General features: G+C 39.1%; 6 protein-coding genes and 1 non-coding gene across 11 annotated transcripts; 3 read left to right on the top strand and 4 right to left on the bottom strand.

Annotated features, from left to right (window-relative positions):
- Positions 1-12768: 12768 nt before the first annotated feature.
- LOC133820737 (small nucleolar RNA R71) lies at positions 12769-12873 on the top strand. Its single transcript, XR_009887138.1, has one exon. It is a non-coding gene; the product is annotated as a small nucleolar RNA R71 (small nucleolar RNA).
- Positions 12874-65532: 52659 nt separating this feature from the next.
- On the top strand, positions 65533-71564 carry LOC133819321 (B3 domain-containing transcription factor VRN1-like). 2 transcript variants are annotated; one of them, XM_062252524.1, is made up of 7 exons: positions 65533-65814; positions 67419-67499; positions 69748-69838; positions 70219-70561; positions 70654-70743; positions 70820-71010; positions 71119-71564. In XM_062252524.1, exons 3-7 carry the CDS (start codon positions 69782-69784, stop codon positions 71353-71355), a joined length of 918 nt encoding a protein of 305 aa, XP_062108508.1. In that variant the 5' UTR covers positions 65533-65814; positions 67419-67499; positions 69748-69781; the 3' UTR covers positions 71356-71564. The 2 variants fall into 2 exon arrangements, with proteins under 2 accessions (XP_062108508.1, XP_062108510.1); XM_062252526.1 differs by lacking the exons at positions 65533-65814; positions 67419-67499 and having other exon boundaries at positions 70204-70561.
- A 12282-nt stretch (positions 71565-83846) lies between these two features.
- On the bottom strand, positions 83847-86670 carry LOC133819319 (uncharacterized). Its single transcript, XM_062252522.1, has 4 exons — positions 85251-86670; positions 84931-85138; positions 84570-84699; positions 83847-84423 (listed from the first exon to the last, which is right to left on the bottom strand). The coding sequence occupies exons 1-4, from the start codon at positions 86186-86188 to the stop codon at positions 84161-84163; spliced, it is 1539 nt and encodes a 512-aa protein (XP_062108506.1). The 5' UTR covers positions 86189-86670; the 3' UTR covers positions 83847-84160.
- A 363-nt stretch (positions 86671-87033) lies between these two features.
- LOC133819320 (uncharacterized) lies at positions 87034-101638 on the bottom strand. The gene is made up of 4 exons (XM_062252523.1): positions 101199-101638; positions 100948-101049; positions 88043-88169; positions 87034-87542 (listed from the first exon to the last, which is right to left on the bottom strand). Exons 1-4 carry the CDS (start codon positions 101403-101405, stop codon positions 87316-87318), a joined length of 663 nt encoding a protein of 220 aa, XP_062108507.1. The 5' UTR covers positions 101406-101638; the 3' UTR covers positions 87034-87315.
- Positions 101639-103593: 1955 nt separating this feature from the next.
- LOC133819317 (pyruvate, phosphate dikinase, chloroplastic) lies at positions 103594-109397 on the bottom strand. 2 transcript variants are annotated; one of them, XM_062252520.1, is made up of 21 exons: positions 109252-109397; positions 108671-109000; positions 108518-108574; positions 108175-108408; positions 107947-108084; positions 107636-107798; positions 107300-107535; positions 107053-107181; positions 106683-106862; positions 106348-106485; positions 106000-106164; positions 105741-105902; positions 105553-105642; positions 105287-105425; positions 105018-105195; positions 104799-104928; positions 104578-104706; positions 104342-104479; positions 104171-104248; positions 103978-104069; positions 103594-103900 (listed from the first exon to the last, which is right to left on the bottom strand). In XM_062252520.1, exons 2-21 carry the CDS (start codon positions 108956-108958, stop codon positions 103855-103857), a joined length of 2910 nt encoding a protein of 969 aa, XP_062108504.1. In that variant the 5' UTR covers positions 108959-109000; positions 109252-109397; the 3' UTR covers positions 103594-103854. The 2 variants fall into 2 exon arrangements, with proteins under 2 accessions (XP_062108504.1, XP_062108505.1); XM_062252521.1 differs by having other exon boundaries at positions 108671-109031; positions 109252-109330.
- Positions 109398-124955: 15558 nt separating this feature from the next.
- On the top strand, positions 124956-127064 carry LOC133819316 (uncharacterized). 3 transcript variants are annotated; one of them, XM_062252519.1, is made up of 4 exons: positions 124956-125185; positions 126369-126560; positions 126649-126694; positions 126815-127064. In XM_062252519.1, the coding sequence occupies exons 2-4, from the start codon at positions 126432-126434 to the stop codon at positions 126865-126867; spliced, it is 228 nt and encodes a 75-aa protein (XP_062108503.1). In that variant the 5' UTR covers positions 124956-125185; positions 126369-126431; the 3' UTR covers positions 126868-127064. The 3 variants fall into 3 exon arrangements, with proteins under 3 accessions (XP_062108503.1, XP_062108502.1, XP_062108501.1); XM_062252518.1 differs by having other exon boundaries at positions 124959-125181; positions 126812-127064; XM_062252517.1 differs by having other exon boundaries at positions 124959-125185; positions 126812-127064.
- A 262-nt stretch (positions 127065-127326) lies between these two features.
- LOC133819315 (peptide methionine sulfoxide reductase B5-like) lies at positions 127327-128844 on the bottom strand. The gene is made up of 3 exons (XM_062252516.1): positions 128624-128844; positions 127862-128018; positions 127327-127769 (listed from the first exon to the last, which is right to left on the bottom strand). Exons 1-3 carry the CDS (start codon positions 128725-128727, stop codon positions 127590-127592), a joined length of 441 nt encoding a protein of 146 aa, XP_062108500.1. The 5' UTR covers positions 128728-128844; the 3' UTR covers positions 127327-127589.
- Between the last annotated feature and the right edge of the window lie 15335 nt (positions 128845-144179).

The raw sequence follows: 144179 nt of genomic DNA, 5'->3' as shown, positions 1-144179 counted from the left end.
TCTCACTATGATAAGCCAGTTGATAATATTCATCATCCTCTTGTGACAACATCGGCAATCCATATAATGCATCAATATTATCAATATAGCACTCCACCAAAACCCCTTGCACAAAGACCTTTCTATTTACCGCACTTGGGAAATTTGCAAAAAAATTCATAAACCATGGAGCAATTGGCCTTGATTATTTTATGGTCCACAAAACTTTGCCAATTGTGACTTTGAATTGAAGCCCAAATTTTTTCATAAGTTTCCTAAGGATATGGTTCGTCTTGATATTTCATGCCACGTTCTTGAATTACTTGACGTTGAGACAACCTTTGATAATGATCAAAGGCATCCTTACTAATGAAACGAGTCGGTTCAAATTCCTAAGGAGGGGGTGGTGGTGGCGGGGCTGGCTGTGGTTGGGTGCGGGAAGTGGAAGGGCGATTAGTATATTTAGAAGAAGCAGCCCTAGCATGTTGTTCTTGTGGTCCCATAATCACACAATCCACCAAATACTACAACAAAAATTATGCATCACTTCCGCTAATTTATCATACTTCCCTCAACTGAATAACACCTCAATACTACAAACTCAAAGAACACAATATATACTAACAATGTATTCCAAAATTCCAATTCAGTCTCTTGTCTATCTAGCACAAAATTACTTCAACCAAAAACTTCAAGAACATTAAAAAGGAGAAACTTACGTGCCTTTGAGTCGTTGAGATTTCCCACTCTTCAAATGCTCTTCCAATCTTCAATGTCACAAATAGAACAATTTAGGGTTTGGATTAAAAGAAAGAAAGAAAGAAGGAAATATGTATCTAGGAAGTTGTGGGTTTGGCTTTATGGTTGTGTTAAGAAGAAGAAAATTTTTTAAATGAGAGAGATTCTGAAGAAAAAAAAATTGTGTTGGAAGGAAGAAAAAAACGAAAGGAGGGTTGTGCGTTGAGAAAAAACAATTTTATACAAGTTTTTCCTTTCTGACGAGGCCTGCCGCGACCCAGCACTATCAAGTCGCGGCCTGCCTATGTTTTTTTTTTCAATTTTTAGTTTGCAGGCGCCGCAACACAGCCATAGCAAGACACGACCCACCTATGCCATCAGACCCCATATGCTCTTTGACTTCACTTGGGGCCGCGACTTATAAGCTCAAGTCGCGGCCCACCTCCTCCTTCATTTCCCTTGACTCTCTGACTTAGTTTAAAGCCGCGACTTACAAGTTCAAGTCTCTACTTGACCTCCAGACTAATTTGAAAACTACCTTTTCAAGAATTGCACAGTTTTTACAAATATTTTACTAAAAAATAATAAATAAATCCTTACAAATCCAAAATGAAATTAAATAAAATTCTTCAACTAATTAAGAATTAAAACAAAAAAACACAAAAACTAAAATAAATTATAGGAATGCCTCCTACAGCGCTGTCATTAACGTCATTTAGCCGGACACTGAATACCCGATTCAAATGGGTTCCAAAAGTAACAGAAACTTGAATTTTTCCATCTGTCCTTCCAGATAGTGTTTTAATCTCTGACCATTCACCTTAAAGTGTCTCGTCTTCTCGCTATGAATTTGCATCTCTCCATAAGGCAATGAGACAACAACTGTGAATGGTCCCGACCATCTCGAGTTTAATTTTCTTCGAAAAAGCTTCAATCGAGAATTAAATAATAGCACCTTGTCCCCCATTTTGAAGTCCTTCCTAATTATCCTTTTATCACGAAATGCCTTAGACTTTTCTTTATAAATCTTTGCATTCGCACATGCTTCATTTTGAAATTCATCGAGTTCGTTCAACTCCAGAAGCCTATTATGTCCTGCCATAAATAGATCAACGATCAACCTTTAAGCCCTTAGCGGTCACCTAGTTCTAACCAAATATAAAACCTCATCAAAATAAGTAATTAAATACTTCCAAACTCAACCCAAGCCTTCGGAACATCGAATCCCACTCAACAAAGTAGTATGATCGATCCTAGGCCCTTAGAGTTAAGTTTCCATCACAAAAACACACTTTTGGGCAATTTTTCCCTTAAGGGCCGCGGCCCTACATGGACCATGCCGCGGCCCGCCCCCCTGGCAGAGCCTCCTCCACCTTCTTCAAGCTAGGGTCGCGGCCCAACTTCGTACCAGCCACTTTTCTTCGTTTTTCCACTTTTAAAACCTTCCAAAAACCCATCCAAACATCTCTAAATCATCAAATCAAAGTTCCCAAACTTCCCAATGGTCCAAAACCACCAAAACCTGAAGCTCAAACCAACCAAAAACTCAACAATTCACAAAGTCCAATTTTAAGCTTAAAAACTTTAGAAACTCAAAACTTCAAACTTAGATTACCTTTGATTGGGTTGTTTTCCGTCAAATCCTTCGGTTAAGAAGCTTCTAATCTTTCCTAGGATCACTATGCCTCGACCCTCGCTTGATTCCGACTCCTAGAACTCAAGATTCCTTCGAGAAAGTTTCGAACAGTAAAATAGGCTATCGGGAAGGGAGAGAGAGATTTTCTAATGTACGTTCTTATCTGACAAGCTACTTCAAGCTTAAGTAACCTCAAATAAAACCTAAGGCTCGGGGTCCCGAAAACACCTCTGGGGACATTATAGTCAAAACTTCCAGAATTCCATCCTGATCTCAAATACTCCCAATTTATCATCAAATAAACATTTCTATTACCTCAAACTTGACCCCGTTATGACAAAACTGCTAACTCATAACCTATGATCGTCTCATGCTGAATAGCTCGAATATATCTCCATAATAATAAGATCTCATTCACAACTTACAATATGCACCCAATTTACAAATATGCCCTCAACAGGCCAAATTACCAAAATGCCCTTATCATATTAAATACCCCCATATGCATGCATTTATCATCATATAATAATATCATTCACATTAACACGCATATGATCATTTAATATTATAATAAATCAATTATGGCCCTCCTGGCCTCCTAATCAAGGTCCTAACCCTTATTAGGAAATTCAGGGCATTACAACTATCCCCTCCTTACAGAAATTTCGTCATCGAAATTTACTCAAACAGCTCGGAACAACAATTTCGCACAATCGACTCAAATTCCTCAGGTCATTTCCTTGACTTCACTATCTCTATAGCGTTATCCAAAGTACACTCTGTTCAACAGAACCTTATTACCTCTGTCACAATCTGAACTGGCTGTTCTTTATCGGAATATTTAACCTCATCCTTCATATTCTTATAACTAAGTTCCTTTAATTCATGTCCACTGCATGGAAGTACATAACTCACTGTATACAACTGCCAGTGCTAAGGTATAGCCGATCCAAAGTCAATCTATCCAGACCTATCCAAGACCCGGCTGCTGAGATGAACTAGGGCTTAGCTTGCCTTAATTCCTCACCCCTTTTCATGGTGATACTTTAAAGAAGACACATTCTTCTACCTGGAATTCCACATTCCTACTTTTCAATTCAGTAAAACTTTTCCATTCATTCTGAGAAGTGAGCATCCAAACTTCAATCTCTAGCAATCTCATTAATCCCCTGAACCCCCTTAGGATCCAGATATATATATATATTAACTCATTCATCTTATAAGATGTTCCTCCAATTATAATTGGATAATTCTCTCTCTCTGATTTATCATCAGTCTGAGAATAATAAGTTGTACTGAATTCCATCTACATACTCATCTCCTTCTTAACCCATCCAAAACCTAGAAGTCACACTAGAGTCTTCATCTGATAAGATAGACCTTGAGTTTTCCATGAAGGCGCTCTATCTCTTTCACAAAGAGATATGAATACTGATCAGCTGTACTATTCATCCTTGCTGACAAAAATATACTCACTTGGACTACTGATCCACAATGACTCAATGCCAACTCATACCGGTCCACTAACCTGGAAATCCCACAGCGAAACTCATCGCGATGCTGTCTTATTCCCATTATAAAATACTCAATGGCTGTAATGGCCCTGCTGGTTCCTGAAGCTCTGTCTTGATCTGTTAACAGGTTAAGAACTTTATCACAGATCCCCTTACATCCCTCTCCATCCCAGGCCATCACCATAAATATTTCACACCCTGTTACCTTTCCATGATGCCTGAATGAAAAGAATAAAAGAATAGCATAAGAATCATCCAGAATCTCCCAACTAATCTCAATGTCCATCGGATCCCAAGTCCGATCTCCATACCATAATAAATTCATATCTGTCACTGTACAACTCTTAGGTAATCCAGCTAAAGCTTTCCATTCAATATTTCCCACCTGTGGCTCACTTAACCATCTTTCCCCTTTTATCTTCCTTGAGATGATAATCTCAAACAATAAGCTGGCCACTTGGCCCACCAGGAACTCTACTCCAGTTCTGGTCAGATCCCTTAATCAACATATTGCATAGGCAATCACTTTTCTCTATTACTGGGATGTCATAACAATCCACTAACTGATCCTGGTCCATAAAAGACCCAGAACACTTTCCCAAGGCACCTGAAATGTCTTTACCACCCATGGACACTCCTGCCCCCAAGGCACTCTTCAACCTTGGCAAATCTCCGCAGAGAAAATACCACAATGTCATCATCCAAGACGATTACAAATCCCATTCAAATAAACCTTTGAATGCACCATTCATCTGTTTCACAAACACTTAGCATTAAACCAATTCTCACGACATATTCAGCACAATCCATTATATAATTTCCTCTCTCTGATCTATAACTGGTCCTAACCAGATCCAAGATTCATCTTAAAGAATCTCATCCTACTCCGTAACTAAACCTTTAATTCAACTCTGCTGAGCCACTCAAAACAGTGGTTACATCTGATTCCATCTTTGGCACTAGTCCAACCACCATTCTAGTCTCTTTTCATAAAAAGGAGCTCTGGCAGACCACCTGAAAACACATTCAAAGCCCACAGACTAATCCAGTCTATCCTGACCTCACTGACACAATCTATGTGGTATCCACCACACTAGCTAAGAGTCCCATGCACCTCCCTACAACAATACTCTAGCTCTCACTATAGGTATCATAAACATATAGAACCATGTACCATACCGACTATCACAAGGCTCTCCACTCTCAAGCCCAAAAGTTACTATATTTTCCTTGTCGTTTTAGATTGCTCCATAATTATTTAACCAATCCATACCCTGGATCAAACCAAAGCCTGTCAAAACCAGCTTTACCAAAATCACTGATGAGTCCTTTCCATAACCCAACTCATCTCTTAAGTTGCCAATACCATATTACATTCCCATCACAGCATAACCATGTGATATATTCATACCATCTTTATAACCTTCTCTATATACACTAACAAAGGAAATAGCATGGCACCAAAGCCAAACGGCATAACTCAAAACTCAGAACTAGAAAACTAACCTGTCACCCCTGAGGAACTAGTCTCGGTCTCAGACTCTGACTGTCCTGGAATAAACACTCGAGTTGGAATCGAGCTGTCTATCCTCTTTTGATCAAGCTCCCTTAGCCTTGGGCAATTCTTCTTGAAATGCCCAACCATGCCACAAGCAAAACATGACCTTGCTCGGCATTCTCCCAAATGACGCCTCTTGCACCGCGTGCATATTGGACGAGTCTTCCAGCTTTCATTCTTACTTGCTTCAATAAGGGGAGATACCACTATCTAAGCTCCATGCTCCCTGGCACTCTTCTTCTCAACTATTATGCTTTCAACAGCAAGAGCCTTCTCTACCACCTTAGCATAGGTAGAGACTTCATGCACTGGGACAACTCTAATGCCCTGAGCTATTACAGGATTCAATCCATGAACAAACCTTTCCTTCCGAGCTATATCTGTGGGTATCATATCAAATGAAAACTTGGCCAACCCATCAAATTTAGTAACATACTCGGTCACCGATGCCTTTCCTTCAACAAGATTCAGAAACTCATTCATCTTAGCAGTCTTAGCTGCATCACAGTAATATTTCTCATTAAATAGCTGCCTAAACTCCTTCCAATCCATCACAGCTGTATCTCGTGTCTGGGACACTACCTCCCACCACGTCTGGGCATCATCCCGCAATACATATGTCGCACAGATCACTCTATCGTGACCTACCAGCCCCATACTATCTAGAATGGAACTGATCATGCCTATCCATTGTTCAGCTCCAAATGGATCTTGGCCTCCCTCGAAGACTGGAGGATAATATTCCTGGAATCTTCCACAAAGGAATTCCCATCCACTCTCAACCCTAGGCTGAGCTAGAGCTGATGCCACTCCTGGCATAGCAAAGGAAGAGGTGCTCCCCAACAGACTCCGCTGTTGCTTCAAATATCTAATCTCTTCCTCATGCCTCTGCAATCTTAATTGCAAATCTGTAAGCATCTGCTGAAAATTCATTGGTGCAAATGAAGAACTGATACCCTGGCTGTAACTCCCAACCCCTGTATAACCACCACCAGGCCTCATAATCTACCTCGGATATAAATCTGTTGATTAAATCTACAGTCAATAACTTGACCCATTAATCATGATGAGCATATCAAGAGCTTTCCCCCACGGATAAATCTTACCACACCACAATCATTAAACACTTGCAGTGCCAAAACATGCCCACATCATTCATACATTATTCATATTCCCTGCTCTTCCAGTATTCACACCATGCCTCCAACTCCAGCATGCAAATATCACAGTTATATATATTCATGGAGCAGGTAATCATATGATCACAATCATATACATATATTCACGGAGCATATAATCATATAATCAAGAGCCAAGCTCTATCAGAATCTCATGCTCCCTAATACAATGTGCAGGTAAAACATTTGCATTCTATTTAAGCAGCTATGCACATAACTACAGAAATAGTTACCATTCCTTGAGTGAAGCTATCTTCAGTGATGAGTGTACATGCCCAGCTTGTCTTCAGGAACCATAAACCTTGGCTCGCTCTGATACCAAGTTGTAATGCCCCAACTCCAGGGACCGTTACGGTGTGCCTTGTAAACAGTGCTAAACTCACTAATCGAGTCATTTGGCCAAAATTGTGTAACTAAGTATGATTAGCGGCTTAGGGATTAAAAACTTTGGATAAGATGTAACATTTCACTAGAATGTTTAACATATATGTTGGGATCCCAAAATTATAATTCCAGAGTCTATTATAAGAAAATATTTACAACAGGCCGTTCTAAGTGGCAAAATAGGGTTTAACCCTAGTTCCTTCTCAACCTCGTCATGGTGGATGAGTAGCTGCATATGTACACCTCATCACCTAAGCTCTCCAACTCAAGGATGGTCCAGCTTTCTTTTGCCTTTACTTGCACCACATAGCACCCGTGAGCCGAAGCTCAGCAAGAAAACTTAATATGCTCATGAATAGTTATAACATGTCATCGGATCATAAGGCACACGCCCTACTCCAATAGGCAACAGATCCACATAATGTTGAGTATAACACATCAACCAATGATCATAATAATCATCCAGGACTCTTAGCCCCAATAAATAGGTGACAGTCGCAACAGTCACAAAAGTGGGTACAGTCCCCTTTAGCCATGTGACGATAGGGTCACTCGGGCTTAATTGATAAGTGAACCTTTCATAAGTTTGAACAGGATAGGTGTATGGTGAATAGTCACCAACATAACCTTCCTCATGACCTTAGAGTCATAACCTTGGAACAGCGTTCCCTAGCCATGTGACAAACAGTCACCGGGCCATATGCCCTGGCTTTGAATAACTAGTCTCAGACTAGCCAAGCGCTTATAAGTTCATCGACCTTAGGGTCAGTCCAGCGTTAATACCCCATATGAGTCATTCTTGCTGATATCGATTAGATCTAATCTTCATTTGGCTCGGCGTTCATGACGCTATGCCATTTCTGACTCTTAGGTCAATAAAACACAACCAGTGTTCAACCCATTATGAACTTGATTAGTAAATCACAGCTTCACACATGGATCTAACACCATTGCCGATTTTGGCTAATAAGTCAGTTCCACACACAAGTAAGCCATGCCACCAAACATATATCACATATCCAATATCCGTAAACAAGGTATCCAGCATGCTTACTTAACATGTACTAGTACAATTAGGACTATGCACGAACACAGAGGCTCAAGCTCTGAACAATATCATACTCAGTATGTAAAGCATGTCCTAATCACATGTTTCTTATGCATCATATTTAACAATCCAACATGCACCAATAATAGCCATGCATGTCATATTTAATAATCAACCAACATGCATCAAGAGTAGCCATGTGTACGCCCTGGTTTTCCCACGAGCTGATTAGCGGGTCGAGCCTCAGACTAATCAAGGTTAGTCTGTAAACTTCCCCAGGTCGGAGATCCTGTTTTCTAGATCGTACCCCCTTAGCTCGAGGTATCCTCAAGAACTCGCCAAGGCTGCCCAAGACTGGGGGAAGGGATCCTTGAGGCCGAAGGTCGGGTCAGGGAAGCAGCTCGTGATACGAGCTGCTCCTCCCTAGATCTATGACCCTTTTGTAAAGTCAACACACGCCAGATAAACGTGCCTATATCAGACGTCACGTGTCCGATATCTCCCTGACTTCTCGGACACGCAGCAGGAACGTGCGTATTCAGACACCCACGGCTGGGTTGGGCCGTGCGGCCCATTATCTCCTTATCTATCGATTTGACCATACTCATGTGTCAGGTTTAGGAATTAATCATGAATGTCACAGAGTTGATACGACAAATAAGAAGATCACGGGATGACCTCCTTTCCAACTTCCAGGTGCCTTCTCCTATAAATATGGAGACCCTGGGAGTTGATAAGGGTTGGAAAAAATAGTCTCAGAAGAGATATACACTTTGTAACCAAAAATCCATAATATATCAATAATATTGACTAGTGGAGTAGAAGGATTTTAACCTTTGAACCACTTAAAAACGTGTCTTGAGTCACCTAGTTCATTCTCTAAGATTTCATCTGTGACGGTTCTACTTTCAGCACTAGTCCCTTTCTCTTCTTCTCTTAATTACTTGTTGGCGAAGAACCGCGTCAACACCATGCATGTCACATATACACAGGGTGCAGTTTTCTTACCTCAGATTCGAGCTAAAACCAATATAAGAACGACCCTTGAGAACGATCAACCTTTAAGCCCTTAGCGGTCACCTAGTCATAACCAAATATAAAACCTCATCAAAATGAGTAATTAAATACTTCCAAACCCAACCCAAGCCTTCGAAACATCGAATCCCACTCAACTAAGTAGTAGGATCGATCCTAGGCCCTTAGAGTTAAGTTTCCATCACAAAAACACACTTTTGGGAAATTTTTCCCTTAAGGGTTGCGGCCTTACATGGACCATGCCGCGGCCCGCCCCCCTGGTAGAGCCTCCTCCACCTTCTTCAAGCTAGGGCTGCGGTTCCCAAGAACAGGGCCGCGGCCCAACTTCGCACCAGCCACTTTTCTTCGTTTTTCCACTTTTAAAACCTTCCAAAAACCCATCCAAACATCTCCAAATCATCAAATCAAAGTTCCCAAACTTCCCAATGGTCCAAAACCACCAAAACCTGAAGCTCAAACCAACCAAAAACTCAACAATTCACAAAGTCCAATTTTAAGCTTAAAAACTTTAGAAACTCAAAACTTCAAACTTAGATTACCTTTGATTGGGTTGTTTTCCGTTAAATCCTTCGGTTAAGAAGCTTCTAATCTTTCCTAGGATCGCTATGCCTTGACCCTCGCTTGATTCCGACTCCTAGAACTCAAGATTCCTTCGAGAAAGTTTCGAACGGTAAAATAGGCTATCGGGAAGGGAGAGAGAGATTTTCTAACGTACGTTCTTATCTGACAAGCTACTTCAAGCTTAAGTAACCTCAAATAAAACCTAAGGCTCGGGGTCCCGAAAACACCTCCGGGGACATTATAGTCAAAACTTCCAGAATTCCATCCTGATCTCAAATACTCCCAATTTATCATCAAATAAACATTTCTATTACCTCAAACATGACCCCGTTATGACAAAACCGCTAACTCATAATCTATGATCGTCTCATGCCGAATAGCTCGAATATATCTCCATAATAATAAGATCTCATTCACAACTTACAATATGCACCCAATTTACAAATATGCCCTCAACAGGCCAAATTACCAAAATGCCCTTATCATTATAAATACCCCCATATGCATGCATTTATCATCATATAATAATATAATTCACATTAACATGCATATGATCATTTAATATTATAATAAATCAATTATGGCCCTCCCGGCCTCCTAATCAAGGTCCTAACCCTTATTAGGAAATTCGGGGCATTACACAAATGGCATTCTCCGAAATGCAAATGTTCCATAAGGCACTTGAAGGTAGTCTTTTCTTGATCGTCCGGTGCTATAGGAATCTGATGGTATCCCGAATACCCATCCAAGAAATAGTAATAAGGATGGCCTGCCAATTTGTCCAACATTTGATCTACAAAGGGCAAGGGGAAATGGTCTTTCTTGTTTGCCTTATTCAGTTTACGGTAGTCTATACAAATTCTTCACCCCGTCACCGTACGAGTTGGAATCAGTTCATTATTATCGTTCTTAACCACCATCATACCACCCTTCTTCGGGACCACCTGAACAAGCCTAACCCACGAACTATCAGATATTGGGTAAATTACCCCTTTATCAAACCATTTAAGGATTTCCTTCCTTACCACCTCTTTCATTGAAGGATTAAGCCTCCTCTGAACATCAATACTAGGCTTACTATCCTCCTCCATTAATATACAGTGCATCACCATTGAAGGGCTTATATCCTTAATATCTGCCAAAGTCCACCCAATTGCTAGCTTGTGAGCCTTCAACACTCTAAGTAGCTTCTCTTCTTCAATCCGAGACAACAAAGCTGAAATAATAACTGGTAGTGTGTTGTTCTTACCCAAATAAGCATACTTAAGATGATCCGATAAAGTCTTTAACTCAAGAATGGGTGGCTTCTCAATAGATGGGAGAGGTCTCCCAGGCAGTTGCCCTAATTCCTCATATTTCTTTTTATAAATTTACACCGATGAGTTCATCCACTTAGCATATTCGATGGTTTCGGTACCATCACACTCTTTAGGACTTGCAACCAAACTCAACTCAAGTGGATCCTCAATAGGCTGGACCCATTTACCTTGTTCCTCCAATACACTAATATTGAAACAACTGTCACTAGCTGAAGGATATTTCAAGGCTTTAAAGACATTAAAAACTACCTCATCACCTTGTACTCTGAGCCTTTACTCACCCTTCTAGACATTTATCAAAGATTGCCCCGTGGCTAAAAATGGTCGTCCCAATATAATAGGCACGTCTTCATCTTCCTCCATATCTAATACAATGAAATATGCTAGAAACATGAATTTATCTACCTTTACTAGAACGTCCTCTATAATACCTCGAGGGTGTGTCAATGAATGATCAACTAGTTGAAGAGTAACAGTAGTTGGTCTAGCTCCCCCTAAACCAAGTCTTCTAATTACAGACATAGGCATTAAATTAATGCTTGCACCCAAAACACATAAAGCCCTCTCACAATGAAAGTTCCCAATGGTGCAAGGTATAGTGAAGCTGCTCGGATCTCTTAACTTTTGAGGAAGTTTCTTTTGAATAATTGCACTACACTATTCTATTAATGTCACGGTTTCATAATCCTCCATTTTTCTCTTATTAGAAAATATCTCTTTCATAAACTTCACATAACTAGGCATTTGTTCTAGAGCCTCTGCAAAAGGAATGTTAACGTGAAGTTTCTTAAATACCACAAGAAATTTGGAGAATTGTTTGTCAAGATTGGCCTTTCGGAACCGTTGAGGATAGGGAATCTTTGGTGTAGGCTCGGTGTATTTCGGCTTTTCTTTCTTTGGAAGGTCTTCAGTAACAGCTTCTTGTGTTGGACTAGTAACATGTTGATCCTTTATCTTCTTTCCTCTGTCATCCATTGTAGGTCCATCATACTTATTCCCACTCCTCAAAGTGACAGCTTGACATTGCTCATTGGGATTTACCTCTGTGGAACTAGGAAAATTCCCTTGTTGTCTACAAGAAAGTAGTTTAGCCAACTAACCCATTTGTGTCTCCAAATTCCTAATGGAAGACCTTGTCTCTGTCATGAATTAATTTAATTGGTCTAGCTGAGTTGTTGGTGAGTTCATTTGAGGATGTTGTGGTGGATGAGATGGGTGTGGGTTTGGATCATAATAAAGCCTAGAGTGTAGTCCATAAGTCGGTTGATGGAGTAGGTGTTGAGGTGGGTACTATGGATACTACAGTTGTAACCCTTGGTTATTTTTCCAAGACAAGTTAGGATGATTTTTCCACGCAGGAGTATATGAATTTGAATAAGTGTTGGGTGTAGGTCCTGGAAAGTTACCAATAACCTGTGCATGTTCCAAAGGCATATTGTTCACGTCTATCGAGCAACTAGTAGTGCTTGGGCATTGTTCATAAGAATGCGGTCCCCCACAAATCTCACAACTCATGACATTCTGTACTTGCATTGCTTGTGCGGCGAGGTTATTCGACTGTAATTGCTTGGTTAGAGATGCCACTTAAGCAGTTAATAAAGCAATACGATCGACCTCTAAGACTCTTGCCACCTTCTTATTCTCATGCTCAGTAGGCCAATTGTAGTTATTCATGGCCATCTCTTCTAGTAATTCATAAGCTTCATTAGCGCTTTTTCTCATAAATGCTCCTCCCGATGCTGCATCAATAATTGTCCCCATATCCCCCCCCCCCCCCTCAAACCATTGTAAAATGTATGCACCAGCAGCCACTTCTCTATTCCATGATGTGGGCACTTCCTTTGCAACTCTTTAAAACATTCCCATGCATCATATATGACTCCCCATCTTGCTGATGGAAGTTATTAATCTTTCCTCTATATCGAGCAAACTTCGCAGGAGGAAAATATTTACCAAGGAATTTCTGAGCCAAGTCTTCCCAAGTAACTATAGAGTTGGCTTGTAATGAATTCAACCAACTCTTAGCTCTGTCTTTTAATGAAAATGGGAATAATCTTAATCTGGCAGCATCGTTACTCACCCCGTTCATTTTGAATGTCACACATAGCTCTAAAAAGTTGGTAATAAGGAGATTTGGATCCTCGTTTGGTATTCCCCTGAATTGTACACAATTTTGTACCATCTGAATAATCGATGGTTTTATCTCAAAATTATTCGCCTCAATAGTAGGAGGACGAATATTTGAATGTATCCCTGTAACAGTAGGGAGTACATAATTTTTCAATGGCAGATCAGCCTCAGCTGCATTACCCAGATTTGCATTGTTGTCCACACAGTGTGTTAGTGTTCTCAGCCATGGAAAAATCCAACATTTTCTTTATCTTTTGGTTTTGTCAGCACGTTCTCTCAATTTCAAGATCTATCAGTATGAGTTATTTTTTTCTACTTCCCCGTATATACCAATAATTCCTAAAACACAATACAACCTCGATCCGAGTGAGTGTAAAATATAAAATCCAAATTAGAACAAAATACAATTAATTTTGATATTTGACATTAAGTCCTCAGCAACGCCGCCAAAAACTTGGTTTGTAAAATATGTACACAAGTGTACGTGGTCGTGTCAAGTAATAAATTCTGGAATAATGAATATCATCCCACAGAGATAATTAACCAATTACCAATAATCATTCTTTACTTTCTATTTGGCAAGTAAAATTAAGATGAATAGATCTAACTATAAACACAATTTCAATAACTAAAAACAAAAAAATTAATCAAATGATAAAAATCAATAATAAAAAGACCTAGGGTATTAACTTCATCAACTTTTCATTCTATTAATATTTTTTTAATCAGTTCTAATTTTCTTTCTTCCTATTCTAATAGCAGGTTAACATAAATCGATTCCTATTCTTATTCAAGATATAAGATCTCAACCTATATGCAGGTTTTCTACATCTCTATGATAAACTTAAACATATAGCTGGCATTAAGCATAAAAACCTAATTACTGCACAAGCCATATAGGTACTTTCATCCAATATGTAACATATGTCTATATAACGATAGCACATTCAATTCTCATCTTTCGAATTTTGAATCAAAATCATAAATCAAACAAATATTGATAAGATATTTACTAGCATTAAGCAAACATTATATAGATTAGAATAAAGAAGAAGAATTAATAGAACATCATAATAACATTAAATAGAAATCCAAGTGACTACATTAACCCTTAGATAGGGTTGTTTAGTTCATATCAGACATGACTAAAACAACAAAATAATTATTCAGAAACATAAAATTCAAAGACTTGAAGAAGAAATAAAAATTAGAAAGTGCATAAAAACTTGTCTCAAAATCAAATTTTATCTCTAAATTCGTAATTAAAATATGACCTAACCCTAATTAAACCCTAAAGTCTGAATTTATACTAAAAAAACATGAATCCCTCTTTTTTTCATAGGCGGGCCGCGACTTGGCCTTTCCTAGGTCGCGGCCCGTGTCATTTTTAAGGCACTTCAAAGTCTGGTTCGGTCTTCAGGTGCCACGACCCTTTAAACCCAGGTCGCGGCCTGCGTGTTGATGCACCACCTGGGTTTGCGTCTGACTTCTACTAGTGTTGCGACTCATAAGAGCAAGTCGCGGCTATAATTCCCTTCAACAACCTTCAAAAAGAGAACATGATATGCATTTTTAGGTGTATTAAATATGCATGTGGGCCAATTTCTAATTAAAAGGGGCAATTTTCGTAATTTGGCCCATTGTGGGTATATTTGGCATATATGTTGATATATTTGGGTTACTCGGCACGAGACAATCATAAGGAGCAAGCTAGTGGGAAAGTCACAACAGGACAAATACTTGACTCGGGGTGAGTCAAGGGGTATTTTGGGTATTTAGTACATTGCCAGGATATTGGGTAATGGGAATGATTATTTGATGATATATTGGGAGTTAGTAAGATCAGGAGGGAATTCTGGGGATTTTGACTATTTGGCCCCTCGGTCAGTTTTTGGGTACCCTGAGCATTGGGATTTGCTTAAGGTTACTTAAGCTTGAAGTAACCTGACAAAAAGAAAAGTACGTTCAAAATACTTTTTCTCTCTCTCATGTTCCCTTTTTGACGTTCGTTAGAATTTTTTATGGAAACTCGAGTTTTAAGACTTGGATTCAAGCAAGGTTAGATTCATAATGATTCTAGGAAAGATTAGAAGCTCGATAGTTGGAGAATTTAGCAGAAAAACGACATAATCAAAGGTAATTTAAGCTTTGAATTTCCAAGTTTCTGTTTCCTTAAGTTTTGTTTTGAATTGGATTTTATGTTTTGATGAGTTTTTGAATTGTTTGGAACTTTGGTTTTGGTAGTTTTGGCTGATGAGTTAATTGGGAACTTTGTTTTTGGGATTTGGATAAGTTTGGATAGGTTTATGGAGGGTTTTGATGTGGGAAAATGGAGGAAAAAGGCTGAATTCCAGGTCGAGTCGCGTCCCTGTTCTTCGGCGCCGCGACTCAAGCTTGACGAAGGAGAAGAAGCTGGTTGCTGGGCTATTTAGGTCACGACACCTGCTAGGCATGTCACGGTGCAGGGTGCAGTCAGAGAGGGCTCTAGGCCCTGAATTGAGCGGGCCATGGCTCAAGTGCATGGGGTTGCGACTAAAAATAGAAAAAGTGGCAAAAATGGGATTTTAGTGATGGGAACTCAAACCTAAGGGCTCAGAATCGATCCTACTACCCAGTTTAGTATGATTCGACGTCCCTGAGGCTAGGACTCGGTCCAGAAGCCTTTATTTACTTGTTATTGATGAGATTCTATATTATGGTTGTGACTAGGTTATCGCTAGGGACTTAGAATCGGGATCGTGCTCGAGGGTCATTCATTTGTAACATGTGCTTAGACTAAAGGTAAGAAAACGACACCCGGTATGTGATACATGTGATTATGGATTGGCGTGAATTGTTGAACATGAACATAAATAGGGCATGAACGCCTGAGTATGTGCATGATTATGTTTGTGATTGTTGATTAAGCATGTTGAATGCTTTGTATCTGGATATTTGATATATGATGAATGCATGTTAGCATTATATAATTGAGAAAATCATTGACTTATTAGTCAAGGTCGACAATAGCGTCGAGCACTGGTCGAAAAGCATTGACTTATTAGTCAAGGTCGACAATAGTTCTGAGCGCTGGTCGAAAAGCATTGACCTATTAGTCAAGGGCGGCAATAACGCATTGAGCGTTGGTCATTTTGATTAGGCTGACTAGGAGCACATCATAGGCTTGTCCGATCTATTGGTCATGGAAAACTCAGCGTCAGGTACACTGGGCCAACTCTAAGGCTGGTTATATAGAGGATAGGGTAATGTGCCTCGGGGTGACTTATTAGTCCCATATCCCAAGGCTGGGCCCTAGCGTTGACTTATGAGTTAAGGAAGACCTTAGCATGCTGAGTGTTGGTCGAAAAGCATTGACTTATGAGTCAAGGACGACCTTAGCACGCTGAGTACTAGTCGAAAAGCATTGACTTATGAGTCAAGGATGACCTTAGCATGTTGAGTGCTGGTAAAAAATCATTGACTTATGAGTCAAGGATGACCTTAGCATGCTGAGTGCTGGTCGAAAAGCATTGACTTATGAGTCAAGGACTGCAATAGCGTACTGAGCGCTATTCGATGTGGTTATGCCTAATCAGGAGCATGATATACGCTTGATCAACCTATTGGTCATGGAAAATTATAGCGCCAAGTACGCTAGGCCAGCTCTAAGGCTAGTTATACAAAGGATAGGGCAAAGGGCCCCGGGGGGACTTATTAGTCCCATATCTTAGGGCGCAAAACTTCAGTATGATTTATTAATCATGTATTTTGGGCATTGGGCCCCAATATGATTCATTGATCATTTATCTTGGGATATTGGTCCATATGATGATGTAGTCATTTATATGGATGGTATGCATGCATGAGTAGGGTTATTACTGCTAAACATGCTTGTTATGATTTAGTGATATGTTATTAATTGCTTATGAGCATGTTTAAGTTTTCTTGTTGAGCCTTGGCTCACGGGTGCTTTGTGGTGCAGGTAAAAGAAAATAAAGTTGGACCATCCTTGAGTTGGAGAGCTTAGGTGACAATGTGTACATATGTGGTTGCTCGACCATCATGGCCAAGGGTTTAAAGAGGAACTAGGGTCAAACCCAATTTTGCCGCTTAGGTTGGCAGGTTGTAACTTTTTCATTGTAGTTAACCTTTCAAATGTATTTTGGGATCCCATGTATTAGGTAAACGTTTTAATGAAACGATGGTACCTGTGACCAAAAAATTTAACCCTAAATCGTTAATCACGTTTAGTTATATGGTTATGGACAAATGACTTGTTTAGCAAGTTTACCACTATTTAAAATACACAGTGTAATTGTCTCTGAGTAGTATAGCGTTACAAGATCCAAGTCTCGAAAAGGTATATGAGTGTTTTCATTGCAACAAGCTAACCACATAATGAGGGATTGCAAAATATGGAAAAGGGAACAGAATGAAGGGAAGCAAAATGAGAAAGAGACTAATATAGTTGCCACTAAAGGTGATGTTGCCATTGTTTGTGATGATGGGTGTGTTAGCCTCGCAACCCAAGATTGCAGTTGGTGATTGATTCTGGTGCTTCATTCCATGTTACTACTCGTGGTGATTTCTTCACATCTTACACTACTGATGGTTTTGGCAATGTCAGAATGGGAAACAACGGTGCATCAAAGATTTTGGGTATTAGAGATATTTGCTTGGAAACTAGTGTTGGGAGAAAATTGATTCTCAAGGATGTTATGCACGTTCCAGAAATTCGCCTTAACTTGATATCTACTGGGAAACTTGATGATGAGGGGTTCACAAACTAGTTTGGTGAAAGTAAATGGAAGGTCATCTAAACTCATCCCAACTCATGGTGGAAACATCTCGAGTCTAGGATGCCACCTCCCACTTAATGCGGGCATCATCTCGAAGCATATAGGTGGCGCAGGCCACCCTATCGTTACCTTCCACCCTCATAAAGTCCAGGATTGAGGTGATAACACTCATCCATTGTTCAGCCTTAAGAGGATCTGGTCTTCCCTCAAAGATTGGAGGATGCTACCTCCTATATCTTTCATACAACAGCTCCCACATGTTCCCAATCTCAGGCGGTTGTACTACTAGTGCCACAACAAGTGGCAAGTCACGTGCAACACTCCCTGGCGGAGCCTACTATCTCAGAAGATGAATCTATTCCTCTTGATTCTGAAGTCTAGTTTGCATGTCAGCAAGCAACTGCTGCCAGTTCTCAGGGACTGGTGGAGGATTCTGTCCCTGATCATCATCTCGAGCCTCGACCTCGATGCTAGCTAGTCGAATTGATCACCTTGGAGGTATAACTCTTCAAGTTTATCTGCAATCAACGACTCAGCTGATCAGGCAATGATAACAGGTTTAAAATCATCCCATAGTCTAACATCAATACTCAAGCAACAATACACAATTATAATGCAAATATGCATTTTAACAATCATCCACATACAGTAGCAATGCTAATAAGCACGCCTTATCATATCCACATAGCAGTCAAAGGCTAATCCCTATCAGTATATCTTATGCTTCCTAATAGACATGCATATAAGACATTTATATTTCATTTAAACAATCAAACATGTAATCACATATATGGTTACCAAACCCTAAGTCGAGCTTGACTTTAGTGGCGAGTGTACATGCCCAGCCATAATCCTTGGCTTTTCCTGGGCCCCTCCGGCTCAAAGCGTCTGCCAGTACATTGGCTTTTCCTGGGTGATAAAGGATATCACAATCATAATCCTTCACCAACTCTAGCCAACACCTCTTTCTCATATTTAGGTCCTTCTGGGTGAAGAAGTACTTCAAACTCTTGTAATCGGTGTATATCTCTCATTTCTCTCCATACAAATAATGTCGCCACACTTTAAGTGCGAATACCACCGCTGCTAGCCCCAAATCATGGGTAGGGTATTGCTGCTCATATTCCTTTAGCTTTCACGATGCATAGGTAATAACCTTCCCACTCTACATCAACACACGTCCTAACCCCAGTCTCGATGTGTCACAGTACACTACAAATTTATCCCCAATCGAAGGAAGACTCAGCACTAGAGCAGTAATCAGTCATCACTTCAGTTCATGGAAACCGCCCTCACATCTGTCTGATCATGAGAATCTTAGATTCTTTCGTATCAACTCAGTCAATGGTGTGGCAATCTTCGAAAACCCTTCCATGAACCGTCTATAATATCCCGCTAACCCAAGGAAACTCCTAACCTCTGAGGCATTCCTTGGCCTCGACCAATCCCTAACTACTTCTACCTTGATTGGATCTACCTTAGTCCCGTCTCCACTAATGATATGTCCAAGGAATGTCACCTCTGGTAGCCAGAACTCACACTTCTTAATTTAGCATACAATCGATGCTCCCTTAACCTCTGCAATACCGATCGGAGATGTTGCTCATGCTCTGTCTCTGAACGAGAGTAAATGAGGATGTTGTCGATGAAGACAATCACAAACTAATCTAAGTAATCCTTGAACACCATGTTCATCAAATCCATAAATGTTGCTGGGGCATTGGTCAATCCAAATGACATGACCAAGAACTCATAATTCTCGTACCTCGTGCAAAAGGTCGTCTTCGAAATATCCTCATCCTTGATCCTCATCTGGTGATAACCAGATCAAAGATCAATCTTCGAGAATATTGTCTTACCCTGCAATTGATCAAACAAGTCATCTATTCTCGGTAGTCGGTAGTCGGTACTTGTTATTGATAGTCAACTTGTTCAACTCCCTGTAGTCTATACACATCCTTAGGGTCCCATCCTTCTTCTTCACAAATAATGCCGGAGCACCCCATGGCGAGAAGCTAGGTCTGATAAATCCCAGATCTTGTAACTCCAGTAATTGTATCTTCAACTCTTTTAGCTTTGTTCGAGCCATTTTGTATGGTGCCCTCGACACTGGTTTGGTACCCGGCGCTAACTCAACGACGAACTGGATCTCCCTGTGTGGCGGCAGTCCCAAGTTCTCAGGAAACACATCCAACAACTCACATACCAGTCTAGTCTCCCCTGGTCCTACTGATATGACTCTAGTGCTATTCACCACACTGGCTAGAAAACCTTTACAACCTCCGTGTAATAGTTCCCTAGCCCTTAATGCTGATATCATAGGAATGCGGGGTCCATGCATAGTACCCACAAAAATAAAGGGGCCCTCACCCCCAGGCTCAAAAGTCACCATCTTTTTCCTACAGTCTACAGTTGCCCCATATCAAACTAACCAATCGATCCCCAAGATCATGTTGAAGTCATCCATACCCAACTCAATCAAGTCTACTGATAGTTCTCTACTGTCTACCTTCACTAGCAGTGCTCTAATCCATCTCCTAGAAACTACCAACTCCCCTGTAGGCATTATAGTCCCAAACCCCGCAGTATATTACCCACTAGGCCTACACAATTTATCAATCACTTTGCTAGAAACAAATTAATGTGTAGCACCAGAGTCAATCACTACAGTATATGAAGAGCCAATGCTAGAAAGCTGACTTGTCACCACCGAGGGACTAGCCTCTGCTTGAGTCAAGGCGAACACTCAAGCTGGAGTTAAGATGTCTGCCTTCCCTAATTCTTCTTTCTTCACAGTCGGGCAATCTTTCTTGAGGTGCCCAATCACCTCGCACAAGTAACAGGCTTTCACCCGACATTCACCCAGATGGCGCTTCCTGCATCTAGCACACTCTTGGTAGCTTCTCCATATCTTACTGCCACCCTAGACACCCCACCCCCTCCTATCAGAACCAGCAGTGGTCGAGGTGTCAGGGGTCTTCCTCTTCTGATCACTGGGGCCTCCGCTCCTACCAGACCCTATAAGTGGAGGCATTGCCCTCCGAACATCTCATCTCGCAGCGCTCTCCTTCCATATCTTCTTCTCTGCCTCCTCAGCAGTGAGGGCCTTCTCAACCACCTGGGCATAATTTGTCTCCCTAGGTACTGATATGATTCTCACATCTCGGGCTATCATATCATTAAGCCCTCGAACAAACCTGTCCTGCCTAGTTGCATTTGTAGGCACTAGATCAGATGCAAATCTCGTTAACCTGTCAAATTTCAGGGCATACTCAGTAATCATCATGCTGCCTTGTACCAGACCGATGAAATCATTCACCTTTGCCACTCTGACGATAATACTATAATATTTCTGGTTAAACATATCTCTAAACTCATCCCAACTCATGGTGGAAACATCTCGAGTCTAGGATGCCACCTCCCACCAAATGCGGGCATCATCTCGAAGCATATAGGTGGCACAGGCCACCCTATTGTTACCTTACACCCTCATAAAGTCTAGGATGGAGGTTATCAAACTCATCCACTGTTCGCCCTTAAGTGGATCTGGTCCTCCCTCAAAGATTGGAGGATGATGCCTCCTAAATATTTCATACAACAGCTCCCACATGTTCCCAATCTCAGGAGATTGTATTGATGGTGCCACAACAGGTGGCAAGTCATGTGCAGCACTCCCTGGCAGACCCTGCTGTCTTAGAAGACAAATCTCTTCCTCTTGACTCTGAAGTCTAGCTTGTATGTCAGCAAGAAATTGTTGCCGGTTCTCAGGGACTGGCGGAGGGTTCTGGCCCTGATCATCATCTCTAGCCTCGACCCCGATGCCGACTAGTCTAATTTATCACCTTGGAGGCATAACTCTCCAAGTTTATATGCAATCAACGACTCGGTTGATCAGTCAACGATAACATGTTTAAAATCATCCCATAGTCTAGCACCAATACTAATGCAACAATACATAATTATAATGAAAACATGCATTTTAACAATCATCCATATACAGTAGCAATGCTAATAAGCATGCCTTATCATATCCACATAGCAGTCAAGGGCTAAGCCCTATCAGTATATTTCATGCTTCCTAATAGACATACAGATAAGACATGTATATTTCATTTAAACACTCAACATGTAATCACATATATGGTTACCAAACCCTGAGTCGAGCTTGTCTTTAGCGGCGAGTGTACATGCCTAGCCAGTCTTCAGGAACCCTTAAACCTAGACCGCTTTGATACCAAGTTGTAACGCCCTGGATAGCCAAAACCATTACACTGTATACCTTAAATAGTGAAAGACTTGCTAATCAAGTCGTTTGGATATAAACGTGTTTCTAAGGTCAACAGACAGGTTAGGGTTTAAAGATTTTGATCATAAAATAGTTGACTTTCATTAAAATAAGAGTTTGGCACACGGGATCCCAAAAAATAATGTTTACAAGGCAGTTACAACCCTCAAAAGTAAATACAACTGAAGCCAGCCTAAATGGAAAAATACAATTTTGGCTATAGTCCCTTTCAATCCCTCAGTCGTGGCGGTCGAACAGCTGTCGATGTACACACCGCCCCCAAAGCTCTCCAACTCATGGCTGGTCCAACTTTCCCTTGCCCTTACCTGTACCACGTAGCACCCGTGAGCCAAGGCTCAGTAAGAAAACTTAACTCAAACAAGCACAATTAAACAACAGTATATGCATAGTAAACTTAGATCAACAAGCTCAGTCAATAGTAGAATATAAGCAATAAGCTTAACAGAAATGTTCTGATCAAACAACCACATAAACCATTCACATCAATCAATAGATTAGTTAAGTGCAAGCTGCACTTATGTTTATTGTATAATAGTCCGACCCGGTGCCCTTAGGCCGAGCCCTTTGGTTTGAAAGCCGACCCCGACACACTTAGGCCGGATTGCATTCCGTACGCTCATTATCGGCCCCCGACACCCTTAGGTCGGCCTTCAAAATAAATATCATCACAAATATGCACCGCAAATTAGGTAATAAAAGGCAACCTATACAAGTATGCCTAACCAAACATTCTCATATACATATATATTCACGACCCGGGTGCAGTTTTCTTACCTCAAGTCCCGAGTGAAGGATTTAGAGTGGTCCCGAGCACGATCCTCAATCCCGAGCCTCAGCGATATAACCTAGTCACAACGCAATAATGGATAACCATCAAAACCTAAACTAGTTAATAGCCTCAAAGTAATATACTAGCCTCCGAGAGCTCGAATTCTACTAAATCGGGTAGTAGGATCCTTCCCGAGCACTTAGGTTTGAGTTCTTGAGCCTAAAAACCTGATTTGGCTATTACTCTCAATTAGTGTTGCAGCTTGCCCCCTAGGGTCGCGGCGCATTACAAGTCAGAGAGCCCTGAGGCTCTCTTTTGGGGACGTGGGCCGCGGCGCGTAGGTAGAGGCGCACCATAGCACCTGGCCAAAATTTTAGAGGCTCCCAGCCTCTTCTCACACACGGATCACGGCACCTGAAGAACAGGGTCGCGACTCGATCCCAAAAACCCAGAAACCTGCATATTTTTTATATGTTTTTCCTTAGCCTAACTCATCAAAATCCAACATAACATGCATCAAATCCAAAATTGAGCCTCTACACCTCAATAGTCTACTCAGAGCAACACAACCACCTAAAATTCTATCCAAAATCCTCCTAAAAACTCATAATGCAGCCAAGATCCCTTTGAAACTTAAAGAGCTTAAGAACACCTATACTAATAGTAGAATCCACAAAGAAATCAGGTTATGAAGCTTACCTCAGGAGCAATTTTAACCTTGAAGTGATCCTCGAGTAGTTCTAGCTCAAATCCCCAGATTGAATCCAAAAATTCTAGCCTCAATCCTAAGCTTTCTCTTCAAACCCGCAATGCCTTAGAGAGAGAGATGAATGTGAGAGAGAGAAGGTTGAGAGGTATTCTGATATGTTCTGGTTATGTCCTAAGGTCTCTAAGATTATCCCTCACCCAAAAGACCAAAATACCTCCAGTATTATCTCAGCCCCTCATTCCCATAAGGGCAAAACGGTCATTAGCCCCGATTCTTGCTAATTCCTCGAGTCATCCTACAAGTTCCCAATTAGTCCCAACATACCCAATTAATCACCAAATCTTTGTCTATTAACCAATAAATCCCAAATGCACACTAAGTCCCCAAACTACCCCTAGGCTCACCCCGAGCAGGGTATTAGACCCTGTCGTGACTATTCCACTAATTCGCTCACTAGGATCACCTCGAGTCGAATATTGCAAATACATCCACATGATAATGCGGTCTCAATCATTTAACACATATAATCACATTTATGCACTCAACGGGCCAAAATTACAAAAATGCCCTTATTGGCAAGAACGAGCCCACATGCATATTTAATACCCATAAACATGCATATACATTCATATTATCATATAAGTCATGCATGCCACGTAGTCACTCATTTAATCAATTAATTACACACATATATATATCCAATTAGGCCATCACAACACACTAATCAACGCATTAAATCTTATTAGCATTTTTGGGACGTTACAAACAAGATGCATTTTATTTTCGGTAGCCCATCACTTGAGAACTCCAAAGTTAAGTGTGCTTGACCTAGAGTAGTCTCATGATGGGTGACCTCCTGGGAAGTTTTCCCAAGAAGCGTGCGAGTGAGGACAAAGCACAGTGGAAAGACTCGTGTTGGTTTGCAGGGCCAGTCGTCATTCCAGGTTGCATCCATAGTGACGTGGGGCGTTACAAATGGTATCAGAACCTTGACCCAGCCGGAAGTGTGGCCGACAAGGACGTCGGACCCCTAAGGGGGGGGGGGTGATTGTGACAGTCAAAATCCTGTTATCCGCAAGGGGAAAGTCCGGGTAAAAGTTGTGCAATCCCACATCGCTTGGGGAAGGTCAAGTGTGATGATTCTAAGACTGTGTAGGTATAGGACTACACAGTTCAAGAGGGCTTAAATGGATTGATGGGTACTAACTATGCCAACAAGATTCATCTTCTTTTCGGTAGCTCATCACTTGAGAAGTCCAAAGTTAAGCATGCTTGACCTGGAGTAGTCTCATGATGGGTGACCTCCTAGGAAGTTTTCCCAGGAAGCATGCGAGTGAGGATAAAGCACGCTGGAAAGACTCGTGTTGGTTTGCAGGGCCAGTTGTCATTCTAGAAAATAACCATAGTGATGTGGGATGTTACAACAAATAACTTCATGCTATAATTGAAAAAGAAACTAGAAGAAAGTTAAAGTGTGTTCGAGCAGATAATGGTGGTGAGTACACGGGTACATTTGAGAAGTATTGCAGACTCCATGGTATCAGGCTTAAGAAGATAGTTCCAAAAACTCCTTAGCATAATGGTGTGGCAGAAAGAATGAACATAACTATTTATGAAATGATTAGGTGTATGCTTTCCCATGCCAAGCTACCTAAGTCCTTTTGGGGGTGATATGAGAACTACAATTGACTTAATTAACCTTTCTCCATCAGTTCCTCTAAACGGTTATGTACTTGAGAGAGTATGAAAAGGGAATGATGTCTCGTATGATCATTTGAAAATCTTTGGGTGTAGAGCATCATTTGTGCATATTCCTAAACATGAGAGTGGCCAAGCTTGATGATAAGGCAAAAGCGTGTATTTTCTTGGGGTATGGTAATGAAGATTTTGGATACAGATTATGGGATCCAGTGAATAAGAAGATAATTAGAAGCAGGGATGCGGTGTTTCTTGAAGATCAAATGTTTGAAGTCAGTGACAAAGTTTAAGAGCCAATTCCCCTATTGACGTTCTTGTGAGTACTAGCTTAGTTCCTCCACCTATAGTAGATGATGATCATGGGGGAGATGAAAAGGAAAACCATGAAGAGCATACCAATGAAGAGGAAGATGAACAAGAAGATTGTGGTGAGAATTTCAATGAAGGTGTTCCTACAGTTGATGATGATTATGATGTTAAGCCAACTGATGAACATGTTGAAAAAGCTCCTCCACCACCACCAGTTGAGACTTCAATTAGAAGATCCACAAGAGAGCATAAACCATCTTCAAGATACACCCCTAATGAGTGTGTGATGCATACTGATGGGGGAGAACAAGAAACTTACCAAAAAGTTGTTCTACATGAGCACAAGAGTGAGTGGGTTAAAGCCATGCAAGAGGAGACGAGATCCTTGCTTGAGAACCACACATATGACTTGGTGAAGTTGCCTAAAGGGAAGAAAACTCTCAAGAACAAATGAAATTACAGTTTGAAGACTGAAAACAATAGCTCACAACAACGGTACAAGGCAAGATTGGTTGTGAAAGGATTCGGTCAAAAGAAAGGTATTGACTTTGAAGAAATATTTTCTTATGTTGTGAAAATGTATTCTATTAGAGTTGTTCTTGGTTTAGCTTCTTGCTTGAATTTAGAGGTTGAACAACTTGATGTGAAAACTGCATTTCTTCATGGTGATTTGGAAGAAAAAAATTACATGGAGCAGACAGAGGGTTTCCAAGTCAAGGGAAATGAGAATCTTGTGTGCAAGCTCATACAAAACTTATATGGCCTCAAACAAGCACCTAGACAGTGGTAGAAGAAGTTTGATTCCTTCATGTTAAGCTATGGGTATAACAAAACTACTTATGATCATTGTATGTTCACAAAGAAGTTTTCTAATGACGATTTTATTATTCTCTTGCTATATGTTGATGATATGTTGATTGTTGGCCAAGATGCTAGAAAAATTGAAAAGCTAAAAGGAGAGTTGGGCAAGTCTTTTGCTATGAAAGACTTGGGATCAGCGAAACAGATACTTGGCATGAAGATTTCCTATGACAGGAAGAATGAGAAACTTTGTCTCTCTCAAGAAACTTATGTTAAAAAATTTCTTGAAAGATTCAACATGAGCAATGCTAAAGCAGTAAGTTCTCCACTTGCTGGCCATTTCAAGCTTAGTTCCTCGCAATGTCCTACAAGGGAGAAAGATAAAGAAAAAATGATCAAAGTGCCTTACTTGTCAGCGGAAGGTAGTTTGGTGTATGTTATGGTCTATACTAGGCCAGATATTGCTCATGCAGTTGGAGTTGTCAGTCAATTTTCTCTCTAATCCTGGTAAAGAGCACTGGGAAGAAGTGAAATGGATATTGAGATATCTACGAGGTACTTCCAATTTGTGTTTATGCTTAGGCAATGGTGAACCTATAATTGATGGGTACATAGATGCATACATGGTAGGTGATTGTGATTCTAGGAAATCCACTTCAGGATTCTTGATGACATTTGCAAGGTGGTTGTTTCATGGCAATCAAGGTTACAAAATTGTGTTGCTTTGTCTACTACAGAAGTTGAATACATAGCTGTGACTGAAGTTTGTTAGGAAGCTTTGTGGATGAAAAAGTTTCTACAAGAAGTAGGCTTACAACAAGAAAGATATATTGTCTACTATGACAATCAGAGCGCCATTCACCTCTCCAAGAATCAACATTCCATTCAAGATCTAATCATATCGATGTTAGACATCACTGAATTTATGATGTGCTAGAGATGAAAGAATTGCACTTAGAAAAGGTGCATACCAGTGAGAATGGACCAGACATGTTGAAAAAGTCTTTGCCTAAGGAGAAGCTTGAAGCTTGTAGGCGAAGAACGGGCTTATTCGAGCCCATCGACTAAGGTGGAGTGGGAGATTTGTTGGGTCTGCCCTTTTGTTGGGCCATTGGACCAAATAAGGGCATTAAGCCCAATTAAGAGAAGGAGCTCACATGAGTTGCAATTGATTAAAAAGAAGAAAAAAAAAGCTGGTCGAGAGAGTGAGAGAAGCCAGCGTGAAACATAGAAGAAAAAGATAGGGAAAGAGGAGAGAAAAGCTAGAGAGAGAAAGTGGATTTTGGCACTTTGACTTGAAGAAATAGTGGTTGATTCTCATCCATTTTAGCTCCAATTTTGGGTGGTGAATCTTTGTAAGGTGCTTTATAAATCTACCGATTCCAAATTGGTGTTTGTCCTCTCTAAGGTTCTCTCCCACTATATCCATTTGGTCAGACCCAAACTTTCTTTTTGGTGTATCCATCTTTATAGATGATGAATATATGTATTGTTGATCCAAGATTGTAATCTTAATGTTGTTGTGAGCCTCTAGTTATACTAGAGAAGAACACTGTAATCCCATTATTGGACTTTGTTGATAGTGGATGATTTAAGCGGACTACGGTCCCCATTGTTTTTTTCCCACATTGGGTTTCCACGTAAAAATCTTGGTGTCTCACTTTTATGGTTTATTTGTGTTTTCTATTGCTTGTTGTGCTTTGGTTTATATATGGGAAAATACCATTTGGGCCCCTGTATTTTTCCTAAATACTCGATCGGCCCCTGTGTTTTGTTAAATGATAATTCGGACCCTGTGTTTTACAAAATAAATCAAAATAGTACCCTAGACACGATTTCAATCAAAATATTTTCAATTATAAGATCAATTCTCGGGTCGTTAGTAATGCGATGAGTTCAGAGAAGTGGAGAAAATGGTTGATGAGTTGAGAATGAAAGATTATATTTGAAATTTTTTTTACCAAAATTGGGTATAAGGTACTGTTTTGATCCATTTTGTAAAACACGGGATCTTAATTGTCATTTAACAAAACACAAGGGTCAATTGCGCATTTGAGAAAAATACAGGGGCCAAACTAGTATTTTCCCTTTATATAATGATGTTGCTAATTGTGGTATTTGATAAGTAATCCTATTTTTTGACATACAAAGAGGAAAAAGATTATGTTTATTGCAATATATTTTCGCAACACTAATCAAATAAATGACATAAACATATGCCAAATAATCAGATTTAACACCATGTAAGAAGATTTAATGGTGAGTACCAACGATCACATCAAATCAATGATGAAATGTATTTTTGTCGTAGAAAAATTGGGTACTTAGGTAAAAAATTTACTTGAATATATAAGTTTGCTGCAAATATTCCTACTTAGATATGACATTATTGAGCCATTTCTTTTCTCCATATACAATATAGACATATTTTCATCCGCTACAATTTTTTATATATAAATAATAATATATATTTTTACGTTTTATTTAATATATATTCGTATATATTATATGTATAGTAGATGTTTAATATATGTATTGTACATGTTTTTAGCACATTCCGAAGGAAATAAAATTAAGAAGAAAACATGAACCTAGGGGCCTAAAACCATAGTAAGTGAACAAGCACCTCAGTAGCAAACCAATACCAACATATGCGAACATGTTTGGTTATATATTATTAACACAATAACCAAAACAGAACGACTTGAGCTCAATGACATGAAATAAGTCTGTTAGCGTATGATGATGAGTCTGATCGCATGAATGATTCTATTCACATGAGACATTCGACGAAAAGCAATTTGTACCCAACAAATATAATAATATATGTAGGGGTCTCCTATAGACTTAGCCAACCTTTGAACCATTCCTCCTTTGGGCATAAAAAGGGTTGTAATTGATAAATTAAGGGAGAGACAAGAGAAAACAATCATAGCTAGCAAAAAATTGTCGCTTTACCAAGATTGATATGATTTTGTAATACATTGAGAAATATAAGAACAACTCTAGTGGTTGTAGGCACAAAAACTTGTTGCGAAGTCACGACTATTGCCGGTGCAAGAAAAGTCTATTAAATAACTTCGTATGTCGAACTTTTTTGCAACAATGGACTTTCCTCAGTGCATTAACCCGTAGGTAGTAGTGCATTCTCCCGACACATTTCATTTTTCATTGTGAAAAGTACTAATACTGTCGAACTTTACCTGATGGTCTTTCCTGATACCGAAACGCTTCGAAGTATATTTTTTGAATTTTGCCAACATGTTTCATGTATTTTTCCTTATGTGTTGTCTCCTTTCTTGTAGTGTATCTATGATGGGTGTCGTATGCCATATTAAATCTTATTACTCACTAAATTATTAATAAAGTGGTAGTAAGGGTCGAACCCACGATGACTATTATTCAATTTATCATTCAAAATAAAAACAAGAATCAAATAGGAATTTTGTTTCAAGATTTAATAACATAAAATAAAGTAATAAACAAAGAACAATGGATAATACGATTTTAAAGAAACTGTTATTCTCCACCTTGGACAATCAATCTATCAACAATGACAAATAATATTCTCTATTCCCAATTAAACTATTAACCCTGCAGATAACACTTAAGCAGTCAATTATCTCAGTTTCTCTATTATAATTAAGTAAAGCTAAGTGCTCTTAATTAATCATTTTTACCAACCAATAAAACCCATTAAGCATGCGATCTATTTAACCCAAGAAAAATATTACATTCAATAGAAACAAGTTAATCTTGGCAACAAATTCATTAAGCATGCAATTCATTTAACCTAGGTTCTATTCTTCATCACAATTAAAATACCTGTCACAATACCCTAATTGCAATTTATCACTTTACTTAGAATCCTAAACTTTTAGGTGAATAGCAATCCTAAGATGATAGCAGAATAATACAAAACCCTAATTAGTTGGCAACCTAACAAGATCTCACAATATTCATAGCATAAAATTAGAAAAATAGAAACAATTTAATATAAAGGAGTAGAATGAATAAAATTTACCAATGCATTCAAGATTTAATGTCTAGGGTTTTGAAATAACCCTCAACTATAAAGAAAACTACTCCATAATCACATTCATATTCACAAACATACATATTCAATATAAATAAAGGAGTTTTGAGAAGAAAGAAAAAAATAGATTAAAGAATGTAGATGATGATGTATTTTCTCTTCCTCTGCTGCTTTAGCCTATAAAATTTGCAATCTAAAGTTATTCTAAAAGTTAATCCTAATCCCTTTTGTAGCCCATTAAAAATTACATTTAAAAATTAAAATTTAAGAAAAATTATATCGCAGCCAGTGATTCTTAGTGGCTGCGGGCACAGGACTGTTATGGGCAAAATACGCGCTCTAGCTGCGGCTAGGAGTTTATGGTGGCCGCAACCACTACTCTCTGACTCCCAGGCCAAGATCAGTGATTCTTGGTGGTCGCGGCCAGTGACCATTTTCAGCACACTCGCATTCTTCTTCATTTTTTCGTGTTTCTTCAACTACAGCCACTGACGATATTTTAACCATAACTTCATCGATATAGGTTGGAATTTGACGATTCAGAAAGATATGGAAACCTAAGAAAAATATATAAAACTTATATTTCTTGAAATATTTCCAAAAGATTGTGGGAAAATTATCAAAATCAAGTGTGAAATTTCAGACTTGTAATTTCGAGTTTAACCATTGCTTGTAAAGCATCCCAAATTCATTCTTTTTCATCCAAATGTCTTGAAAATCCTAAAAACATAAAATAAACTAATTAAACATACATAAATAAATAATCAAGTGCATAATTATAGAATAATAAGGAATTAAAAATAGACAAATTTGGTACTTATCAAATTCCCCCACACTTGACATTTGCTCATCCTCGAGCAAACAAAATAAAAACTAAACACATAAGCAATGGTTTTTCGAAAGCGTTAGTTGTCTCAAAAATTGATCAAACAAATACATCATAAGAAAAATCCAAATTCCACAATCCTTAGAATTTCAACTCAATACCTAGTCACCACTTAAACTTGATCTCTTATGATTATGCACAATCAAATTTACCAAATCACATGCACCTGAATCAATTTATGCATGTCAAAGTATATTTTAAAGTCTCTTGTATAGAAAATATTTATAATGAAAAGCATCCACTACATAGACATTAACCAATTATTCTCCACTAATGTAAACACACATAATCAAGAATCAAAAGGTCTTTAAAAGTCTGTAATGTAAGGCTAAGGATAAAGGCAGATGAAAAATGAATATTTAAGCTTAAATAACACCATGGCCTATATTTTTGTCTATTCTCTAGATCTTCCCAAAAAATTCCCATAAAATTCAAGAAAATACATAATCTTTCCATTTTTTCTTACACATCAATCATACTAATTGTAACACCCTACCATCCAGGGGCCGTTACACTATGTATTTTAAATAGTGCTAAACTCGCTAAACGAGTCATTTGGCCATAATCGTGTAACTAATTGTGATTAACGGTTTAGGGTTAAATTTTTTGGTCAAAGATACAAAAGTTTTACTAAAACTTTTAAGTGGGATCCCAAAGTACATTTGAAAGGTTAATTACAATAAAAGTGTTACAACCTGCCAACCTAAGCAGCAAAATAGGGTTGACCCTAGTTCCTCTTTAAACCCTCGGCCGTGGTGGTCGAGCAGCCGCATATGTACACATCATCACCTAAGCTCTCCAACTCAAGGATGGTCCAGTTTTCTTTTACCTTTACCTGCACCACATAGCACCCGTGAGCCGAGGCTCAGCAAGAAAACTTAAACATGCTCATAAGCAGTTAATAACATTTCCCAAATCATAATAAGCATGCCTAGTAGTAATAACCCTATTCATGCATGCAGGCAAGCACAGATAAATGATTATGGGATCATTATGGGGCTTGAAACCCTAATCAGATGACCACGGGGTCAACTTGGGGTCCTTTTCCCTGAATAGATGACGTGGAGTCATCCTGGGGTCCTGCACCCTGAATAGATGACCATGGAGTCAACCTGGGGTCCTATGCCCTGGATAGATGACCATGGAGTCAACATGGGGTCATGCGCCCTAAGCCATGTGACCATCAAGTCACCTAGGCCTTTTAGCCCTGGCTCTGAGTAACTAGCCATAGACTACCCAAGCGCTTTAGTTTTCTTCGACCATTCGGTCGGACGAGCGTATAATGCTCTATTGATTAGATCTAATCATATTGACCAGCGCTCGATGCGCTATTGCTGCTCTTGACTAATAAGTTAGTGCTTTACGACCAGCGCTCAGCGTTATTGTCGTCCTTGACTAATAAGTCAATACTTACTTGATGAGGTATCGCAAACAGGCATATATCATATGTCAAATATCCAAATATAAGGCACTCATCATGCTTAATCAATAATCACAAGCATAATCATAATCATGCACAATTATAGAGACTCAAGCTCTAATCAAGTCCATATTCAACATTCATGCCATGCCATAATTGTAACACCCTACCTCCTTAGAGCCGTTACTAAGTGAGTTATAAACGTGCCATTAGCTCGCTAATCGAGGTTTTAGGTTAAAAGTGTAGCTAAATTGTAATAAAAGTCGTATAAAGGCATTTGATATGAAAATGTGATCATTCATTGAAAACGTAAAGAATTATACATTTGGGGTCCCAAAATATTATTCAGAAAACACTTTACATCTCAAAAATACATTTAAGGTCAACCTAAGCAACATATCAACTATTACAGTACATTTTCCCAAAAATAACCCTAGTTGTGGGGGCCAGGTAGGCCGAACATGTACCCGTCGCTCCACGCTCTCTATACTCATGGTTGGTCGACCTTTCCTTTGCCCTTACCTGCACCATAGAGCACCTGTGAGCCAAAGCCCAGCAAGAAAACTCAACAAAAAACAAATAACATATGCATAGCAATCCACAGCATATAACAAAACAGCCAACAGGCTAAACATATAGCGGTCATCGCCGTCCCAGGCGCTTTACCAGACCCTGGGTTCGCAGTCTTCACCGGGAGGATGACTCCAGCATCCTAGGAGGGTCTCGCCCTAACGGCCTGCACTCCACGTGCTCAACGCTGATCCTGGCCCCTTGCCGTACTCGGCTTCCCGCTGTTCTCGGCCTTCGTCGTTCCTGCCCTTTGTCATTTCCGACCTTCGCCGTTCACTCACAAATATGCATCACATAGCAAAATATCAAAATATATTTAAACATATACTAAACATAAACAATAGGGCTACACCCTACAATTCAATCAATAGGGCTACGCCCTGCAATGCAAACAATAGGGCCACGCCCTACTCTACGGGTACAACAGTTTTCTTACCTACATCCCGAGCTATCTGAGCACCACAATCCCAAGCACAATCATCTAACTCGAGCCTCGTTGAAAACCTAGTCATAACATATTCATAATATCCATCCATCAAATAAATAACTTCAGAATATAAATCTATCCTCCGGGACCTTGGATTCTTCCGATCCAGGAAATAGAATCCTTCCTGAGCCTTAACATTTGAGTTCCTGAGCTAAAATCCTTCAAATAGCCAATATTTGCATTTGAGCCGCGGTGTGCACAATTCAGAGGCAAAATGCCTCTCTGCTGAGGGACACGGACCACGACGCGCTATACCTTACACAGCGGCGCGCCTAGGCAGACAGAGGCTTTCTAGCCTCTTCGACACACACGAGTCGTAGCTCAAGCCTCCAAACCCAGATTTCCCATGCATTATCACGAGCTAAACTCCCTGAAACTTACTAATTCCAAGCCTTAATCCTAGAATTCCACCTAGGATTCATACCCAAACAACTTAACTAGTTTTAACATCCAGAAATCCAACAGAAAGTCTCATCATAGCCTAAATTCAATCATCCAAGTTCCAATTCCCAAAACTTTAACAAAACCAAGAAAGTTAGACAAAAAAATTTCTTAAATCCTTACCTTTGTGTTAGTTTCGGCCAGAGCCACCTTCAATTTCCACTAACTTCAGATTCCATAAAGCTTCAACCTCAAATCCACAGCCCCAACCACTTGAATTTCTAAAGTTTGCTTAAGTTTCAATAGTGGGAGAAGAAGAACCGAGAGAGAGAAAACTAGAGGGATTATCTATTTTTGCTTCCTTGTGCTTTCCAGAATGTGGTAGTGACAAATGTAACCCCATCTGTCTATGTCCCATAATGCCTAAAATGCCCCTAAGCCTATCCTCAATCCTCAAGTGCCACTAAGGGCAGTTTTGTTAATTGCCAAGTCTCGCTAATTTCTCAAGTGTTCCTATAAATCCCTGTTTAATCCCGACATGTCCAAATCATTGCTAAATTACTACATGTTACTCGGTAATTCCCGAACACATATAATATTCCCAAAATACCCGTAGGCTCCTCCCGAGCCGGTTATTTTACCCGTTGTGACTTTCTAGCTAAAAATGCTCCCTGGGACCATCTCGGATCATGCATCACAAATATATCACCACTCACGCATGGTATCAATCACAATATACACAAATATTGCATTTATGCCATCAACGGGCTAAAATTACAAATATACTCCTAATAGCCGAATGGGGCCCACATGCATATTTAATTCACCTAAACATGCATTTCTAATCACATAATCAACAAATTCATATATTAACGTAATTAAATCAATTATTTCCTTCCCGGCATGCTAATCAAGGCCCTAAGCCTTATTAGCAAATTTGGGACGCTACAACTATCCCCTCCTTACAGAAATTTCATCCTCGAAATTACCTGAATAACTCGGGAAACTGATCCTGCATATCTGTCTCAAGTTCCCATGTCACCTCTTCCACTTTGTTGTTTCTCCACAGCACTTTCACTAAGGCAATGGTCTTGCTCCACAAGACTTTATCCTTTCGGTCGAGAATCTAAGCCGGCTTCTTCTCATACGATAAACCCCGATCCAGCTCCAAGTTCTCATAACTCAGCATGTGCATAGAATCTGATACATACTTCTGGAGCATGGATACATGAAACACATTGTAAACCCCTGATAGAGCTGGAGGCATCGCCAATCTGTAAGCTACCTCTCCAGCCTGTTCCAGAATCTCAAAGGGGCCAATGAACCTAGGGCTCAGCTTACCCCATACACCAAATCGTTTCACCCCTCTCAAGGGAGAAACTCTAAAAAACACCTGGTCACCGACTTGAAACTCTACGCTTCTACGTCTCAAGTCTGAGTAACTCTTCTGCCGACTCTACGCTTCAATCGCCTCATTGGTCCTCTGAACAACCTCAGGACCTAGATATCTCCTCGCACCCGTCTCATCCCAATGAATTGGTGATCTATACTTTTTTCCATATAACATCTCATACGAAGCCACTCCGATGGTCGCCTAATAACTGTTATTGTACGAAAACTCAATCAAAGAGAGATACTTACTCCAAGATCCCCCAAAATCCAGTACACATGCTCGTAACATATCCTTTAGTATCTGAATCATCCTCTCAGACTGTCCATCTGTCTGAGGATGATAAGCGGTACTAAACTGCAACTGTGAGCCCATAGCCTTCTGCAGGCTCTCCCAAAACTTGGAGGTGAAGGTGGGGTTCCTGTCGAATACTATCGACCTTGGAGCCCCATGTAGTCGTACAATTTCCTTCACATAAAATTCAGCATACTGCTACACAGTATAAGTTGTCCTAACAGGCAGAAAGTGGGCGGACTTGGTATACCTATCCACAATCACCCACACTGGATCATGTTGTCCCACGGTCTTCATTAATCCAACCACGAAGTCCATGGTAATATCCTCCCATTTCCACTCCGGAATTCCTAGAGGCTACAACAACCCTGCTGGCCTTTGATGTTCAGCCTTTACCTGCTGACAAGTTAAACATTTGGCCACATAATCTACCACATCCTTCTTCATTCTCGACCACCAATAAAGAGTTCTCAAATCTCGGTACATCTTCGTCGTACCTGGATGCAAAGAATATGGAGTGGTATGAGACTCATCTAGTATCTCTCGCTGAATACCTGAATCCATCGGAACACAAATCTGGCCCTTGTACTTTAGTAGTCCCCTCTCCAAAATAGAGAAATCTTTAGCCGCTCTAGCTAAGATGCTCTCTTTGTGCTCTCTCAGTGCTTTCTCAACTGGGGATCCTCCCTCTGTGCCTCCTTGATCCTCTCAAGGAGTGTAGACTGAAGAGTGTTGTTGGCTGACCGACCAACCACCAACTCTATACCCGCTCTATTCATCTCCTCAGCTAACTTATCTGATATCTGCCTCAAACTGACCAATTGTCCTGGGCCTTTCCAACTCAGCTCGTCGGCCACTACATTGGCCTTCCCAGGATGATATAGAATATCATAATCATAATCATTTACCAATTCCAGCCAACGTCTCTGGCACATATTCAGATCCTTTTGAGTAAAGAAGTACTTCAAACTCTTATGGTTGGTGTATATTTAGCACTTCTCGGCGTATAAATAATGTCCCCAAACCTTAAGTGCAAATACCATCGCCGACAATTCCAAATCATGTGTAGGATATCTATGCTCATACTCCTTCAATTGTCTCGACGCGTAGGTTATTACCTTTCTGGCCTGCATCAGTACACACCCTAAACCATGTCTGGAAGCATCACAATAGACTACAAACTTCTCATTGTCTGATGGCAGACTCAATACTGGAGCGGTGATCAGTCGCCGCTTTAATTCCTTAAAGTTGTTCTCGCACCTGTCTATCCATACATACTTAGTCTTTTTACTTGTCAATTTGGTCAATGGTGTGGCAATTCTGGAGAATCCTTCAATGCATAGCCGATAGTACCCTACCAATCCCAAAAGCTCCTAACTTCTAGTACGCTGCTCGACCTAGGCCAATCTCTCACTACCTCAATCTTGCTTGGGTCAACCAGGATCTCCTCCTTGCTGACAATGTGATGCAAGAATGTTACTTGCGGTAGCCAAAACTCACACTTGTTGAACTTAGCATATAACCTATGCTCCCTCAACCGCTGTAATACCAAGCGTAAATGTTGCTCGTTCTCTGTCTCTGATTGAGAGTACACCAAAACACGATCACAAACTTTTCCATATAATCCTTGAAGACCCTATTCATCAAGTCCATAAAGGTTGTTGGGGGCGTTGGTTAATCCAAAGGACATAACCAAGAATTCATAGTGTCCATACCTCGTGCAGAAAGCGGTCATTGGTATGTCCTCCTCTTTAATTCTTAACTGGTGGTAGCCTGACAGAAGATCAATCTTAGAGAACATTATCTTCCCTTGTAACTGGTCAAACAAGTCGTCGATCCTAGGTAGTGGGTACTTGTTCTTAATGGTCAACTTGTTCAGCTCTCTGTAGTCAATACACATCCTTAAGGATCCATCCTTCTTCTTGACGAACAACACTGGAGCACCCCATGGCAAAAAACTCGGTCTGATGAATCCTAAATCTAGTAACTCTTGCAACTGAATCATCAGTTCCTTCAACTCTGTCGAAGCCATTCTATAAGGTGTCTTAGATACTGGCTCTGCCCTGACGTAAACTCTATGATGAACTCAATCTCCCGGTATGGTGGCAACCCTGGCAAGTCTGGGGGGGAAAAATCTAGAAACTCACATACCAGTCTGGTCTCACTCGGCCCAACCAACATAACTCTAGAGGTATCCACAATATTTGGTAGGAATCCTATGCAACCCTCCTGCATCAGGTCTCTAGCCTTCAATGGAGAAATCACAGGTACTCGCGGTCCACTCACTGTTCCCACGAATACAAATGGTACCTCCCCTTCTGGTTCAAAGGTCACCATCCTACACTTGCAGCCAATCATCGCTCCATACTTTGATAACCAATCCATCCCTAGGATCATATCAAAGTAATCCATTTCTAGCTCAATTAAATCCACAGACAACTCCATACTGTCTATCTCTACTGGAAATGCTCTAACCGATCTCCTAGAGATTACCAGTTCCCCAGTCGGCAACAAAGTCTAACATCCCCTAGCATACAAATCACTAGGTCTACACAACTAATGTATCACTCTAGTATAAACAAATGAATGAGTAGCCCCTGAATCAATCAATGCAGTAAAAGAAGAACCAGCACTAAAAATCTGACCTGTCACGACTGAGGGGCTAGCCTCAGCCTCAGTCTGGGTCAAGGTAAATACTCTGGCAGGAGTGAGACTGTCACTCTGCTTCGGCTCTTCCTTCCTGGCTTGTGGGCAATCCTTCCTCAAATGACTGATACTCCCACAAGTAAAGCAGTCCTTAATTCTGCACTCTCCCTGATGTCATCGTCTGCACTGAGGACACACTGGGAAACTCCTCAAGTTGTCTCCCCCTTATTAACGGTCACTGAAAGCACCGCGTGCCCTTCTATCTGAGCTAGGAGGAACAAAAGAGTTTGGGGCCTTTTTCACCTGCTCACTGGGGCCACTACCCTGGCTAGATCCAGTAAAAGGAGGCATCGTCCTTTGAGCATCGCACCTAGCAGCGCCTTCCCTCCATACTAATCCTCGGCCCCCTAAGCTGTAAGGGCCTTGTCCACTACCTGTGCATAAGTGGTAGTCCCCAGGTCCAAAGTTATCTTGACGTCATGGGCGATCATGACATTCAATCCCTGCACAAACTGATCTCTTCGTGCCATGTTAGTTGGCACCAAATTCGGCGCGAACTTCGCTAACTGGTTAAACATCAAAGCATACTCAGTAACCATCATTCAATTTTGAGTCAGGTTGGTAAACTCATCAACCTTCGCAGCTCGGACTGCGACACTATAATACTTCTCATTGAAAATGTTCCTGAACTCTTCCCAAGTCATAACTGCAACATTCCTTTTCTACGCACAACATCCCACCAGATGCGAGCGTCTTCTCTCAACATGTAGCTGGCACAAGCTACTCTCTCATTCCCTTCCACCCTTATGAAATCCAGGATGGAAGAAATCATGTTCATCCACTGTTTGCCTGCAGTGGGCCTAATCCACCCTCGAAGGTGGGAGGATGTTGCTTCTTGAACCTCTCATATAAAGGTTCCCATCTATTCTCCACAGCAGGTTGGGCTGGCACTGGTGCCACAGCCTGTGGAACCTGCAACCGAATGCCCTGAGGAGGGGCATGTTGCCTCAACTGTCGAAGCTCTTCTTCTATTTGGTGAAGTCTAGCTTCCATCTCGGCAAATAAATGTTGCCAATTTAGTGGGGCAGGTGGAGGATCCTGACCCTGGTAGTCATCCTCGACCCTATTGCCGCGGAATCTGATTGATCACCGAGGCATTATAACAATATGCCTGCAATCAATGACACTGCTCATCAGGCATGATAACAACATCCAAAACCATCTCCCAATTCACATCAACCAATCATACTCAACAAAACCACATAACACAAATAACATAAAACAAGGGAGCCATGCCCTAGCATCATGCATATGTCAACTCATTCATCATGGTCTACATAAATACTCAGGCAAATAGGGCACTTAACAAGCAATTAAACATATAATTCAATAATTACCAACCAACCCTGAGTCGAGCTTGTCACTAGCAGCGAGCGTACATGTTCGATCAATCTCCAAAAACCATAAACCTTGGCTCACTCTGATACCAAGTTGTAATGTCGTACTTCCTCAGAGTCGTTACTAAGTGAGTTAAAAATGTGCCATTAGCTCGCTAATCGAGGTTTTAGGTTAAAAGTGTAGCTAAACTGTAATAAAAGTCGTTTAAAGGCATTTGATATAAAAATGTGATCATTCATTGAAAACGTAAAGAGTTATACATTTGGGATCCCAAAATACTGTTACGAAAATACTTTACATCTCAAAATACATTTAAGGTCGACCTAAGCGACAAATCAACTATTATAGTACATTTTCCCAAAAATAATCCTAGCTGTGGCAGCCAGGCAAGCCGAACATGGACCCGTCGCTCCACGCTCTCCGTACTCATGGTTGGTCGACCTTTCCTTTGCCCTTACCTGCACCATAGAGCACCCATGAGCCGAAGCCCAGCAAGAAAACTCAACACACAAAAAATAACACATGCATAGCAATCCACAACATATAACAAAACAGCCAACAGGCTAAACATATAGCAGCCATCGCCGTCCCAGGCGCTTTACCAGACCCTGGGTTCGCAGTCTTCACCGAGAGGATGACTCCAGCATCCTAGGAGGGTCTCACCCTAACAGCCTGCACTCTGCATGCTCAATGACGATCCCGACCCCTTGTCGTACTTGGCTTCCCGCCGTTCTTGGCCTTCGTCATTCCCAGCCTTTGCCGTTTCCGGCCTTCACCGTTCACTAACAAATATGCATCACATAGCATAATATCAACATATATTTAAACATATACCAAACATAAAAAAAAAAATAGGGCTACGCCCTGCAATTCAATCAATAGGGCTACGCCCTGCAATACAAACAATAGGGCCACGCCCTGCTCTACAGGTACAATAGTTTCTTACCTGTGTTCCGAGCAATATGAGCATCGCAATCCCGAGCATAGTCTTCTAACTCGAGCCTTGTTGAAAACCTAGTCACAACATATTCATAATAGTCATCCATCAAGTTCTAAACCAATAAATAACTTTGGAATATAAATCTAGCCTCCGAGACCTTGGATTCTACTAATCCGGGTAATAAAATCCTTCTCGAGCCTTAACATTTGAGTTCCCGAGCAAAAATCCTTCAAACAACCAATATTTGCATTTGAGTCGCGGCGCACTCAAGTCAGAGGAAAAATGCCTCTCTGCTGAAGGACACAGGCCGTGGCACGCTATACCTTGTGCCGCAGCGCGCCTAGGCAGACAAAGGCTTTCTGGCCTCTTCGACACACACGGGTCGCGGCGCCTGAAGAACAGGGCCGCGACTCGAGCCTCCAAACCCAGATTCCCATGCATTATCACGAGTTAAACTCCCTGAAACTTACTAATTCCAAGCCTTAATCCTAGAATTTCACCTAGGATTCATACCCAAACTACTTAACTAGTTTCAACATCCAGAAATCCAACAAAAAGTCTCATCATAGCCTAAATTCAATCATCCAAGTTCCAATTCGCAAACTCTAACAAAACCAAGAAAGTTAGACAGAAAACTTGCTTAAATCCTTACCTCTGTGTTAGTTTTGGCCAGAGCAACCTTCAATTGCCACTAACTTTAGATTCCCTAAAGTTTCAACCTCAAATCCACAGCCCCAACCACTTGAATTTCCCAAAGTTTGCTTAAGTTTCAATAGTGGGAGAAGAAGAACAGAGAGAGAGAAAACTAGCGGGATTATCTATTTTTTCTTCCTTTGCTTTCCAGAATGTGGTAGTGACTAAATGCTACCCCAGCTGTCTAAGTCCCATAATGCCTAAAATGCCCCTAAGCCTATCCTCAATCCTTAAGTGCCACCAAGGATAGTTTTGTCAATTTCCAAGTCCCGCTAATTCCTCGAGTGTTCCTATAAATCCTCGTTTAATCCTGACATGTCCAAATCATTGCTAAATTACTACCTGTTACTCGGTAATTCCTGAACACATAATATTCCCAAAATACCCGTAGGCTCCTCCCGAGCCAGGTATTTGACCCCATTGTGACTTTTGAGCTAAAAATGCTCCCTAGGACCGTCTCGGATCGTGCATCACAAATATATCACCACTCATGCGTGGTATCAATCACAATATACACAAATATTGCATTTATGCCCTCAACTGGCTAAAATTACAAATATACCCCTAATAGCCGAATGGGGCCCACATGCATATTTTAATTCACCTAAACATGCATTTTTAATCACATAATCAACAAATTCATATATTAACATAATTAAATCAATTATTGCCCTCCCAGCATGCTAATCAAGGCCCTAAGCCTTATTAGCGAATTTGGGACGCTACAATAATCACATGCATCACATACTGGGTGCAGTTTTCTTATCTTTCATCCAAGCACTAGTTACCAATAAACGACCCTTGAGCACGATCCTGGTTCCAAACCCCTAGCGATAACCTAGTCACAACCATAATATAGAATCCCATAAAAAACGAGTAAATAAAGACTTTCGGACCGAGTCCTAGCCTACCGGACGTCGAATCCTACCAACCGGGTAGTAGGATCGATCCCGAGCTCTTAGGTTTAAGTTCCCACGACTAAAAACCCAACCGAGTCAAAACTACACAGGCGGGTCGCGACTTCGCCTTGGGGGTCGCAACGCGCCTCCCAAACAAATAGCCCTCTGCCTGGGCTTCAGGGTGCAGGCCGCGACTTGCCCCCTAGAGTCACGGCGAGACCCCCAGGAAGAACCCCTCTTGGTTCTGGGCTCGCGACTTCCAAGAACAAGATCGCGACCCAACCTCGAACCCAGCCATTTTCTTCATTTTTTCCCATTTAAAATCCTCCAAAAACCTATGCAAACATATTCAAATCCCAAAAGCAAAGTTCCCAAACATCCCAATGGCCCAGTACCATCAAAACCTAAGCTTTAAACAACTCAAAAACTCATCAAAGCATAAAATCCAATCAAAGCTTAAAATCTCAAACTAAAAACTTAAAACTTGGATTACCTCTGATTGAATCGTTTCCCAACTAAATCCTCCAACTAATAATCTTCTAATCTCCCTTAGAATCGTTATGACTCTAACCTTGCTTGATTCTGAGTCCTAAAACTCGAGTTTCTTTCGAAAATGCTAACGACGTCAAAAAGAGAACGGGAGAGAGAGAACGTACTGAACATTCTTTTTATGTTCTGACATGTTACTTCGAGCTTAAGTAACCTCAAGCAAATCCTAATGCTCGAGGTCCCAAAAACGCTCCCGGGGTAAGATAGTCAAAATTCCCATAATTCCCTCATGATTTCACTAACTCCCAATATATCATCAAATAATCATTCCCATTACCCAATATCCCGGTAATGTGCACCCAATATACCCCTTGATTCACTCCAAGTCAAGTATGGGTCCCATTGTGACTTTCCCATTAACTTGCTCCCTAGGATCCTCTCATGTCAAGTAACACAAACATATCCACATAGTAATGTAGTACCACACACATACCACATATATGCCAAATATACCCATAACGAGCCAAATTACAAAAATTGTCCTTTTTAACAGAAATGGGCCCACATGCATATTTATTACACCTAAATATGCATATCAAGTCATATTATAATATAACTCACATAATTGCATAATGATGCACATATATAACACATAATCACATAATTCCACAATTTTCCATCCTGGCCCTCTAATCAAGGCCCTAAGCCTTATAAGGAAATTTGGGACGTTACACTAATTCCCCCACACTTATACTTTTATAAACTTTTCTTCCTCTTTTTTTTCAATGCATAATTTTTCTTTTTCTTTTTTTTTTCAACTTCATTGGAAGAAATAGTAGATCATATACTTTCACATTATAATCCAACAAACCAATACAACTTACCCTTCTTACAATCCATAACCCTACCCACCAAATCAAACAATCATATAAAACAATGGTGTAATGGGTCACAAAAAGAGATAAAATTTTCAAGCTACAAAATTTTAGATATTGGCTTATAAAAGAAAAATATTAGTCATTATGGCTCAAAAATGAGAAACTAGGGTATTCAATTTCATAGGTAAGCTTGAAAGGCTCAAACGGTCCAAAGAATGTGCCTTAATCATCTTCCTGATCATGTGTACTTAGGATTTCACCTCAAACAATTAATCAATGATTTCTAGAGTGTTTGAGATTATATATAAGTAATTGCATGCATAAATATCTCCAAAAAATAGTGAAAAGGAAAATCTAATTTGTTGTTCGTGTTTTCACCAAAGGATACGTGGCAATCCGAGCAGGGCACGTGGCGAGGACGCGTGCCTCTTCAAGTGAGGCCATGCCCCGAGGGTAAGTCCTCAGAGGGTGGATATCTCGGCTAGAGGCCATGTCCCTCGGATAGAGGTAGGGCTTAGACATCTCTCCAAGGCCATGCCCTGAGGAGTAGTTAGTAGTTAGTAGTCCTCGAATTCCTTACAAACAGTTATTTTCTAGGCCAAGGACCTTGTCCTCGAGACCTAGAAGGCTAGCTAGGTGTCAACCAGTGCGAGTTTGCAGTGTCAGAGGATCATCTGACAACCTTTTTGGTGATCCGTCCAGTGTTGTCAATTGTACGACTCGACAATTCGCACTCCCACTACGCCGCCTGACAAGGAAATACATGTGACATGCCCTGACAGTGTCAGGGACATGTTCCCCATAAAGTGGTAACTTTCTGCAGTGGGCCCCGCGTTTATCGCCTGGGTTGTGGTCTCTAGTTAATGCAACCTAATGCATTAAAGTGGTATTAATACCCCAATAACGGGGGGAATGCGTATTAATTAGCCCAATGTGTACTAATTATAGATGATTAGCAATTAATGATCCCAACCTCTATAAATAGGGTTGGGGATCTCATTGTAAAGGGTTCATAATTTTTATAGAAAGAGAGCCTTGTACTCATAGCAATATAAAAGCTGCTTGAGAAACTCCATTAAAGATTGCCCAAGCAAGATTCCAATCTCCTTAATACCAGAGACTTGTGGACTAGAGCTCTTTTATAGCCTGAACCACGTAAAAACTGTTGTGTTCTTGTTGTGGAGGAAACACCGGAGGTGGTGGTGCTCCGTGAACAGGTGGCCACCTAGCAGCAAAAGATTGATGCCCAAGAGGGTAACATCACCACCCTACAGAAGATGGTACTTGCCATGAAGGCCACTCTTGTAGCCCAAGGGCTACGAGTGGACCCCAATGGTAATGTATCAGTTGGACACCCAACTGGCGTACCGCTTGCGCACCCTGTTGGAGTGCCACCTATCAATACAGCCCGTATGCCCTCCGAGCACCCGGCTGAAGAGGCACGAGATCCGCCAGTTAGAGGGCCCACCAAGCATCCAGCTGGAGTTGGAACCCCAGTGCCGCCATAGGATTGTGGCAAAGGAAAAGTTGACGATAATCCTACTCCAAAGCAAAAGAAGACTCGTCAAGATCCTGAGGGCCACCAGATTCCCAAGCATGCTGGTAAGAGTAATGCCCAGGGGCCTGAGGACACCGCCAGGCTGTCAGCACCCTTGGAGCTCGAGGCATTCCACCCCGACACGCCCATACAGACCGCGCAAGGCTTGGAGGTGGTGTCTTCTCAGGATCTTGCCAACCCCATAGGAACAACGATCCAGGGAGCCACCCAAGGAATGTCTCACAATATCAAGAACGTGGCATCAGTATCTCAGTAAATGATGAGAATATTGAATCCAACGGAGAAACTAAGGTGGCTCATCCCAAGGATAACGACGCGTTCCAAGGTCAAGCTAACCTACGAGACAACCTTAATGCCCGGAGGTGCAATAAGGCCAAGGGGCATCAGCCCACAAACAAGGTTCCACCTGACCTGCGGGACATCCTTAACGCCCGAAGAAAAGATAACCCAGAGCAGAGTGTCAACTGAGACCGAGACCTGCTTCGCGCAGAATTAGAGAGTCTGAAGAAGATCATGCTAAGAATGACCAGATGTCAAGGCCATGACTCAGACTCAGAAGATGAAGAAGTGAAGCCATGCGCTCCCCACATTGTGGAAGCCCCCTTGCCGCAGGGCTTCAAGATGTCAGCCATCCCGCCCTATGATGGCAGCTGGGACCCCACTGACCACCTTTCCAAGTTCAATAGATTGATGTCGGTGCACCACGTATCTGATGACGCTAAATGACATGTGGTCCTGATCACTCTAACGGGACTAGCAGATGAGTGGTTCAAGAAGCACCGACAAGGATCCATTCACTCGTGGCATCAACTATCATCTGCCTTCCGAAGGCAATTCATAGGACCTTGGAAGGTGAGTTTCGAGGTCAATGCTTTGGCCAACATTAAACAATGGCCCTTTGAAACCCTCAAGGCATACTTCAAGCGCTTCAAGGAGGAGGTGAAGAGAACCCAGATGGTTGATGATGGCCAGCAGTTGATGGCCTTGTAGGCTGGCAATCGTGCAGGGTCCCCGCTTTGGGATGACCTCCAGCAGAGGGGATGTCAATGGCTTGATGACTTCATTCGTCGGGCACAAGAGTATATCAATTGGGAGGATGCCTAGATTGGAGCGTTCGGAGGACCCGTCACCTTCCCCGCTCCGACTGCATCTGGCCCCGTGGCTCTGGGAATCCAGTATTCCCCTTACGCTCCTGTCCAACCAGGCTTGGGACGAGTCCTTCCCAGCCTAAGTGTCCCACCCACAGGTTTGAATGCCATGCCAACTCCTAGATTTAGAATAGCCTCGATAGGATATGGAGCAGCGCCTACTAGATACAACATTTTAGCCTGCATTCAGTGCCAAAGTTGCCGCTCCATCCTAGTTTGCTGCACCCAGTCGAACTCCCAGCGGTAGTAGACGTAGGGGCAAAGGCGGGCCGGAAGCCCAAGGGAAATGGAAACACACTGGTCGAGCAGGGAACTAGCTCTGGTGAGAAGTATGTCTCGTACTACTCCGAGTATATTGACTTGGAGGACTCCCAAGAGAACATCTTCGTGGCCACGGAACAATATGTTCACTATCGGAAGCCACAACCTATCTAGAGGGACAGGGAAAAGCGAGATCTAGGAAATTTTTATCGTTTTCACAATGACATAGGACACCACAACAATGAATGTCGCCAGCTTAAGGATGAGATCGAAAACCTCATCAAATTGGGACATCTCCACCAATATGCTAAGGGTGGAGCGATCCAGGCACAACTCCGCATGGCTAGAGTGTTCGTGTCGCCAGTGGGTCTGCAAGTCCCACAATTGCTCCTGTGGCCCCGCAACATCCAGTGGTCCGAGGACCTCCTCTAGTGAACAGGCGAGTAGAAACCATTTTAGGAGGGTCCCACCTGTGGGCACCTCCCAAGGCTCGCAGAACATGTATGTGCGAGCTTTAAATCATGACAACGAGGTGATGGATTTGGCTCAATTGCCTGCCCAAATGCCTCGAATGACTGACCAAGTCATAACATTCTCCGAAGACAATGCTCGGAGAGTACACTTCCCACACCACAACCCGTTGGTAATTGAGAGCCAAGTCTCCAACAAAATGGTGGCGTGGATTCTAGTGGATAACAGGAGTTCGGTGAACATCCTGTTTAGGTCAAACTTCGAGAAATAGGGCTAACCACTATAGATTTGTACTCATGCGCCTCAACCCTTTACGGATTCTCGAGAGAAGCCCTCATCCCGATGGGGCAGATAAAGCTAACTATAACACTTGGAGAAGTCCTTCGCCAGGCCTTCAAATACTGCACCTTTGTGGTGGTAGACTGCTCCTCGGCATATAACGCCATCCTGGGATGGCCTACCCTGGTAGAGTTCGGAGCCGTCACTTCCATCCACCACCTTTGCATGAAGTTCGTCATAGAGGCGGGGATTCGTGTCATTCGCGGAGACCAAAAAGAGGCAAGACAGTGCTACAATGTGTCTCTCAAGACCCTATGATGGTGGTGGAGACAGCAGTCCCCGAGCAGTCTGAGGCTTTGGAAGTACAAGCGGTCCAAGACACTAGGCTCGACAAATTGGATCTGAGGGTTCAAGAGGAGAGGGTCATTGAACCAATAGAGGAGGTGGATGAGGTAGTTCTTGATACCCCCACCTCTGATACAAAAATAAAAGTTGGGGGAAGCTTGAAGTCAGAAGTCTGAGAAGCATTGGTGGACTTCCTCCGAGAAAACCAAGACATGTTTGCATGGTCGCATTCTGACATGACTGACATTGATCCAAACATCATTTGTCACGCCTTAAATGTCGATCCCAAATTGGCTCCCGTCCAACAAAAGAAAAGGACGTTTGATCAAATTCGGAAAGAGGCTCTCAAGGTCGAGGTAGACAAGCTCCTCACCAACAGATTTATCCGAGAAGCCCAATATCCCAGGTGGCTATCCAACCCTGTTCTTGTGCCAAAGCCAAATGGCACCTGGAGGACATGCATTGATTTCTCAAAACTTAACAAAGCTTGTCTGAAGGACTGCTTCCCACTTCCCAAGATAGATCAGATGGTCGATGCCACCTCTAGCTACGATCTCTTGTCGTTCATGGATGCACACTCGAGCTATAATCAAATATCTATGCATGTTGCGGACCAGGAGCATACTAGTTTTCATACCGATAAGGGTGTCTACTATAACATCGTGATTCCTTTCAGACTGAAGAATGCTGGTGCCACTTACCAGAGACTGGTAAACCAGATATTCAAAAACCAACTGGGGCGAAACATGGAAGTCTACGTGGAAGACATGATGGTCAAGTCTAGAACAACTCCCGACCATGTGAGCGACTTGGCTGAGGTTTTCTCAGTGCTTCGCCTGTTCGAAATGAAATTAAATCCCCAAAATTGCACATTTGGGGTCGCCTTCGAAAAGTTCCTAGGTTTCATCGTCAGTTCTTGGGGAATTGAGGCAAACATCGAGAAGATCAAGGCCATGATCGAGATGTCGTCTCCTTGGAAGCATAAACATGTGCAGAGACTGACCAGAAGGATCGCAGCTTTGAGTTGTTTTGTCTCCAAGGCAACAAACAAGTGCATCCCTTTCTTTAATGTGCTCCGAGGAAGTCAGAGATTTGAACGGTCAGAAGAGTGCCAACAGACACTCCAGTAGCTCAAGGCGCACATGGAAAATCCTCCAATTCTGTCCAAGCCAGTAGACGGAGAACCTCTCTTGCTCTAAATGGCTATCTCGGAGAATGTTATCAGTTCTGCATTGGTGTAGGAGGAAGGTCGTGTTTAGCACCCCGTTTATTACATTAGCAAAAGACTCCTCGAAGAAGAGTCTAGGTACCCACTGATGGAGAAGTTAATTTTTTGCCTCGTGGTGACTTCTCAAAACTAAGACCCTACTTCAAGGGGCATCCAATTAAGGTCCTCACAAACCATCCCCTTAGGCAAGTCCTTCAAAAGCCAAAGTCATCGGGAAGACTCTTGAAATGGTCGATGGAGTTGATTCAGTTCGACATCACCTAACATCCGAGGACTGCTATAAAAGGTCAGGCACTGGCCAATTTCATCGCCGAGTGTACAGGGAATCATGAGAAGCCTAAAGGTGTCCCAGTGGTTGGACCAGCTTGGAATTTGTATGTGGACGGGTCTTCAAATGAGAATGGTGCTGGAGCTGGACTCATTTTGGTTTCCCCCAAAGGACACAGAGTGCACAGCGCACTTCGTTTTGGGTTCAACACCTCTAACAACGAAGCGAAATACGAAGCCTTAATCGCTGGACTCCGAGTAGCACTTGAGCTCAAGGCCGAGGGCCTCGAAATTTTTAGTGACTCTCAACTCGTGGTAAACCAAGTAGTCGGAGAGTACCAGGCCCGAAAAACAAAAATGGCAGCGTATCTGGCAAAGGCTCAAGAAATGCTGCATAACTTCATAAGTTTCAATATTCAGCAGGTGCCGCGAGAGAAGAATTCCAATGTTGATGCCTTGGCGAAGTTGGCCACCACCAAAGACGCTGAGTTAATCATTATGGTCCCCATTGACTACTTGGATGCTCCGAGCATCTCAGCTCCTGACGAGGTGGAAGCTACACAACCCCAAGATGGATGGATGGAGCCAATAATAAAATATCTTGTCCCCGCAGAGCTGCCCCAAGATAAGAAAGCAGCTTGGAAGCTGCTCTATCAGGCACCTCGGTACATAATCATGGACAATAAACTATATTGGCGAGGTTATTCTTTGCCTTTGCTCCAATGTGTGTCCAAGCAAGAGGCCAGTCTGATACTCTGAGAAGTACACAAAGGCTTTAGCAGAGACCACACCAAGGGGCAAAGTCTTTCGAAAAAGATCTTGAGGCAAGGATATTTTTGGCCCACCGTGAATGGAGATGCGATGGATTATGTCAAGAAGTGCGACAGGTGCCAACATTTTGCTAACATCCCCTGAGCACCTCCAAATGAGCTTGTGCAGATGACCAGTCCATGGTCTTTCGCTGTCTGGGGTATCGACCTCATCGGGTCCCTGCCTACAGGAAGGGGAGGGGTGAAGTAAGACATAGTAGTCATAGACTACTTCACGAAGTGGGTCGAAGTTGAGTCACTCACAATGATCATCTCTAAAAAGGTCTTGTATCTTGTCATTAAAAACATCATTTGTCGATACGGGCTCCCGAGAAAGATAGTCTCCGACAATGGGTTGCAGTTTGATAGTGAAGTATTCATGGACTTCTATCAATGGCATGGAGTTATCAAGAGATTCTCCTCTATGGCCCACCCGTAGGCAAACGACCAAGTGGAAGTAGTTAATAAGACACTCAAGTCCACTTTGAAGAAAAGACTAGAATAGGCAAAATGAGCTTGGCCCAAGGAGTTGCCTAGGGCATTGTGGAGCTAGCACACCAATGTCAGGACTTCCACCGGCCACTCACCGTTCTCCATGACCAATGGGTATGAGGCTATGCTCCCAGTTAAGGCAACAATCTCCACACACAAATGGGATACGCATGACCCGACCACGAACCATGCTTTACAGCGAGAATCCCTAGACCTCATGGAGGAGCTCCATGAAGCTTCTCAACTTTGAGTAGCATTCTACCAGCTGAAGGTATTCGGTTATTTCAACTCTAAAGTGAAGGATAGAAATTTTAGGGTCAGAGACCTGGTGTTGCGAAGAGTCTTCTTAGCCACCTGAGACCCTGGTGCAGGAATGCTGAGACCTAACTGGGAAAAGCCATACCAAGTCGAGAACATTATGTGTCTGGGGACATACAAATTGGCCTGACTAAGTGGGGAGTTGATTCCCCACACCTGGAATGCCAAGCATCTTTGCCGGTATTACCAGTAATATGAGCAATGAACTTTGTTAATTTCTATAGTACCCCTTGTAGCCTTCGGGTACATTTAATGAAAATTGTGTACATAAAACACAGTAGGAAAGAAATTTATTGCCTGCTTATATTTCTTAGTTTTCTTTATTATGTTATTGCTATGTATAAGAGCACTCGCTCGCTGGCCTGAGAAAGTGAACGCAGACTAGTCTCCGATCACTTGGGGGCATGGAGTTAGGGCAGCATCATGATTTGCAGGGAGAGACCAAGGAAACTAAGCTTGTCAAACAGAGTAAGCCTAGTGTCACCACCCCAAGTATAGAAAAACCTAGGAAACTAATTGAGTCTAGCCTAGGAGACTAAGCTTATTCCAAGCAGAATAGGGCTTAGCACCTAAAAATTAGACAATCTTAGTAGCACGAGAATAGACTTTTGTTATCTCCCGTGGACATTGAGCTCAATGAGCTCTGACCAAGTCTTTGATCTCGAGATGCGAACGGAAGACCGAGTACTCTGTACTTGGTCCTGGGGCAAACTTTGTACGCCTCCTATGGACACTGTGCCCGAGGAGTTATGCCCAAGTCCTTCGCATGCCTCGAATATTATAGCGTCGGGAAGTCCATGACATGGGGAGCTTAGCTAGTCAATGAGTGAAGCAACCCTAGTGTCGTGGGATCCCATAGCTAAAATTCCTAGAGAAAACCCAGCGTAAAAAATCCAGTAACGCGAACTTAGAGATTCAGGTTACCTCCCGAGGACAACACGCGCCCGAGGAGTAATAAGAAAATCCTAATCTTCGAGATGAATAGATGCCCGAGTCATTTGTAATCAGACACCTCCCATGGACATCGCACCCGGGAAGCCCTGAGCGAGTCATAGTCTTGACATGTTGTCGGGATCCGAGCTAAATTCTTGGAGGAGTAGACCCTAAAAGTAACCCTTAGTAGCGCTAGTACGGATTAACATCACCTCCCGAGGACATTGAGCCTGAGAAGTTGTGAGATGATCTTGAAAGGCAAATGGAAGCCCTAAGATATATGCTCGGGGGCAAAGTTAAAACTCCTAACCGACCTTCCGGGTATTGCATACTCAAGGGGCAAGCAATTGATGTGCAAGAAATCCTGAAAGCCTGAGTCTTTGGACTACTGGGACACATGAGGACGACAAGTTGATTCAAGGACTCTGAGCCTGGGAAAACACTAAACGTCTAAAGCTCCATCTTGAGTCGTAGGAACTTGAGGATGCTAAGCTGTGTTAGATTAATGCCAAATTTTGCGTTAAAGTTACTTCTAGGACTACGAGCCTACAAGAGACACTAAATGCTGGAAATCACCTATAAACAATTTTCAGTTCTTATTCTTGTGGCAGTAATGTTACGTTGAATTTACCGAACAAAATCAAGTATTTAAAATGATTTTGAGTTCTTGTTCTCGTGTCAGTAATGTTACGTTGAATTTTTAGAACCAAATAAAATATTTAAAACAATTTTGAGCTCTTGTTCTCATGGCAGTAATGTTACGTTAAATTTATAGAACCAAATCAAATATTTAAAACGATTTTGAGTTCTTGTTCTCGTGGCAGTAATGTTACATTGAATTTACAGAACCAAATCAAATATTTAAAATGGTTTGAGTGCTTATTCTCATGGCAGCTAGGTTATGTTGAATTTATAGAACCAAACCAAGTAAAGCAGGACCTAGGGTTCTTGTTCTCGTGAATGCAATGTTACGACGAACTAAAATAATCAAAGGAGTTTAAAAGTAGTGCAAACTGCATAGTTTTAGATAGAAAAATAGTTACAACTGTGCTCGGGAGCTCGAGTGTTGTTTGTATATACCCTAATAAGCTATGACATGCAGGCCTACTCAGTTTAAAAAAAAATTATAAACAAGACAAAGTTAGTGGGGCCCTTCGCCTGGGGGCACCTCTTCCACCAGCTCGATCACCAGTTTAACTTCGGGGACACGACCCACCGCCAAAGCCTCTTTCTCCTAAGCTGCATGGACAGTGTCTGCCTCGAGACGTGCCTCAAACTTATTCTTCATGTCAGGATCCTCTATGAATGAGAGATCCATGTCTCTATTGCTCTGCTAGGCAAAAAAGAGCATGTCCTCGGCCATCACATCGAGGTCTTTTTCCAGTTCTTCGGCGGTTCTTTTGGTTTTCTCTAGTTCGTCGGCACGGGCAAGAGACTCCACCCGACTCAACTGGAGCTCCTCGCAGACTTGGGCTAGCTTCTCCTCCACGGTCTGCGTACGACCTGTGGCATCTTCCAATAACTTGGAGGATGTTTCCTCCAAGGTAGACAACTTTAACCGCTTAGTGACCAGTAGGTCCTCCACCTTGCGGAAACGAGCCCTAGTATCCTCCACTTCTTTCTGGAGTCACGAATGTTCCTCCAGGGGGACTGTGGTCTCCTGGAGCTGAGCGACTTCTGCCTGGACCTAGGTCAGCCGCTCCTGAGTTTTCTTCAGCTCAAGAGATCACGTCAGCACAAGGTCCCCAAGTCGTTGATTGAGGGTCACGGTCTGTAAAATTAGAATATCAAGTTAGCCAAAAAGACTGAAATATACACTGAACTTAGGCAGAAATTAGGAGACTTACCCTCCTGGAAGAGTGATGGCTGGTAGCCACCAGCGCAACTTCATTATCGCTGCCGCAACAGGCGAAGCTGCTGGTGGGCATCTCGTATAGGGACATCGCTAGTCCCTGCATGAGCTCTGTGCTGAGCGGTAGTGCCCTATCTTCTATTCTCCCCGCGAGGAGAGGTTTCAGCTCTTCACGACGAAGAGGGACGATGAGTCTCTTGGCCAGTCCTCGCGCAGATATTCAGCTAAGAGTCGGGAATCCTCATTGCCCTCCCCAATGCGAGCATTGTAATACTTGACGACCTCCCAGTGCAGCTCTGAGTCATCTCCTTCATAGTGCTCCGAGAAGATAACCAGCTGAGGCATCTTGGCTTGGGGGGAACTGGAAGGGATTTCCTTGCCCTTCCCGAAGAATCCCTCATCGAAAGTCGTTGCGCTTGGAGCAGGGACCAGTGGGACAGTAGTAGAGGATGCTTGGGCAGTTGATGTAGGTGTGGGCACTGTCGTTGAAGCTATCGAGGCATCCATCTCAGAAGGCCCTGACACCCTCTGACGTTTCAATCGCACCAGATCAGAAAGGCCCATACTTTCTGCACAAAGGAAACACACTGGTTAGTCTCCAGAAAAGAGAAAAATCACAACAGGTAAAAACATGAGACCAAGTATAAAACTCCTCGAGAGCCCACCATGATCAGGCACCTCGGAGTGGAGGACAGAATGAGTGAATCTGTGTACGAGCCGACCCATCTCCTGCATTAGGTTGGTCTCATACTGACAAAACCAAGAGGCATGCATGGTCGTCATCTCGTCAAGAGGCACGAAGCCTTGAGGGTGCCTCTTTCTCCTCGAGTTGCGGAGAAACACATCGATGAGGTCCTGGTAGTCTTGGTACTTCTCCTCAGACCAGCGACGCACCGAGACTTGGTCGCATTCAAGAAGGGAGGAGGAAAAGGAAGAATGGTTAGGACTAATTCCCTCCCCTACACGCCTAGCATAATGAAGTATAATAAGAGATTTACCTTGAGGCATGGAAGACGACTCGATCCCCGCCTTGAGCTCCGCCTCAAGCTCCTCGCAAAGGCACTATGTGTATTGATGTTGCGCCTTGGACTCCGTGTGTAACCTTGTCACATTCCGAGATTGCTTTGAATCCCAGAATTTGGTTAGGACCACCAGATTCACGCTCTGCTGCGCGTGCAACAACCCATATTGGCGGAGGTGGGCATCAGTGATAAGGAAAAAGAGCTATAGCTCCTCGTTGCGAATGGACTCCATCGCCTGAAGCCTTTCATCAAAAGAGTCAACGAAGGGAGTGCGATGATATGGACCTGATTAAGATGACATGAACAGGGATGAGTTGTGAGTTAAATACTATCATATCAACTTACGTGTGGACATAAATACTTACTAATTGTAGCAAAGTCTAGGAGTAAAGTAGGATTGGTCCTCGTTTGGAAACCATCCACCCAAAAGAACTGGTCCTTGTAGGCCCGAGCGCGATTCTTGTTGCCGCTCGGGGCTTTATAGCCTCTCCCTGGGACTGTGTGCTTCATCAAGGTATAATATCCCCCCTTTTCCCCCTTCTTTGCGCATTTTTGGAAACTGTAGATGTACAGTATTTCAATGGGGGATGGAGTAGGCCAATTCTGCCTTTTGTACAAAATGTACAGCCCTTCCAGTACCCGATATCCGTTCGAGGACAAATGAAAGGGAGTTATGCCGAAGAACTTAAGAAAGTTGACATAGTATTGGTGTAGTGGTAGGGTTGCACCCGCTTGGAGATGGGAGATGTTCTAGGTCTCGAGCCCATGAATGCTCTTGTGCGCCCTTTCGTCCTCTTGAGCCAGGCGCACCAGTATTTCGCCATCGTCTACCCCGTAGTTTTCAAGGATCCTCTACAAGGCATCTTTGTGTCGTAGCTTGCTCAGGATGTCTTTTGCCTTGAACCCTATGGTAGGATAAGGGGAGTCTGACGACATCAGGCCCATGTTGGCCTCTTCCTCTGAAAGACTAGCTCTGAGAGGTCTCGTCGCCACTGGCTCTGAGCTCTCCCGTACTGCGAGAGCTTGGCTGCTACCAGCCACTTATTTTCCCTTCTCAAGGCGTTGTTCCGCTTCTCGGGTCATCTGAAGGATCTCGTTGTCAAAGGCATAGAAACCTTATTTATGGAGCTAATGAAGCTCCTCGGACATCTGAAACAAACACCAAGAAGTTAGGGCCTTGGCCCGAAGAAAGCTAGGCCAAAACGAGAATCCCTAAGACTACTGCTCGGGGAAAAGGGAAGGAAAAGAAAAACTAATGACATTAAAGTGTCCTCGGAGCCAAACACCTTGTGCCGAAGACACCACTAGAAAAGATGAACACCATTGGAAATGATGAACATCGCCGGAATCTAGAAATTTTCCAGATTCCAGACTCTGGTCGAAGGTCCAGAATAATGAAAAATGCCTCAGGACACCCAGAACGTCTAAATAGGCCATTTAGACCATTTTCGACGACAAATAAGGTCAGAACAACCTCTAAAAAACTTGAAAATGGCTCCTAAACATGCATCCTAAGTTATCAAGCATACACAAAAATAGAGTCACAGTTCAAGGACACTTACTCGAGATGAAGCGTCGAATGGTGTTGAATCGAGTGCGAACTCTGAAGAATTGCTTGTCGTTTGCCTAGAAGCAAGAAGATTCATGCCAATCGTCCAGAGTGACAGAAGAATCAGAAAGGATGCAAGGTTGGGGATTGTTGGGAAAGAGAATGGTTTGGGAGTCTGAGAGAGGTTGGAGAGTAGAAAACATAGGAAATTTGAAATAAGCTAACGTAACATTGGAGAGTTGGTTCTTGGCCTTTTATATGTCCAATGCTTGGGGGCAAAGTAAGTTCACCCCAACCATCAGATTACCTAAGACATAGGTACTCGAGAGCGATCCAAGGGTCGATATCCGAAAGGTGTGGACTGTGAACATTGACATTGGAAAAGGAAAATCTCGAGTATAGGCTGAAAGGACACCTAGGGTACGGAAAAGACGTTTTGGGCCGCGGATGTGACCCTTCATTAATTGCATGGATTGATGGGCCCAACAATAGAGGCTCAACACGTGGCAGGAAATCTCATGGTAGCGCCAGAAGAAGTACAAACAATTCCATCCAAGGACTATTCGATTCCTCTCCAGTTTTAAGTCTCCATTGTCCGAGGACGAGTAAAGACTTGGGGAGCAAATGTTGTCCGTGTTTTCACCAAAGGATACGTGGAAATCCGAGTAAGGAACATAGTGAGGATGCATGCTGTGACAGTCGTCATTCCAGGAAACAGCCATAGCGACATGGGGTGTTACACGTGCCTCTTCAACTGAGGCCACGCCCCGAGGGTTCGTCCTCAGAGGGTGGATATCTCAACTAGAGGTAGGGCACAGACGTCTCTCTGAGGCCATGCCCCGATGACTAGTTAGTAATCCTCGAATTCCTTACCAATAATTGTTTTCCAGGCCAAGGACCTTGTCCTCGAGACCTAGAAGGCTAGCCAGGTGTCAAGCAGTGCAGGTTTGCAGTGTTAGAGGTTCGTATGACAACCTTTTTGGCAATCCGTCCAGTGTTTTCAATTGTACAACTCAAAAATTTGCACTCCCACTACGCCGCCTGACAAGGAAATACGTGCGGCATGCCTTGACAGTGCCAAGGGCATGTTCCCCATAAAGTAGGTAACTTTCTACAGTGGGTCCCACGTTTATCGTCTGGGTCGTGGTCTCTAGTTAATGCAACCCAATGCATTAAAGTGGTATTAATACTCCAATAATAGGGAGAATGTGTATTAATTAGTCCAATGTGTATTAATTATAGATGATTAGCAATTAATGATCACAACCTCTATAAATAGGGCTGGGGATCTCATTGTAAAGGGTTCATACTTTTTATAGAAAAAGAGCCTTGTACTTAGAGCAATATAAACGCTGCTTGAGAAACTCCACTGGAGATCGCCCTAGCAAGCTTCCAATCTCCTTAATACCAGACACTCATGGACTAGGGATCTTTTATAGCCTGAGCCACATAAAAATTGTTGTGTTCTTGTTGTTTATTTCTTTAATCTCTCATCTTTAGGTTGATAGCGAAAAAGACAGTCAACATAATTGTACACACATTATGTTAAAAAATCAAAAAATCAAGCAAAAGTAACAACTACACAAGAGTTAAGCACACAATTCATGCAGAATTCATCAAGTTCCTAGACATATTATTATCTCAATCAGAAGTTTTATCGTTGATAGACGACTTTCAACATAACCATGCTTATGACAAACTAAAAAAAAGACACTTAGAAACCACTAAACAATACAAACACAAACACAAATAACAACTAAAGAAATGAAAAATAAAAATAAAATAGGTAGTTTTCCCTTCCCCCACACTTAATTTAAGCATTGTCCTCAAGACATATACTAAATAAAAAATCAATGCAAAATAAAAAGATAAGGATAAGAAAAACTCCTGCAAGTTTTGTTTAACGTCATTAGCTCAACTAATCTTGCTCATGTGATCATTATGTTGTGATCATTATGTTGGGTCATATCTATTTATTTGTTGTGAGACATTGAATGAATTGATAAGCATTTGATAGTACATCGCCGTGTCTCAAACTAAATTCTATAAAAGTCTTGAAAACATAAACCCTAACTAATAAACAAAGTAAGTAAAGAATAACAAATTGAATAAAATAGCCCTCCGCAATTGCGCCAAATATTTGATGGGTGTCGTATGCCGTATCAAATTTAAATATATTTATTCATTATTACTCACTAAATTATTAGTAAAGTGGTAGTAAAGGTCAAACCCATGAGGACTATTATTAAATTTATCATTCAAAATAAAAACAAGAACCAAATAGGGTTTTGTTTGAAGATTTAATAACATCAAATAAAGTAATAAACAAAGAACAATGGATAATACGATTTTAAAGAAATAGTTAAAAATTATTCTCCACATTCGATTCTCTATTCCCAATTAAACTATTAACCCTGCAGATAACACTTAAGCAGTCAATTATCTCAGTTTCTCTATTATAATTAAGTAAAGCTAAGCACTCTTAATTAATCATTTTTACCAAGCAATAAAACCCATTAAACATGCGATCTATTTAATCCATAAAAAGTATTACATTCAATAGAAACAAGTTAATCTAAGCAACAAATTCATTAAGCATGCAATTCATTTAACCTAGGTTATATTCTTCACCACAATTAAAATACCCGTCAAAATACCATAATTGTAATTTATCACTTTACTTAGAATCCTAAATTATTAGGTGAATAGCAATCCTAAAATGATAGTTAAATAATGCAAAACCCTAATTAGTTGGCCACCTAACAAGATCTCATAATAGCATAAAATTAGAAAAATAGAAACAATTTAATATAAGGGAATAGAAGGATTAAAATATATCAATGTGTAACGCCCTGGCTACCCCAGAACAGTTACGGTGAACGGTGGACCGGAAATTTGACTCGTTGCCTGAGTCCTTTGGTCAAAAACGTGCTCTAAGCGTGATTAACAGGCTAAGGTATAAAGCCAATAAAACGGAAATGGAGATTTTATTACAAACTGCTCTGCAGAGCTAAATAAAACATTTACAAGTGGTTCTCAGTACAAAAAGGTCACTATAGTTGTAAAGTTACAATCCCGCCGACCTAAGCAGCAAAATAGGGTAAACCCCCTAGTTCCTCTGAGAACTCCTTGGCCGTGGTGGTCAAGCGGCCGCATATGTACACAACACCACATCAGCTCTCCACTCAAGGCTAGGTGAGCTTTTCTTTCCCTTTACCTGCACCACATAGCACCCATGAGCCAAAGCCCAGCAAGGAAACATAACACTTTTCATAAACATTATCAAATGATTATCATTATAATCACACTGAGCATAAAGCTTTCAAACAAGCAAATGAACAACACATGATTTTAGCGGGAGAGTGGCTGTTAAGTAAGCCACTAGCCTCCAAGCTCTCTTTTGTAGCGGGGGAGTGGCTGCTAGGTAAGCCACTAGCCTCTCTAGCGGGAGAGTGGCTGCTAGGTAAGTCACTAGCCTCCAGGCTCTGTTTTGTAGCGGGAGAGTGGTTGATAGGTAAGCCACTAGCCTCCAAGCTCTGTTTGTTCATTCATCGACCCTCGGGGTCGGTCTGGCATTAATGCTCTTTGAGTCACTCAATGCTGATAGTCGATTAGATTCAATCTTATTGGCTTGCGTAATACACGCTAAGGCTGTCCTGACTAAAGAGTCAGCTCAACATGGTCAGTGCCCAGTACCACTGCTGAACCTGACTAATAAGTCACAGCTTCGCAGTTGATACTAGCACCTTTGCCAAACCTGACTAATGAGTCATTACCATGCACAAGTGAGCAACATATGCTAAGCATTCTATATTCAATCCATGTCCACATTCTCACAATCAACATGCCTCATGAACATCCATGCATGTCACATTTGGGGTGCGGTTCCCTTACCTTTGATTCGAGCTAGAATGAACAAAAGAACGACCCTTGAGAACGGTTTAGCTTCTAGTCCTTTAGCGGTTACCTAATCACAACACATATGGGATACCATCAATAATCAAGATAATCAAGGGTTCTCAAACCATTATCTAACCTCTAAGAGATCAATCCAAACTAATCCAAGTAGCAAGGACACTCCCGAGGCCTAAAACTAGGTTCCCGGGGTCAAAACGAGCAAACGGGGCGAAAACAGGGCAAGGGCTGCGGCCCTAGCACCTTGGGCCGCGGCCCCCAGGGTTCCCAGAGGCTAGGGCCGCGGCGCCCTTCATCAAGGGCCGCGGCGCCCAGCGAGCACAAGCTCCCCACCTGCTTCTTCAAAGAAGGGCCGCGGCGCCTCAAGAACAGGGCCGCAGCGCTCCACCCTGGGCCATTCCCAACCGCGATTCTAACACTTCAAAGCCTCCAAAATCATCCCTAAACATTCCCCAATCATCAAAGCAAAGTTCCCAAGTTTCCCCATACATCAAAACCCTCAAAACCCAAGGCTCGAACGAACCGAAAACTCAACAATTCACAAAATCAATTCAGAGCTTAGAAACTCGGAAAAACTCAAAACTTAAACTTCGATTACCTTCAATTGGGTTGTTTTCCGTCGAATCCTTCGGTTAAGAAGCTTCTAATCTTCCCTAGGATCGCTATGCCTCGATCCTCACTCGATTCCGACTCCTAGAACTCAAGATTTCGTCAAAAAGGCTTAAACGGTAAAACGGACTTTGAAAAGGGAGAACAAAAGGTTTTCTTATCGTATGTTCTATCTGATAAGCTACTTCAACCTTAAGTAACCTTAAATAAAACCTAATGCTCGGGGTCCCGAAAACATCCCCGGGGACATTATAGTCAAAACCTCCAGAATTTCACCCTGATCTCAAATATTCCCAATTTATCATCAAATGAACATTTCTATTACCCCAAAATTGACCCCATTATGGTAAAACCGCTAATCCCCTAAAAGTAACCGTCTCATGTTGCTTAGCTCGAATATATCTCCATAATAATGGAATCTCATTCACAAATCAAGTTATGCACCCAAATACACAAATTACCCTCAACGGGCCAAATTACCATCACACCCCTGTAATGAGAAATATGGACTCACATGCATGCATTTCACATCATATCATAATATAATCAACATATACATGCATTTAGTCAATTAACAACATATTTAAGCAAGTATGGCCCTCCCGGCCTACTATTCATGCCGTTAAACTCATCGGAGAATTCGGGGCATTACACAATGCATTCAAGATCTCATATCTAGGGTTTTGAAATAACCCTCAACTGTATTGAAAACTACTCCATAATCGCATTCATATTCGCAAACATAAATATTCAATGAAAATAAAAGAGTTTTGAGAAGAAAGAAAAAACTAGATTGAAGAATGTAGATGGTGATATATTTTCTCCTCCTCTGCAGCTCTAGCTTCTAAAATTCGCAATCTAAAGTTATTCTAAAAGTTAACCCTAATCCCTTTTATAGCCCATTAAAAATTACATTTAAAAATCAAAATTTAAGAAAAATTATATCACAGGTCGCGGCCAGTGATTCTTGGTGGCCGCGACCACAGGACTGTTCTGGAAAAAATATGTGCTCTGGCCACGGTCAGGAGTTTATGGTGGCCACGACCCCTAGTCTATGACTCCCAGGCCGTGGCCAGTGACCATTTTTAGCACGCTTGCATTTTCTTCATTTTTTCGTGTTTCTTTAGCTGCAACCATTGGCGATATTTTGACCATATCGTCCTCGATATAGCTCGGAATTGGACGATTAAAAAATATATGGAAAGCTAAGAAAAAGATATAAAACTTGTATTTCTTGAAAGATTTCCAAAAGAGTATGGGAAAATTATCAAAATCAAGTGTGAAGTTTTAGACTTGTAATTCCGAGTTTAACATTTACTTGTAAAACATCCTAAATTCATTATTTTTCATCCAAATGTTTTGAAAATCTTAAGAACACAAAATAAATTAATTAAACATAAAGAAATAAATAATCAACTACATAATTATAATATAATAATGAATTAAAAATAATCAAATTTGGTACTTATCAATCTATCAATTTGATTATATAATTTTTTCACATATCCATGACCATCACTTAAATTTAATTATAATTCTAGATTTGCAAATTACCTCTTCAAAAAAATTACAATATTGCTACTAAATACTCTAGGTGAGGTGAGGTGCCCATTTTCCACAATAAAATAAAATATAGTGCTACTAAATACAATATAATTGAAATTAGGGGTGAGAGTTTATATAATCATGTTGTGAATGGTGAGCTGAGTAAAAAAGAGCTCTAAGTTTACTTTTTTTTTTTTCAAAAAATGAAAACACTTATAAGTTGTAATCCTATATTCAATTCCACCAACTATAGGGTAGTCTATTTATTATTTAAGAAAAAAGTACTAAATGTGATTTCTTTATATGTATACAAATATTTATATATTTCAAAATAAAGTGGTGTAATTTTTTTTTAATATATAGGAGAGTAACATAATGATATTATACTATTTTAAACCTCGATCTTGCATTTTGTAAAAAGTTACAATTAGGATCCTAAACCTAAAATATTTTTTAATATAACCAAAATAACATTAGTTATAGTAAAAATTTATACCTCCTATGTTTTGTAAATTATTAAAATTAGGACCCTAAGACTGATTTTGACCAAAATAAATTTTAATTAGACCAAAATACCCTTGTATTTATGTATTAATTAATTAAAAACAAAATAATTTAAAAATTAAATATTTCTAATTATTAAAAATATATTTTTAAAATAAAAAATTTAATTAAAACATACATTTAAATTAAGAATAAATACTATTTTGAACCATGTTTTGCAAAAATTACCGATCAGACCCCTATTTTTTTAAATAACAATTTGGACATTGTGTTTTGAAAAATAAAACAAATTAATACATTGAGTTTGATTTTGATCAAATAATTCATTAATATTACCAAAATACCTTTTTTTTAAAAAAAATTAGTTAATTCATCAATTTAAAATAAAATATTACTGAATTAAAAATAAATAAAATTTGAAAAAAACATTATTTTCATTAAAAGAAATTTTTTTAACAAAATATAACCTCAATTACATTAAATTAAAACTAAATAAAAACCTTATCCCCAAATTCTTTAATTAACAATATACCTGCATAAAAATTAAGATTCAATGCATATTCAAATTAGGATTCCAACAATATCAGATGCAGAAACTTACTAAAATAAAAAACTAAACCAAGAAACATTTTGTCCAAAAGGAATTCATGGCTGCACTAGTATTGTTCATCTTCTTCTCAAGCATCAATCCAACATCGCTCCAAACCCAGACCTTTCATGCAAGTTCCTCTCTCTCTCTCTCTCTATCTCTCCCTCTCCTTTTCAACACAACAAAATCCCAGAAAAAAATATAAACCCTCGTCACCAAGCTTCACAAAGGCAACCACAGATTTGACATAACAAAAAACCCAAAACAAAAAATAGAAACAAACCCACAAATCTTCTACCTCATTCACCATCTTATTGACTCTAGAGAATGACTTCTTAATCGTCAACTGAATCATCAGTTTGTGGGTGTGGGTTGCATCAGCTCGTGGCATCCCAAAATCAAAATCAAAATCAAAGCAAAACGAGAATGAAACATTCCCAGAAGATGGATGATGATGCTTCATCTTTGGGCATCCAAACACTGCCTAGCCCCAACCCCATGTTGTCATCCTTGTGTCCATGAAGCAGATCAAATACGCCTATGAGACGTCCTCCCAACCCAGATCCGACAAATGCAATCATGCACTTTTGTCCATTGACCTTAAGTCAGCCAGATCTAGATTTGAGATCCTCACTCATTTATGAACAATGATGATGATGATGATGATGATGATGGAGCATCCACGAACGACCCAAATCTGAGATCCTCGCTCATTAGCGAGATCCGAGGTATCCATGTTCCACCCATAACCTTTGAACCAGGCACCATGAACGAGCATAATATTCTCGATCCAGCCATTGACAGTGACTTCAAGCTTCGATCTCCTTCCAACATCAACTTCACTGCAGGATTCGGGAGGAAGAAGGTGAGGGTCACAGTCAAGAGAAGAAGAAGAAGAAGAAGAAGAAGAAGAAGAAGAGAAGAGGGAAAATAAAAAGTTCTAATTTTATCTTTAGTTTTTGTTTTGTATTTCTGTAAGGATGTTAATTTTGGGGTTTGATCTTAGTTTTTTTTTGGTTGATAAGTTTAGGGTTTATATTTAATTTTGATTTTAATTTTAGTTTTAAGATTAAATTATATTTGGAATTAAAATATATGTTCAATTTTAAAATATTTTTTATTATTTTTATTTTAAAATCAATTTAATTTATTTTTATTTAAAAATATATCTTTAATTATATAATCAATTCAATAATTAATAATTTGGAGAGTATTTTGATCATATTAAAAAATTATTTTACCAAAATCAAACCAAAGATATTAAAATATTTTATTTTACAAAATGTAGGGTCTAAATTATCATTTAATAAAATAGAAAGTCCAATCAATAATTTTTGCATAATAAAGAATCTAAAATAGTATTTATTCTTAAATTAATAAAAATTATAAAAATAAAAATAAATAGGAAATATATGGAGTGTAATTATAAATAAATGTATTTTGAATTTATAAATATGGCTTGTAAATGTAGCTCCTCAAACTTATTTTCTTTTATTACGCTTTACTATTTTTTTTTTCATAATTAGGTGCTCATCTAGGGATGCATTCTTGATGAAGAATCTTGTAAACAAAAATAAAATAAAAAAGAATAATAATTTACAATATTTTTATAATTTTTATTAATTTAAATGTATATTTTACTTGATTTTTTATTTTTAAAATATATTTTTAATAATTGAAAACATTTATTTTTGTTTTAATTTGAGTATTAAATTGTTTTTATTTTTATATAATTCATAAATGCAAGTGTATTTTAGTAATATTAAAAGTTTGGCCAAAATCGATTTTGGAGTCTAATTTTAACATTTTACAAAAAACACAGGTTTAAAATAGTATAATTCTTTATTATAACTAAAAATATTTCGGTTATATTAAAAAATATTTCGGTTTAGAGTACTAATTGTAATTTTTTATAAAATTTCTAAAATCATAGGGTCCAAGCAACTATTTTTATAAAATTCAGAGTACAAAAGGGTAGATTACCAATATACCCACTTTCTCTCGAGAAAGAAGGAACCCCTAAACGTGAATTTTGAAAATCTTTTTGTTCAAGAATTATCATTTTTTTTTTAAAACTATCAAAAAATGTCACAAAGCATTATTAAAAAAAAAAATTGGTTGCGTGCTTTGGCGCCCTTTTCTTTCCTATCGAGAACCTCTCTCCGGCGAGGAAACGACGTCGGAATGGAGTTGGTACCGTTCATCTAGAGGCGGGACCAGCCGGAGAAGCAACGGCTACAGTACGTGACGTTGCAGAATCATGGTAAATATGCAGAAAATCGTACCTTTGATTTTCTCTCTTTTTTTACCCATTTTTGGGGCCTTATTATTTGCATTAGACAGGTTCACGAAGTTTTAGTAGACGTGAATGGTATTGATGTGTTGAGCAATTGATTTGAATTTGTAGGAGTGGGTTTCAGTCTCTTAATTACAGAATCGGGTAAAGCTGATACCAAATCAGCCGTACCTTTGATTCTCTGTCTTTTGCATCCATTTGTGTATGCTATAATTTTCAAAACCTATTGATAAACTTTCCCTAAGTGGTAATGGTTATTCTCATTGGTTTGTTGACTCTTTGGATGGGTTTTACGATTTGAATTTGATCATCTCAAATATATATACGGATGGCTCAAAATTAACAGTAACTTTTTGTGCTTCGTCTTGTGCTTTTGAAAATAATAATTTCTGCGAGGTGGGTTTTCTTTCTTTTGCCTTTTTGTTCATTGTTGCTGAATATCATCAGCTCTTCTTTTCTATGGTAACTGATAACTTGTGATGTGATTCGCTACTTGTTAGGATTTATTTAACTCGTGTAGCAATTTTCTGGTAAGGAGTTTCTATTTCTTTTTTTAAAAAAAATTAAATGAGGTCATTTCTTGAGTAGCAAGCATAATAATGTTGTATATGCTAGACAGAGGGGTTGAAGCTTGATATTCCATGGAAACCTCTTTCTACATTCTAATGTTATCAATTTGGATTTGGTTTCTGTGATAAGATGGAGGATTGCTTATTCTATATTCACCTGATCTGCCTGTAAATATATGTTGTTAAATGAAGTTATTTATTTCTTATATATTTAAATGATAAATGCGTAACAAAAAAATTTATGTTTTCCAAGGGTTTAGGATTTAATTTGCTTAATGAATCCCAAAGTATAGAACTTGATTTGCTTATAAATATGTATCAATGAAAGATAATAAGTTCTCTTTCTTTTACTGTGTCTTTCACCATGTAACAACACCTTTACTCTTTGAAACATCTACACTAATTTCGCTTGTCGTGGTAAAAGAAGCTGTTTTTTCATGAGATTAAATTTGCTTTAACAAGACCTATTTTTGAGTTCCTCCCTTGAGGTTTGGTAGTAGCTCTTTGATTTTACCACTTTTTTTTTTTGGGATATTTTACTAGAAATGGTCCCAATGTGCAAAATGAATTCCTGCCATGCTAAAAGGAGTGATTCAAGCATTAGATAAATCGTATATCTTGCTAAATGGGTGAAGGGTGAATCCCGGATTTGCTAATAAAAAGAGGAATTTTTCTTTTTCTTTTGGCCATTTATCTGCCTCTATCATGTATCGTGGCCATTTCGCTGAAATATATATATATATATATATTTATAGATATAGATCATCTCTGTATTTTTCTGCTTATAAAGTTTTTTTAAGCTTGAATGGAACCTAATAAAGTTCCACAATTCACCATAGTCCAAATTTGTCCATATGAGGCAGTAAGAACCTGCATTTTTCTGAAACTTTCAATACTGATTGATTTTTATTGCACTTTGCTTCTGCGAGGCAGTGATAACTTTTTTTGGTTATTGTTTTTCTGGTGGGTTTTCCTAATGCTTCTCTGTTTTAAATTGGGCAGAAAGAGGGGAAAGGTTGCTGTCTTGGAACTGGCAGTTGATGTGTACCCTACTAAGTTTGTATGATTCATCACATTTATTAGGTATTGCTCCTTTTTTCTGTATCTGTTATAGTATGTTGCTTTATTGGTGAGTTAGAATCTTCATAATTTTGTTATGTTATGACATGAGTGTTAATTTTAGTACTCACATTCACAATGTAAATCACCAATGCCTTTTTTTTAAGAAAAAAACATTTATATTTAGCATGAGTTATATATGACTATGAAACTATATATATTCCTTGTTCTTATGTTTCGCTAGCAGTTGAGCGATATAGGACATGGTGGGGAAGGAGAATAAAGAAGATGATTAGAGAGGAAAATAGTAGAAAAAGAGGAATTTATAAAGAAATAACAGAATCGATAGAAAATATAGATGAAAGAAGAATTAGAGTGGTGGAAGAGAATGAAGAGAGGAAATCTGAATAATTTGTACTGTATATATTTACACGCACTGCAAATTTATATTCTCTTTCAGGTCTTGAGAATAAAATTAAGAACTTAAGACTACTTTTTTTTAGAGAAAATGAGAGTTGGAAAGATAAATAGAGATTGAATGTGTAAATCACATGCTATAACAGTTATATTTTATTTATTTAAATTTAGGATGTAACTCTATATTGACCTCTCTCTTTTGTTTTTTGTTTTTTTTTTGGATCAAAACTGAGTAAACTCAAGATCGGTTGTACTACAATATGACAGGAAATTTAGGAAAACATATATTAGAACAAGCAATAAATGATAGAGATGAATGCCACAATGAGAAGTTTCTCTTCCCTATTTGAGGGATAACATCATAACATTATTCCTCATTCCTCATGTGTTGGTATACGAAAGTATAATCTGTATATATATATTCTTCTTGTTTTCCAAGTTTTAGACCACATGGCCCTAGCCATTTGCAGTCACATATTGGCCTATGGTTTGAATTTGGTCTTCTTGTCTTCTATAACTGAACTATTCACGAACAATATCATCAAATCGTTTTCTTTCTTATGCTATAAATGTTCAATTTTAGTGATTCTGTCTTTATATGAGTTACATGACACAACTTTGGTTCAATGTTTCTGGTTTTAAAGAATTGGCCATCTTAGCATTACACACTCATACCTCATGATTAGCACTATCTGCAACTTTTGAGGCGTAAATTATACTTGAAAGTTATCTTTGTTATATTACAGCTTTACTTAAACTAAAGAAAGTAGATTCATATTGTTTTAGCTTAAGTTGATAGTTTCTAGTTATCCACAATTTCTCAAATATACTTGAAAGATACATGGGTGATGTTTCCTTTGAATGGGACCAAAGAGAGAAAATGCACAAGTTTATTAGCTTCATAAAGCTTCTATTTCTCCACAAAGCAACAAAGCTTTGTTTATATTCCCATTTGAGTAATGATTAGCAGTATTAGTATGTATTGCTGCTAAAACTTTACATTTTCTTTGCCATGGTTATTATTAGTACATTCTCTATTATTAAAAAATTAAAAATCTTCATTTGAGGGCTCTTGCCAATTTGGTGAGACTGCTTTATGAGCTGAAAAAATATCAATACCTCATGATAAGCACTACTTGCAACTTTTGAGGCTTAGAATATACTTGAAAGATATCTATGTGATATTACAGCTATAAGAGAAAGTAGGTTCATATTGTTTGTTTTATGCATAGTTTTATAAAATATATAAATATTGCATCTGGTCTGGGATTTATTTTTCTTCTATTGTTATAGATTATGCTTTTTAGATGTGTATATATATTTAGGAAATATGAATATTGCACATGCTCTTGTATTGCTGGTATGTTTTATTCATTAGATTTTTGTCTTATGAAGTATTCATGGTTCCATACTGATAGTTAATATTGTTAGTCATGGGTTTATGTTAATTAGTTTCAGCTATTATTTTGTTAGTTGTTCTAACTGTATTTTAGTAACTAACTTCTCTTGCCTTACTCTTGGCTCTCGGTGTACATCTCTACAATGTATAAATAAAAGTCCTTTAGCTCTTTTGATCATATTGATCAAGAGCTTCTTTCTCTAGTTACTTTCTAAACATTCACACACTAGTTTTTGTGATTTTTTTTCCTCTTTTTTCATGTGTTGCGGGTATTTTTTCTTAATATGAATACTGGATATGCTCTGAGATATATACACATATTTTCTCTTTTTATGGATCATGGGTAGTTAATACTTAAAAGGTATATATATTATGATTTTTCTCCTTTTTAATTTATGGATTATGGACGCTTTTTTTTTTTTAATTTATTCCAACCTAGTCTATTCTTGCGTGCAGACCCAAAGAAACAAGAGAAAGGTTATCTTGAACCATGGCTAGCTTATTGTTTGTCAGGATTATTGGGGCTGAACATTCAAAGATGCAACTGGTAAAAATTCCTTGATAGATCTATTGTTCCTTACAGTTTTTGCTTCAAAAGTGTGGATGTGTATTAAATAGGCAATAATAAGAATGCATTAAACAAATTTTTGCTTATTATATGTATTGAAACATGTGAATATTGAATGTTATGCATCAAACTGTATATTCCACATCTTTGGAAATTCAATCAAGCATTATAGAATAACTAGATAAAACAAATTGGATTTCCCAAGAATTTATCAACCATTTCATTAAAGTGAACTGTTAATGTATTATAACATTGAGAAATCATTTGTTATGTGCAAACTTTTTCTCTTGTGCACATGTTTTTTTATTTTTTTATTTTTCAATAAATATGTTGAACTATACCAGTTGTGATTCATGTAGGCTCTTCCAAACAAGTTTGTAATGCTGTATGGAGATACATTGGCCAGTAGTGTATCTCTTGTTCTTCCCTGTGGCCATACATGGAAGATTGGTTTGGTTACAGAAGATAACAAGATATACCTACAAAAAGATTGGCCAAAATTTATAGAACATTATCAGATAAATGGACAGCTACTAATATTTAATTATAGAGGAAGTTCGAACTTTGATGTTTCCATAATAGATAATAGTTCGTGCGAACTAGACTATACACTCTTTCCTTTCAATTCTAATGGGAAGAAGAATGACACTGTATCCATGGTTGATTTAGCATCAAGTGAGGAGTCTCACTCGGACAATAAAGGTAGGCCAAAACTTAAAATATCTTAAATGTAAAATATGATAAGAAAATAGAATGGTTGTAACAATCTATTATTTCAGAGTTTTTGTTTGCAGGCAAGTTCAAAATTAATGAAGAAACTGAAGATGACACACCGACGAAGATGAGGCGGAGGAAGAGGAGGCATGAAGGGCCATACAATAAAGGTAGGCCAAAACTTAAAATATGATAAAAAATAGAATAGTTGTTAACTATTAATTGCTTCTGAGTTTTTGTTTGCAGGCAAGTCCAAAATTAATGAAGAAATTGAAGATGACACACCAACGAAGATGAGGCAAAGGAAGAAGAGGCATGAAGGGCCATACAAGACTTACAAAAATACCAAAGCTTACAAAGAAGCTAGCCAACTCTATTCAAATAATCCTTTGTTCAGAAGAATTATAAGAATGAAAGGCCGCCGCCGTTATAATCTGGTAAGTAGTAATTGAATCTCACATTGTTTATAATTTTTCATTATAAACTTAGCTATATTTGTATGACTATTGAGACAGCTAAAACCTTTTATTCTTCTGTTTTTGCAGCGTCTACCAAATAGTTTCGTTGAGAGTCATCTTGGATCAAAGACTCAGCCCATATCTCTTAAAGTGGGGACCAAGAAATGGCTTGTGAAGCTTGTAAACTGCAATTCTGGCTTCTTTTTTTCCAAAGGATGGTCTGCCTTTCTGGCTGCTAACTCTATACACACAGGGGATGCTTGCGTTTTTGAGTTCGTGTCTAGGGAGCCAGCCGTGCTTAAAGTCTCCATTTTTAAAAAGTAATATAGTTTAGTTCTTGTTGATGATACTTATCTTTAGTTTCCCAAGACATTCCTGCTACTATCAACGGTAACTTCAATTAATCTTTAGTTTATCTTCTTACTGTAGCTTTTTTTTAAAAAAAATTTAACGTGATTTGTACTGGTTATTGTTGAAGTTGGTTCTGTTTAGAGTTATTAAATAGATACGAGTACTTTCCATTGTTTTTTTCAGCATGATCTTAAATTGTCATATTATTCATCATCGAACTTCAATTTCAGTGGCTGATGAAGCTTCTTATGTTAATACTTCCTCTGCAGCTGCTACTACTACTTATGGGTCTGACATTTCTAATCTTGTTGATTTTTCATTTAAAACATTAGATATATTTATATATTTATTCATTTATAGAATCTGTTTTGCATTTTGTGTTTCTTAAATTATTGGTTTCTCTAATCAATTTGTTGATGGTGATCAAAATTTTCTCTCAAGACATCCTATAATATATATGATTCTTTCATAAAATTAAATATACTTATACTAGGTTCAAAGGTTATGGGTTGTGAAATTGTACTTTCCATTGAGATTTTCCTAATATTATTGGTTGGTAAGATAGCTTATAATATAACACAGTGCATGGATAAAACATTATATTGAATTAAATTTGTTTGCATTAGTAGTTTAAATCTTATCAAGATATTTTTTTAAGGAAATCATCTTCTACATAAAAGATAAGGTGCCTTTACCTATATTAATAGGGGATTCTTTTTCTTTCTTTCTTTGTTTTTTTAAAAAAAAATAATAAATATAAAATGTATTAGATTTAGTGTTTCTATTTCCCTGTATTTCATTTCCTCCCTCTATACTTAGTCTAGCTGTTTGTTTTATTTACATTAGCCAATTAATTAGGCTTAGTTGATTTCCTTTATTTCGGCTATATAAGGGTGTGATTGGTTCGCGATTGGAAAACTGTATTTTTTGAAAAGTGGATTCTGAAATGAAAATCTGAATTTAGTGACTAAAAACATGTTTTTGAAAATGTGATTGGTTCAATGTCAGTAAACTGTTTTTGAGTTTTAAAAAATTAAATCTGTGATTGATATTAAATTTGAAAATATAACAGAAACTAAAATATGTGGGATTTTGGAAAATAATTTTACAAAACTAAGAAAACAAGTTTTTCTCGTTTTTCAAAATTATAACACAATATTAAAATTTTGATTAGGATACAATTTCCAAAAATACCATACCAATCATATATTTTAGTGGGTCCACTCATTTTGAGTTTTTGAAAACATAAAATCAAATCTAAATCTCTTACCAATCACACCTTAAGCCTCTTTTCATTCCGTGTAATATTCATTCAATCATTTTTCAATAAAACATTTTTCCTTTCTAGCTTCTCTCCGTGATATGGTACCAGAGCGGGAAAGGAAGCTTTCCCTATGATTTTCCGTTCTCGATATTCCCCAGCTCCGTCGATCATCTTTCTTCGGGCGACTGGTGTTTTCCCTTTCATCTCTTCTATTTGTCGTTTCTTTTTCTAATTTCTTTTCAGTTCTGTTCTTGATTTCATTCGCTTGTACTCTGATTCTCCTTCTTCCACGAAGTATTCTTCTGCTTTTCAACAATGTCCACGACTCACAATTCTGGAGATGGTGGTTCCCTCATTTCTGATGATTCTCACGATCCCAATCCTTCAAGAACCGATCTTGAAGATCCAACAAACCCTTATAATCTTCATCATGCCGATAACCCTGGTAACATTCTTGTTTCTCAATTACTAACAGGTCAAGATAATTACCCTTCTTGGAGCAGAGCTATGAAATTGTCAATTTCTGTCAAAAACAAGCTTGGTTTTCTTGATGGCTCTATTCCAACTCCACCCGACCTTACTTCGAAATTGTATAATGCTTGGTTAAGAAATAACAACATTGTTTTTTCTTGGATTCTCAATTCTGTTTCAAAGGAGATTTCTGCAAGTATCCTCTATGATGAATTTGCCGCAGCCATTTGGAATGACCTCAAAGTTCGATTTCAGCATCGGAATGGTCCACACATTTACAATCTCAGAAGAGATTTGATGAATCTCAAATAGGATATGCAAACTGTCAGCATGTACTACACTCGATTGAAGACCATATGGGAGGAACTTTCCAACTAGAGACCAGCCTGCACTTGCAACAATTGCACATGTGGTGGTGTCAAGAAACTCCAAGAACATCATAACATGGAGTATATCATGTCTTTTCTTATGGGTCTTAAGGATTCTTTTTCTCAAGTCAGGGGTAACATACTTCTAATGGATCCCTTGCCTGAAATGAATAGGGTATTTAATTTAGTTGCACAAGAAGAAAATCCAAGAGGTTCCACCACTGTCCCTGCCTCAGACCATACCTCTACAATGGCGTTTGCCTTTTCTGGTGACAAGTCTCAGCCCAATAAATCTGATTCCAACTCTTCCAGATCTTTTCCTCCAAGGAAGAAAATACCTTTTTACACCCACTGTAATGTGCTTGGTCACATAATGGAGAAATGCTATAAAATACATGGTTATCCTCCTGGATACAAGACCAAACAGTCCAAAGAAGCCTCAGCAAATCAACTTCAAGCCTCTGAAGACAATGCTCCTGCAGGATCCGAAAGTAGCACCTTTCTTCCTCAATTGAACCTCACTCAATACCAGCAACTTTTGAATCTTCTTGCTAGTCAACAAAATGGTATGCCAACTTCGGATCCTAATATCTCTACTGGTCATACAGGTATTATTTTATCAACTAATACCTCATCTATCACATCTAATTCCTGGATATTAGATTCTGGAGCTACCAAGCATATTTGTTCTAATCTTAAACTTGTTTAAATATCTCTGTCCAATGTCTCCTATAACACTTCTCTTACCTGATAATTCAAAAATCATTGCTCACCATAGTGGCACTATTGCTGTAACAAATACTCTTTTACTTACTGAGGTTCTATATGTCCCTTCATTTAAATATAACGTAATTTCTGTTAGTTTCTTGCTATATAATAGCTCCACTTCTATTACGTTTTGTTCTGATTATTTTCACATACAAGACAACATAACCAAGAAGAGGATTGACAAAGGTGACTCTCTTAATGGATTGTACATTCTTGACAACACACCTCTTACTGCTCAAGTCTTTACTGCTGAAACTTGGCACTCTAGGCTAGGCCATTTATCAAATAAGTGTTTAGATCTTTTACATTCTGAATTACATTGTAATGTTTCTCAGTAACATAAACTTTCTCCTTGCTATATTTGTCCTATGGAAAAACAAAAGAAATTACCCTTTCCTAATAAAAATAACCTTGCTTCTCGTTCTTTTGATCTTATTCATTGGGACATATGGGGTCCTCATCACATACCATCACATTCACATCACAGATTTTTTCTCACTCTTGTTGATAATCACTCAAGATTTACATGGATATATCTTATGAAACAAAAATTTGATGTTCTTTCTTTGATTCATCAATTTATCACTATGATTTCCACTCAGTTTGACAAAACTGTCAAGTGCTTCAGGTCTGACAATGCACCTGAATTGACTTTTACAGATTTTTTTTCTTTCTAAAAAGGGTATTTTCCATCAATTTTCATGTGTTGAGACACCTCAACAAAATGCTATTGCTGAACACAAACATCAACACCTTTTAAATGTTGCTCCTGCTCTATATTTTCAAGCTAACACCCCTATCTATTTTTGGTCAGATTGTTTACTTACTGCCACATACATCATTAATAGAACTCCTACACCTAATCTTAAAAACAAAGCTCCTTACACTATTCTTTACAATACAACTCCTGATTATGAGCATTTGAGAACCTTTGGATGTTTAGCTTTTGCCTCTACATTGACATCTCATCGTACTAAATTTGCTCCTTGAGCTCGTAGTGTTAAAGGATATTGCTTATATGATATCAATTCCAAGCAATTTTTTGTTTCTAGAAATGTTACACATTTTTCCTTTTCACAAATTGCATACTCAAGATATTAATTTGGATCCTTTTACAAATTTTGCTATACCTGCTATGTCTATATTGTTGCAGATTATACACACATTTTGCTATACACACATGTTGCAGATTATATTGTTGATGATTCCATTTCCACTTCCAACACACCTGATCAGTCTCAACATGTTCCTATTGAGTCTACTCCTAGCTCCAATATTTCATGACCACATCTTGTTTCAGCTACTGGTCTTCCTGAACAACATACCTAGGGATGGCAAAAAACTTGGCGGATCGGGGCGGGTCGAAGCCCCGACTCGATGGGGCGCCCCTTATCCGAATATAACCCAGACAAAAACGGGGCAGGTCGAGATCTGACCCGACCCGCTAGCAATTGAAGCGGGTCAGATCACAACTCAACCCAATTGTTGTTTTTTTTTAATAAATAATTTAAAAAAACTAATTACTACTACTAATTAGGGTGATCCACGATCCAAATATATATATTTATATATATATACATAAGACAGTATATTTAAGAGAGATGGATAAGAAAATTAATGTTTTGTTTTGAAGTATATTATTTTTTTTTTTTATTTTAGTATGCAAGACCATTTATAAAAAAATTTAGGCAGCTCATTTATGTCTAGTATGAGAGATTTTTTTGCTATTTATTTTTATATTGTAATATATTTTAAAAAATTAGCCTTTCTTTTATTAAAGAAAAAAAAAACTTTACTGGGTCAGGTCTAACCTGCTTCATCACATTCGGGGCAGGTTTGACCCGACCCGCATCAAATGCCTTAACAGGGCGAGTCGGGTCGGGGCAGATCTTTGGCAGGGCGGGGTCGACCCACTCCATTTGTATCCCTAGCTCAGATATCAGTGATATTTTTACACCTCATTCAACATCTGATATTGTTCCTTTGCGAAGATCTACTAGAGCCACAAAACCTCCAACATACCTTCGTGACTTCGTCCGTCACTCTCTTATACAGGATCTTACTTCTACACTATCCTATTAATAATTATTTATCATATGATAAACTTTCAGTTTCACATAGCATTTCTCTGTGCAATTTCCCAACATTCAGAATTGATGGACCCAAAATGGGTACATTTTAAAAATGTAAATTGCAAACGCAAGAATTGTATTTATATTATAGAGTTTATGTAAGTAAGGATGTCGAAATCTTTAAAATAAAAAAAAAACTATTTTAAACCAACATTAACAAATTCTAATCTAGCTCCAAAGATTAATGATGAGATATTGTGACAAGAAAATCAAATAAAGGCAATAATAAAGAAATTAAAGACAAGATATATAACTAAATTAATAATTGTAAACAAGATGGTAGAAAAAATATTATTAAGATAATAGAACCCACAAAATATAAGTTCAATAATATTTATAAGTACATTGATTCCCAAGTTTTATTAATAGTATAAATTAATCAAACCATCACTTATTCAAATTAGATATTCTATTTAAGCACAAATTATTATAGAAATATAGGATTTATCTTCACTTTTTAAATTAGATATTCTATTTAAGCACAAATTATTATAGAAATATAGGATTTATCTTCACTTTTTAAGATATAATTGTAAAGTATTTAGTGTGAATCAATCAAAAGAAACAACAAATAAATCAATTAATATTATTTATAAGGAAAAACATAATATTTTTGTTCTAAGCATTTGATGTGCACAATTTAATGGCACATCTTAATAAAAAAATATTACGATTTTGCACTAATGAAGAACAAAGTGTAAATATGTGCTAACAATAAAAAATACATGATATTTAAGATGAAAGAAGATACTTGAAGAAGAAAAATTCATAAACTTTGTCGCACTAATGAGAAATCAACATACAAAATAAATACTATCTAGTTACATATTGTTTCATCGTCACCTTAATAATCTTAAAAAGATTAAAAACTCATAACTAGAATAGAAATTACAAAACAAAGAGAATACATACTTGAAAAATGTTCTTGAAAAACACTAAAATGGAGGAGGGAATGGTAGAAAAGATGATAGTAACTACAAAGTTCAAGCACCCCAAAAATGATCTTGAAATTACATATTTATAGCCAAAATGAGAATATTAAAATAATCAATTTAAATTAATTAAATTGATTAGATTAATTAAATTAATAATAATATGGTAAGTATGGTTAAATTCTAGGGTGTCATGATGAATTTTGTAGTGAAATGTGTAGAAAAATTGGGTAAAAAATTGACATTTGAGGGACAAGGGGACAAGGAGGCAATATGGGCCCAAGAGGAAAATGGCAGGTGGCTTGGTGGGCTGGCAGGCGGTTGTTCGCAGCTGGGTCGTGGGCTTGGAGTAGCAAGGGGAGGCGCATGGGCCAAAGGCTGGGCACGCCCTAGGCGAGGGGGCAACTGGCTGAAGGGAGGCTCGGGTCGGGTCGTGGGTGTGGGTCGGCTGCTGGGGCAGGCACATGGGTTGAAGGCCGGAGGCTGGGGCGTGGGCTTTGGGCGGCTGGGCTCCTTTTCCCTCTCAAAAATACCAAATTTTGCTTCATTTCTTCTAGTTTTACTTCTTTTCCTTTCCTTCATTTTTCTTGTTTTTCAAGAGCTAACAAATACAACATAATTCCTATAAAATAAACATAAATTAAATTAAAACTAAATGTTTTCAATAATAAAATATACGTTCCATGAAAATATTAATTAAAATTTAATTTACTTTAATATTTAAGTTCAATAAAATCACCTTTTTAACTTTTAATTTAACAACACTATTTTCAACTAATTAAATTACAACATATTACAATAAAATATTTATAAAAACATATAAAATCTAAAAAATTACAATAAGACTTGATAAATTCAAAATTACTTAAAAACTTAATAAATTATTTTAAAATTTAAAGACTAAGCAACAATTAGCATAAAAATTGTGGTAAAATAACTCTATTTTGTTGAGTTATCAAGAACCATCCAACTATAAATAAGCTCTTCAACACAATGCTTGGATTGATGCTATGAACTTTGAGCTACAAGCTCTTCAAGATAATAATACACGGTCTATCGTCCCATTACCTCCTAACAAAAAGCCAATAGGCTGTCGTTGGGTATATAAAATCAAATTAAAAAATGGTACTATAGAAAGATTCAATGCTCGTTTGGTGGCTCAAGGCTATGCACAACAAGAAGGCTTAGATTTTTTTGACACATTTTCTCCTGTGGCAAAAATGGTCACCCTTACATTACTTCTTGCTGTTTCAACAATTAAACACTAGCACACTCTTAAAATAGATATTAATAATGCCTTTTTTAATGGAGATCTCCATGAGGAAGTTTACATGTCTTTACCAAAAGGACTCACCCACTCTTCTTCTTTGTCTACAGGTTCTTCTCCATTGGTATGCAAACTCCACAAATCCATCTATGGCTTAAGACAATCATCCAGGCAATGGTACAAGAAACTGCCAGAAACACTTCAAGCAGCCAGTTTTACACAGTCCCTTGCAGACTATACCCTTTTCACAAGAGGTTCAAATGAGAATTTTATTGCTCTCCTCGTTTATGTCGACAGCATTATCATCACGGACCCTAACCTCAGCCATTTGGAGCAGCTGCAACAAACCTTGCATTGTCCGTTCAAACTCAAAGCTCTCGGCCAACTCAAGTATATTTTAAGATTTGAGATATCTCATTCCAAGGAGGGTCTCTTTCTTTCCCAAAGGTAGTACACTCTCCAACTTCTTCAAGACACTGGATATCTTGGTTCCAAGCCCTCTATTACTCCAATGGATCCTTGTTTAAAGTTCAACACAACTATGGGTGAACCTCTTTCAGATCCATCCGAGTATAGAAAACTTGTAGGACGTTTTCTTTACCGACCTGACATCACATATGATGTTCACTGCCTCAGCCAATCTATGGCTTCACCTCGCACTCCTCATCTTCAAGCAGCTCACCACTTGCTGAGGTACTTGAAAGGCAAACCTGGTCAAGGTATTTTATACCATGCCACTTCTCTTTGCATCTACGAGCTTTCTCAGACTCGGATTGGGCCTCCTGCCCAACTACCAAACACTCTACTATGGGATTTTGCATTTTTCTGAGAGATTGTCAAGTTTCTTAGCGCACCAAGAAGCAATCTACCATTTCCAAGAGCTCCACTGAAGTAGAGTACAACGCTTTGGCTGCAACAACCATCGAAATCACATGGCTCAAATACCTTCTTAAGGATCCCCATCTTCTCACCTCCACACTAGCGTTTATCTACTGCGACAACAAGTCTGCTATTCACATTGCAAATAACCCCGCCTTCTATGAGCGCATTAAACATATAGAGTTGGACTGTCATTTCTTGAGGGACAAAATAAATGTTGGAACCATTAGACTCATACCTGTCCAAAGCCACCTCCAGACAGTGACAAAGCTAGAAATTATATTCAGTGATGGCTTGGCTTGAACAAAAAATTAATTCACAATTAATATATTTTAATATTAAATTTATCTTTTCAAATATTCATATATATTTTCATTTAAAGAAAACAACATTGTCATAAGAATAAACTAAAATTTGCATTTACGAATATTCATGTTTTGAAATTATTAGATGATTACTTTATTGCCAAGATATAAAAAAAATGTATATTTCAATGTACACAAGTAAACAATATATTAAACTTCTATTTTATTTTACAAGCGATTCTTCAAAATAATCGTAGAAGAGAATATTCTTTCTATTATAATAATATCAATTTTAAAATTCCTCTAACCAAACATTGTTTAATGCTCTTGATTGAATTCTACATTTTAACGATGGAAATACCTTGAGGTAAAGTTTATAAAGAACTTTCAGTATGTATGCTTGTTGAACTTTATCACAATTGTTTAGAATAATTTGAAATTAATGTTCTCAATTTTGATAATTTTCAAAATTTTGAGGATTTACGTTAAATCCACATAGGTTAACTTTATAATTCATCATTCTTATAACTCAAAATTGATTAATCTATTACATTCTTGCAATATGTTTCATATTCTTCAAATTTTAATAATATCACAATATATATAAATTTAATTATAATTTTAGAACACAATAATTTATATATATTTATATATACATTTGTCTTAATCTAATTAATGGACTACTAATATGTTCTTGAGATGAATTTGACAATTTAAGAAGTGAGGTCTCCTTGTATTAAAAATAAAGCAAGTAAATATAGACTCAATGATTAAATATTATATACATATTTATGCTTATGCTTTTTTTTTTTTAATATTTCAGTGTAGGCTTGAGCCTACACATAGCCAAGAATGGCTCCGTCCCTGCCTCCAGATAGCTGATGCTTTTACAAAAGCTCTAGCCTCTACTTCTTTAAACATTCATATCTCCAAGAGCACTGTGTTTGACATACACGGTACATCTTGAGGGAGGGGGGAGTATTAGATTTAGTGTTTCTATTTCCCTGTATTTCATTTCCTCCTTTTATACTTAGTCTAGCTGTTTGTTTTATTTACATTAGTTAATTAGTTAGGCTTAGTTGATTTCCTTTATTTCGGCTACATAAGTCTCTTTTCCTTCCGTCTAATATTCATTCAGTCATTTTTCAATAAATAATTTTTCCTTTCTAGCTTTTCTCCATGATAAAATGTTATTGAGTTCGTATATTCTATCAAATTGTTATCATAATTTGGTGGCATTATTTAGATGAAATGGCAAAATTTTACCAACAAAAAAGACTTACCGATGTTAAAAGTGGAAGAAAAAAAACCTATTCACCAAGTATAATGTGTTTCTCATATGGATGGTATAGTGCAGTGTTTAAAATTTGGATATTCATGGATATACAAGAGCAATAATGAAATATATAATATTTTGGGAAATTTGGGGTAAAATCATTAAGTAGTCTAAAAAGTTACACTTAAGTCACTAAGTATTATTTTTAGCAGCAATAGTCAATAAGGAGGCTGAAAGGTTGCACTTAAACCATTAAATAGATTTTTTGGTGGCAAAAGTTAGTAAGTAATTTGAAATATTATACTTAAGTCACTAAGTAATTTTTTAGTTGCAAAACTCATATTTTATACTAATTTTATCTCAATTTTAATTAATTAATAAAAACATAAAATATATAATTCTAACATTGAAAATTATTTGAAATTTATTTTACAAATAAAAAAAACCAAAAGTTATAACATGAAAAATTATTTAATTTTAAATAAACTAAGTTTTAATTTAATTTAAGTTGTATTATTTTCTAAAATTTAATTTAACTAATATTGAATAGTATTTTTATATTAGAAATTTTAAAATCAAATTTTATTTTTAAAAGAGATTTCATTTATTATATTAATGTTATGAATATTTAAGCACATAAATATTGTTCAGTTATAGTTTTGAAAGCATAATTGATAGAGTAATTTAAATATTTTAATATGACATTTTAAAATATGTGATTAGAAATTATTATGGCTCATTTGTTACTTTTTAATTTTTTTTTTAATTTATTTACTATATTTAGATGACTTTATTACTTTTATTTTTTTAAATTATTTATCTTATTTAGATGATTTTAAAACTAATAGGTTAGAAGGAAAAAAAAAATACTAAATTTAACGAAAAGCAACAATTTCTTTTTATTACACATTTCTCTTTTATATAAAAAATATATAGATAACGGAAATTCTTGGTTTTAACAGTTTTTTATTTTTTTTCTCCGTTAACTTTAACGGAATATTATTGTATTTAATAGAATATTTTTATATTTAACGCTAGATTGTAAACATGATTTAAAATTAGATAAATAAATAATTAAACAAATTAATATATGATATTTTTGAGATATTTTACAATGATAATTATTTAAAAATAATAAAACTACATGTTTTATAATTTAAATAAAGTTTAATCAAACTTAAACTTCACGTATTAGAATAATATCATATTAAACATATAATCTACTATCAACTAGCAATAAACTTTTTTTTAAAAAAAAAACTAGCAACCGACTTAAATTTAAAATCTACGTATAATATTTATATTATATTAAACATATAATATATAATCTTTTGTTGTCACGGCCAAATTCAAAAATCAGAACAAACATAGACTTAAACAAAAATAAATAAATAAATAAATTAAAATATGATATTTTATGATAATTTTAATAATTAAATAATATTTATTTAAAAATAATAAAGTCATACGTATCATTTATGGTTTATTTTTTATTAAGTGGTTGAAACTTTTTTTTTTCATCAAATTCTTCAAAAGACATTACGATGATACATTAACAACTAAAAATAGTTTATGTATGTATACTACTCTACATTATTATGAGTTTTCTATTCTTATTTTATTCTATTATTAATTTCTTTTTAAATATTATTGTAATTTATATATATCATGTAGTCATGTAAATATATATATATATCAATATTATGTTTAGATGTCATATATATATATAGAGAGATTATTGATATAAATATTTATGTATATTATAGATTTGTAATTTATTCTATTATATATATATTTTAAAGTGAACCATTTTTTATTAAAATAATAGAAAATGTTTTGCTTTTTAATACATTTATGTTATACATTATATTAAACATCTTTTATTTATTTTTATGATATTTTTTATTTATTTAAAATTTATATGATAATTAAAAATATATAATAAAAATAAATACATGTTGTAAATTATATGTTTTTCTACCAAGTATAATATATAAACATAATGTGATTTTCTTTTTATATAGTTAATTTTCCACACGCATATTGTTTTTCATCTAAAAGATCATAATACAAATTTGTTGTCCCCACTTTGTTCCACTAATAAAAAATGGCAAGTTTTTGTATTAAAAAAAATTGACTAGTTAGGGAAAAAAATCTATGTTTTTTAAAATAATATTAATAATAATAAACAATTTAGCCATTTATCATATTTTAATTATTAAGACAAATTGGAGGCATATAAATAATATGGTGACAGCATATTCATTCCTTTATAAAAAAAAAATCGAGGTTCTTTTTAATAATAAAAACGTATTCATTTGAGGTTACTTATGTATACTGTAATTTCCATCAATGAACATTCGGTCAACTGTTAAAAATTTGTTTGGAGTTTCAATGGTTGTCGTTTATTCTGTAGCTGACATAAACAATGCATGTGTACATATTCTGTAGATGACATGTCTTACAAGAGTGCCTCAATCATCACTCTAAATTAAGAAAATAGAAGACAGTATGCACTTTATCTTGATATATTTCTCAAATTTTATTTCCATAAAGCTTATGTAATAAAATAAAAAACCTATACAATAATGTCTTGTCAAATTAATCCTTGCATAATCATTTTTGTTTGAGAAAGTAAACAAATTTTTGTTTGAGTAATTTGAGAAAGTAAATAATTACTATAAGCTTATAGATTTTATAAGAATCTGTTCAAACCCAAATAATCAAATCCCCAAAACACAAAATCATAAGCCCAAAATATAATCCATGGCAGCATCATTTGTTCAACAAAGAAATTTTTATTTATATGACAATATAAATATTTTCTATGCAAGTAATCCACTTTGGTCAGCAAATTTTTTTGATTAATATTGAGTTTGTTTAAGCAAACTATTTATCCAAAGGAGTAAACTCCACTAGTTAGAAGAGGAAAGTGACATAGCGGTTACTATCTATTATGCAAAGAAAATTCCTCTTCTTAAAAAAGAAAATGATCCTAATAATAGTCATCTCAATATATATACACAATAATTTACTTTCCAAGTCTACTTTCTTTCAGCATAGAGAGATATTTGTTTAGACTCCAAACATGGAAAATAAAGACACTGATTATGTGTCTATATTCTCCATAAACCTTTTGAAGAACAGTTACGTCTTGTGACACTTACGAGCTTCCGAATTGACTTGTGTTGTCGTTTAATGAGATTCTCCTTAACAAATGGCTTGCTTTCTTTTACAATGTCTACCTTAACCAAGTGATGATCAGAAGTACCCTTTGATGAAACGACAGAGTAAGATCCAGGGACGTACTTGTATGGAGATTCTGAAGATGACAGAACATAATCTACCCTTGTCCCATATTTGCATGTGCCTTGTACATCTGTTTTTTTTTTTTTTGGGGGGGGGGGGGGGGGGGTCATGAAAGTTTTATAGTTTAGTTTCAATATATATGAAAAGATGTATAGTTTTTTTTTTTATAATTAACAGTAAGAGAAAAGTGGATTAGGACAAAAGTGTTTGTAGTACTTTGGCCTTTGGCAATGATGACCACTGGCTCACATTCCCCTGCATAGTCTTTTGCATCTGTATACCCTTTTCCCTTTAGAAACTTCATCACTTCCACCTTTGGTGTTGGCTTTCCCATGTCCTCATAGTACTGCAAAATTCATATCTTTAAGAAGGCTAAAGTAGAGAAAAAATGTAAAACTTTAATTTGAGTTGTTATAATATTATAATAAGCTAGGTTGGGAAAAATGAAAGCAGAAGAATAAGAATGAGAATGGAAATATGAGTAAACTGGAGGATGAAACAGATAGGAGCATTCAAACAAAAGAATGGAATGAAAAATGAATTCCATTACTCCCAACCAAATGGGGGCCATAATTACCTTGACTATGTCTGACCATCTCTCTGAGGAGTAATCTGATCCACTCAGAGAATTCAATCCTCCTGCCAAGATATGTGGAGGATCATTTGCTTGAAACAAAGCTCCTATCTGTTTCATCCTCCAGTTTTCATCCAGATGATCAAGTTGGGTGCAGTAAAAGTTCACTTCTCCAGCCCATGGTACGTCGATTGTCGCCTTGAGAACGTTCCTGAAATTAGCGCAAAATCAATTCAGAAGCAAACTTACACACCCTCAAACTTATGCTAGAAGTTTAGTGATTAACTTGTGTGTTAAGCAAAGTAGGGAGAGAATAAAAGCACCTGAAATCATCACTATTAGCAATCTTCTGAACCTTCCATCTTTTAATTGGCCATTTGGATAATATGGCATTGCCATACTCAGGAGCCCAGCTCTCAGCAAAGACATATTTCATTCCCAAAGCAGCAGCCAAATCAGAAAGAGGCTTCATACCTTTCTCTTCCTCAGCCTTTACATCTTGAAGAGCCAATATATCTGCATCAACTTCTCTCAGCACTTCTAATATGCTTCTGCTGCTTTTGAGTCCATCAATATCATTGCACCAATTCATGCAGTGTGCCATACTGGAAGGAAAGCATAGAGGTGATCTCACTGGAACCGAGCTCCTGCGAACCTGGCCAGTAGTACTAGTGTTTGTAGAAAACTGCTTGTCAGCTTCCATGAGAGTAAGAAGCTTATTGTTTGCCAATGTAATCTCATTATCAGGGAGGTTGATGGAGACTTTCAAGTTTGATCTGCTGAGATTTCTTTGCTTAGGAAGACACTCAGGACTAGCCGGTGTGGTGCTCAATGGCGATTTTAGTATACTCTTTGGACGATCATTTGCAGACTTGGCCTGCATATCAATCATTGAAGAAGTCCTTAGGGTGTAATCATCGTGTTCATGATTATTAGTGGCTGATAATTTATCAGCCTTTGAAAGGGCAGGTGCAAGAGAAAACATAGCAACATTAAATGTGGCTATGCGTATTGGTCTTTTTGAGAAAGAATGCCCCAACCCCAGTTGAACATTTTTGACAATTTTAGCATTGTTGTTTCTTTTAGACTGACCTTCTGAGTTCCACTTCCCAAGCCTCTTGATGACAACTTTAGGCCTCGATCGCCCCCATATTAGCCGCTGAATCTTTGAGCAGAGAACCTTAATTTTTCTTCTGACAATGCTTAACATGACAGAAGATTGGTTATTGCAAAAAATCTTCTGAAGCTTGATTGTCTTCATAGAGAGATTTGGCTCTCTCTTTCTCTCTACCTCTATCTAACTCTTTAGAGTAGCACTTGAGATGGGATTGTCTTACTTTGAGAAATATTTATGCGAGCTTTTGAGAACTAAATGCTACAAAAATGGAAAAATTATCTGGTAAGAACGATAAATGTGGAGAAATGAATGTGATTGGAGAGAGGAAAGTTGCTAAAGAGACAAAGAAAGAACCCAACTGCCCTGGATTGAGGTAGGTGTAGGAGTTGAAAATGGAGCAATAATATTGTTGAGCTTCTTTCCAAAAAGACACCAAAACCGCACCTACTGCTGAAACTGATTAAAAGAAAACAACAAGACTATTTTGTGTCTTAAACTCCATGATTAAGAAGTGGTCTTCAAATACCTTTGCATACAAGTACTGCTGTAACGTAGCTTTTCAATGTTAGCTGTAACAGAAGCCACTAAAATTCCCATGAAAACTTTGTTGACTTTGATTTTTCATCTTGGTTGGCAAGAATTATGTTGCATATATGATGACTACCAATACATTAAGGATCACATACTTTCAAAGCTCAAGTCTACCTCATTAAAAAAGGAAAAAGAAAAAGCAAAGCGCTACGGTATTCAGTGTGTAGGTATGATGTAAAGGCCATGTGAGAGTTGACTTTTAGTAGTTTAGGGGGGTCCTTGGACAAACTTTTGTGCTATGTATTCCCTTGATGCTTGTGAAAGTTGGGTCTCATTCTTTTTATATGTATTTAATTTCATTCCTTTTCAATTCCTTTTGGTGTTTAGCAAATTTCTCAACAAAATATATTACAATTGGTCTTGGTCAATAGTATTAATTTGCAGAAAGCAAATGTGAATGTCCTCAATCACCAATAATTTCACTCATTAATTTAACAATGACAGAATGATATACCGATGGATCCTTACTCAGTATCCATACACACACAACATGGACAAAACACAATAAAGCAAAACAAAACATTTCTCTTTGATCAATAAGTTACTTGCACAAATGCTAACATGTTTGTATAAACCTAAAACAACCTGCTCTTTGAGTTGACTAACAAAATGTCCTATTGGGAACTAAATTCTCCCAGTTATAGACACATTCTGATCTATACTTTATGATGTCAAAATATTCATATTTTTACATCATCAAACAACGCATCAAGAAGATTAGAAGATGAATTGCTGCTTTCGCTCTCTTCAAAGAAACCATTAGAAGCATTCTCCTTTCTTGATCTTCGCTCTTCAATGATAGCATCTGCTGTTTCAACACAATAATTTCGTTTTCCTTGTTTTTCAGGCTTCTCAGCCACAATAAATTTGTTCCCATCGCGGGTTCTCTCAGGGAAACCTGCCCAAACTGAAGAAAATCGTGTATGAGACATTGAAAGTTGCAATCAGAAAGTACAGTACAAGCAGATTAAAAAACCAGAAACAGTTAATTAATAACCCAAATTAAAGTTTCATATAAACTCAAATATGGCATAGGTTCATTCAATGGAGTAGCAAATTGGGATCTAATGCCTTAGTTTTACAATATTCTCTCTTTACTCTGAGCAAAAAATTTCTAAATCAATTTTAATGCTGATCATAGAAACCTTACATCTAATTTTTGTTTTCTGCTTAATTTATGAACCTAATGCACCATCCGAACCCATTTTTAAATAACAATAAACGAAAAAAAAAAACAGGGCTGGTTTCAAGCGACAAATTGAGAAACATCATATTAGTTCACACAGAAAAGGCTAATAATAAACACAATTATAGCTCATAAGGATGTGAGTAAAAAGAACAGAGGAATAAGTTTATCATTTCTGTAAGGTAAACGCAAAGCATCAAAGTGATATTCAATAATGTTACCTCCAAACTGATGCAAAACAATAGAAGCAGCAACAGTAACATTCAGTGAAGCAGTGCCACCTCCATATTGCGGAATATACACAAAGAAGTCGCATATCTCACATTCTTTAGCAGAGAGTCCTGTTCCCTACACAGCCAAAAAAAAAGTCATTCTTGCAAACCTTGGCTCATATTTTGTAATGCATTAGACCACAAAAGAAAACAAAATATTATACATTTTTTTTAAACAAGACTCAGGAAAACGATCCTAATCTGTTAAGTTAATTTCATGATCAGTCCACAGCTGCCATTTTAAGTAATCTGAGTTTGCATAAAGAAATTTAAGGTATGATACATTATACATACAAAAGTATCCTCAAACAAAACAGTGGAGTAAAGCATGAGACTTCCACAGTTAAGTAGAAACACAGAACCTGTCATGTATAAATAAATGAGTAATGATATGTGTACCCAAAATATACACCCAAACATTACACACAGTGATGTGACAGTTTAATCTAGCCAATCACATTTATTAAAACTGAGACCCACTGTTTTAAAAAGCAGTGACACGTCACTGTGTGTAATATTTGGGTGCATATTTTAAGTGCACATATCATTCCTCTAAAGAAATAACCACAAACAATCTGAAGACTAGGGTTCAGAGTTTGGTTAACTACTATTCAATGTATTAGCCTACTTTCTCGTTTTGCCTAGCATTGTAGTGACCATAAGTATGTAATATTATTCAAGTTACACGCATTTAGATAGATTTGCTTAAAATCCCACAAAATCTTTTTCTTCAAAGGCTAAAACTTCCCCAAAGAAAAACTCTTGTTACGCCGCTTTTCTTCAACTTAAATAGTAGAGCAATTAAACAATAAAAAACTTGAGCCAATGAATAAAAAAGAAAACAAAATGATTTTTACGTAGTTCAGCAGTTAACTCTGCCTAGTCCACGAATCTATATTATTAAGACTTGGGAGTTTTCTGGAAACTTTTCAGAGAAGAGTTGCTCAGAGTTTTCTCTCAAGAAATCAGAAATCGGTCCATTACAAATGGTGATTCCTTCTCTATTTATAGAGAAGGTTGCAGAATTCATTCCCACATATTTCGGGAAGATATTCTGTAAATCAATTGAAATAATGATATTAAATGCATTATCTCCTACATACACGGAAACATCCCATGAAGATCGGGAACGGATAACAGATTAAATGATATCCCTTAAATATTGGGATTGTACAACAATAAACACGTTCACACGTAATGGGTTATCCCAGATGATTCATCAAACCTTCGAGATCAGCAATTAGCATTGATTCTGTCGAGACTATGAGTCAATCACGAGCTCGCCACCCAACTTTGTGCTATGCTCGAGACAAGTAGATGCTGACGAGGCTGTCGCATCCGAGCTTGCACTTCCCGAGCTCGAGCTATCTCGCCTAAAGGCAATCGGCGAAAAACATACTCAAGTGTCCTGCCATTGCGAGCTCGGAGAATACTCGAGGCTACACATCCTCGAGATCGTTGTTTGCTTCAAAGAGGTTCGACGGTTGGACCATATGATAACCGCATGTATTCCGAGCTCACACCTTACGAGCCCAGTTTTCGGGATCATAACTTCTCGTATCGAAATCTAGGTGTAACAATTTGCCCCCTCAAAAGTATCAGTTCGAATCCTGTGAGAAAGAAACTTTTGAACTGCCCTTCTTGGAAACTGTATTATCAGCTGTACTCGAGTGTAGACATGCGTCAGCCAGGTATTGGATGGTCAGAGTACTTGAGTGCCTTTTACACCATACACGCATCCATCTGCCTGCCAACTTTATGGCGCCACTCTTCCATTCGCCCCTGGCTGTTTGATCAGATATCGAAATTGACCAATGGTCCAAATTATTTCGTCGTTTGGCATCCTTTGGGGCCTATAAATATGCCACTGTCTTCCTCATTTTACTTTTACGCTTTCGAGTTTTCAAAAAAGAGAGAAGAACTAAGAAAACCAGAACTCAAAAACTTCAGTCCTTGCATGTTCTCCAAGCCGAGGAAGAAAAATACCGCTGGTCTGTTCGACTTTGTGAAATCGTTCTTGCAACCAATCCTTCGGTCTTCGATTTCTTTGTTTCCACAATCTGCATTGTGTAAGTATCTATTCTTGACCTCATATATCCGTGTATATACTTTGTTTTTTCTATGCATACTTTACGTTGTTGCACTTTTATGCACATTTACTAGCTTTGTACTAGGATGCTTTAATCAATACCGTGTAGTTTTTTAGGCTCATCTAGTGTTACGACTTTCCAAACCCAGATTTTGCATAAATGATGCAAATATGGTTTTTACTAGGTTATCTTGATTTCGACTATCGTATCGTGTAGACCAAGCAATTGGGTATAGGATTAGGGTTTTCAAATTGCACGTTTCTCAAAAATATCACTTATTGAGTAACCGCCAACTTTTTCCCTAAAAATCTGGGATTTTTAAAAATAAATCCACCTTTCCCCCTTTTCGTGGAGTACACGCTCCGAGCCTGATCTCGTTCTTTTGATCGAGCTTGTTCCATAGTCTCGATCATTCGAGCTTAGACCGTCTTGATTTTCATTCTTAATCTCTTGTTCGTCTGGCCCTCACCCTTTTGCTCTCTTGCTAGATGCCGTAGAACTCGGAAAAGCGGTGGGGGTCAAAATTCATGATTCCTTACTCACCGACAACTCCGAGCCCGGAGTCACCTTTTACTCGGAATCAACGCTTGATTCGGGAGCACGAACTAAGGTGTGAGCAAGAAGACACCCGAGCTCACTTTCGACGCCAAATCGACGAGGTCGAAGAGAAAAAGAGGAGAAAACTTAGGGTCGCGATATATCCAGACCCAGACCCCGAGCCCAAACCAATCCCTCTCGACCTTACTCTTAAAGTGACAGTCGCATTCAAACCGGGTGATCTCAACTTTTCACTGATGGAAGAACAATCAAACCCCCCATCTACCTCGCAGCCAACTACTATTCCCACCTCGAGGGGAGAATTTTTCGACGCTGAGCATTACTGGAGCTCGATTTCTTCCCTAGGACAAATCTCTGACATCTTGGCCCTCCATGGAATTAGATTATCGGGCTCGCTGAGGTGCCGAGCTCCTACCTCCCATGAGCAAAGTTATCGCGCCCCGGGAGATGGTAATCCCGACAATAAGCTAAAATACGTGGCTTGGAGCCATGAGCATATGAGGGCAGGGGTCTTGTTGCCCTTGAAGTCCTTTTTCAAGGATTTTTTGGATTTTGTCGGACTCGCTCCCTTCCAACTCAACACCAATTCATACAGGGTTTTGTCAGCCCTGAGGTCGCTTTACAACGAGCTAAAGTGGGAAGGACCTTCACCAAAAGAGATTTTGTATCTCTTTTGTTTGAAAAGCAACCCCTCCCGAGCTCGAGGAGGAGATGACTTTTATTACCTCTCGAGCTATCCCCGGGAGAAGAAAATCTTTGAAGACCTGCCGAACCATCCCCCAACTTCAAACTTGCGTTCTTCTGGACGGATGGCCTGGCTCCCTCCAGATATTATTCGTTTAGGCGAATTCGTAAGTATACGGCCCTTTTCTTTTCATGCTCAAATTTTTGTTTAAGCTCGAACCATTCATAACACCTTCAATTCTTCAATAAACTATCACAGCCCTACTCCCACGGACAAGATGAAGGAGCACAAGGAAGCCTTGCTTCAACTCCCTTATGGTAGGCGCTCCCTTTACTATCTTCTTCATGAAGATAGGCTTCGAGTTTGTGGTCTCCTGGAGAAGGATCAATCCACAAACGACTGGTCCAACAAGAAGTACACCAATTGGGAGTCTGTGCCTCTCCCAACCGGCAGCCTTCCTCTGAGGCGAAGCTCTAAGGCACGATCCCCAGCTCGCCGTCACAGGAGTTCGTGCTCGGGGAATGAGGCCAATGACAAAGCTTCGAGCTCAAGTGACAGAGGTATGGTCATCTTAGCTCGGCCTTATGGTCTCCTTCGCTACTTAAGCATAAGCCCGACACCTTAATCTTGTGTGAAGATGATAGGAACCACTTTTATGTATAGTCCTGGGTAAATGAGAGGGTTCATAGGTTTGATAGTTGGCTAGGGAAGTACAATACTATGTATAGTCTGAACGAAGTCTGGGATGGAATAACTGTCCAATACGGGACGAATGATTATAGGGACCTTTCGAGGTTGACTTCTACATATAGGGAAGGGATTCCCCCTGACTCTTCCGAAGACGGGAGAATTACGTGGTCGCCGAGTACGAGCTCGGGGGAGAGTTCCAGTTAGGTTTTTCGTCACTTGTCCTTTATTCCTTCAATTGTCTGCATTATGCTATTGAGATCGTCTTCTAATGTGATTTGGTTATGCAGGTACCATGGACTCCGATCTCGACACCGTGCTTGCCAGCGGCGAGGGGGCTAAGAGGAGTAAGCGCCCGAGAGCCTCGCAAAAGTCTGATTGGCCTGCTAAGGTCTCCAAGAGGACCGAGAAGACTCCTCCCCCAGCTCCCACTGTTGCGAGCCTAGCCTTGGATCTGACTCCCCAGGTCGAAGCTTCCACCACAGGTGTCCCCCCTGTGCCTCCTGCCATCATGGTTCCGCTCAACGCTCGGCCCACTTTCGAAGAAGCCCACGGCCTCCAAAACACGCTTGTTGTCGATTTCTACTCATGTTGATGAGTATGTTGTCGACAATGCTGCCGAGACTCATGGGGCCACACTTGGCTCGGATGTCTTGTCTCGGGTAGGCCAGAGCATCAGCAGCTTCGAGGCTCCCCAGTGGCAGTTTTTGAACAATGCTCGGGACTGCAACACTCTTTACGACAAGAGTGTCGAGCTCGCTGCTGCGGTAACCTCTCACCTTATTATTTGTTGTAATTGTGCTTAGTGTATGTTCTAACTTGATTTGTTTGTTTGTTAGTCTCTTACTGCCTTTGCTCAGCTTAATTACAAGTTGAACAACGAGGTCCACTCGAGCATGTCCTATGCCCAAGAGTCAAAGGATCTTCAAATTAAGCTCGCTGACGAGTTCAAGGCTGCAAAAACAGAGATGGAGGTTGAAGCCGAGCAGATGAAGGCCAGGATAGCAGAGCTTGAGAAGCTGAATGCCAAGCTCGAGGAGCTTGAGAAAATCAATGCCAAGCTTGAGGAGGAGAAAAAGGCCACCTTCGAGATAATGGAGGGCGAAAAGGCTCGTCTTCTTGAAGAGTTCAACGAGAAGAAGGATCGGGCGGTTGACCTGGCCATGTACAGGATCTGGGCCAGTAACGCCGATATCGACACCAGCTTCCTAGGCTCTTTTGAGGAAGAGCTCGTGGCCAAATGGCAAGCTCGGCTTGATGAGGAGGAGGCTGCTCGGGAGGAGGTAGAGAAGGCTAAGGAGGGCGCTCTTTCCTCCTAAATCTCGATCTGAGGCTGCATCCCTTTGAAACCTTCGTAATAGTTTTTATCTTTTGTTTTCTATGCCCTCGAGGCTAAGACAGTTTATGACTCGTAAAAGAGCTATTTTCTTATGATATTTACAATACCATATTTGACTTTAATATTTTTGATTTACATCTCTTAAACCAAAATACTTTAAGCAATTTATATTAAAGGTTTGCCTTTGTCTGTTTATTCATACAAACACGCGGTGGATTTAAGCTCGAGTATCAATACATTCATGCACAGTTTACTCAATGTATCCATGTCCGATCTTGTTTCTCGTCAAGCTCAGAACTTACTTTTACCATGCACTCGAAAGTACTTATATGGCGTGTAAGGCGGGTAGTTTAGTTATATCCTGCTTTCTAGTTACTTTTTCTCATCCTCGGGTAGCTCTCCAAGGTTATGCGGTCGAAACTATCTTTTTACAAGATATTCCAGCCTCGATCTCGACTTAATTTGAGGTGGATTTATCTATGTCCCATCTTTTGTCGATTAGTTTTAGCTGGTTTGTTCCAAACCTATCTAGGTCGTGTTTTTGGTTCGTAATCCATACACATATTTTTTACCTAGTTATATCTAGATCGTGCATTTGGTTATATCCAAATACTTTACTTTTAATGTCCAAATTATTTTAGCTCACGCATTCGGTTATATCCATATACTTTACTTTTAATAATCTGGTTATTTTAGCTCGCGCATTTGGTTACATCCAAACACTTTTTTAATAATTTGGTTATATCCAAACTATCTTAGCTCGCGTATTTGATTAAATCCAAACACTTCTATTCTTTAATAATTTGGTTATGTCCAAACTATCTTAGCTCGCGTATTTAGTTAAATCCAAACACTTCTATTCTTTAATAGTTTGGTTATGTCCAAATTATCTTAGCTCGCGTATTTAGTTAAATCCAAACACTTCTATTCTTTAATAGTTTGGTTATGTCCAAACTATCTTAGCTCGCGTATTTGGTTAAATCCAAACACTTTTATTCTTTTCATGTATGCTATTTTTTATTTTTTCAAGCTTACGGTATATATACCACTAATGCCCCCTAATATCCTATGAGTGTGACCCTAGGTTATTAGATTAACCCTAGGTTATTAGATTAAGAGAGTTTGCAAAAAATACAGCATATTGAAACGAAAATTAACTTTATTACGAATTGAATAATTTATTAACAGAAGCATAGTAAAGATAAACAAGCACGGTTACAGGTGACATCATTTCTACACTATTGGTAGTAAGGTCGTAGATGTTCGCCATTCCATGCTCGTGGTACTAATTCCCCGTTTAATCTTGTCCAGGTCGGATAACTGATTTGATTTGATAAGGCCCTTCCCAATTAGGCCCGAGCACGCCAGCGGCTGGTTCCCGCGTAGCTAGGAACACACGCCTTAGGACCAAGTCTTTCCGAATTTTCTATTCCGAACCCTTTTATTGAAATATCGGGTAGCTCGCTGCTGATAAACGACATTTTTTAGTTGAGCATCGTCCCGTTGTTCTTCAATCAGGTCCAGACTTACTTCGAGCTAGGATTGATTCGAGGCTTGATCACAAGCGTGGCTACGAATGGTGGGTATTTCGACCTCGATTGGTAGTATAGCCTCGCATCCATATGTCAGAGAAAAATGGGTATGTCCTGTTGAAGTACGAGCTGTAGTCCGATATGCCCACAAGACTTGGGGCAACTCTTCGGGCCATTTTCCCTTAGCTTCTTCCAATTTCTTCTTCATAGAACTCTTCAGAGTTTTATTCACAGCTTTGACTTGGCTATTTGCTTGGGGATGGACCACAGAGGAGAAGCTCTTTATTATCTCATTTCTCTCGCACAAATTGGTAAACAGTTCACTATCGACTATCGAACTGAGTACCGCTATCCGATACTATCTTCCTTGGCATTCCATATCGGCAGATTACATTTTTTTACCACAAAGTCCAAGACTTTCTTTGAGGTAATTGTTGCCAGAAGTTCGGCCTCGGTCCACTTCGTAAAATAGTCTACTGCGACTACTGCGTACTTAACTCCGCCTTTGCCAGTTGGCAATAAGGCTATGAGGTAAATTCCCCAGACCGCAAATGGCCATGGGGAGGTTATCATAGTTAGCTCGAAAGGTGGAGCTCATGGGATTGTTGCGAACAGTTGAAACTTATCACATCTATTGACGTAATCAAATGAGTTCGCCTTGATAGTGGGCCAGAAGTATCATTGGCGTATAATTTTCTTTGACAAGCTATGCCCCCCAGTGTGGTCCCCACAGAATCCTTCATGTATCTCTTCTAGGATCTTCTTAGCCTTGGGTGGAGTCACACATCGGAGTAGTGGCAGAGTATCCTCTGCGATATAGCCTTCCTTCCACAATAGTGTATCTGGGGATCTGATACATCAGTTTTCGAGCCTTGTTCCGTTCTGCTGGGAGAATGCCGGTTTCAAGATACTCAACTATTGGGGTCATCCAGGTTGGCTCGGAGTCAATCATGCAAACATCTCCCTGTTCAGGCTCACTTATACTGGGTGTCGACAGATGCTCAATTGGTACTACGTTCAGCTCGTCGACCTCGGTGGATGTGGCGAGCCTGGCTAGGGCGTCTGAATTCGAATTTTGTTCTCAAGGGACCTGCTCTATTGTGTAGAACTCGAAATATTCGAGAGCTGCTTTTGTTTTTTCTAAATATGCAGCCATTTTTGTCCCACGAGCCTGGTATTCCCCTAAAACTTGGTTGACCACCAACTGCGAGTCACTGTAGCAATGTATCGCCTTAGCCTTGAATTCCTTGGCTATTCGAAGTCCTACCAGCAAAGCTTCGTAGTAAGCCTCATTGTTAGATGCTTCGAAGTCAAATCTCAAAGCAGAGTGAAATCGGCTTCCAGTTGGAGTGATCCATATGATTCCTGCCCCCGATCCATTTTCGTTGGAAGATCCGTCAACATAAAATTTCCACAGCTCGCGGGCTGGGGTTATAACTTCGTCGTCAGTCATTCCAGTGCATTCCACTATGAAGTCTGCCAAGGCCTGTTCTCTTATGGTTGTCCTCGGATGATAAGTGATCTCAAATTGTCCGAGCTCAACAGCCCATTTTAGTAATCGGCTCAAGGCTTTTGGCTTTGACAAGACTTGCCGTAGTGGTTGGTCGGTCAGCACATGGATGGGGCGCGCTTGAAAGGTCGAGTTTTCAAGATGAGTGAATTAGGCTGAGAGCCAATTTCTCCATTAAGGGATACCTCGATTCCGCCCCCAATAATCTTTTGCTAACATAGTATACTGGCTTTTGCACCTTCTGGTCTTCTCGGACGAGCACGACGCTAATGGCGAGCTCGATTGTAGCGAGATATAGGTACAAAATTTCTCCTGTGATAGGTTTCGACAAGATAGGAGGCTCCGCGAGGTGCTTCTTGAGCTCCTGAAATGCTAGCTCGCATTCCTCTGTCTACTCGAATTTTTTGCCCCCTCTCAAAATGTTGAAAAATGGAAGACAGCAGTCTGCAGATTTCGAAATAAACATACTTAATGCTGCCATCCATCCAGTCAAACTCTGGACATCTTTATGCTTTCGAGGTGAGGGCATGTCAATTAACGCTTGGATCTTGTCAGGATTAGCCTCTATTCCCCGAGCATTCACAATGAAGCCCAGGAACTTTCCCGACGATACTCCAAAAGAGTATTTCTGGGGGTTGAGCTTCATGTTGTACTTCCGTAGCACGACGAAGCATTCTTCAAGGACGTCCATATCATCAACATAAACTTTCATGTTATTATCTATCTGTTCGGAGAACATCATGTTTACGAGCCGTTGGTATGTGGCTCCAGCATTCTTGAGTCCGAACGGCATGACATTGTAGCAGTACAATCTTTTATCTGTCACAAAACTCGTATGCTCTTGGTCTGGGGCATGTATGGCAATCTGGTTATATCCAGAATAAGCATCCATGAACGACATAAGTCCATGCCTAGCTGTGGCATCAACGAGCTGGTCGATCAGAGATAGGGGAAAGCAGTCCTTAGAACATGCTTTATTGAGGTCCGAGTAATCGATACAAGTCCGTCATGTTCCGTTAGGTTTTGGAACTAACACCGGGTTGGCGACCCAATCAGGGTATAAGGCGTCTCGTATGAATTGATTCGCCTTTAACCTATCGACCTCTTCCTTCAAGGCTTTCTTTCTATTGTCGTCCAAGAGTCTTCGTTTCTGCTGCTTCGGGGGAAGCTTTTGTCAATGTTAAGGGCATGTCTTATCACATTCGGGCTTATCCCCACCATGTGACGTCTTGGTTCTTCCTCAGGAAGCAGAGTAATTGCTACTTTGTTTCATCCGACAGGTTTTTCCCTACCTTTACAGTTTTCGGGGGATCGACCTCCTCGAGCTTGATCTCTTCGAGCTCTTCTAGCGGCTCGAGATCAGCCATTTCTTCTACTCTTGGATCGATCTCTTCGTCTATTTCGAAGATTGTCTCATCCTTATTCTGAATTACGACATGTGTTTGTGCACTTGTCTGTTTCTTTCCTCTAACAGAAATGCTATAGCATTCCCTCCCTGCGAGTTGGTTCCCTTTCAGAGTCCCGATGCCACAAGAAGTCGGGAACTTGATTGCCAGATGTCTTATTGACGAAACTGTCCCCAGCCCTACTAGGGCGGGTCTCCCGAGCAATACATTGTAGGCCGATGGAAGATCCACTACTACAAACTCCATCATCTTGGTTGTCGAGACTGGGAAGTCTCCCAAGGTTACGGGGAGTTCAATGGATCTCATACAAGCAATCCCTTCTCCTGAAAAGCCGTACAACGTTGTTGCATAGGCCTTTAGTTCGCGAAGCGCGAGTCCCATCTTTTTTAAGGTGACCTTGTAGAGGATATTTACTGAGCTCCCATTATCAACCAGGACTCGGTGTACCCTCTTGTTCGCGAGCTGAAGGGTGATGACCAGCGGGTCATTGTGAGGGAACTATACATGAGACGCATTGGTTCTCAGTAAAAGTTATGGGTTGAGAATCTCAACCCTTTGCTGTTTTGGAGCTCTGGGTTCGAGTTCGTAGGGAGACCCGTCACCAGTTTTCAGCTCATTCACATATCGTTTTTGGGCGTTCCTGCCTGATCCTGCAATATGTGGTCCCCCGAAATGGTTATGACATCTTCTCAATCAATCGGAGGGGGTCGTTCGTCCTCCCTTGCTCGGGAGTTGTTATTCTGGGCAGGTGGAGCTGCTACTTCCCTCTAGTTGGTAGAAGCCTGATTGGGGTTTTGGTTCCTAACATATTGTCTGAAATATTCTCTCGAGATCAATCATTCGATCTCGTCTTTTAATTGCCTGCATTCATCGGTTGTATGTCCGTTATCTCTATAAAACCTGCAGTATTTGTTGGAGTCTCTTTTTGCCTTTTGGTTCCTCATGGGGTCGGGTCGTCTGAAAGAGACTTGGTTTTCATTAGCCAGGTAGACATTTTCCCGAGACTCATTGAGCTCGGTATACACTTTGTATACAGAGAAATATCTTTCTCCTTTCTTCTTCTATCCCCCTTCCGCCTCAGGATTATTCTCTTCATTCTTCTTCCTTTTAGAAGGATTGTCCCCAGGGGGTTTTGAGGTCGTAGGATCCGCCGAGGTCGAGGCAAAGTTTACGTTTGTTGTTGTAGTTATAGGCTGAGGTCATATTCAGTGCTGACCTTGCCTCTTTTACATTAACAAACCTCTGAGCTTGTCGATTGAACTCGGTTAAAGACCTTATGGGCTTTCTCTGCATATCTTCCCAGAAAGGACTCCCAGGCATTACTCCGGCTTGGACAGTCATTAAATGGCCACTGTCGTCGATGTCAGGAGCTCGGGCAACCTCCAAATTAAACCTCGTGAGGTAGCTTTTCAGTGTTTCATTCGGCTGTTGTCGTACATTAGTCAAGGCAGATGCCTTGGACCTAATGCCGACCATGGCTTTGAATTGCTTCTTGAAATCTCTTGATAATTGATCCCAAGAAGCAATCGAATATCTCTTATACTTCTCAAACCAGTTCTTTGCTGGTCCTGTGAGCGAGGCTGGGAACATCATGCATCTAAGCTCGTAGCCCACATTACTGGCTCACATGATTGTGATGAACGTGCTTAAATGACTGTACGGATCCGAATTCCCATCAAATGGTGGGACATGAGGAATTCTGAATCCTTAAGAAAACGGGGTGCTAGAAATATGCGGGGCGAAGGGCTCGAGCTCTTCATCGAACTCTTCGTCCTGTTCCCGACCTCGTTCATTTTGTAAGAGTCTGAATGCTCTTTCTAATTGTTCGATTTTTTCTTAGACTGGATCTACGGGGGGTCTGACTTGAAGCAGCGGGAACTGGTTATCGTTGATTACAACTCCAGTTCCCTGCCTCGGCGCGGGGTGCCTACGCCCGTTGAGATGGTCTCTCAGGTCCGAATTCAGGGGATTGTCATTTCCCCAATTATGGTTCAGAAGTTCTCGTAAATCTAGGTGATTTCTTCGAGTCCTAGTGTTTCTACGTTCCTGGTCATATATGCTGACCGATCTAGTGTCACCCGAGCCTTCGCTGACATGGCTCGTTGCATGGTTGTTTCAAGACGGGTTTCTTGCCAGTTGTCTCGTCTCAAAGGGCAACTCAAAAGTTTCCTTCTCACGGGATTCGAACTGATACTTTTGAGGGGGCAAATTGTTACACCTAGATTTCGATACGAGAAGTTATGATCCCGAAAACTGGGCTCGTAAGGTGTGAGCTCGGAATACATGCGGTTATCATATGGTCCAACCGTCGAACCTCTTTGAAGCAAACAACGATCTCGAGGATGTATAGCCTCGAGTAATCTCCGAGCCCGCAATGGCATGACACTTGAGTATGTTTTTCACCGATTGCCTTCAGGCGAGATAGCTCGAGTTCGAGAAGTGCAAGCTCGGATGCGACAACCTCGTCAGCATCTACTTGTCCCGAGCATAGCGTGAAGTTGGGTGGCAAGCTCGTGATTGATTCATAGTCTTGACAGACTTAATGCCAATTGTTGATCTCGAAAGTTTGATGTATTATCTGGTATAACCCATTATGTGTGAACGTGTTTATTGTTGTACAATCCCAATGTTTAAGGAATATCATTTAATTTGTTATCCGTTCCCGATCTTCATGGGACGTTTCCATATATGTAGGAGATAATGCATTTAATATCATTATTTCAATTAATTTATATAATATCTTCCCGAAATATGTAGGAATGAATTCTGCAACCTTCTCTATAAATAGACAAGGAATCACCATTTATAATGGACCTATTTCTGATTTCTTGTGAGAAATTTTTGGGCAACTCTTCTCTAAAATTTTTCCAAAAAACTCTCAATTCTTAATATAAACTCGTGGACTAAGCAGAGTTAGCTGCTGTATAAGTCTTTTATTGTTTAATTACTCTACTGTTTAAGTTGCTTAAGCAGCCTCAACAACTCTCAAAACCGGAAAATAAGATCCTATGCACACATATACATGTACACATGATTTATGTGTATACCTCGTTTCCCAGAAGAAAGGCTGTGCTCTTCTTGAAAGGGTGTTGATTCACAGCCGTAGCTCCATCAGTGATCTCCACGCCACATATATCACAATCCTTCTCCTAAAAAATAAGAATTAAAAATTAAAATTAAATAAAAAATCATTAACATAAACGAATTTCCTCTCCTACCCAATAAATTATTTGAAGAAATAATCAAATCCCAGAAGCGTAAGTAAATAAATAAAGGGGAGAAAAAGAGAGAGAGGGACCTTGAGAAAGTGGCATGCGTCGAGGAGGGAGTGAAAATGGCGGAAGCGAACGTGCGAAGTGGAACCGTGGCTGCCAAATGAGTTGAAGTCTCGGCGGCCGACTAGAATAAGCTCGGAGACCCCAAAAGCGGTGGCGCTGCGGGCAAGCGTTCCGACGTTGTGTCTCTTGGCTATGTTATGAACCACCACGTAGCTCTCCACCACCATTACTGTTATGGACTTTTCTCAGTGCTATATTCCTCGATAACCCTTTTCGGTCATTCCAATTTGCCAAATCCCAAATTGAGAGCTTCAACAATGGCAGCCCACAACATAACAAAACAGAACAGATCCCGCTCAGTCTCGAGAACTGGAAGTTGAGACCTTTACTTGTTAAGTTAACCGAAAGGCGGCGTCGTTTTTAGGCAGATATGTTGTATAATTTGTTTTTAGCCTATGCCTCCAAATTTTTTTTATTGTTTTGATTTTTTTTTTTCAATTTGTTATTATTTTTAAAAGTAATTACACATTTGAAGATATTTTTTCTTAAAGTAATATCAATGCCCATGTCTATCTAATTCTTTTACTTTTGATTCGTAAAAGGATGTGTATTGTTTTCACTTTTAGACTAAACAATGGGTTTGATTATAAATAATAATATTTAAAAGGGTTTATATCAGTAGCGTGATCCTTAATTTTTCTAAAATAAAAATATATGATTTAGGTTCCCAATTTGTTAAATGTGTATCACTTATTTTGTAAAATATTTTTTAATTGAAATGATCTATATAATACACATTAGAGGACTTTATTGATACAAAATAAATCTTAAGAACCTAAGTGATACTATTAAAAAATGTTAAGGATCTTTACTAATACAAACCCTAATTAATAAAAAAAAACAAAATTATCTATTAAATTTTAAATTTGATCACAAAATGAAAATGTTAGAGTTTATTCTTTAAATACATAATAATCTCAATTTTATTTATTTATATATTATAAATATGAGTTTAACAGAAATTATTCCGTTAAATTTAACATTTTTTTTTTCTAACACTGTTACTTTTAAAGTCATATATATGGTAAATAAGTTAAAAATAAAATAAAAATTAATAAAATCATCTAAATAAGATAAATAAATTGAAAATAAAAATAAAAAATGAGTCATAATAATTTCTCATCACATATTTAAAATTTCATATTAGAGTATTTAAATTACACTATCAATTATACTTTCAAAACTATAACTGAAAAATATTTATGGGTTTAAATTTATTTTTTTATTTTTTATTAATTATTTATATTTTTATTTAATATATTTTATTTTTCCTAATAATGACATAAAACATATATATACATATTTCTTATTTTGTGATTTAGTTTTGTTTTAAAGATAAAGTAATTATTTTAATTGCTCTAGCCATTAATTAAATAATATATATTTATATATAAATTTTTATTGACTTTAATTTTTTTAAATTAAATCATTAAAATTTGATCAAATAAACTTTTTAAATTCATAGTATTGATTTAGAATTTTTGAATATTTTTTCTAAAAAAATTAGAAAAAATGTATTTAGTTTTAAAATTAGAATCACCATATATAATGTATAAATCAAAACATAAAAAAATACTAAAATTTAAATTATTATGAACACTAAATTTTAAACTAATAAACAATACAAAAAATTTACATAAAACTAGAATGCACCATATTTTTATATGTAAAAAATATGTATCTAACGAATTCTTAATTTAACATTTTTTTTTTTAAATTATAGAAAATGTTTTTGCTTAATTTTTTGTATGATGCTTATGTCAATTTTTTATAATATATAACACTTTTTATTTATTTAAAATTTAAATGAAAACTAAAAAATATAATAAAAATAAAATAATCCATTTTTAAAAATAAATTAATATATGGTTAGATATGTTAACTAATATGTATTAACATATTTACTTAAATTTGATTCGATATGTTAATTTTTTTTTTTTGAAATCGACTCTTATGTGTTGTTAGTATTAGAGAATAGTGGAAAGGAGAAATATAAAATTATTGATGATATTTATTATAAAATATATATTTAAATTTTTAGAAACTAATTATGTAATTTACATTCTTTTAGTCGGGCATCTTTCTATTTTTTAAGAGAATAATTTAAGTGGATTAGGAGTGACACCCCACTTCACTCCTCTCTTTCTCATCTCCCTTTTATATTTAATCTTGTCAAACAATATATTTTTGCTTCTCTCTCTTCCTTTCAAAAATCTCTCTTAGCAAAAATTACATTTAAATATCTTTCCTCTTGACTTTTCTTCCCAACTAAACATAACCTAAGAATAGATTAAGTCAAATAAATAATCTGTGTGAGTATTAAGTTATAACATTCCCGTGCTAACACAATGAATATTATACCAAAATTATGATTATAATGTATTAATACCTGCACATTGTACACTTAATAATCTACAGCTTAGTTTTTTTTTGCTGGAAATCTACAGCTTAGGTAGTCTTGAAATGGGAATCATATTAAACAATACATTTATTCACTTTTTGCATGATTTTCTTTCTTTCTTTCTATGATTACTGTAATGTATTATTTCACAGTTGATATTTTAACAGTGTATTTACAACGATGTAAAATCATTTATAGATATTGTACAGTCTTTTTTATGAGACAGCAACTTGGGCTGCAGCAAGCCTAGCAATAGGAACCCTGTCCAAAAACAAAATAACAATAAGGGATTTCAGCCAATAATGAAATATATATATTTATATTTCTATATATAAGACCTGAATGGTGAACATGAAACATAGTCAAGTCCAGCCTCAGCAAAGAAAGCTACAGAAGAAGGCTCTCCTCCATGTTCACCACATATTCCAACCTGATTATATTATCATCATCATTATTTTATCATTACCATAATCGCAAATTTATTAAAAAGTAGAGAGAAAAAAAAAACCAGAGATGTGTTGCCATAATTACCTTTAAACTAGGCCTAGCTGCACGACCCTTTTCTGTGGCCATCTTAATGAGTTGCCCCACACCTCTTTGATCAAGTACCTACAACCATTGAAATGGTTATTTAGTGTTCAGGATAACAAGTTCTGATTTGGGGCCTTTTCATGATGATCAATGAAGAAAGAAAGAACTAACCTCAAAGGGGTCATTTTGCAAAATTCCTTTGGAGAGGTAAATTGGTAGAAACTTCCCAACATCATCTCTACTATAGCCAAATGTCATTTGTGTGAGATCGTTGGTACCAAAGGAGAAGAACTCTGCTTCTTTTGCAATCTAATAACATCATTGGTCCAAAAACATTAGCTTGGACACTGTTAGCAGGAAGGAAAAATATGAATGTTTCTTCTTCTGGCTTGGAAAATTTTGAATACCTCATCTGCAACAAGAGCAGCTCTAGGTATCTCAATCATGGTTCCAACCTTATAGCTTAAGGAAGAGCCCATCTCAGAGAAAACTTTCTCTGCTACACTCCTTATTACACTCACTTGATGACCCAGTTCCTGCATAAAATAAAAATAAAAAATGTCTTCTTTCAAGTTTGATGGAAATTTCATAAGCCAAAATTTGCCAAGAAAGAAGCATGGAATCATGCCTGAGGTGTTCCAACAAGGGGAACCATTATCTCAGGAAAGACTTTAAATCCTTGGCTACTCATTGACACAGCAGCCTGAAAGATTGCACGTGCTTGCATTTCAGTGAGTTCTGCGTATGAAATCCCAAGCCTGTTTGAGCAACCACCAGAACCCTGTGAACAATCAAACGCGTTTCTTGACAGATATGAAGCCAAAATTATCATAGAGGGAAACCAAACCTGCAGCCTCGGAAACCAAGCATGGGATTCACTTCTGATAGGTTCTCGACTCTTGCAAAAACTTCATCCTCAGTCATGCCAGTCTCTGCGGTTAGTTCACTGACAATCTGTTCAAGATCACCTTCTGGTAGGAATTCATGAAGTGGAGGATCTAATAACCGGATTGTTACTGGGAGGCCTGAAATTAATTAAGTTAAACTTAAGTGTTGAAAGAAGATCAAGTCCAAACATGTAGTAGAAAATGTATGTATACGAGTTTATCTTAGTACCATCCATTGCACGGAAAATCCCCTCAAAGTCTGATCTTTGATAAGGTAGCAACAGATTCAATGCAGCTTTTCTCTGCTCGGTTGTGACTGCCATTATCATCTTTCTCACAGCCTTTATTCTCTCACCTGAAGCAAAGAACTGAAGCATCCAAAGAATGGGACATATTATAAAAACTTAAACATATAATTTCCTACCTGTAGTTTTGATGGAAACAACTAATAACTAAATTCAGATATCCATCAAAGACTTCTCATAAAGATGTTACCATGTGTTCTGTCCTGCAAAGTCCAATTCCTTGGGCACCATTGTTTCTTGCTGTTAAAGCATCTTCAGGGGTATCAGCATTTGCCATAACCTACATAACAAACATAATTGTACGAAGTTGGTTGAGAAGATTTTGAACAAGTTCGAGCAAAATGAAATTTCCCAAGTAGTCAAAACAAACTGCTGCACCTTGAGATGCCTTATTTTATCAGCCCAAGACATGAAAGTTTCCAGATCACTACTCATAGCTGGTGGTGAAAGTGGCTGCTTTCCTAATATCACTTCACCTGTGGATCCATTAAGTGAAAGCCACTCCCCTTCGTTGATCACTTGTCCCCCAATTACAAGTACCTGCCAATATCAATAATTGAGGTGCCTTTTTTTAAGTGGTATTTCCTCTTTTTGTAAGACAGCTAGTGGAACAAATAATAACAGCATTGAATATTACCTTCTCTGCATCGTTTACCCGGATATCGGAACAACCGGAAACACAACACTTTCCCCAACCCCGGGCCACAACAGCTGCATGAGATGTCATGCCACCTCTTGCTGTTAAGATCCCAGCAGCCGCATGCATACCCCCGACATCTTCTGGGCTGGTTTCTGTTCTTACCTACAATGTAAGTATAGTCATACAAAAGTTTAGAACTAAGCAAAGATTACTAAAATAAGAGCAAAAAAAACACTAGGGTTCAATAGCGTTGTAAATAAAGAGACTAAAATATCCTCTGTTTTTTCCTCTTTTTTCTTCCTTTTATAATAAGTTAGATGAAAATTTCAATTATGGAAGGCATACCAGGATGACACTCTTTCCTTGTGCATGCCATGTTTCAGCATCCTCAGCACTGAACACAATCTGTCCTACTGCAGCTCCAGGAGATGCAGGCAAACCAGTAGCCACTACTTTGTCTGAGTAAGCAGTTGGATCCTCAAACTAGCACAACATTATATTAATCAATTTACACCATGAAATTTTGATTTAAGGTAGATAAGTGATGTACTGAGAAATTCATATATTAGTCCTTTTATATAGTTGTCAGATAACCTTCCCTTGACTAATCTTCCATTCCCTTTCTTTTTTATTTTTTTGGTTTCTTTGAGGAGAAAGGGCTGAAAATGAGCACATGATACCTGAGGATGAAGAAGTTGGTCAAGATGCTGGGGTTCAACCATCTTAATGGCAGAGGGAGTATCAACAAGCCCTTCATTGACCATGTCTACAGCTATCTTTACTGCTCCTTTACCAGTTCGCTTGCCTGATCGGCACTGCAACATCCACAACCTGTTTTCCTGGACAGTGAACTCTATGTCCTGTGTACACCAGAGGTTAGCCAGCTTAGCAATCTTTTTATGAAACTCCAGAGTTATTCTCAGTATTTCACTAGTTAGTCAAAAGGTTTTAAAAATATGTTTAAAATATAGCTTTAGAATCAAGTGAACCGCCACTAAATTCACATAATCTAATATGAAAGGAAGATCTTTCTTTATAGAGTAATTTTACCATCATGTCTTTGTAATGTCGTTCAAGAATTTCACAGTTCTCCACAAGCTCCTGGTAAGCATCAGGCATGCAATTTTTCATGGTGTCCAAGTCTTCTGGTGTCCTGATTCCAGCTACTACATCCTCTCCCTATCAAGACCATTGATTATTTCAGATACATTATAGAGCCAAAGTAAATAAGATATCTCTAACTATCAACATCTACATGCTTACAATGACTCAGAAATTGGAATGATATATATGCAACCTGAGCATTGATGAGAAACTCTCCATAAAGCTTCCTTTCACCGGTGCTTGGATTCCTGGTGAATAAAACACCAGTCCCTGAAGTATTTCCCATGTTCCCAAAAACCATGGTTTGAATGTTAACAGCAGTTCCCTTTAGCCCAGTTATCTGATTGATATTTCTGTATTTGTTTGCCCTCGGGCTGTCCCAAGAGTCGAAGACCGCTTTAACAGCTAACTGTAACTGCTGTTTTGGATCTGCAAATGAAAAGAAGCAAAGAAAGAAGTCGGTTAACTGTTTTTTATGCTCTCTTTTTCATATGCTAGTAAGATAAATAATGAATGGTAACTTAAGTACCTGAGGGAAACTTTTCCCCTTTAGTGTGAAGGTAGACACTCTTGTACTGTTCCACAAGCTCTTTAAGATCAGAGGCTGTTAGATCTGTATCCAATTGAACTCCTTTAACATGCTTTAAATTCTCTAACTTTTCCTCAAATGAAGAGTGCGGTATGCCCATAACCTGAAATTAACATAATACTATGTTTTACTCAATGCAAAGAAATAACACTGTTAGCCTATGTAGGAAAGACAAACATAGTATTTTTGGCAGTACAAGTAAAAATTACTTCGAGGCATAATGAGTGTGATCATCAACCAGAACTACTTACAACATTTCCAAACATGTCTAGAAACCGTCTATACGAGTCATAAGCGAAGCGCTCTCCGCTCTTGGCAGCCAAACCAGCAACCACCTCATCATTTAGTCCAAGGTTGAGAACAGTGTCCATCATGCCCGGCATTGAAATCTAGAAAAAAATTATAAAACACTACAAGTTCTCAATTGATAAAAAAAAACCTTTCATAAACAAGTGAAACCAATCCAAAAGGGAGCTCACCGCAGCACCAGAGCGAACAGAGAGCAGAAGAGGGTTCAAAGGATCACCAAGAACAGAACCCATGTCATTTTGCACAATCTGCAACCCTTCCAAAATCTCTTCCCAAAGACCTTCTGGCAACTTCTTGCCATTCTGCTGATACTCTTGGCATGCTTCTGTTGAGATTGTAAGTCCAGGCGGCACAGACAAGCCAATGCTCGCCATTTCCGCCAGGTTTGCTCCTTTCCCTCCCAACTACAACACCAAATTTGCATTAGCTGAGTCTTGCATATTGAGGCCAAATTAAGAACAACTTGAAATCATTCCTAATAAAGACAATTACACGAACATGTAGCTTACTTACCAGTGACTTCATTCCCTTGTTCCCTTCACTCCTTCCTTTTCCGAAAGTAAACACTCGCTGTATGTTGTAACAATAAGAACATAATTTTCTACTTTGTCACTAAAAATATGTGTGTACACACACACACACACACACATATATATAGGAATATACCTTGTTGGCAGTTGGTGTAGTTGGATCAGAAACAGGGGAAAGAATAGCTTGAGCTCGGGTTTGACCGCGAGGCTGACTTCTCTTTGGGTACGGAGTTGTGATTCCAGTCACGGAGGCCACGCGTGTTCGCCGGAGTAGTTGAGACGAGGGTCGGGTTTTCCTCCCAATTAGATCAAACATGTGGTACTGATCCACATACTTTGACTTTGACCACCTTATCAATCTTTGCTTACACACCTCCATAGTAGTACTACTCCTTATCACCATTCCTTTCACCGTCGACGACATCGTATTGATGTTCCTCTCTCTATATATATCTATATATGTAGTCTTTATCCCAGAAATATATACTGTCAATTAGCTTTTTAAAATATCAATATCAAAATCATCATCATTAAGACTAATCAACACATAAAATATATGAGCATCTTCTTATACAAAGATTCAAATTTTGGATCAAACAGATTTGTGTGCCAACTGAATATTATTTACACAGACGTATATGTATATAATTATTTACATGTACTTGTTATGAGATGTGATATTGTGCAACATGGGAATAGAGATCAGTAAGTACATACCAAAGCTTGGACCTTAGGGTCATGGAGCTTCTTCACACAAAAATGGCGGTTGATATTTATATTTTTGTTATTCTTACGAATGATTTTAAATGTAAAAGTTATTACTAGTCTTTTTAAATAATAATAATAATTTTGAGAAGGAAAGGCTTTGATTAGTGACGTGAGTGGATGAAATTACAGTTGTAGCGCTAACTCGTGAGTCTTAACGGAACTTTGAATCGACTGAAATTCCCATATTGCCCTTTCACAACTCACATTGTCCACAAGTGCAGGAAGAATCAAGCGAATTAGAAAGCAACACGTGGAGATGTTCTTGTGACATGGCGTGTAGTGGTTGGAAAGATTTTTTGGGAAGTCGACGTTGTAATGTGGACAAAACCGATGACACACATTTTAATGGGCCGTATGACCCATTTGTTGTTTTTTAAAGTGAAGACATGTGGCCCATATCTACTTCTGTAAAAGGCCCATTTTTATGTCTGTTACTCAGGGTGAATCCAATCTGCTGTGTCACGCCCACAGCAAAATATTCTAGTAATTAAAGGAAATTTCATGTTATATACCTAATTTAATGAATTTTTTTAATATGTCGACCTAATTTATTGTCCCAAATACATGATAATTTTAATTTTTTTGGACAAAAATACTTCTAATATTCAAATACTCATTTTCTCTCTCAGTCCGAACTCTCTCTCTCTAACATCTCTCATTGCATCACTCTCTCACTCTCTCTCATTCTAATATTGTAAATCTAAAAAAAAAATACCAAAATTTAAAAAAAAAAATCATCTTAATCAGACATTTGAGTGAAAAAAATATAAATCTCCAAATTTTTTGTCAAATTTCAATACAGAGTATTGAAATTGCATTGCAAGAGCATTGATGCTCTTGCAATTTCGATGCAAAATTGATGGTGTTTCGATGCAAAACTTATTTTTTTGGCCAAAACGATGCAAAATCGATAGTGTATTGATGCAAAATCGATGGTGTTTCGATGTTGTTCTAATGCAATCATGAAAACTTGATTTCTGGCCAAAACGATGCTTTTTCGTTGCAATTTTGATGCTCTGTACTGAAATTTGACGAAAACTTTGGATGTTCATATTTTTTCACTCAAATATCTCTTTCAAATAATTTTTTTTTAATTTTAGTATTTTTTCGAGATCTACAAGATTAGAATGAGAGAGAGTGAGAGAATGAGAGACGTTAGAGAAAGAGAGAGTGTTCAGACTGAGAGATAAAAGTAGTATTTGAATGTTAGAGGTATTTTTGTCCAAAAAATTGAAATTGTCATATATTTAGGCTAGTAACTTATATTGACATATTAAAATTTTTTACTAAGTTATCATGCATATAACATGAAATTTTCCTAATTAAATTCTTTCTTTTTTAAATATTGAAGTTTTTTTTTTTTTGAGTTTTTAAATGTTGCAAGTTTTTCTTTCTTTTTTTTTCGCTCCAATTTAAATGTTGCTAGTTTTTTTGTTGCGTGTAAAATAATCTTTCATAAGACGAAGTAGACTAGACACCACAAGGACATTTTGGAAATATTGGGATTCATTGTATAATTTAATCAAAGAAACAAAATAATAAAAAGAAATAATTAGAAAATTGTGGTCCAAAAAGAGTTACGGTGGGGATTATCATAGAATATACTTTGAATCTAACGCGCTCTCGCCACGTGGCTGAGTTATGGACACAAATCAACACCGCAATTATGCTCTATCCTTTCTTATCTAGTGACATATACAGGACTTCTAACAAAATGACCCCGCAAATTTACCCCGCAAATTTAGACGGTGTTTGACCCATTAACTAAAAAATTGTTTTTTATTTTTAAAAGTTAAAAACTGTTTTTTGAAAATAAGTTGGGGTGTTTGGCGTTGTTTTCAGAAAACAATTTTTAAAAATAAAGTTACAAAAAACAGAAAATTTTGAGAACAACAATAAGTTGTTTTCTGTTGTTCTAAAAAAAATTTGTCTATTTTTTTTTCTCACATCATTTATTTATTTATTATTATCTAACATCATTTATTGTCACATAATTTTCTCTCTCATCATTTCCTCTCTCATCACTTTCTCTCTACTCACTTCTCTTTCTTCACTTTCTTTCTCATCACATTCTCTCTCATTTTTTCTTGGATCAATTTCTCTCTTCTCAATTTCTATTTCTTTAAATTTTCTCTCCTTACTTTCTCACTTTTTATTTTTCACCATTTTTTTCAAATTATTTTATCTCATTGTTTATTACAAACTTTTAAAATATTTTTCTCTTTGTAAATATATTTGTTAATATTTTATTTAAGATTTTAAAAAAATAAAACTAAAAAATAATTTTTAGAAAATATTAACCAAACACCTCTTGTTTTTTTGAAAACTACAAAAACAGTTTTCTGTTCTCATTTCTGAGAACACAACTTTGAAAACAAAAAACAGAAAACAATATCAAACAGGCCTTTGATTTTTAATGTATTAGATGGGATGTATAACAAAAAAGGGTATTTGGGGGCATAAATATAATATATTTTCAGTTTTATAGACTTAAATACCACATATTTTTTTTCGACGGATTTAATATCAAATGTTATGATTTTGGCAATTTCGTCACTACCACTCCATTAAATACTATTATAGCTGATTAGGATGCTAGTGTCCTGATCTTATTAGTCCATTTCATATTAATTTTTTTTAAAATAATTATATCATTAAAAAAAGAACTAATTGATTTTCAAATATTAAAAAACTGATTTTCTCTCTCTCTCCTTCCTCTCTTCCTCTCTCTCTCTTCTCCCTTTTTCTTCATTTTCTTCCATACATTTGAATCTGAAGATTAATATGGACCATTGAACTATTCGGGAACAGGAACAGGATGATTAATCCCCAATTTTATTATGTTATATTCGGGAACAGGAAGATTGATCAGTATGTTCAGAGCCCCAATGACAAACCCAGTACGAAAATCATGTCCAAGCGCAAACTTCAGTCTCTGTTTAAATCCGAAGAGCCCTGTTTTCAAGACCGGGTCGTTCAGGAGGTCTTGTTGATGATTTTGGAGCCCGTTTTCGAAGCCCGATTCTGGCAGAAATCTCACGGGTTCCGGCCTGGTCAAAATTCCCATACGGTCATTCGTACCATCCGGTGTAACTTCGCCGGGTACCTTTGGTTCTTGAAAGGAGATTTGAGTGAGATTTTTCATAGTTTGGAGAGAGATGTGGTGATGGGTTGCTTAAAGAAGGCTGTTAAAGACAAGCAAAGCTTGGGTTTGATCACTGATGATTTTGGACTAGTCATAACTCACTGAAACGCCAAAACATAGCGAGGAAACCCAGATGACAAAATAGGTATTACCAGCTTCAAATAGTCCACATAAAGAACAGGGTAAGTAGCCAAATTGATAACCCCACTAAGGAACTTCCAATCTCCCATAAGAGAACCCCAAAAGGGTCCAAAAGCGTGGTTGCCCATATAACAAGCCTACCATCCCCAGGGAAAGTAGTGGCGAGCTCACCTGTTATGAGAGCCTCCGGAATACTCCATATGAAGGGGAAAACAAGAAAACCCAGAATGGCAAAGAGGGGTCTGGCTGCCCCCACGGCCGACTCCTCGCCATACAGGCCACCGGAGACTTCGAAGTAGATGAGGAAAACGAGTGGCAGTAAAGCTAGATTTTTTGGGGTGTTAACGGCGGTTGGGTTTGAAGATGGATCTTGAGGAAAAAGGAGCTGGGAAGTTGTGTCCTCCTTAGAGTTGGAGTTGGAGATTCCCATGTTGTGTGATCTCTCAACTGGAATTTCCCTGGAAAAGAAAAGTCATTATATATGAAGAAGAAAGGTCTGGAAGAAGATGAAGAAGAAGGGAGAAGAGAGAGAGAGGAAGAGAGGAAGGAGAGAGAGAGAAAATTAGTTTTTTAATATTTGAAAATCAATTAGTTCTTTTTTTTAATGATTTAATTATTTTTTCTGATTTTAAATAATGTTGAAATTATTTTTAAAAATATTAATATGAAATGAATTAATAAGATCACGACACCTGGCATCCTAATAGGCTATAATAGTATTTAACGAAGTGGTAGTGACAGAATTGCCCAAATCATAACTTTTGGTATTTAATCCGTCGAAAAAAAAGTTGTGGTATATAAGTCTATATAAAACTAAAAACATGTGGTATTTATGCCGCAAATACCCCATAACAAAATGATACCAAGCTAAAAAAAATATCACATTTTTATTCTAGTATTCCCTGAATTCCCAAAATACCCCTATCATAAATTTTCCTCTCTTTTTCTCCAATTGTCTTCTCCCTCTCTATCTCATGTTTTCTCTCTCTATCTCTGAAGCTCTCATACAAAAAAAACAAACAAACAAAACAAGGCAACCATCATTATCTTAATTTATACAAATTTTTTAACTTGGATTTCAGAGGCAAGTTGTGAATCCTTTCAAGGCAAGAACTTCATTTTGGATTTCGGATAAAAATCGTATGGGTAAGTATATATTTGTTATATGTAGCGAGGAAACTTGTTTATCTACACTGCTTTTGCTATTTTGAACAGATATGTGTATGCCTTCATGTTTTATTGTAATTTTTCACTGTCGGAATGAATTTTCGTTCCTTTCTTGGTTTTTTTTCAGGGTTTTTTGCCTGTCTCGATGAGACTCGATGGTCCTTGATAAAACCCTCATATGTGTATATTAATTGTCTACCTCGATATGCCTCGATGAGACTCCGATAAAACCCTCACACATTTAGGGAAAATGACTACCTCAATGAGACTCGATGGTCCTTGATGGACCTCAATAAAACCCTCACACATTTAGGGAAAATGGGTACCTCGATGAGACTTGATGGTCCTCGATGGACCTCGATAGAGACATAGAACATAATATATGTAGTGTATGTCTCGATGGGCCTCGATGGGGCTCGATGGGTTCATAAGAAATTTGTTGGGCAGTCTGCCTCGATGTACCTCGATTGTACTCGATAGACCTCGATAGGTTGACCTCGACATATCTCGATATAAATCGATTTTTTGTTGTTTTATGTTATATTTGAATTTTTTACCTTTTTTTTATACAGATTCGACTGTCACCATATTTGTTGTATTCAATAGTGTTTGGTAACTGGAAAATAAGGATTGGATTTTTAGGGATGCTGAAAATCAAATTCTGCCTTTGGAGAAGGGTGTGACGTATGAGCAACTGCTTGACATTCTGTACGGTGAGCTTGAAGTGGATAAATGTGTGCATGACTTGAAAATTGAGGTCCTGTACACATGTCTATCATAATCTGTCAAACCTACCGTTATAAAAAATGATAGGCATCTGCGTGCATTTATTGGGTTCTGAAATGCTGAATGTTCTCATTGATAACGATATCGAGTGGTAGCTTGGAAACTAAATGCTCGATATGTTTGATGGAAAACAGACCACAAGCCCCATTGCATATAATCGATTTTGTGTCAATACAAGATAAAAATAACTTTAATATTCAGATTTCAAAAAACACTAATTAAATAGGGGAATACATTTTCTTAGTCCGAGGACACTCCTCAGGAGAAATACGACAATACGAAAAATGTTTTGCTTTCTGCTTAGGATATGTGTTTAACGCCCAAAATGTGACTACACTAAGCGGTAGTTGTAGTAAGATCGGGCGATCGATCTACAAGAAGGTAACCTAAAATCACAAGATTAGTAGAAAATAACACAAAAAGTTAGTAACAAGAAATAAATAAAAAGATGGAAATGAAAAGATGTTTGAGATTTTGGTATTGTCTTTTTGATAAAGTGATAAAATGAGATAAGTAAAATAAATGTAAGATGAATCAAGAGTTTGAGAAAAGGAAAGGTTTCAAGAATCATCCATATGCTTGTTTAGTTACTTGGTTACTTGATTTACAAAAATACACAAGTAAATAGTTCGCATCCCAACATTTACTTAGAAAATCTAACATTAAAGTCCATATATTTTTTCTAACAAAAGTCCATTTGAGTTATAAAGTTATTTACTTTAAAAGCACAATGTTAATCTTATGAAAAATCTAAAAATGATAAAATACCCAAGGGCAATAATGCAATAGAAGATTAGACATAAAATTATGTATCAATATTATTTTTACTAATTAGAAGCACGTAGAAAGAGCATGACTAATCTTATATACTATTAGCATAAGTAAATAAAGATAACAAAATAAAGATAGAGATGAAAGAACATAAATAACTAAAATATATTACATTAAGAACATAGTAAATCAAAGTAGCAAAATAACATCACTAGCATATGGAATCATCCCTAACCTTCATAGGAAGATTAGGCCGTTATGCTCATGATTCTCACAAAATTCTAAGAAGAAAATATGAGAAGAAAGTGAGTGGAAATTTTACTATAGTTTCTCTACTCTAAAATTACATGCCCATCATGAAGAAAGAGTCCATATTTATAGAAGGAGAAAATGACTAAAAAGAAATTAAACAACAAAATGGGGTTTACAAAATAAACCTGAAATATTAATAATAAAATATGATTTTGAAAAATCAAATCTTATTATTAATATTACCCTAGCTATTTTGGTGTATGGTCAAAATGCCATTTTTCAAAAACACCAAAAAAGATGAGCTTTAAAGCTCAAAATGGCAATTTTGCAAGGCCCAATGTGCACAAAACATGGGCTGAAGGGTGGCTATGGTAGAAGGAGACTTTGACAATTCCCAGCCAATGGGAGTACGCCACGTGGCAGTTGCTGGAGGGAAAGGATGCTTCGGATGGGCTGCTGACTTTGTGTTTGGGCCGTTGGAGGTATGTTGAAGATGGGCCTTCATATTGGGCCAGCTGGGCATCTGTGTTGAAGGAAAAGGGTTAGGCGTGGGCGTGAGAGGCTGGTTGGAGAGTTGATGCAAGGTGTTGGCAGGTGGGGACAAGTGTCGGCAACTGAGGGTCACGTTGCTGCTGTGGACGGCTGGAGCAGGGACGCGTAGCGCGCTGGGGCACGGACAGCTGGCGGCTGGAGGAGAGTAAGCTAGCAGGCCTAGGTGCTATTGGGCTTCCTTCTTGGGCTTTGATCTACAAAAATACCATTTTCTCTTCTTTTCTTTTTTTTTGATTTAATTATTTTCTTTTCTCTTCATTTCAAAGTGTCAAAATACAACTTTAATTCCTACAAAATAATAATAAGTTAAATCATAATCAAATATTTTCATTTATAAAATAAATCAAATTAGTTCCATGAAAATATTAATTAAAACTTAATTTATTTTGACTATTAAAATCAATAAATGTGTATTTTTCACCACTAATCACAACCCCCAACTAACTTATTGCTAGTCCCTAGCAATTTAAGCGAAAAAGAAAATTGTCAAGTTGAATAATCAAATCAAACCAAGCAAAAACATCTAAGCATTTTCAAAGTATCAGCAAGAAATCAAAAATTACTATCTAAGCTACTATAGTTGCAATTTCAGAGTTGTGTGTGTGTGCATCAAACCATATTATTTTTATCACAAGTCATAACACAAATAGTATCGAGAAATCTCAAAAGTATAAATATCTCAACTCCAAATTCCTCCCGGGCATTGAAAGTATTTGTATGGGAAGGATTACACTCTTGGAGTTGGAAATGTAACAGTTTACGCTCAAATGAAAAAAGATAATTTTTTTAGGACAAGCAATTTGAACAAATATTGATCACAAGATAGGCAAATCAACTTATTGGAATTCAAATGACAAACAACCTTTGGGATTTACATGAGAAAACTCCAAGAACAAAATGACAACTAACTAGAAATGATAAATAAGAAAATGAACTATAATGATAATAAAATTGTTTTTTTTTTAAATACAATTACACAAAAGAATAGTAATAGAAATATATATATATTTTCAACAACTACAAAATAATAGAAGAAAGTGTTGCTCTTGTTCTCTTTTTTTTTCATTTTTTTTTTCTTTTTCATTTATCTATTATTTTTTTTCTTTTTTTTTTTTTCTTTTTTTTTAATTTCTTTTTATTTCCATTATTTTTTTTGACAAGAGACAACACAATACATAGAACACAAATTTATTACAAAGACTTTTCTTAAATGAAAAATATCCCTCTAGTAAATGTCATGGTTTAAATTCCAAAGATGTGACTTTACCAACTCAAATGATCAATAAAAATTCAAAAAGTTGTTTTCTCAACTCTCACAACTCACCAAGAAATGAAAATCTTTAAACTTGAAATTTCTCTCAACTATTTGTGTTAACAACCAATTTATTTATCACATGTTTGGAAAGTGCACAAAGGAACTCTGAAAATCACTTCTTAATAGCTAAACATAGTAAGAACTAACTCAAACCAACAAGTTATACACTCATGCTTGGATAATTTTGAGAAAATTTGACTTAAAAATTCAACAAGACAATAATGTTTTCCAAATGAATGCTAATGACACAATAATAAGAATTTTCAAATGAAAGCCAATGCATGCTCACCATCCCCAACCAAAAATCAAACAGTGTCCTCAATGTCAAAATGAATAAGCAATGAAAAAGGTAAGGAAAGAGAACACCTGGATGATGACCATGTCCATGAGGCGAGAGCGAAAATAGCCTGGTAACAATACCCCAAAACAAACAAAATACAAAAACGAAAGCATACAGAAATAAAAGAAAGACAGAAAAATAAAGATAATGAAAAATAAAAATAAAAATAAAAACAACAACAACAACACCATTTAGAACTTCAGAGTGTATAGATTGGGTCCTTAAGAAGGACCTCTTCAACACGACTCACACTCTCAATGTAATGCTTCAGTCTTTGGCCATTGACTCGAAAAATTCTCTCATCGGTTGGGTCCTCGACCTCAACAGAACCGTTGGGAAATGCTTGCTTCACTACAAATGGGCCAGTCTATCGTGATCGCAATTTACCGGGATGCAAGTGCAAACGAGAATCGTACAGATGCACTTTTTGATTTGGCTCAAAGTGTTTTCGCAGGATTTGTTTGTCGTGAGCGATTTTCAATTTTTCTTTATAAATCCTGGAATTGTCATATGCATCGTTTCTCCACTCCTCAATTTCGGACAACTGGAGTTTGCGATTGATACCGGCGGCATTCAGATCAAAGTTTAGGGCTTTGATAGCCCAATATGTTTTATGCTCGAGCTCGACAGGTAAATGACAGGCTTTTCCAAAGACAAGCCGATAGGGAGACATTCTAAGAGGGGACTTGAAAGCAGTGCGGTATGTCCAAAGAGCGTCTAGAAGTCGTGCAGACCAATCTTTGCGATCGGGATTTACCGTCTTTTCCAGAATGTGTTTTATCTCCCTATTGGCTAACTCAGCTTGACCATTGGTCTGTGGATGATAGGCATTTGCAACTTTATGAAGTACACCGTACTTGCGCATAAGAGCCTCAAAGGATCAGTTGCGAAAATGAGTGCCTTGATCACTGATGATAGCGCGAGGGGTACCAAACCTTGATAACACATTTTCTTTCAAGAATTTGACAACTGTAGCGTTATTATTGGTTTGACATGGCACAGCCTCGACCCATTTGGAAACATAATCCACAGCGAGAAGAATGTAAAGGTAGCCAAAAGAAGGTGGAAATGGTCCCATAAAGTCTATCCCCCAATAATCAAATATTTCGATAACAAGAATTGGGTTCAAGGGCATCATGTGTCGACGGGATAAGGATCCTAACTTTTGGCAACTTACACAAGAACGACAGAAATCATTGGTGTCTTTGAACAAAGTGGGTTAGTAAAGGCCACATTGTAAGATTTTTGCAGAGGTTTTCTTCACAGAGAAGTGGCCACCACAAGCATCATTGTGGCAAAAATTCAGCACACTAGACACCTCATCGTCGGGGATGCATCTTCACATGATTTGTTCGGGGCAATACTTGAATAAGTATGGGTCATCCCAAAAGAAATTGCGCACCTCGACCAGAAATTTGCGTTTGCCTTGTGAACTCCATTCAGATGGGAGTTCACCTGTTACTAAGTAGTTTATAATGTGAGCATACCACAGTAACTTAGCAACAGAAAGCAATTGTTCGTCGGGGAAATCATTGTGAATAGGTGGACCATCAGCGGGATCACTGAATTCAAGTCGGGACAAGTGGTCTGCGACGACATTCTCAACACCTTTCTTGTTTTTGATCGTTATGTCAAATTCTTGCAGGAGAATGATCCACCTTATTAATCGCGCCTTAGCATCCTCTTTGGAAAGGAGATACTTAAGGGCGGAGTGATCTGTGAAGATCGTAATAGGCGATCCAATCAAATTAGATCAGAATTTGTCAAGGGCAAAGACAACGTTAAGCAACTCTTTTTCAGTAGTAGAATAGTTCATTTGGGCACTATTGAGAGTTCGACTTGCATAATAGACAACAAAGGGTTTCCCCTCCCTTCGTTGTCCTAGCACAGCTCCCACAGCAAAGTTGCTGGTGTCACACATGATCTCGAAAGGAAGACTCCAATCGGGTGACTGAATGATGGGAGCGGAAGGGAGTGAATTGACCAGTGTTCGGAATGATTCCTCACACGTAGGTGTCCATTCAAAAGTGGCATCTTTGGCTAGGAGGTTGCTTAGTGGACGGGCAATCATTGAAATTTTTTGTATGAACCTCCTATAGAAACCAGCATGACCAAGAAATGACCTAACGTCTTTGACAGTCTTAGGAGTCGGCAGGTTGGAGATAAGGTCGACTTTGGATTGATCAACCTCAATTCATTTTTCGGAAACAATGTGGCCTAAGACTATGCCAGAAGATACCATGAAGTGGCATTTCTCCCAATTGAGGACAAGTCCTTTCTTAATGCATCATTTTAAAACAGCTTCAAGATGAAGAAGACATGTCTCGAAGGAGTTTCCAAAAACGGTTAGGTCATCCATGAATACTTCCATTGATTTTTCAATCATGTCACTAAAGATGCTCATCATGCATCTTTGGAAAGTAGCTGGTGCATTACACAAGCCAAATGGCATACGCTGGAAAGCAAAAGTGCCAAAGGGACAAGTGAAAGCTGTCTTATCTTGATCCTCTAATGCAATCTCAATTTGATAATAGCCAGAATAGCCATCAAGAAAGCAATAGAACGGATGACCAACTACACGTTCAAGGATTTGATCAATAAATGGGAGTGGAAAATGATCTTTGCAGGAAGCGGCATTTAATTTTCTATAATCGATGCACATGCGCCACCCCGTCGCCATTTTTGTGGGGACAAGGACCCCTTTTTCGTTTTGGATCACGGTGACACCAGATTTCTTGGGCACAACTTGAGTTGGATTGACCCACTTGCTATCAACTACGGGGTAAATAATACCAGTGTCTAGCAATTTCAAAACTTCATTTTTTACAACTTCCTTCATTGTGGGGTTCAGTCGCCGCTGAGGGTCTCTTCGGGGGATAGCTTCATCCTCCAGATTGATTCGATGGGAGCAAATTAAAGGGCTAATACCTTTGATATCAGCAAGGGTCCAGCCTATCGCAGATTTATGTGTCCGCAGTAGCTCGAGTAATTGCAATTCCTGAGAATTTTGAAGGTTGAATGAGATGATAACTGGAAAGGTTTCACCGTCTCCCAAGAAAGCATGTTTCAAACCCTCGGGAAGTTGGGTCAATTGAACAATTGGAACCTCTTCGGTTGAAGTTTTCAGCTGTGACCTCTCACGAGGTCGCTCTTCAAAGCAAGGTTGCCAAAACTGAGTCCGTCTATTGCGTGAGTCTATGCGATCTGATACTGCAAGAGTAGACTCAATAGAACTGGGACTTTCGTTGTTAGACAAAAGGAGGAGCTCATCAAGATTATCAAAGTTGCTTCGCAAGTGAACCTCCTCAGGAATTAAAGAGTCAATCATGAATGCCTTTTTCATATTGTTGTATTCCTCCAGAGGAGTGTCTTCAGACTAAGACAAGGTATTCCCCTATTTAATTAGTGTATTTTGAAATCTGAAAATTAAAGTTATTTTTATCTTCTATTGACACAAAATTGATTATATGCAATGGGGATTGTGGTATGTTTGCCATCAAACATATCGAGCATTTGGTTTCCAGGCTACCACTCGATACCGTTATCGATGAGAACATCCAGCATTTCAGGACCAAGTGGTGTGTGGAGCTATTCTATCAGAATTTGTCCCTGTGATGCTCTTTAAATTTTCTTCATACACATCTTGTATAGTATAGCGTATAGTTAGTTTTGTATATTATTTTTTATCAAACAATATTTTTTGAAAAAGTTATTAAATAAAAAAGTACTAAATTCACATAATGTGTCTGCCTCGACATCCAAACCAACAAAGTATTAGAAGAAGTACTCCATATAATAAATGCAGCAAAATCAATTAAATAATTACATAACACAATATTTTAAATCCTAGCCTTACATGACTTCCTATTGTGCCCACTACCACCACATCTGCTACACTTACGTAGCTTGACAATCTTTTCCCCGCGTGAAGCATAGCGATTTGTCTTTCGCCTACCCACTTTCTGCTTCCTGGGCCTTCCTACAGGGGTTTTCTCAACAGAGACGCCGACAACCGTATCTCTGATGTGATCAGGGATTACCCATTCATCCTCGTTCCCAACAGGGTAAATAGTATCTTTATAAGTGTCCTTCAATGCCTCGATTCTATAGTAAGGGGAACACAATGAGTAAATGTTTATGCTTCTTTTTCTGGACACCATCACCATTACCATCGACCACAAGAAATTCGTGATGACCAAGGACTTGGACATCCAAAAAAATTGCTTTATCACCTATTTGCTTCAAATCATTTTCCATCTCAGGTGATAACACAGTTGTTGCTTTTGCAGCTATTTCACGTCTATCTGCAAACCAAGACTGAAGAGTGAATCTTATGAATTCAAGAAAAGTGGTGACTGGAAAGCTCCTTGCCTCCTTAGTTTTATTGTTAAAGCTTTCTGCGTAGTTACTCGTCATGATATTGTATCGGTTACCAGGAAAATAAGCGCTACTCCACCTTTCAAAGCCAATTTCCTCTAGATATTGAGCAATGGGCGGATCAATTACCTTAATCTTGTCAAAGAACTTGTGAAATTCCGTTATTCGAAATGCGTACGTTGCACACCCCATGATGTCTTGCACGTGGTCAGTTTTGAATTTTGCCACAACATTCATGCAGATATGATGGTAACATGCACCGTGATAGGCATCTGGGAACACAAGCTCCAAAGCACGATTCATGCTTTTATGCCTGTCCGATACAAAAGTAAGGTTCTCAACGTCCCCTATGGCTTCCTTCAATTTTCTCATGAAATAAGTCCAAGAGTTATGGTTCTCACTGTCCACCAATGCAAATGCAATTGGAAACGACTGGTTGTTTGCATCCAACGCAACAACACAGAGCATGTGGCCACCATACTTATTCTTCAAGAATGTGCCATCCACACAAATTACAGGATGACAGTACTAGAAACCACGCCTAGAAACACCGAGGGAAAAGAAGCAATACAAGAAACGACCATCTTCTGCTACAAAATCAGTAATTGTACCTGGGTTCTTATGCTCCAATTGACACAGGTATCCAAGTAACTTGGAGTATGATTCCTCAGGTGTCCCTCTGACATACATAAAAGCCTTTTCTCTGTATCTCCACGCCTTCTCATAGCTCATTTCAACCCCAAAATGGTGCTTCATGTCCTCCCTTATGTTGTTTGCCAAGTACCGAGTACCATCGGTAGCAAATTTCCTCTTGATTAGGTACCCAACAACCCACGGTGATGCTTGATGGTGGTCCTTATCTCGAATTTCTTGTGAGCAAGTGTGTACTTCGTTGTATACAGTAATCTCGAACATTTCAGATTGCATTTTTTTCTTACCCCTCAATCTCCAACCACAATCAGGATCCTTGCAGGTAATGTACTACACATCAGTCCCAGATTTCTTCACCATAAACTCAAAATTATTCTTCATCGCAAATATGGATGCTTTGGTTTTCAATTCAAGCTTGTTCTGAAAGAACTTCCCAAGGTGCAATTCTCCTGAAGCTTTGCTAGTTGAGGAATGATGTTGATGTTAGGCCTTTATATCCTCTTTGGTGAACATGGGAGCACTCCATGTTCTACGATCTTCACCTAAGTCCAATGGAGAACTCCATCTAAAACTATCATCGGTTATACTTGGACCTGGATGAATACTGTTGGTCCCAGGTGTTTGCCGATCTTCTATTCTGCACTCCTCATCTACCATAACATCTTAACTCTGTGTTGGAAAATCTGCCCTAAAATCAGCAATAGGATCGTCGTTGACATAAGGATCGTAGCCATAGGGATCGTACTCCGCCATGTCATGCACAAATGGCGGATCTCTAGACGGGATATCATCATGGACTATGACGTCTGGATTTGTCTCAGAAACACATGTTCCAACGTCACCTTGAGTTCCTTTGAAACCATGACATGGAGGAGAAATGTTTTCTTCAAATCGAACTTATTTATTAACGCTGGCAGAAGCCGATGCATTTCTTCTACCTCCCTTCTTAATCAATGTCATACATAGAGGAATGAGCTTCTCTACATATTTCAATGCTAACCCAATGAATGCACGCACATGCCTATCATTTTTTATAACGGTATGTTTGACTGATTGTGATAGGCATGTGTACAGGACCTCAATTTTCAAGTCATGCACACATTTATCCACTTCAAGCTCATCGTACAGAATGTCAAGCAGTTGCTCATATGTCACACCCTTCTCCACGGGCAGAACTTGATTTTCAGTGTCTTTGAAAATCGAATCCCTATTTTCGAGTTCCCAAACACCATTGAATGCAACAAATATAGAAACAGTCGAATCTGCAACAAAAAAACAAAAAAAAAGGTCAAAAAGTTAAACTACAAGATTAAACAGCAAACTATCGATTTCTATCGATATATGTCGAGGCCTATCGAGGTCACATTATCGATGTATATCGAGGGAAATCGAGGCCTATCGAGGCAAACAATCCAATTAAATTTTTATACACCTATCGAGTACAGTCGTGGACTATCGAGGCAAACAATCCAATAAAATTCGTATACACCTATCGAGTACAGTCGAGGACTATCGAGGCAAACAATCCAATTAAATTCTTATACACCTATCGAGTTTTATCGAGTACAGTCGAGGACCATCGAGGTATTAACATCCTAACACTATCGAGGCACGTCGAGGTCCATCAAGGACCATCGAACCAGCATGCATGCAACACATCGAGGCCTATCGAGTTTCATCGAAACTCATCGAGGGAGGCAAAAATCTAGAAAAAAAAAATGCACGAAGTATCCAAAATTCATTCTGACAATGAAAAATTGCAATAAAACATGAAGGCATACACAAATTTGTTCGAAATAAGACAAGTAATGTAGACAGACAAGTTTCCTCACTACATATAATAAATATATACTTATCCATACGATTTTTGCCCCCAGATCCAAAATCTAAAATGAAGTTTCTTAACTTGAAATGACTCACAACTTGCTCCTAGATCCGAAATCCAAATTGAGCTAAAAAATTAGTATACATTAAGATAATGGTGGCTGGCTTTTTTGGTGTGTATGAGAGTTTGAGAGATAGAGAGGGAAAATGAAGAGATAGAGAGCGAAGACTGAGAAAAAAAATAAGGAAACTTATTTTAGGGGTATTTTGGAAATTCAGGAAAATATTAGAATAAAAATATGATATTTTTTAAATTTGGTATTATTTTGTCATTCTATCCTTATATGCGTCAAAAGTCAAATTTCCCTTACCATATTATCTCTCTCTCTCTCAGTCACGAGCCCACGCTGCAGCTACAGTTACCACGCTAAAACATCACGAACGTACGAACCACGGCCTGCCGAGTGCCGCCGCGTTTACTGGACTGCGGACGCTGCTTCCACTATCGCAGTTCTCGCCCGCCCGCACGCACTCCACGCCGCCGGCCAAGTGAAACCTGTAGGTAATTTTTATGGATTTTCGTGTCTAATGAGTTATGATTCTGTGTGTTTATGTGATTTCTCATCTTGTGGCCGTGGGTATGGGTAAAGGATATAAATGTTGATGCAGCAGAACTTCTCTCTTGTATTGTACAGAGCACTTGGCCCTGGCTTTTTGTGTTATTGATGTTGATGCATTGCAGTAGATTTTGGTAATTTATGAAAAATTAATTGTTATTGGTCATATCTACAAATCAACATAAACTTTCATGATATCAAATGTATAAATATAGCTAATTTTTTAGTCTTGGATTTCATTAAGAGATCAAACAAAACATTGCTAAACCTAAATGCATTTCACAATGTTAAAACTTGTCTATGCATAGAAAGAAAGTGGTCCAGAATTTTTGTACGGACGAAAGATTCTTGTGTTTTTGTAGTTCAAGCTTTATCTTTGCTAGATAAATACCTTGATTATAGGAGAGTGATTTCTTCTACTTACTAGAGGTGAGTCTACTGGACAAAATCAAATTGATTGTTTTGATGAATTTGTATTGTGGGCTGATACTTAGGAAAAATAGACCAGAGCATCTAGTAGCCTAGGTACCTCTAACCTCCATTATGAATGGTTACATTAATGCATTCAGCTGCAGAAAAAGAAAAATAGTTCACAATGTGTATGCATTTAGTTTAAATAAAGATGGCTTGAAACCACTTATAATTACTAAGCATCAACTCACTCTATAATTGGTGTTCTGATGAATCACTTTTCATAATTTTGTAAAAGGCCTTTCCTTTCAGAGTAATGAATTCAAGAGAGAAATCAAATATAGATGTTAAAACTTGTTTATGTTTATAATCTGTTTATATTTAAGTTTTAATTTTTTGAATGAGATGTGTTCAGATTGATCGTTTACCTGTACTAAATGGATTTCAACACAAACACCACATGCTGACACAAATTGTTGCCACTAGTTCAAACTAATTTGTATTAGCTTTGATTTTTTGAGCTGTATAATTAATCTTTCTGCTGCACATGCTCTCTACTACTATTTGACGAGTTAATACAAAATGACTAGTTTTTGCACTCTCTTTCACAATATTATTGCCTGCAAAGTCTCCTCCTTTGAACTATACTTTTTTTCTTTCTACAATTTAATCATTCTCACTTATTTTATTCAAACAATCTTTATTGGAAATACACAGTGAATCCAATGGCTGAAAGCGTGTGAATAAATCTAAGAACAAGGTAGCAGACGACGCCCAAAAATGTTACTTGAGAAACCCCAATTCGACCCAAAGGGGCCTCCTCCTCCTCTTCACCAAACTGATGTAGACGATGATGATGACAACGTCAAACAACTCAAAGAGTGTTCTTCTCTCTACTTGGCCTTACAGGTAATTAATTTATCCCCAAACCCTGTATTTCTATTTTAAATCCTAAAATCTGAAACAATGAGTATTTTTCTTCCCCACTCCATTACAGGATTGTCTTGTAAACACCAACAGGAATTGGAAATCTTGCCAGAAAGGTATAATTGTGTATAAGATATGCCATTTCCTTTGTTTTCATTTTGTCACTTAGTTGATATATACATATCTATCTCTATATATATATAGATATATTTATGTATTTAACTACTTGACAGAAGTTCAAGCGTTGAAGTCATGCAATGAGAGGAAAAAGAACGACAAAGGCAAGTGAAGGCATAGAGTCTGATTATAAATTCAGCGGCTTCTTTTCCCCCTAAAAAGTACTGTATCCAATGGATATATATTTCACGTAAAATTATTAATTTTTTTTAATAAATTGTTGGATTTCGACCAAATTGATAATTCTTAGCCCAAAGATATTCATGCCATTGGAAAAATAATAATAATAATAATAATAATAATAATAATGTATATATATATATATATTTGGCTCATTTGAGATCAATCTTTCGACATATTATGCTTAAGTCAATGATCATTACCTTAATGAAGAAATGAACTCTAAGGGAAAAATTGTCAATGTTGCTTTCAAAAGTCAAATTTACATTAGAAATGATAAGTTGCGTGTACCGTTAAGCCAGAGAATGATTACCATACCAAAATGTAGTACACTCTCCGCAAGGAAAGCAAAAATGAATTGCCCTGTTAATATAGAGGTTGCAAAAAGATAGAGCACACACAACACAAGTAGAGGATTCAACATAATTGATTGTCTTTTGGTCCATACAAATTTGACTAGATAGACAATGCAAACAATCACTATTTTAAAATCATTGTTCAAATTCATGAGTTTCTCAGTTATTACATACCCGACTACTCACAATCAGAAAACCTCTAAGACAACATGTATCATGAATTCTGCTCCTTTACTAGCTCGAAGGCACAAGGCAGAGACCAATATCTTATTATTCACTAACTACACAGATTTGGTGTTCATACTGAGACTGAAGCAGCAGCAGTAGCAGCATTGGCTGGAACAAATTTGACCGAAACGCTATTCACGCAGTGTCGTTCATCGGTTGGAGTTTGGAATCCTTCTCCTTTGAAAACATGGCCCAAGTGTCCACCACAAGCTGCACAAGTTATCTCAGTTCTTCTCCCATCTGGGTCCGGCTAAGGAAAAAAAGAAAAAACAATGGTGTCGTTTGTTATTTACATTGCAAAACAACAATGGTGCTTAATAAAAGACAAAGATACACACTCACTGTGCGGTTTATAGCTCCAGGCAGACCCTCAAAGAATGCAGGCCAACCACAGCCTGAGTTAAATTTGGTACTAGCTTTGTAAAGTGGTGTACCACAACCAGCACAATCATAAACTCCTTCTTCAAACAACTTGTCGTATTTCCCAGTGCCTCGCTCCCTACTTACATCCCATATAAAAACTTTAATTATACTTGATCAACGATACCAAGACCCAAGAGCATAATGTAAATCAGATTTTCAGTTTAAAACATACTTTTTTTAAAAAAAAAACTACACTTCCTAACTAAACAACAAAATTTGGAGACTATAAGAACTATAACAATTACTAGTGCCCATGAGGACTTTAACCACATAACTTTAATCACATGCCCAGGCCCAAACTTTTGACCTGTAATTCTTGTTTAAAACATGCACACATTTATTAGTATGTCGCATACGGCATAACACAAATCTGTATTGCCATGCTAATTATGATAGTCTTCCATGATATCTAAAACCCATAAAAGAAAATTTATACTTTTCTTTTCTTGATTTCCATAAAAGGGTCATGGTGAATGACTAAATAATGGTAATACTAGAACACACTAAGACCCCAAATCTGAGCATGACAGTTGACAGACCATATAAAATAACACACCAAACCACAAAAAGAGTATTCTTGAACAATGAAAAGGTCTAGAAAAACAAAATCAATTATATTACTAGTGTGTAATCCATACAGATATTATATATGAATCTTTTGTTATAAGCTCGAGAAATTACTCTGTTCCTTTTTGACGAAGAATCCTAAACTGTTCCGGGGAGAGAATAGCTCGCCACTCTTCTTCTGACTTTTGCACAGGGACTGGAGCAGGTGTAGCCGTCATGACGACCGATCTTTGCCTCTATCCGTCAAACTCAAGAAACCCGATTAGAATTAGATGTGATTTGGATTCGTTTTCTTGGAAAATATAAAAAATTTCCCGGGGAAATGAACGTGGACGGAAAATCGTCACATAGAGAGAGGGAGGTGACTTCTTCAATTATTATCGTTATTTTTTTTTGTGTGTGCACGTGCATAATTGTGACGTATTTTTTTTTTTTTGGGGAAAAGTTGAGAACTAAATAATTAGTTAAATAAAATTAGCCATTAAATATATTTAGTTGAACTTTACCTATTTTTATTATGAGACTTCACAAATTACCTTTATTTTGAGCACATGGTTCTAAGTGCTATTGTAATGTGTATTATATGTATCATATTATAGTTAAATTGGAAATGCATTCTAATTGTAGTGTGTTATATATATGTGTGACAATTATATTTTGTATGCCCTGATTTTCCCACGGGCTGTTTGGCGAGCTGAGCTGCGGCCTAATCATGATTATCTCGTGGACGTCCCCAAGACCGGAGCTTCTGTCACAAGGTCGTACCTCCTTAGCTCGAGGAAACCCAAGGGTTCGCCAAGATTGCCCAAGACTTGAGCAAGGACTCTGAAGGCCGAAGGTCGAGTTAGGTATCCAGCTCGTGGTACGAGCTGGATATGGAGGCTATGACCCTTTGTAAAGTCAACACACGCAAGATAAATGTGCATATATCAGACATCACGTGTCTGATATGCCCCTGACTTCTCGGACACGCAGCAGGAACGTGCGTATTCAGACACCCACGACTGGGTTGGGCCGTGCGGCCCACTATCTCCTTACTTATCGATTTGACCACACTTATGTGTCAGGTTTAGGAACTAATCATGAATGTCACAGAGTTTATATGATAGGTAAGAAGGTCACGGGATGACCTTCTTACCAACTCCCAGGTGCCTTCTCTTATAAATATGGAGACACTGGGAGATAATAGGGGTTGGATTCTTTATTGTAAGAAAGGCCACGTAATCAAATATCCAGTATAGAGCAATAATACTGACTATGGAGTAGAAGGATTTTAACCTTTGAACCACTTAAAAACCGTGTCTTGAGTCACCTTTTTCCTTCTCTAAGATCATATATCTGTTTCGGTTCACATTTAGCACTAATCCCTTTCTCTTCTTCTCTTAATTACCTGTTGGTGAAGAACCGCGTCAACAGTTTGGTGCTTTCATTGAGAGCAAGTTCGATTAGTGCTGTTGCATACATCCAACTATGGTGACAACTCGATCCAGGCACGGTAACGAGACAGAACAACATGATGGGTAGGAGGCTCATCATACTGCCATCCCTGGTGAACAAGTTCCTGAAGTCCAGCAGCAGCCAGGAAAGCAGCCGGCGGGCCAAGATGATACCGGTAGTTCGGCGCATCGACCGCCTAATCTGAACCCATGTTATTATACTGCGGTGGAGATGGAGAACGCTCAGCTGAGGAGCCAGTTAGCAACAGCTAGCCAGCAAATCAAGGATATGCTGGCCCGACTACCCTCTCTCACAACCGATGCTAACGTCGGAGAGAGGCAAGGTGAGGCTCCTAAGTCTCGCCGGGGTAATCGGTCCAGGCATAGCCGTTCGGACAGACTTCCAGCAGCCATCTCCACCCCTTCATCACACCATCGAGAGGCAAACTTCGAGGAAATGCCTAGGGCCGGACAACAGCAATACAGTCGTTCGGTCAGGACGTCGACTCCTAGCTCCCAACCATCCTCGAGAATGCCCAGAGGAGCTCGAGGAAATTCCCGAAGGATATCTAGGGAGGGCTCACGACATCGGCCCGTCCCCAACGACCGTCCTACACCTTGTCCAGACCACCAGGCGCAGGACCAGTAGGTTGGCAGGGCCGAAAGGCCCCCACCAAACTTGATTCGTCCTGACGGAACTAGGATCGCCTCTCCAGTCAGGCATCCTCCTTCTCCAATCAGATATCCGTCTCCTCCTCGGCCCGTCCGAGACATCCCAGCCTATGGGAGTAGTAGGAGAAACCCGCCATCAGCTGGACCTTCCCGGCGTAGCAGGGTGCCAAGGGAAAGCTTAGATCCTCACCACCAAGGGCGGACTGCAAGCATATCCAGCAGAAGCCACTGGACCGGCAGTCGTCGGAGTAATCTCTCTGGGGGAAACCTGCGTCAGCGTTTAAGTTCGGCACAAAGTCATCAAACCACCCAGGGAGGCGACCTTCGAGATCACCTAAACTCTCACAGAGGGGACCGAGCAGGAGGAGATGGCCAGGCTCGCTCAGGGGGGGCTCTTTCCGAAGTACGCAACGGAGGGAATGTCCCAAATAACCTATCTCAAGATAGGAGGGGCAATAACCCACCAAATATGTACAATGGATCCGGAGCTGTTGAACGGCCCCGGAATAACCAAGGACATCAATACCAAACCCTCGAGCGCCTGACTTAGATGGAGGAGCTGATGAGGAAGCTCTTGTCAGAAAAAGAAAAAGACGAATATGATTCGGGGGACGAGATGGAACTCTTCGCCCCCAGCATAGCAGCAACGGCGTACCCATCTGGTTTCCGTATGCCTCACTTGTCAAAGTTCAATGGGGACAGAGACCCATCGGACCATTTAGGGATGTTCAACACCCTGATGATGGCCCATAACATTGGCCTCGAGCTGAGGTGTTTAATCTTCCCTTCCACACTGACTAGACCTGCTAGGCAGTGGTTCAAGCAAAGTAAAAGACAGTCAATCAGTTCCTGGAAGACCTTCTCAGCTGACTTCAAAAGGGCATTCCGAGCCTCCCAGGCCGCCTGTGTTCAGGCCGACTCCCTGGCTAATGTGAGACAGCAGCCCGGTGAAACTCTGAAGGCCTACCTGAGCAGGTTCGCGAACGTTGCTGCTCGGCCAGAGACGCGGATGATAGCTCCAAGCTCATGGCCATGAGAACTGGAATCCTCGTCGGAGGAGACCTCTGGAAGGATATACAAAAGAAGGGAGTCAGCTTGGTTAACGAATTCCTTAACAGGGCCCAAGAATGGATAAACTTGGAGGAAGCCGAAGCTTCAGCTGCGGGAACCAGCCAGGTCCCCGAGAAGCTCGCTGGAGTAGGGACGGAGGTCGTGGCAGCGACCCAAAACGTCACACAAAACAACCAACCCGGTGGAGGCAAAAGAAAGGGAAATGGCGAAAACAGTCCGCACGGCCAAAAGAAGAATAAATCCGTGGACAAGTTTAAGCCCGTCTTCGCAACTTATACCGAGCTAACCCAGTCTAGGGAGAATATCTTCCTAGCCAACTCTACTCGAGTCCCTTGGAAGAGGCCGGAGCCATTAAAGCACCACAAGGGGAAGAGAGACACTTCCAAGTTTTGCCGTTTTCATAACGACGTCGGCCACAATACCGAGGATTGTAGACATCTAAAAGATGAGATCGAGACTCTCATCCGAGCTGGCCCCTTGGCTCAATACGCACGGAACAGGGTTCCAGCGAGTCAACCTGCTCCAGAAGTCCCGGCCAGTCAGCTCGGGTCTCGGGTAGATCAGGATGTCCCTCCTCCCGTGGTTGGAGGAGAGATATCCTCCATCTTTGGAGGTCCGCACATGGCTGGCACGAGCAGAGGCGCCCATAAGAGATACGTGAATGAACTAAAGGCTCATAACGGGGTGGAGTTCGTCCCGGAACAGCGTCAGTCAAAGCAGCAGCGATTGGAGAGGCAACCAATCATTTTTACGGAGGAAGATGCGGGCCATGTCCAGTTCCCTCACAATGATCCTCTGGTTGTAGCAGTCCAGCTCGCCAACCGGAGAGTGAGGAGGGTACTGATAGACAACGGGAGTTCGGTGAACCTCCTATTCCGATCCACCTTAGAGAAGATGGGTTTGACCGTCGCCGAGCTGAAGGCAACCCCCATGATGTTGTATGGTTTTTCGGGAGAAGGATCAGCAGCGATAGGGACGATCGAGTTAGTGATCACCCTAGGTGAAGGGTCTCGGACAGTCTCCAAACTCCTCGAGTTCGTGGTCATTGACTGCTCCGCTGCCTACAACGCCATTTTGGGCCGACCTACGCTCATAGCCTTCGAGGCCGTCATGTCCATTCGCCACCTCGCAATGAAGTTCCCTACTTCAACGGGAATTTGCACTATCCAGGGCGATCAGCTCGCTGCCAGGGAATGCTACAGCATTTCCATGAAGGGAAAATCTAAACCCGGGCAGCTGGCGATGGCCATTCAAGGTGAAGAGGAATCTCAGGAACCCTTAGCTGATCCTGAGATTGAAAAACCTCAAAGCGCCGAGGGGGAAAGTGTCGTCTTAAGTGAGGACATTGTTATGAATCCGGCGGACCAGGAACACACCAGCTTTATGACTCCGACTAACGTCTATTGTTACAAGGTCATGCCGTTCGGTCTGAAGAACGCTGGAGCTACCTACCAAAGGCTAGTAAATAGAATGTTCGCGGACCAGATCGGGAAAACACATGGAAGTGTACGTTGATGACATGCTAGTCAAGTCAGAGACTGCCGATAACCATGTCTCTGACCTGGAAGAATGTTTTAAAATACTACGGGAATATGGCATGAGGCTCAATCCACAGAAATGCACTTTTGGAGTCGCGTCAGGGAAATTCCTGGGGTTCATAGTCAATACCCGGGGAATCGAGGCGAACCCCGACAAAATCAGATCATTGCTCGAGCTTCCTTCGCCCAGGTCGCGAAAAGATGTCCAAGGCCTGACAGGAAGAGTGGCAGCCCTGAACCGGTTTATTTCCAAGTCCACCGATAAGTGTTTTCCCTTCTATAACCTGCTCCGAGGAAACAAGAAATTTGAATGGACAGTAGAATGCGAAAGCGCATTCCTCGACCTGAAGGCACATCTAGCTGAGCTGCCTGTGCTATCCAAACCCAATGCAGGAGAGCCTCTTTTTCTCTACCTGGCTGTCACTGAGGACGCAGCTAGTGCCGTTCTGGTACGAGAAGAGGACCAAGTTCAGAAACCAGTCTACTACATCAGCAAGAGACTTCTCGGGGCGGAATCTCGATACCCACTGATGGGAAAATTGGCGTTCTGCCTTATCACGGCCTCGCGAAAGCTCAGGCCGTACTTCCAGTCCCACTCGATTCACGTCATGACCGATCAACCTTTAAGGCAGGTTTTGCAAAAACCTGAAGCATCGAGACGTTTGTTAAAGTGGGCAGTCGAACTCAGTCAGTTTGAGATTTTCTACACTACGCGAACCGCTATAAAGAGTCAGGCCCTGGCCGATTTTGTGGCAGAATGCACGGGATTCCAGGAAGATCCAGCAGAGTACTCACCCCAAGTCACCTCGCCCCAGGCGTCGTGGAGGATCTCTGTGGATGGTTCATCCAACGAGAGCGGCTCTGGGGCTGGAATCATTTTGATATCCCCCGAGGGACATAGATTCCACTCGGCGCTGAGGTTCGGGTTCAAAGCCTCCAACAATGAGGCCGAATACGAAGCTTTGCTGGCCGGGCTGAGGATAGCCCAGGAGTTGAAGGCAAGCTCCGTCCAGTGCTTCAGTGACTCCAAGCTCGTGGTAAACCAGGTTCTGGGCGAATATCAAGCACGGGGACCCAAGATGGCCGCCTATCTGACAAAGGTGAAATCTGAGCTGTTCCGCGTTTGAGTGAGGCTCGATCGAACAGATACCTCAGGAGCAGAACGCTAATGTAGATGCTCTTGCCAAGCTCGCCACCTCCGGAGAAACGGAGACACTGGGTCTAGTACCAGTCGAATTCTTGGAGAAACCAAGCGTAGAAGATGTCAAGACGGAGGTCGAGATGATCGATGCCAGGCCAACCTGGATGACCCCGATCCTTGAATATCTCGTCGAAGGCAAGCTGCCTACAGGACGTAACGATGCACGGCGAGTCCTATATCAAGCTCCTAGGTATACGATAGTCGACGGGGTGTTGTACCGACGTGGGCACTCCCTACCTCTCCTCCGGTGTTCTTCCAAGTGAAGCAAAGGCCATCCTGCAGGAAGTGCATAAAGGATTTTGCGGAGACCACACTGGGGGGCAGAGCCTGGCCTTAAAGGTCCTCAGGCAGGGGTATTACTGGCCAACTCTGTTCAAAGACTCGCTCTCATACGTGAAGAAGTGCGACAAGTGCCAGCGATTCATCGCAGTTGCCCGAGCTCCTCCAGTCGAGCTGAAGATGATCTCATCCCCATGGCCGTTTGCCGTTTGGGGGATAGACTTGGTCGGTGCCCTCCCCACTGGAAAAGGCGGGGTCCGCTACGCCGTGGTAGCCATCGACTGCTTTACTAAGTGGGCTGAGGTAGAACTGTTGGCAAAGATAACGTCCAAAAAGGTGCTTGACTTCGTAGTTAAAAGCATCATCTGCCGGTTCGGCCTGCCTAAGAGGATCATTTCCGACAATGGCACTCAGTTCGACAACGACCTGTTCACCGAGTTTTGTGAAAGGTACGGAATCATAAAAAGTTTCTCCTCCGTGGCCTATCCTCAGGCTAATGGCCAGGTCGAGGCTGTCAACAAAACCCTGAAGGCGAGCCTCAAGAAGAGATTAGATGAAGCGAAGGGGGTCTGGCCAGAACAGCTCCCCCAGGTCCTATGGGCATACCGGACCTCACATCGGACTCCTACGGGTCATACTCCCTTTTCCCTAACCTTTGGGAGTGAGGCAGTCCTTCCCGTGGAAATTAAGGTGCTTTCGCATAGTCCAGTCTTATGACCAGGATCGAAACCACGAGCTCCTGTGCCATTCCCTCGATCTGGTTGATGAAAGGCGAGAGGATTCGCAACTCCAGCTCGCCCATTATCAGCAGAAAATCACTCGCTACTTCAACACCAAAGTCAAAAAACGTGCCTTTAGCGTTGGCGACTTGGTCCTAAGGAGAGTTTTCCTGGCCGGGAAAGATCCCAAAGATGGAGTTTTGGGACCAAATTGGGAAGGATCATACCAGGTCATCGAAGTCATCAAGGAGGGAATTTATAAGTTAGCTCGACTTGATGGAGGGACGGTCCCACGGACTTGGAACGCCATCCACTTAAAGAAATATTATCAATGATTCACTTGTAAGGCTTGGAAGGCCACTTTTTATGTATTAATGAAAATCAGTTTTTATGCATGTTTGCAAGTGTAATCTAAAGTAACCACGAAAGATCCTTTCCCAGTTACTTGGGGGGCATATGGTACCTGGATATAACCAGGTCTCCTTAACGACTTAGAAGTTGATTCATATCGATTGACCGTTGTTTTCTTAAAAACGCGAGATATTGATAAGGGTTAACGCTAACTAAGTCCTATCCTGGTCTTAACCGGGTCATAAAACTTAGAAGTTGATTTAAATCTATTGATCGTCGTTCTTCTTAAAGAGCTCGAGATATGGATAAAAGTTAACGCGAACTAAGTTTTCAAATTAAGTTCCTGGTCTTAACCGGGTCATAAAACTTAGAAGCTGATTTAAATCTATTGATCGTCGTTCTTCTTAAAGAGCTCGAGATATGGATAAAAGTTAACGCGAACTAATTTTTCAAATTAATTTCCTGGTCTTAACCGGGTCATAAAACTTAGAAGTTGATTTAAATCTATTGATCGTCGTTCTTCTCAAAGAGCTCGAGATATGGATAAAAGTTAACGCGAGCTAAGTTTTCAAATTAAGTTCCTGGTCTTAACCGGGTCATAAAAATTAGAAGTTGATTTAAATCTATTGATCGTCGTTCTTCTTAAAGAGCTCGAGATATAGATAAAAGTTAACGCGAACTAAGTTTTCAAATTAAGTTCCTGGTCCTAACCGGGTCATAAAACTTAGAAGTCGATTTAAATCTATGGATCGTTGTTCTTCCTAAAGAGTTCGAGATATGGATAAAGATCAGCATAAACTAAGTTTTTCAAAATATTGTAACCGAAATGCGTAAAGGCAAAAAAGAGAAAATCAATTAAAAGTGTTAAAGCAAATTGTCTCGAGGTGAAAGCACCTCATGCAAAGGTTACATAAAAATTATCTAAAAGATGTTGGGGGGCACAAGAAAAGAAACGCCCTAAGCTCCGCCAGGTGGCCCCTGGGAGGTCGCCGTCTCGCCTTGCTCAGCGGCACCAGAGCCTTCCCCGGTCTCCGAGGGCGCCTCTTTATCAAGGCGAGCTTGGAACTTCACCAGCAAGCGCGCCCAGAGACTCGCTGACATGAAGGAGAAGTCAACGTCCGGATTGTAGACCCAGCAATGATAGAACAGATCTTCCATGGATTGTTCCAAAGTGGTCCGCTCGGCCTCTAGGGCAGCTTGGGCGGCTTGGATCTCAGTCTTCGCGGCATCAAGGTCTGTCCGCGAAGTGGCAAGGGAGGACTCGAGCTCTTGGATCTTCGAGCGGGATTTTTCCAACTCGACCTGAGAGGCCGCCAAGGCATCCTTGGCCGCTTGCAGGGTAGTCTGATGCTCGTTCCTCATGTCCCCGAGCTGAGTTTTGGTCCTGATGATACTCCGATGAAGGGCGACAACGCTCTACGAAGACGGAAAGACAATTGCCTTAGAAAAAAGCAAGGCAAAGTATAACAATGTAAAAAAAAAAAAAAACCACAAAAAAGTTAGTTAACTTACCATCATGGCCATGCCCAGTGACGACTCCAGCACGCCCACTGGGCTCATTATCTCGATGGCCCGGAGCTCCTTCTCGGTGAACTTGTATATGTGGCTGACGGCGTAGTTCGCCGACTCATACACCGTTCCCCGAAAGGCCTCGAGGATCTTCTCCAGATCCTGGGGATTGACTGGGATGCGTACATCGGAAGGTAAGATGGTGAAGTCTCGACCTCCGTTCCTGCGTCCCGGGCAGTGAGCAGAGCTCGTGGAGCCGGTGGAGGCATATCGCTTCCCCCTGTAGCAGGAAGGACCGCTCCCGCGACCTGTGCAGCTGGGGCTTGATCCTTCTCCTTCGCAGGAGACTTGGTGGGGGTCCCGGCGGCGTTCCTGGACGTCCGGAGCCTCTTCATTCTTGGCCCGGCTGAGGGGTTCCCCCCGAAGACCGCACCTCGCAGGCTTTCCTCGGGCTGAGACATCTCTTCTGTCAAAACAAAAACATGGTTAGTACGAGTTAGCAACCATACAGAGACAAAAACAAAGGGGTAAAGATAAAAAGTATATGAATACTAAGGGAATCCTACCCCCCGAGCTAGAAGAAGAATCTAAGTCGATTACTTCCCGAGCTGGCGCAAGTTCTGGGTCCGGGTCTGACTCAGGGCTAGATTCTTCTACATATTGCTTAATCCCCAGAGCTACGAAACCCCTCTGGAGTGATGGCCATGTGCGAAGGTTGGTCCCATACTCCTCGAATAGGATCGACCTAAAGGCTAGGGTGTTATCTACTACTACGGTACCCCTAGGCCGACTATCTTGGTGGTCCAGCACAAGCCGGTCGACACAATGGAGCAGGGTTGTGTTCAGGTCCGGATCACTTCGGTGACGATGGACGAGCTGCCTAGGATTGAACCTAGCCAGCCGGGGGTCTGCTGTGGCCCTATCTAGACTCCTAAACATGTAAGGGTTACCTTGGCCAGAAGGACCCGCGACTGCTCCGGATTGGATCCTCTCCTTGCCCGTCTCCGGGGCGACCTCCAAGGTCCGCTTCCTATTCCTCACGAGGGGAACTTCGTCGCCCTCGTCCTCCTTATCTTCGTCTTCCGCGACCTCCTCCACGATGATGGGTCTGGTGTCGCGAGCTGGGGGAAGCCCCCGGGGCCTCCTGAGGTTCAGAGTCTGATTTGGGAAAATCAGCTTGCAGGCCACCATCGTCTCGTCTGTCACGAGCACGCGATAATCCTTCTCGCTGGGGGGCAAGCCCGCCAGCGTTTCGTATTGGGCCCCGAGGGTCACAGATTTCTCTGTCCTCGCGAAGATGGCTGCAGAATTAGTTTAAGTCAGAAAGGGGCACGGGAGGAGCTAAAATGGTACTTAACGTTCGAGCTAAGGATGAAAAACACTTATGAGGACGATTGAAGTAATGGAGCTCGCAGTTTCTGAACCCTGTCGACATGAAGAACTGGTCCTTGAAGTCGTTGGGGTGGCTGGGCAGCTCGATGATCGCAACCGTATTGGGAAATCGGGTTAAGTAGTAAAACCCGTCGCCTCGCCCCCACTGATCCGAGCTGGCCTTGAGGCAGAAAAAGTATAAGATGTCCGCAGGAGTGGGGACCTCCCACTCATGCTTCTGAAACAAATACTTCAACCCCGCCAGCAAGCGGTAGGAGTTGGGGGGGAGCTGAAATGGGGCCAACCCCACGTAATTAAGGAAATCAGCAATATACTGATCCAGAGGGAGGAAGGCCCCCGCCTTAAAATGTTCGCCGCTCCAGGCCGCGAACGATTCGTGGAGCGGCGCACAGCTCTGCTCGCCCTCTGTGGCAGGTCGGGCCACCACGGATGCTCTCCCCAGGGCGATGTTGTGGGAGAGAAAGATTTTGTTGATCTTCGTCTGGTCGGTGACCTTTGAGACGATCCTCTCCGCCTCAAAGAAGGCATCGGGGGCGACCTCGACCTCCTGCTCCACCGCCGGCCCAAAGTTGGGGATTGGGGAGTCTGGCATCACCGCCTTTCCTTTGTCCTGCTGTGAGGACGAGCTGATGACGGTCTTCTTGGGAGCATTCCTTTTCGGTGCCATCTGGTCGCCTAACGAACAAAAGAAAACATTTCAGAAAAGGCGACCCAAGCGTGAGGAAAAATCAAATGTTATTTGCACGAGCTGAGGTAAGCCCAACTCGTGGAGAGTGGGACCACGCGGTTCGATGAACACGCGCCTGTGCTCCCAACAGATCCCCGATTACTCGGAATTCGTGTGTCAGGGGGGTCAGAATAAAATTTTCCTTGGGGGGAAAGTTTCGATAGGCAAGGTTTGAAAAACCGCCTGTGAAGCGTGTTCCCTAAGCTACCCGGTTTTGCACCCAAAGTTCCAAAACTCCTACCCAGAAATTTTCCCCAGAAAAAGCATCCTGTAAACCATACTCTTAAGTGATTTCCTACATCAAAGGTTCCCTAACCTAAAAGGGCTTTCACCCTCTGTATCCACAAAACCCAGTAAACCCTTGCATGCGGCTACAGTAAAATATTTACCTAAGCTACAGTGATATATATTTTCAAAACACACATGGTCAGGAAACTTACAGTGTTTGGCTGGGAGGTGGATGAAGGTTTCGCCTTGGTGAAAGCTTCGTCGGTGTATTGGCTTCCAAAGCTTTGAAGAAAATCCTTGCGTCTGAGCTTCTTGAACGCTGAGTACAGCAGTCACAGAGAAGAGGGTTTTTTCTTCTGAGATGAAGAGAGAAGAAGGAGAGAAATTCGGAAAAATTTCAAATGAAAGAGTGGCCTATGCGTGGGGTGGCCACCCCTTTTTATATACGTGAAGGATCACGTGTAGAGGGCCGTTGGATGGCCCTGGTGAGGGATCTGAGGCCCTCCACTTGAAATGCGGAACGACGGCTGGGCATAGGCTAAGCCATTAAATGCGGTTCTCGTAAGACGTACCGTCACCAACCACGACGTTCCACGTATCAGGCGCCTGCGTAAGAGGTGGAATGTGAAGTGTTCATGGGGAAGCCTAAAAGCCCCTACTGTGGTCTTATCCGACGTGGTCTACCACGAGCAGGGGCTTGGGGGGCAGATGTACGCCCTGATTTTCCCACGGGCTGTTTGGCGAGCTGAGCTGTGGCCTAATCATGATTATCTCGTGGACGTCCCCAAGACCGGAGCTTCTGTCACAAGGTCGTACCTCCTTAGCTCGAGGAAACCCAAGGGTTCGCCAAGATTGCCCAAGACTTGAGCAAGGACTCTGAAGGCCGAAGGTCGAGTTAGGTATCCAGCTCGTGGTACGAGCTGGATATGGAGGCTATGACCCTTTGTAAAGTCAACACATGCAAGATAAACGTGCATATATCAGACATCACGTGTCTGATATGCCCCTGACTTCTCGGACACGCAGCAGGAACATGCGTATTCAGACACCCACGACTGGGTTGGGCCGTGCGGCCCACTATCTCCTTACTTATCGATTTGACCACACTTATGTGTCAGGTTTAGGAATTAATCATGAATGTCACAGAGTTGATATGATAGGTAAGAAGGTCACGGGATGACCTTCTTACCAACTCCCAGGTGCCTTCTCTTATAAATATGGAGACACTGGGAGATAATAGGGGTTGGATTCTTTATTGTAAGAAAGGCCCTGTAATCAAATATCCAGTATAGAGCAATAATACTGACTAGTGGAGTAGAAGGATTTTAACCTTTGAACCACTTAAAAACTGTGTCTTGAGTCACCTTTTTCCTTCTCTAAGATCATATATCTGTTTCGGTTCACATTTAGCACTAATCCCTTTCTCTTCTTCTCTTAATTACCTGTTGGCGAAGAACCGCGTCAACATATTTATAGAAATGTATTCAATCTATGAAAAATTATTCTTTAAAATATAAAAATCAAGGCTTAAAATGTAAACCATAAATCTTAAAATGTAAACAACAATCATTTAAAATATAAATATCAAGACATAAAATCTAAACCACGACCCTTTAAAATTCTAACCTCAAGACTTAAAATCTAAACCACAACTCTTCAAAATGTAAATCACAAGGCTTAAAATATAAATTATCACCCTTTAAAATTTAAACTACAAGCCTTAAAATTTAAACTGCGACTTGTAAAAATTTAAACCATAAGGCTTAAAGTTAAACCACTAGACTTAAAATCTAAACCACGACCATATAAAATATAAATCATAATCTTTTAAAATCTAAACCACGATTCTTTAAAATTTAAACCACTATGATGGACCCAAAATAGGTATGTTTTAAATATTTATAAATCGCAAGCGCACGAATCGTTCATATAGAATAGTGATCGTGTAAGCAAGGATGTTGAACCCAAATGAGTTGTCTAAAATCGAAAAGAAAACTATTTTAAACCAAAATTAATAAATTCTAACCTAGCTCCAAAGATTGATGAAAATTTGCAACAATAAAAATAAAATTAAAGACAATCAATTAAAATAAATTAAACGTAGAAATCAAGATAGTAAAAGAAAGATTATTAAGATAATAGAATCCACAAAATATAAGTTCAATAATATTTATAAGTACATTGATTCCCAAGTTTTAGTGATAGTTAAAATAAATCAAACTATCATTTTCCAAATAGATTTATAATTTTAAGCACAAATTACTTCTAAAAAGATAAGATTTTTCTTTACTTTTCAAAAATTTATAATTTCAAAGCATTTAGTGTAAATCAATCTAATGAAATAACAAATAAATCAATGAACATTATTTATAAGGCAAAACATAATATTTTTGTTCTAAGCATGGATGTGTACAATTTAATGACACATCTTACACAAAGAATATTATGTTTTTGCACTAATGAAGAACAAAGTGTAAATATGCAATCCAATGAACATTATTTATAAGGAAAAACATTATTTATAAGACAAATAAATCAATGAACATTATTTATAAGGCAAAACATAATATTTTTGTTCTAAGCATGGATGTGTACAATTTAATGATACATCTTACACAAAGAATATTATGTTTTTGCACTAATGAAGAACAAAGTGTAAATATGTGCTAGCAATCCAAAATACATGATATTTAAGATGAAAGAAGATATTTGAACAAGAAAAATCCATAAACTTTGTTGCACAAAATGAGAAATCAATATACAAAATAAACACTATCTAGTTACATATTGTTTCATCATCACCTTAATAATCTTAAAAAGATTAGAAACATATAACTAGAATAGCAAATACAAACTAAAAATTATAAACATAAATAGGAAAATTTGGAGGAGAAACCCCCAAATTTTTCCTCTAAAAATACATAGAAAATCACCAAAAAGAAGAAGATGATGAAGAGAATAGAGAGGTTTTGAAATGTGTAGAATTTTTGGTATGGTAACCTCCTCTCCAAAATTGACACCAAACTCCCTTATTTATAGCAAAAAAATGGGCATTAAAATAATCAATTTAAATTAATTAAATTAAATAAATTAATTATAATATGACAAATAGGGGTAAATTATATGGTGTAATAATAATGTTTGGGGGTAAAATGTGTAGAAAAATTTGGGTAAAAAAAATGGTAATTTTGGCAAAGGGGACAAAGGTACAAAAGTGAGTACCCTTGTTGGGCTCAAGACATTTTTTTCTTTTGTCTTGCTGGGCTGGCAGATGTTGGGCGTGGGTGAGGAGTTAGGCATTGGGCCTAAGGTGGCAGGGAGATTTGGTGTGGTGGAGAAGTTGCTTGGCGTGAGCTGGGGAGGCAAGTGGGAGATAGGTGGCGGCAGGAGGCAGAAGCTGGAGCATCAGGGAGGCTACTGAACGTGAGGGCGTTGGGTGTGATGGGCATGTGGACTTCGGCTGAGGCAAATGGGAGCAGCTGGGGAGGATTGCTGAAGGAGGTTTCGGTTGGGCCTGGCTGAAGCTGCAGGGAAGGGCCACGGTGGCTGGATTGAAATTGGGCCTGGAGCTGGGCTGCAGGCATTGGGCCTTTGCTGGTGGGTCTTGTTTCTCCAAAAATGCCACTTTTCTTTCTCTTTTTTAGCTTTCTATCCTTGTCTTTTAAGCACAAAAATACACCAAATTCCCTAACAAAATAAACATAAAGTAAATCATAATAACATATTTTCACTATAAAATAAATCAAGTTAATTCTTTGAAAATATTAATTATAACTTAATTTATATTTAACATTTAGTTTCAATAAAACAACATTTTTTTACCCCAAACTAAACAACAATAATTTAAATAATTAGCTACAATATTTTACAACAAAACAACTATAAAAACACACAAAAATATATAAAATCAAAATAAACCTAATAAATTCAAAATTACTTAAAAACTTAATAAATCAATTAAAAACTCAAGAATTAAGCAACAATTAGCACATAAAAAGTGGTAAAATAACTCTATTTTGTAGAGTTATCACACTAGTTTTTAAAATTTAAACCACGACAAGGCTTAAAATTTAAACGTCTCTTTTAAATTTAAACCACAAGACTTAAAATTTAAATAACAATTTTTTAAAATTTAAACCACGAGGCTTGAATTTAAACCACAACTCTTTAAAATTTAAACTACGATGCTTAAAAGTTAAACTATTTGGCTTAAAATTTAAACCACGACCATATAAAATATAAACCATGATCATTTAAAATCTAAATAACGACTCATTAAAATTTAAACCACGACTCTTTAAAATTTAAACCACAAGGCTTAAAATTTAAGCCACAAGACTTAAAAGTTATACTACTAGGCTTAAAATCTAAATCACGGTCACATAAAATATAAACCATGATCATTTAAAATCTAAATCAGGACTTTTTAAAATTTAAATTACTAGTCTTTAAATTTAAACCACGACTCTTTAAAATTTAAACCACAAGACTTAAAATTTAAACCACGATCGTATAAAATATAAATCATGATCCTTAAAAATCTAAAC

The sequence above is a fragment of the Humulus lupulus genome, chromosome 2 (genome assembly GCF_963169125.1).
Source record: "Humulus lupulus chromosome 2, drHumLupu1.1, whole genome shotgun sequence".
NCBI classification, from domain to species: Eukaryota; Viridiplantae; Streptophyta; class Magnoliopsida; order Rosales; family Cannabaceae; genus Humulus; species Humulus lupulus.
This window is presented reverse-complemented; position numbering and strand designations above follow the sequence as displayed.

Excerpts from the sequence above, each read along its gene's own strand:
- LOC133819321 (XM_062252524.1), top strand. The coding sequence starts at position 69,782 with ATGGCTAGCTTATTGTTTGTCAGGATTATTGGGGCTGAACATTCAAAG. Across the intron at positions 69,839-70,218 it reads AACATTCAAAGATGCAACTG|GCTCTTCCAAACAAGTTTGT; the intron begins GTAAAAATTCCT and ends TGATTCATGTAG. Across the intron at positions 70,562-70,653 it reads GTCTCACTCGGACAATAAAG|GCAAGTTCAAAATTAATGAA; the intron begins GTAGGCCAAAAC and ends TTTTGTTTGCAG.
- LOC133819320 (XM_062252523.1), bottom strand. The coding sequence starts at position 101,405 with ATGGTGGTGGAGAGCTACGTGGTGGTTCATAACATAGCCAAGAGACAC. Across the intron at positions 88,170-100,947 it reads CCTTTCTTCTGGGAAACGAG|GGAACAGGACTCTCTGCTAA; the intron begins GTATACACATAA and ends TTGGCTGTGTAG. Across the intron at positions 87,543-88,042 it reads TGTTTTGCATCAGTTTGGAG|TTTGGGCAGGTTTCCCTGAG; the intron begins GTAACATTATTG and ends GATTTTCTTCAG.
- LOC133819317 (XM_062252520.1), bottom strand. The coding sequence starts at position 108,958 with ATGTCGTCGACGGTGAAAGGAATGGTGATAAGGAGTAGTACTACTATG. Across the intron at positions 104,929-105,017 it reads CTTGGTTTCCGAGGCTGCAG|GCTTGGGATTTCATACGCAG; the intron begins GTTTGGTTTCCC and ends TTGCTCAAACAG. Across the intron at positions 103,901-103,977 it reads GTTTCATGTTCACCATTCAG|GGTTCCTATTGCTAGGCTTG; the intron begins GTCTTATATATA and ends GTTTTTGGACAG.
- LOC133819319 (XM_062252522.1), bottom strand. The coding sequence starts at position 86,188 with ATGAAGACAATCAAGCTTCAGAAGATTTTTTGCAATAACCAATCTTCT. Across the intron at positions 84,700-84,930 it reads GATGGTCAGACATAGTCAAG|TACTATGAGGACATGGGAAA; the intron begins GTAATTATGGCC and ends TGAATTTTGCAG. Across the intron at positions 84,424-84,569 it reads CATCATTGCCAAAGGCCAAA|ATGTACAAGGCACATGCAAA; the intron begins GTACTACAAACA and ends AAAAAAAAACAG.
- LOC133819315 (XM_062252516.1), bottom strand. The coding sequence starts at position 128,727 with ATGACGGCTACACCTGCTCCAGTCCCTGTGCAAAAGTCAGAAGAAGAG. Across the intron at positions 128,019-128,623 it reads CTTCGTCAAAAAGGAACAGA|GGAGCGAGGCACTGGGAAAT; the intron begins GTAATTTCTCGA and ends GGATGTAAGTAG. Across the intron at positions 127,770-127,861 it reads CTGGAGCTATAAACCGCACA|CCGGACCCAGATGGGAGAAG; the intron begins GTGAGTGTGTAT and ends TTTTTTCCTTAG.
- LOC133819316 (XM_062252518.1), top strand. The coding sequence starts at position 126,432 with ATGTTACTTGAGAAACCCCAATTCGACCCAAAGGGGCCTCCTCCTCCT. Across the intron at positions 126,561-126,648 it reads CTCTCTACTTGGCCTTACAG|GATTGTCTTGTAAACACCAA; the intron begins GTAATTAATTTA and ends ACTCCATTACAG. Across the intron at positions 126,695-126,811 it reads TTGGAAATCTTGCCAGAAAG|AAGTTCAAGCGTTGAAGTCA; the intron begins GTATAATTGTGT and ends ACTACTTGACAG.